Raw genomic sequence first — 130,215 nt, forward strand, 5'->3', positions numbered from 1 at the left:
TGTTTGCCATAACAGTCATTTTATTTTACTGTCAGGGGTTGAAGTCCTGTCTCCTTGGTTTTGCTGGGTCCTTTGATCTCAGTTTCCTCTCTTCTTCCCGCTTTTTAGCAATAGCCCCAGGTGAGCCTGCGTGCGCCTGGCTGGTGCCCGCGCTGCCGCATGCCGCCGCATGCCCTCGCCGGGCACGTCCTCCGCAAAACCCCTCTGCAATAGCACACCAGTGAAGCCAGCTTCACGCTTGGAACAGTATGTCCTTGGGGTTTCAGCATTTGGGGGGTGACCCCAGAGCCTGGCTCCCAGCCCTCAACAGGGCAGGACCCCGGTGGGGACCCCCCCAGCTGCACCAGCCTCCCCCCAACCACTGCAAACCCTCCTGGCATGACCGCTCCTTGGCTGCCACCTCTCCCCAGCCCGGCAGGTCGGTCACAGCCCTTGGGGACCAGGTTGGCCTCAGTGATGGTTGGCCAACAATGTGGCCGCAGGTGATGGGGATGTGCCCCAGAGCGGTGCTGGGGGGCCTACGCTCCGCCTGCCCTGGGGGTGAACCTGGGCAGGTGCTGTGCCGCCGGTGGGGTCAGGGCATGGGGTGCCCCTGCTGCCATGTCACCGGGCCAGCTGCTGCGCCGCTTCTGGGGTTAGCGGGGGAAAATATTGTTTATGCATCTCTAATATCTGCCTTCTGTTTTGCATTTGCCGTTTCTTCAAAGATAGGGAGCCGCCTCTGCCAAGATTCCTGAGGAGATATCCTCAGCAATGCCGACCACGCTCCCCACCGCACTCAAAGAAAACAAATGTCAGGCCAAGGATTGATATGAAATAGTTTAAAAATGAGAAAAAGCTGCCTCAGAGCTAGGTTTACATTAAAATAAATTTCAGGAGCGGGAGCCTCAGCTGCGTACCTCCCCGGCGGGCGGGGGCGCGGGGGGATAGGGTTACCTGCCGGGGCGGTGCTGCGGCCCTGCCCGCTCCGAAAGCTGCCCTCGCCTCGGTGGCACAAGGCCCGGCACCGGCTGCTCCCTGCCCGGGGCGAGATGCTGCTCGCCAGGCACAGCGGGGCGGCACGGGGGCACAGGTCCCCAGTTCTTCCCACTGGTACCCCTCCCGCCAGTGCGGGCACAGTGACTCCCCTCTCCCCCTTCAGCAAATCCCCCCCCCAAGGTGGTCGCTAACCCCCGTGCCATCCCCCAGCCCTGCCCGGGTCCCACCCCAGGGTCTCCCCGGCACAGCGCCCAGGGCAGAGCCGGTACCCACTGGGTGCGGGTGCGGCGTCGGGGCGGGCAGCGTCAGAGCCGGGTGAGCTGTGGGGCGGCAGGGCATGGTGGATAGGGGCAGCGGGGGCTGCACCCCTCGGCTGGCGGGGACCCTCGCCCGCTGGCCCTCGCTGTGCCCAGGAGGGTGACTGACAAGCCCAGCCTCAGCCGGGGCTGTCAGGGGGTTAAAGTGTGTGACTTCAGCCTGGGAAAGAAAACGAGCGGCGGCTTCTCTCTGGGCGGCAGGGCTCCTGTCAGACTGCTTGTCCCCCCTTGCCCTTCCTGCTGCCCCAAGCACCCCATCCCTGTCCCCGTCCCTATCCCTGTTCCCATCCCCATCCCTTGCTGCCCCTGGGGCCGTGCACCGTAAAGGATCTCTTCTGGCACAGCAGCGGCAGCAGAGCTGCTTACACGTATTCACACCCCGGTGAGGGGATGGAGCGCACGCTTTTCAGGCAGTATTTTAGTTTATGTTATTTAATTTAATTGAATTTATGTGAGCTGATGCGAGAGCCCAGCAAGCCCGAGGTGTTCAGTGGAAACTCTGACAAGACGCTACCATAAACCGCGCTCCCGCCGCCCGGCCGGCGCTGGCCCCACGCTCCGGCTTGGATTTCAGATTTTCCTCCATGGTCGGTAATGACCGTTTCGGCAGGGCCGGCGCCGCGGTGGGTGCGGAGCCCCTGCAAGCCCGCGCTCCCGGGGCTCTGCAGAACCCTGGGGCTCTGTGTACCGATCCCAGTGCCGCTCCGGCTGCGGGCAGCCCCCACAATGCCCCCCAGCACGTGCCTTTCCGTCGGGACAGACATGGGTTGTGTAAAATCAGGCTGATTTTTTCCCAGAATTTTGTTCGGAAAAAATTTGTCTGACGCTGTCACAAGATGTTTCAACATCGCTGAATCAGCTGCTTTGATTCTTCAATTTGAAGTTTTCATATTTTTTTTTTTAGTTTCCACATTTCTTTTGTCTCAGAGACGAAAGCCTCACAGGGAATTCCAGCGGCCCCATTTTCCTGGGGATTACGCTAAAAACTCCGTTCCCCCTGAGCCCCGTGGCAGAGGCAGCAGCAGGTCCCATGGGGCAGCTCCACTCCCCTCCTCCCCCGGGGTTCTCAGGTCTCGGCCTGCCGGGTGCCGGGTCCTGGGTGACACGGGGAGCCGCTCACCGTTCCCACGTGCACCATCTCTATTTGTCATAATCAAAGACCTCAAGTAACGCCCGTGTGCTCCTACCCGAAGCCATGACCTTATTACCAGGCTCCTAATTTCCAGTGCAATCGAGTATCTCTAATTGCTTTAAAGGGTTCCAGATCCCACTCGCCTGCTCCTGGCTGGACCCCTGCGCCCACAAACCACGTCCGTCTCCCGCTGCTTCTGCTTCTCCCGGCACGGCACCATCCGGCAGAGCTGCCCTGCCTGGGGGCACGTGGTGCCCTGCGGAGCAGTCAGACCAGGACCGCACTGGGGCAGCCCAGAGGAAAATGAGATGGATTTCATGTGCCCCAGGCCACCCCAGGGGAAAAAACACTTCTGGATCCAAGTTGGAGAAAGGAGCAGCAGGAGCAGCCAGGACAGTGCCAGGAGTGAGCCGGTGGGGAAATGCTCCGAGGAGACGGTGACCTTTGCAGGCTCCAGGGCTCGGGAACACCAGGGCCAGCCCTGCCTCCCACGGGGTGCAGAGCATCTGCCTTGGGTGCCTCTGTTACCATTGACCCTTTGCCAAGCAAAACTGGGGACCTGGGGCTCAACACCAGTGGAAATCAGTGCAGAATATACAGAATATTGTCTTACTGGAACTTATTTATTTCTGTTAGAGGCGCCAGCCCTCGGACAGACACACAGCCAGCGGCACTCAGGGCTGTCCCCATGTCCCTGCAGTCTCTCAGGGGCACATTTTGCTGGAGGACGGGATGGAGCAGGGCCATGCCCTGTCCTGGGAGCACTGGGATGCAAAGCTGGGGACAGACTCAGGTGGGACAGGGAGGGCTGTTCCAGCCACTGTGGCCAGCCAGGCTGGGTGCTGAACTGAGGTCAGGGGACGCACTTATTACAAAGCCTCTTGTTTAGGCTTCAAGCTGGAAAAACATTCAGCTCCTCTTTTCCAGGCAGAGTTTACCTCTGGGCTGTGTCATGTGGGAACCTCCCTCTGTCCCCGCTTGAGACCTGCTGCCCAAAGAGGGGCTCATCCTGCCCCAGGCCATGTGGGCTGGCAGCAGCATGGCACTGAGCCTGGCGAGGAGCCCCTACTTCTGCACAGGAGCACCCACTTGTTAGGGCACAGGTGCAGGGAGGCTGCCGTGGCGCTCAGGAGGGGACTGGCAGCCGTTCCTGCACCCAAGGGACTCCAACACTCATCCTGATTGTCCCGCCCGTGCTGGGGAGCAGACCCGACCCCCCGGGAGCAGACCTGACCCTTCAGGAGCAGACCTGACCCTCGGCAGGCACAGGCACATTACTGCCTTCTAGGAAATGGCAGCCCTGGTTGAGTGAGAACTGGGCATCTGCTGCGGGTGACACACTGCTGCGCTGGCCTGGCATTTATGAGCCTTCACATGTGGCAATGAAACATGGGGAAAAAATTAAATCAACCTATTCATCCCATTTTTCTAGGGGACAATTAAAAAAAAAAAAAAGGAAAAGAAACCCAAGAAACCCTTCAGCTTTCAGCCCGGGAGCTGTTGTGCGGGAGCGGAGCAGGGAAAGGCTCTTGTTGGTGCTGGCTGGGCTGGGGGCAACACAGGGACGGCAGCAGGCGATGCCCCCGGACCCCTCTGGCCAGCCCCCCGGCCACATGCACTGCAGGAAGGTCAGGGTGCACCCCAAATCTCCACACTGAGAGGCTGGTGGGACCCACCCCGGGGATGGGCAGCACCAGCCTTGCTGCTGTCATGGAAAAATCCAGAATAAGCAGAGCTGCCCTGCAATCGCCAGAGACACGGGGCTCCAGAGGATCCCACCCCATCCCCAGCTGCCTGGCCAGGGCTCAGCCAGCCCCCGGCACGCCTACGGCACAGCCAGGCTCCCAGGAGCCTTCCTGCACAAGCCCACGGACATTTTCCACCTCGTTTGCAGCAAGAGCATTAAAATGCTGTTTTCCGAAGGAACTGCACATTGAAATGCCAGGCCCTGGGTGGAATTTGGCAGGGGCCTGGTGGGAGGATGGCTCTGGCCAGGGCTGGGTGCCGGGAACCCCCACCCTGTCCTCACTGGCCATTGGCACACTGCAGCCGGCCCCCAACGGGGACACTGGAGTCCGCGAGGTCACCGCCGCCTCCGTCCCCAGGGCCGGCAGCATCGAGCAGCGGCGGCCGGCACAAGGAGCCCTGGACGGGGTCCTGCCCCTGCCCTTGGCTCCCGGCGCCGTCTCCTGCCCACTGACAGGCTCCTTTTGTCCGGAGGTTACGGCTGCCCCCTCCCACGGCCCCCGCTGGGCTCTGCCAGGGTGGGAAGCAAACACGGCATAAGGCCAGTGTCCCACGGCCTCCGACCATCCCTGCCAGTGCCGGGCCAGCGCTGCGGAGAAAATACGGCATGCGGCCAGGCGGTGCCAGGCGCAGGAGGTGAAGCCGTAAAGCCGGCCCTCTCCTCCATCAGCCGGAGCCACCACAGCCCGTGTTCCCTCTGTGCGGTGCCCGGCACGCACCGTGCCCCAGGGCTGCTCTGCTCCCCTCGCAGGAGGGCGGCATCGGGTCCCCACCAGCGCTGACCCCCCCCCTTTTCCACAACACCACATGCCTGCGCTGCTGGGGGAGTTTCCACAGGCACCCAGTCCCTGTGGGAAACCCATCCCTGGGCATGGCTGGTGCCCACTGCCTGCTCCTGGGGCATCCCTCCTTAGGAGGGGACAGCCAGCTCTGGGGAACGCGTCCCATCAGGAGGCTCATGATAACGGAGATGTGTCCTGGCTGGCCGGGGCAGCCCATCCCAGTGCTGCAGGAGTGGCGGATGCCCACCCGGCTGGGGAGGGAGATGCAGGGGCTGCTGTGTGCGGGATGGGAACCGGGGAGTGGCGGGGAGCCCTGCTTCCACACCCAGCCCCGCGTTGCCTCTGCAAACATCCTGGCCACGCGCGCCTTGGCGGGGCAGCAGGGATATTTTGGGAGCTTTCAGCACCACCCAGAGAGGTGTCCGATGCTTTTATTTATAAACCCGCTGGCTCCTGCCCAGCTCCAGCCGGCTCACATGCAGGAAAAAGCCCAATGGAGCCAAGACAAACAGAGCCAGCAGCATCCCCGCACGGTAGGAGGTAACGCCGAGCAGGCCAAGGATGCTCCGGCTGAACCGCCCGGCCCAGGGCTGCCCGTCGGGATGGACATGCCTTGGCACCACGGCCCCGGGGCCGGGCTTCAACAGCACAAGGCTGTGGCTGCATCTGCGCAGCCGCCCTGTGAGGACCCAGATGGGCCAGGGCTGCTGCAGAGCAGGTGGGGGGCTGCTGGTGGGACCCCATGCGCTACCCCCAGCTCAGGGGCTTCTGCTCAATGCCAGGGACCCGCGTGTCTGGCACAGAAGTGCCCATGCCCCGCTCAGGGTCTGCAGAGCCGCCGTGGGTAACTGCAGAACTGCAGCCACCACGGGACCCCTGATGCTGTGGCTGCCCCCTGCTTCCCACCCTGCTCCCCAGGCACTCCACTGGCACAGCCGGCCCGGCTCATGGTCAGTGCTCTCCCCAGGGATGCTGGGGATGGGGAAGGACCTTAAACACTGGCTGGGGCTGGGGCCACAACCCTCGTGCTGAAGGGCAGAGAGGGATGCAAACCCCCGCATCTCCCACCGAGCCGCTGAGCTCAGGCAGCCGGAAGGCAAAGGGGCTGCCCTGCGGATGGCTCTGGCTCCCAGCAGCCTGGCAACAATCGGGTTATTGTCAGCATGACGCCGGGGACACGAGTGTGCTGGGGAATTCAACAAACCTGGCGCTTTCCGCCTGTCCCACTCGCTTTCCCAGCCCAGGCTAATCCCAAAAGATGCCCTGTCAGCACAGCCGCTGCCCCACAGCCTGCAAGGAGGGACGGCGGCTCCCGGCCCCCCTGGCCCCCATCTCCCCTGGGCATCACCCAGGGGCAAAGGCGCTGCGATAACGTGGCCCCGGCAGCTCCCACCAGGCCCAAGGTGGGTGCAGACAAAGGCACCGCGAGCGCCAGCTCCAGCGACTTCGGGGACTCGGCTAATGGGGTCCATTTGCCGGGTAGTTCTTGGAATAACAAATTGTATCATCCGAAAAAGCAAAACCACAAAAGGGGATCGGCTTGCAGCCCGGCTCACAAAAGCCCCTTGTCTGGAGCCCCCCCACCCCCCACCCCCCAATCTGCTGGAGAAAACTCAATTTAACCAAAATAAACAGCGCGCCCAGCCCTGCGCTCTCACGCTCTCCCCAGCAAACCGCGGAGCGACGCAGGCTCAACCCGATACCGTGGCTGGCAAACGCGATCACCCGACTCGCCACGCTCCTGGGGCATCCCTGCCGGCCCTGGCTGTGCCATGCCGCGCAGTGCCGGAGAGCTGCTGACCTCTGCTTCCCCAGTGCTCCATCTAGCCGGCAAAAACGTACCACTCAAAGCTGGACGGTGCCCGGAGGTCTCTGGCATGGTGCAGACCCCCTGCTGCTGCCCGGTGGGCTGCCAGTTCTACCTGTGCCGTTACAAACCCCATCTCCCGCTCCCTCCAGGTCAGCAGCTCTGGCAGGGCATACGCAGGAGGAGGAAAGAGTGAGCCACGGCCTTCCCGACAGCGGGATGAAAGATGAGGCTTGACACCTGCTAAACCCTCTAATCCTCCTGTTGTTCATCACTATCAGCTCTCCAGCAGGCTTGGAGCCCACCAGCCAGGTGGGAGCCAGAGATGTATCGCCAGCGAGCCTCTGGAAACGCTGGTGAGTGCGGCAGGGAGTGATGCCAGCCCGACGGTGCGACCAGCCAGCCAGACCCATTCCCGTGGCCACTTCCCATGCCTGCGCTTGCATCCGGACCCCTAAGGTCACCAGGGGAGCGCACCCAAGGTCACAAGCAACCCTTTGCACCCTAAGAGGACATGTCACAGGAGGTGCCTGCCTGAGTCCTGTCCTGGGAGGCTTCAAGGGGGAAATGTCTGATGGAAGGAGAGTCAACTCCCTTCCCAGCAGGGCAGCCCCCCAAAACAGTGGGAATTCTAGGCTGTTCCTCCAACAGGGATTGGACCCCAGGGAGCAAACTCGATCCCATGCCAAAGGCCCCCCAGCAGCTGACCCCACAGGGGTCTTACCGCTGGGAAGGTGCCCCCTGCCATGCCTCCGGCAGCCCAGCAATGAGGTGGACAAAGGTTTGATTCTCCTACTGCCCTGGTCTTTGTGCCTTCAGGTGCAGGGCAGGAATGCCAGCTGCCAGCCCCTGCCCAGGAGCACCGCTCTGGCCCCCAGCACTGGTCAGGTACCCCAAAACTCGTTTGAATTCTTTGCAATCTGTCACCTGAGCAAGCCTGGGTTTCAGGCTGGGTTTCATCCCTGGACCAGCCACCACCAGCCGGAGGACTCAAAACCGGACAATTCTGGTGGTGCAGGATGCCATGGCCTTGCAGCAGGCAGGCACTGGGCTGGGAAATGGCCACACTGGCATCTGCCTGACCTTTGGGGAAACGCACCTGAACACCCACGTCCCCTGGGCACACAGGAGGGGAGGGAGCCGCTGGAGTCCTGTACCAAGACAGTCACTCCAGCACCTCCCTTCTTCCCAGCCGGATGCCTGGAGAAAGCCAAGACCAGCGCAGGTCTGGACCACGGGCGACCCCGCCGTCACGGCTCATCTGCTGTGGGTAATTCGCTGCCTGCCCGGCTGCACTCTCGCTGCATTCCTGCCCTAAGTACCGCGGATTTGCTGTGCTTTATGAAAAACGAAAAGAATGTTTTAAATGAAATTAATTCTTACAAACCCAAGATCTCATAAAAGCGCTGCCTGGGCACGGTTTGGCACGAGCCTGCTCTTGTTCGCTCTGTTTGCCTTCCCCTGGGGGGAGGAAAATACCATGCTTGGTATAAAATAATTACAAACTCATTGTATATCTCTGCTCATAGCTGCTCATAAGAGCTCTGGGGTCTCGTCCTAGCTCATGGTTTGTGTTCGGCAATAACATCACACGTGGTCTTTAAGAAACAGCTACGGGAGAACACGTAATGGAAAAAAGCACCAGTGGATGTGCTGAGCAGCATCAAACGTGCCCCGGACGGAGGAGCGGTGCCAGGGACACCTGAGCATCTCGCACCAGGGCCGTGCTGTGTGAGCCGGCGCTTCCTAGCCAGCACGGTGCAGTGTTTGGCCCGGTGCGAGCAGAGGTTCGGGAAGCGGGCATGGAGCTTCTGGCGCTTGGCGCGGCCCCACCAGCTTCCTTTGGAAGCAGATAGGGGAACAGATGCGGTAGACAGACAGCTCTCCCTTTCACCTTGACCTTAAAAAGACACTAAATTAAAACCACAAAGCCACCCAAGCCCCGGAAAGACTCTCTGCTGTCCCACTGACCCCCACGCCAGGGGACGCTCGGCAGGACGCGGCACTCGCTGATGGCCAGAGCAGCTCGCAGCCGCCCTGACCTTGTTATTTTCGTAACGTGAAGCACTATTTTCACCTCTTCATGCACCGCCCATGAGCCGGCAGCTGAGACTCCCCCTCAACGTGACCCTTGCAGGTCCATGGGTATATGGTGGTCTCTGGGCTCTGGGACCCTTGTGCCGCCGTGGCAAGGGGGACACCCCACCCCCAACCCAGCTGCCGTCGAGGTGCCCAGGCACGGCCCCGCATCACCCACGCTGGCGTGGTTTGTGGTCCACCCTCAGTTCCTGGGCTCCTCACCCCGGGGGGCTGCGGTCTGCAGCAGGGTGGGTTTATCAGCCTGACCCCTTCAGGGCCCAAAGCGTCTGAAATTAAAGGCAAAGAAAAGACAAAAGTATCGCCACTGTAATCCAAACCCGGGACCTCCGGGGATCTGCCTGTGGGTTGTGAGTGCCAGACTGGCAATATCAGGAAATATGAAGAAATAGCAATAAAAGTAGGCTTGTTTCTCTCTGCTGGCTGGCTGGCTTACAGGACACTGGAGCAGCTGAGAAATACCTTTCTACAGTCATTGACAATGCATGTTTGAGGTTGAAAATATGCTTTTCTGGCAAAAGCCCACATATTTAACCCTGGTGGGCACCAGCAACTCACCCTGTGGGTCCGGCAGCAGGGCACCGGAGAGAGCAGAGGGACTTCACAACCCCCCTGGGCACACGAGCCCGGTGGAGGATGTTGCTCTCAGCTGCTGACATCGAGATGCTGGACAGTGAGCAGGATGCAAGGGCGATAAGTGGCAAGTGTTGAAATTAAAGCCACACTGAAAGCAAAGGAACTGCTTCAGCTCCCCTACGTGCCAAGCCTCCCGTCTCCTTATCGGTGCTTCCCTGAAAAAGATGGCTGTGTTGTCCTGACATTAAATATCCCCTTTGCAGCCATCCCTATCTCCTCCATTGCACTGGCAGCACCCGAACACCCCAGCCCTGATGCACACCCTGGATTCACACTCTCGCCCCTCGGAGCCAAGCCTGGATCAAAGCCAAGATCTCCAAAGAAAAAATGCAGTCAGAGCTTCCAAGTTTCGTGGTAAAACCACATGATTTTGATGGGAAGACATAAATCAGTCCCAGGCCCTCTCAACCTCCAGTAACTTCTTAAACCTGGGCTGAGTTTTAGGACTTGTAATGAAATCTGAAAGCAGGTGGATTGGCCGCAGGGTTTAAGCATCACTGCAAGCGTTGCACACAGAGCGGAGTCGGCTGCTCCGGACGGCCCCAATCCTTGGCTGAATGGGCTCAGCTCTCCCTTAAAGATGGGGCACAACCAAAGCAACTTCCACCTTCTGCATGTGTCAGGTTTATGTCTCTGCCAAGGACAGAAGCACCCTGAGCACTGCTCCATCCCTGCAGCAGCACAGAGACCTGCCCAGCCCTGGAGGGGCACCGACACGTCCTGGCAGTGGGAAATGAAACACCCTCGCAGTGCAACGGGCAGGACTCACCTGCCCTGCCCTGACTGCAGCGTGGCCACAAGGGATTTTGCAGCAAAAAGGGTAAATCCTCGCTGGGCTGCAGGGATCGGGGCAGCTACACGAGGTGGTCTGGCCGCAGGGTCTTGGGTTTCGGTACCAAACAAAGAGAAGGCTCTTATTTGGCTAATGTGCCTCTGAAGAAAGGCTGTATCCTTGTTTGCTCCCACTGCTGCATTGTCTGCGGATAAAGACAGGGGATAGATCTCATCTGATACCAGCAATATCATCTCATCCATCTGGACAGGGCTCTTTACAAGACCCTGCTTTAGAATTTAGATCCCTGGGAACTTGGGAGGCAGCAGTGAAACAAAACCCTCCGCAAGAACAATAAAGAGGCTCTCGGCGACGGCCAGAGAGATCTGCAGGGCAGGCACAGGCAGCGCTGTGAGATCCCAGGGGTCCGACACTGCTGGGCTGCTCAGGTTTGCAGCAGGTTTGCAGAAGTCTGCTGGTCTGGGGGATTCCTGGGGCCGCATCCTGCCCGGGGAAGGCAGAGCTTATGCTAGAAGCACTGTACTTCAATGCAAGAAATAGGGACTCATCTTTTTTGGTGCAAAATATCCAAGCTTGGAAAGCCCTCTCCTCCGCCTCTCTGCTTCCACAGCAGGTGGACGTCGAGATCATCGTCTTCCTCCCTGGCTGCTTCTTGCCAAGCTCTGTCCTGGACAGAGGCGCCTGGAAGAGCCTGTGAGGACAAACATCTCCAGATGGGCCAGCGGGACGGGCTCGGCCCCAGGGAAGGTCGTGGAGACAAGACCTGGCTGCTCTGCAGTTTTTGGCTGCAGTTTCTGCCTGTGATCTGCAGCTTTGCTTCATGAACTTGGCTGACACTGGGGCCGAGGGCCATAAAAGTGCTCGGCAGCTACGGGCAGAGGGTACAGCAGAAGCCCTCGCATAGTCACCTTCCGCTCTTTTTTTTCTCCCACCTCATTTTCGACAGCACCCATCTCCCACCTGCAGCCCGGCCAAGACTGGAAGATCCACGGGGGACGCAGCAGCCAGTGGGAGCCGTGGGGTCCCTGGTGGGATGCTCCTGCGAGGACACAAGGGTACGGGCCAGAAGGTGGCCCTGGAGAAGGGTCCGGTCCTCAGGAGCAGCTGAGCGACGCCCATGGGAGAGCCGGGCTTTGCAGAGCAGAGCAGAGCTGAGCATCCCGCCGGCCGCGCCGGCCCCTGCGCCCCCACCCCGACCCTGTGCAGATGTTTCCTGGTGTGCTGCCATCCAGCCAGCCAGGAGGGCCCTTCTCGGCCGGGTTGGATCTCATCGCTTTGAAGTTCGCAGCCGATGCGCAGGGTTATGCAGCCAGAGCAGACAGCCCTGGGGAAGAGGCCAGGCGGCCAGGGATGTGACTCAGGAACGGCTCCGGTGACAAGTGGAAAAGGAAAAGCGGTTTATTATGTCTGTGCCGGCGTCCAAGTCGCCATGCAGGGGAAGCAACGTGCAGCTGAGCCCTGACCGGGAGGGGAGAACCCAAGGGAGCCAGCGGTGTGGGGAGCCACCCCCTGGCTTCACCTGCTGTCCCCGAGGGCTCCACTCCTTCAGGGCTGCCATCAGACACAGCCAGGTTTCCAGCAGCACCCAGCCCCCCCTCCCCAAAATGTCCAGCACAGGGAACCCCTGAGTGCGAAGGAGTGAGTGGGCATGAGGCAATGCCCCCCTCCGCTTTTGTGAGGGCAGTTAATTAGCCTCTCTAATTAGCCTGTGGCTGAGCGCGTAGGGGTGTGGGGAGGCTTGGAGCCCAGCGTGAGCCCAACAGAGCTGATGGCCTGCGTCCCCTCTCACAGGGCAGGGGCTGGGAGAGAAACTGGGGGAAGACAAATGCAATTTGGTGCCTTTTTTTCTCTCCCCCTCCTGAACTATTCAGTTTTATTGTCACAGACGTTTTCTTTAGTGCAGGGGAATGGAAACTCTGCTCCTTCCCAGGCTGTGGACAAGCTGAAACAGGAGAGAATGACACAGGGAGTGTGTGAGGACGGGAAGGGACCGGCCCCACACGCCCTCTCTACCTGGGTTAATGCCTTTTGCAGGCACCGTTGCCCAAATCCCCTCCATCCACCGTTCCCCCGGCTCGCGAGGAGACCGGCTGCTGCACGGACGTGGGGCCCGGGGCCCACAGAGACGGTTTTGTCACTCACATCACAGATCCCAAGAGCAGACAGAACATTAAAACCAGGCGGTTTTTATCTCCACCTTCACAGGAAAGGCTGCGCCGCCCGCCAGCAGCCGAGCGCTCGGATGCACCATGCAGCGCCTGCGTCCCGTGATGGATCAGCTCCGAAAACAACACCCTGCTAATCTTCCTCCCCAGCAGCCATAAAACTGTCTTCCTAGTTCCTTTGGCGAGGATTTACAGCGTCTCAAAGCATCCCGGAGCGGCTGGTGGAGGCGAGAGCCCGTCGCGGGTGCTGGCCCTGCAGCTGGGGTGCATCCTGGCAGCGGGGTGATGCCCCCACACCTCTCGGCCCCCAGCCACTCCACTTGGTTTTCCCCACAAACTAACCCTCCCCAACGGGGACTTGGCAACTCCCCCAGAGCAGGTCAGTGTCCCCAGGGCCGTGCCTGACCCTCAGAACCTCTCGCCGAGGTCCCAGCCTAGCCACCCCAGGGCAGCAACCCCAAAAGGTGCAGGAGGGGAAGGGGTTTCTTGGCGCTGAAATGGCCACAGCTGCCACGGAGCAGCCGAGGGGCAGCTGCTTGCGCCAGGCACATGAAGTTCTCCTGCAGCTCCAGCAAGGCTGGGATGCTCTGGGATGCTCGCACAGCCTGTCCCTTCACTGGGCTGGTGCACATCCCCCATGATGGGGGGCAGACAGGGCAGGGCTCTGCCCTGACAGGGACAGCTTGCCTGTAGCTTTGGTCACCACCATGGTGACCGCCCCATGGGCGCTGAATCGCAACAGGCAACATCTCACCCAGCCACAGGCTGCACGGCTGCTTTCCAGCCCTGTGGGGCTTTCTGGGTGTGTGACCCACGAGGGTCCAAAGCCCTGTGGGGCTGAGCACAGGGGGCTGCCCCACGACTCCCAGGCACAACCTGTGCCAGGCTGAGAAAGCCCTGAGAAACGCTTGCAGCGCTGGGCAGTGGGAGCAAGAGGGCTACCCCGCGCTCCCCCCGCTCCGTATCCAAGTGGGAAACCAAAAACCCGACACAAGGCGAGCTGTGCTGAGCCCCTGCCAAGAGCCACGGACAGAAATATCCTTGATTTCACCAAGGTGTGAATAACTTTTGACACTTCTAGGGCTTATTGCCTTAAAAAAATCCCCCAGCAGTCCCCATTCACACTCCACAGGACTGTGTTTCATATGAATGGAATATATGAATCACTGTAAAGAATTTAAATGCTTCCCTGTACAAAGAAAAGCTCCTTCCCCGCCTCTGCAATTGCAGCCGGGCTCCGCGCAGCCTAAAACAAAGGCATGGCAGGAGATGGGGACAAATCCCGATCACCAAACCGCTGCTTCTGCAGGGCAGCTTGGCGGCCAAGGGCAGGCCGGGCTTTCGGTGCAAGCCAGCGCAGCTGGGGCAGAGCCAGGCGCCCTCCACCACCCACTTCAACCCGTAACCGACTCCCCCAGCCACAGCACTCATGTTTTCCGAAATCCCGTTGAGCTCCTGACAGCTCCCAGGTTCACATCTCCGTGTGTCTCTCATGTTTCGGCTCAGCTCCCACCTCTAAACCCCAGTTTTCAGATGGGAACAAGCCAATGAAGAAAATCGCTTTATTTCCATCCCTCTGCCCAAACACGCTGGGGCAATCTGCTGCCCTGCTCTTGGGGGGGATCAGGCCAGCCTGGCCAATGGAAACCAGGGAATTCTTCCTGCAAGAATCTCTCCTAGTTTTTAGCAGTTCAGTTTCTGCTGCTTCTTCTCCCCTTGGGCAATAGGGCGAGGAGGAAAAATGTAATTTGAAGCGCGGCGCAGCCTCGCTGGGTTTCCAGCTGTGATGTTTCCCCTGGCATCGCTGCCTCAGCTCTGCGCACACGGTCGCGTCCGCAGCCCCGGCAGCGCGAGGGAAGCCAAGACGGGGCTTTGGGCACCCGCTTTGTGTTCGGTCCCTCAAAGAGCAGAGGCAGAGACAGAAAAGCCGAGCACGGCTGGGGATGGCTCCGGGAGCCCCCATCTCCCACCGCCCACCACAGCACTGGCCCTGCCTGGGGGGGGGCTCGCAGCCACCAGCCCCACTGCCAGCTCGGTGTCCTAAATTAGTAGAATCCAGCTCTGAAAGGAGCAGCTTTTGTTTCCCAGTGTCCCTCGCAGACGGATCAAAACTGCATTTTTACAGAAGCAATAAAAATCCCAGGAATTCACCGGCCTTATGATTTATTAAACATGTTCCTTATAGCAAAGCTGCCCATAGATGAGAAAATATCTCCGGTAGGTTATTGCCTTGCCTGGGGCTACCGTACAGGGGGGATCTTTCCTGGCTTATTGGGAACGTTCAAAGCTGGGGAACCTGGTAGATCAGGAGCCAATTAACAGTAACGCTCTTAAAAAGTACAAATAAAATAAGCACCTTGTATTTCCCAAGGTGTTTGTGGAAGGAGCCATGGTGACCTGCCCTGATCCTGCTGGTACCCGGGAACTGTGGGGTGTAGATGTTTGCAGCCGCGGGAGGGAACAACCTCCCGTCGGGGCCATGGCATCGAGCCGCGCCGACGGGCCAGCAGCGGCCATCCCAAAGGTCACAGCACTTTCCCCAAAACACTTTTGTTCTCCCGAACGTATTTCGTAACAGCGGAAAGAAAAGTCTCAACATTACGGTATGGCTCGGTCTGTCCAGTTCCCGAACCCAGCAAAGCCTCTGGGTGCAAACCATTGGAAAAGGCGCGCGATTAAAGTGGGTCAGGGGAAAAAGAAGGGATGACAAAAGGGAAAAAGAAATAAAGAAAAGCACGCAGGCTAGGACCTCGCCTGGAAAGAGCCGTTTGGAAGCGCCCCTGCAATATTCCTCTCTGCATGGGGAAAAGTCATCAGAACTACAGGGACTCGTGACTGAGAAATTCAAGAGATTTTTTTTTTTCCCCCGTCCGAGCCCTCCGCGACCCGCGGGGGACCCCCAGGTGAGGGCGGAGAGGAGGAGCGGGGCACCGGGGAGCGGGAGCGGGGCACCGGGGAGCCGCGGAGCCCTTACCTCGGCGGAGCGCGGCTCAGGCGGGCACGGGCTGGCGCCGGCGGGGAGCAGGCGAGACGGGACGGTCCGGGCCGGTCCGGTCCGGGCACCCCCGCGGCGGGGCGGAGCGGGCGGGCGGGCCGGTGCGGGGCGGAGCGGAGCGCTGCGGGGCGGTGCGGAGCGGAGCCAGGGGATGCGGAGCGGAGCGGGCAGAGCGGGGCAGGGCTGGGCTGGGCTGGGCTGGGCTGGCTGCCGGAATTTCTTCCTTTTTCCCTCTTTTTTTTTTTTTTTTTTCTTTTTTCCTCCCCCTTCTCCCCGCCCCGCCCCGCCGGGGGTCGCAGCCCGGCAGCGCTCCGCCGTTCCTCCGCCGCAGGAGCGGGACTGCGCGCAAAAGAAAGCGGTAAAAGCGCAGCCCCCCGCCCCGGCCCGCCGGCAGGGTGGGAGCAGAGGGCACCCGGCCCCTTCCTCACCAGCCCGGGGGTGGGCATGGGGCCCACGGGCACGGCACACAGCCATGGAGCCGCTCTGCCCTTCGCCTGCTGCAGGGATGCCCGGTGCCCTGGGGATGCTGATGCCAGCAGTTTCAGCCACAGCGGTGGGAAAAGACCCCCCTTTGTCTGCAAAGCACCCAGAACCGGGTACTGCCTGCCTCTGATGCTGCCCCGGCATGGGGCAGATTGGGGTTCAATCTTCTTTCCCTTTCTTGGCCCCTCTGGCAGCCCAGGACTGGAGCAACTTGCTCCCATGCTCCCCCAAACCCGCCGCCCATTCCCTCTGCTGTGTGAGCAGGAGGTGCTTCACCCCTTTCGCTATGGCGAGGGGGGACTTCACCGCCCCCAAAATCCTGCTGCCTTGAGCAGAAAAGTAGGGAAACGTGGTGCCGGTGCAGCCAGATCCTGCTGCATCTTGGTTCGGCACATTTCCGAGCCACGCACTGGGACAGAGGTGCCCTGATCCTGGGGCAGTGGGGTGCCCGCAGCCCCCACCTCCTCCCGCCTTTCCCAGCCACCATGTGCTGCCTCTTTCTGAGGTGACGGAGTTTCAGCATCCCGCTGGCAGCCGCGTGCCAGGCACAGCCAGGGCACCACCGGCATTGCCGGAGCCGCTGGGCTCCCCGCCATGTCCTGCTCGTGGTGTGCAAGCCCGAGGGGTGCAGGGCCCCGGTGTGCCCCGGGAGGAAGATTAGAGTTGCTCAGGCAACGGGCCACGGAGAAAGCCCGTCTGGATCGAGGCCGCCGGGGTGCACAAGGGTGTTTGTTTTCTGTATTAAGCGCCTGAGCGAGGGGGGGCATCAGACGGCTAATCCCCCCTCAATGCCTTCCCTGGGCGAGCGGCAGCCGGGCCGGACCCTGCTCCCAGGAATGCTGATGTGCTCTGCCCCACACAGGCAGACGGGGCTGGGGCTGGGGTCCCCTCTGCGCCCCGAGGAGGCAGGGCTGGGGGTCCACCTGCAGCCGGTCCCTCCCGCAGACCACAGCGAGCAGCTCAGAGCAGCCCCGAGGCTGCTCCTGGCCACAGCTAAGCTCGGCTGAGCCACAGTGCACCGTCACCTGCTGCTTGGGGACCACAGCCCCAGCAGGATGGCTGCTGGCAGAAACTTCTCTGCCACCGTCTTGGCCCACGGCTGCCATGCCCCGGCAGTGCCAGCTCTCCTCCCTCAACCTCGTCCCAGCTGCAGCCCTGGGTGCCGAGGAGCCCCGGTGCAAGGCAGAGCGCAGAGGGTCCTCCGCCAGCATGGTGGCTCCTGCAGAAACGGACTGGCCTTGTCTAACGGAGCTCTCACTGGCAAATCATTTCCTCCGCACGCAGACTCATTAGCCAGCACCGACATACCTCTGTCCCACAGAGCGAACCATCGGCTGTGGCCCCGCTCTGTGACGGCCTCTCCCGCCTGCCACAGCCCCTGCGCCGGCTCGCTCCTCTGCAGCCCCTGCACCTGCCCCTTTGGCAGGGCCGAGCCTGGGGTGCAGTCGTGCCACCCTAGCCGTGCCGCCCTGGCCACCCTGCTGCGCCTGGCCGCGCACCGGCTCTTCCCTCTGCCCGGCTGCAGCAGGGGACCTCAGTTTGTGCTTGGTGGCGTCCCCACGGTGCCATCCTGAACGGTGCACGTGGGGCACCAGGGACAAGTGTGCCTTTGAGGGTGCACGGAGACATGGCTGCTGGTGGCAGTGACACCCTGGACATGGCTCATCCCTGGATATGGCTCCTCCTGGGACACAGCTCAGCCTGGGTGCAGCAGCGCGGGGCCGGACACCGGCTGTGCCGAGCGGCTGCTGAAGACTCTCCTTCCCGGCGGGAGAGGGAAGCTGGGCTTAGTGCGGGATTTAGCGGCTCTGCTGCCTCTAACCTCTGGCAGCTCTGCGCCCGCCTGCTGTGCCAGGGCTCCGTGGTGGCCTCGGCCTCCCAGGGGGACGAGAGACATTGCTTCAAAGACCAGCATTGAGCCTGCCATGATGGTGGCTGCGAGTGAGTCGTTGAGGGCCCCAGCACCACAGCAGCACCAAGGCCCGGGTGCGCGGGCACTGCTGCACCCAGGGGCTGCTGGTGGAGTCCTGGATTTGCTCCCCACTAAAAGCTCCACCCCAGCCATCCTGCTGCTCTGCACAGGAAGGAGGAAAGAGAGGGAGGAGAAATAATTCAATCTAGGGCTGAAAAACGCCTTAACTTAATTTCAGTGGGTCACGGATGTAATCGAATCAGCCCCGTGCATTGGAATATCGTTTCCATGTTTCCACAAGATGGATAATTGTGCTCTGAAAACCAGCCCTTGGTACTCAGCAGGAAAATCTGCCTCAGGGGTGAGAGGGGGCCAGGGGCTGGGCTGGCAGCGGGGGGCCAGCAGCGCTTCTGCTGAGCAGAGCCTCGTCATGCTGCCAGCCATGCACCACGGCGTCCCCATGGCAGGGGAGGCTGAGCCCCGCTGGGCACGCGTGCCGGGGTGCACCATGGTGCTTGCTGGCAGGGCTGTGCCAGGCTGTGCCAAGGCCAGGGCTGGGGGGCCAGGGTGCATCACCCCAACTTTGCAAGCGCTGACCGGCAGGTGAGAGGTGCCCTGGGCAGGAGGAGGCCGGGCAGCGAGCGGCAGTGCCGGCACAGCGCGGGGTGAGCCGCAGCTCCGTGTGGAGTGCGGTGCCAGATCCCAGCCTTCGGGAACATTCAGTGATGGATTAAATGCAATCTGACTACCACTGTGGGAGGTTGGAGAGAATTACTTCATACAAATGCACTTCGGAAAGTATTTAGAGTCAAATTTTCAAAAGCCCCTGAACGATTTAAGAGCCAAAATCCCATTTTCCAAAGTCACTTAAATGAGCAAGAAAAGAGCAGTAAAGAAAACATGCCAGCCAGCCGGGGCCTGGGGGCAGCGGCTGCGGTGGCCATGGGTGCAACACCCTGGAGCAGCTGCTCTGCCAGCGCACCACGAGGTGCCAGTTCAAGCAGCAACATCAATGGGCCGCTGCAGCCTTCGCCCTGAGACCCGAGGATGCATTGGCCCCTGAAAGCATCCCCTGCATTTCTGCCCCAGGTGTTCTGCCTGGGCTGGGGCTGGGTCCCAGTGGGTCAGCTTGCAGGGGACTGTGCTGCTGGGCTGGGGACAGCGCCTGGCTCTGCACCCACAGCAGCCGTGGGGACACCGCTGCCACCACCAGCTCTGAGCATGGACCCTGCCAGGGCAGGAAGGGTCCCTGGCTGTAACGGGAGAAGGCAGGGCTGGAGCTGGGACCGCAGGGTTCCTTCCCTTACCCCACAACCGCTGCAGCCTCCTAAAAGCATCTCTAGTTCCCCGTTCAGCATCCTAATGAACCGCAAGGGCAGCCGGGACCCTCAGAGGCAGCAACCATGGAGACTCAACCCCCCCCCCCCCAAGAGTAAATCCCAAAGCAATTAGCTTTGCAAGCTTCGGCCGGGCTGGTGGAGGTTCCACATTCCTCGGTGGCTATAAAGCTCTTTACTGGGATTGTTTTTCTGCGTAAGCCCTGCCCGGGGTACGCATGGCCATGGCTCCAGCTCCCAGCGCCTTTGGTGCATGTCATTAAAAAAACACTCTCAGCACGTTGACTTTGCTAGAGCTAAAAAGAAGCGGGTTTATACACTTCCCCCAATAGAAGGTATAAAGGATCTGAGACAGAATTCTTGCTCCAGGATCCTTTACAATTCCTGGAGGACATTTTTGGAAAGGGAAGGGTTGTATTTACTTTGGCAGCTGACTCCACTCCTATATACATATGCATGGAAAAAGTGCACTCACCTACCATTTCCATGGCTCTCTTTTCTGCAGAAAGTCAGCCCAGGTGGGAGCTGGCGGCCCCCAGACCTCTGGTTGGAAATGGCACGTTGAACCGAAAGCTGCAGAGGAGCTGAAGGTTAAACCTCTCTGTCCAGCAGCCCTGGAGGCTGCCAGTCCTACCTGGGCAAGTGCTTGACCTGAGCCGGTGGGCAGAGGTAGCAGAGCAGAGTGGAGTGTTGGGAAAAATGCTGCTGTGGTTTAGGGAGGGAGGAAAAGGAGGAGGAGGAGGGCTACTGGGCACTGTTGGCGAGCGGGAGCAGGAGTTGGAGCAATAGTAGGAGCAGGAGCAGAAGCAAGTGATGTCTCTGGCCCCATGCTGCTGTGAGGGTTGCAGGGAGAGAAGGGACGTGGCCCCAGCGCCAGCAGCGGGGCATCCCCAAGGGCTCGGCTGTGCCCCGACATGCGCAGGCGGCCGGCGCGGGGCAGCACCTTGCTTCCCGAGGCGGCGGGATGGGAGCGAGGGATGACGTGACCCACGTCACCGTTAAACGCAGCAAATGCAAAACAGACGCAGAGATGCTGCCGCAGGGTCTTGCTTGAAATAGTTCAGCACTGGCCCAGAGATGCGGCGTTCACACGAACATCTGGTCCTGCGCTGGCTGGACTCGGTGCTCTTGTCCCTTGCCCACCACGATGTCAGCTGATGGTGACAGGGATACCTGCCCATGGCCCTGCCAGCAGTGCTGGGGCGGTGAACTGGGGAGATTCCCGGTGAATAACCTCCCGGGCTGTACTTTTCCTGAATGCATTCACTCTCAGCTGCCTTCTAGGGGATGCGTTGCAGCATCACGCTCCTCGCCCTCCACCACGGTCCCCCGAGGGCAGCCAGGATCTGTGGCGAGAGCAGCCCTACCGATGGATGTCCTTGCATGTCGGGCTAGTGTCCTGTTGGGGCAGGTGGGGAGAAGGAAAAAAGCAGCTCCTCAAGGAACAGTGGCGTTTGTGAGTGTGAAATCAGCTGGAAAACACACTCCTCTCCCGGCTTCCCCAGCTTCACCTACCCCAAACCAGCTCCTTGAGTTCGGCACGAGCGCTGGAGGGGACATGGCAGCCCTGGAGCTCACCATGGCTCAAGGCAATGGGGCTGGTGCAACCGGAGCCAGGCATCGTCCCCACGATGCCCTGTGCCCGATGTACCCCACATACCACCCACCACCCTCCCCTCTGGGCACCTCTCGCCACCCTGCGCCTCCAGCCTTTCTGTGGCTGCTGTGATTAATTCGCTGATGGTGGGGTAGGGATAAATCCACTTGTTGGCACGTTGTAAATTCATCACGTGCTGGGGGTGCGCATTCCAGCCCGCCATAAACACCCCTGGCTGAGAGCTAGTAAATCTGCCTCCAGAGCTGGCGAGTGAACAGAATCCCTGGGTCCCAATGGCTGCTCCATCCTGGGGCCGGCGTGACACCACAGCACCCAGCCGTCCCTGGAGCGGGGTGGCCCAGGAGAGGAGCTGTCGGGAGCAGACTCATCTGGCTGCTGTCACCCTTCCAGTTTGTATCCCTCCTCCCTGTGCCATTCCTGCCCCAGTGACTGGGGTGGGTGCTGCCATCTGTGTGCTGCTCCCATGAGTGCTGGGGACCCACCCCATGGGGACAAGGGCAGGGTCCTGCAGCCTGTCCAGGAGCTACCCCAGGGGTCTGGTGACCTGCTTGGAGTGTGCAGCAGCACAGGAGGAGGTTTGCTGCTCCTGGTGCTCTGCTGTGCTGCTGAAACGTTTATGCAGTAAACTAGTTGTAAAAGAGAAAAAAAAAATAATGTTTTATTATCCACCAAACAGCTGCTGCTTCGTTTTATGAGGGTCATTCTCCAAGGAGGTCCAGCTGGTGGAGGAGAGGCACAAAGCCCAGGTCCTGGTGGGCTCCAGGCTCCTGGCACCCCCCTGCTCTGCTCCCCCCGGCCCCCATCCACCCCGCAGCACCAGGCTGGGCACTCAGGGCCCGGCAGCCATGGCGGGGCACGGCCCGGGGAAGTGCACTTGTTGCTTTATGATTTTTATCAGCCGCGCTATTGTTGGGGCTGTCAGCAGGTCGCCTTGGGGAGGTGGCACGGGGACCCTGCTCAATGGGTGCTGGCGTGGGGCTGCGTCCTGCGGCACCCGGAGAGCCGGCTGCGAGGCCAGACAGTGCGTGAGCAGCTCTGGAGGGCAGGGCAGGGGAGCGGGGGCCCGGGCTGGTTCCCATCACATTCCCTGGGAGAGGAAGCTGGGGCACAGCACTGCATCCCTTTCCCAGAGGAAGTCGACTGCTGCGGCCGTGGCACAGCCGGTGCCCAGAGCCACGGGGAAGGGTTGCAGGATGCAGACGGCAGCCTGGTGTGTGAGGGGCCTTGGCTGCTGCAGCCCCCAGCACTGCCCAGAGCCCAGCGACCCCCCAGAGAGTCGGCTGCAGGGCTGGGGGTCACTGGGCATCACCAGGGGATGGGGTCGGGGGGGGTGGGGGGGGTGGTGGGGGTGGGTGAGCATTGATGGGGACAGGCAACCATGGGGACGTGTCAGCCCTTGCCCCTGGTGCTCCTTTCCTCCTTCTCCACCACCTGTGCCCCCTTTGCCCGCGGCGGTGGGAACCGTCTGCTCCATGTGGGCACAGTTTGGGCAGCCCCGGGCCACGGCTTGTGCCAGCGCCGGGGGGTGCGGGGGGCTGTGCCGCCTGCCCCGGCTGGCCCGAGAGCTCGCAGCAGCTCCAGCCCTGTATGAAATAATTTGTTATTCTAGTTGTAAAACAGTAAGTGGCCCCTTTCCAGGCAGCGCAAGGGAAAAGCCAAATGAGCCCCACTCCTGTTAGTGACTGAACCGTTCTGTCAGCACGGGAAGGGACTGGCAGAGGAGCGAGAGCCCACCTTCTCCTTGCCCCCTCCACCACCCCGGCCATGAGGACCAATGCAGTGAATAATTATGGGGGCTGCCACTTCTCTGAGCAGCTTTTGTGCAGGGCGAGCATGCCGGGGCTGTGTGTACATGTGGAGGGCACTACCAGCCTGTGCAGGTGCTGGGGCTGGCACCTTTGCCATGCCTGGCACGCCGAGGGGTCCCATGTGGCTCAGCCCATGCCGGCACGGCGCTGCTCCAACCGGCTGCCCAGAGCATGTCTGGCGTGCCCGGTGTGAGAGCAGCCGGACCCACAGCCCAGTGCCATGCTGCTGCGGTGCCATGGCATCCCAGTGCCATGGTGCAGGGCTGGCGGCTGCTGGGAGGTCATACTGGGAATGCTCACCACCACCAAGTCAGACTGGGAATGCAATCCGAGGGGTGAGCACTGTGCACTCCACTGGAGAGGAAGAGGAGGAGTTTTAACGCTTTCCATGCCCAGGGATAAAATCTCCCTCCCCCATGTTCAGTTCATGAAGACTGGTACTGGTGCGGGGTGGGCAGCGGGGCAGCGTGCTGGGTGAGGTGGGACATGTTTCCCCCAGCTGAGCTTTGAAGGGGATGAAAAGCCCTGGGAGGGGAGGCTGGCCGGCAGCGGAGGCGTTGCTGGGGGCAGGAGTGGGTGTTGATTGCTCTTTGGCATCTTTCCTGGCCCCAGGGATGGGGAGACCTGAAATGCCCCCTCCTGTCGCTGCCCCGGGGCTGCAGCAGGGTCTCAGCAGCGCCCTGCTCAGGGATCTTGACCCCTAACCCAGCAGAAATGGTGCTGGGTACAGACAAAGGGCCCAACAGAGCATTTCCTTGGGGCTGTTCCCTGGGATCCCATGGGATCTTGCAGTAATGCCAGGACAGCCCGGTCATCACTCTTGGAGTCTGGCAGTGCTGTGCCGAGTGCTCCCGGGCTGCGCAGGCAACACCCCTCCCCGCTGTCAGGTTTTAGACTCGAGTCCTCAAAAATGCAAAAAATGCAATGGGAATCAAGGTTGGCCTGAAGATTTTTGATCTTTTAGCAATTGCTGCAGTATTGCTGTAAGTACATCCAGATGGCTGCAGACCACACAGAGGCAGCATGCGGCACTGCCGCCGGCACGGCCACCTTCAGGCCACCCCATCCCACCTCGCCTGCGATGCTCAGGGACCTTGGGGGCCTTTGGGACATGATGAGGGGCAGTGCTGGAGGATGAAGCAGGTTGAGTTCTGTGTCATTAGGGTTAACCCTAACAGGTGGCTGCGGAGTGACCCTGGGTGGCTCCAAGGGATGCTGCAGCAGAGCCATCGCCCTGGCTTGTACCCGGGGCAAGGTTGTGACTTCCAGCAAAGCTTTGCTAAACGTAACAGGGAGCTGAGCATCCTATAACTGAGCATCCGAAACTATAGACCAGCTGCTGTGATGCTAAACCATGTCTCAAAACCACTGGCTCCATCCCCTTGGCTCCTGGTGTGATCCCTGCCATGGGTGCCACGGGCTCCTCGGTAGGGCAAGTCGCTGCCAGGCTCGGTGAGCTAGTTCACTGTCTATTTGTCCTGAGTGTTGCTATTGCTAAAACTTCAAAAATGGGAGGGAAAATGCTCGGTGTGATTTATTACAGATTAGCTGCTCTCTGCAGAAAGCAGAGCAGACCTGGGCTTGTTTTGGTGCTTTTACTGCAGCTCGGAGCTGAGCAGGGAGGGATGGATGGAGGCAACAGCTGCCCCCCAGCAGCGTGTGCCCGGGAGGCCGGTGGATGCCCCAGCCCCGGGTCACTCCTGAGGGATGCCCGGTCCCTGCACGTGGTGCTTCACTTCCCGCCCGTTGCGGCACGGCAGAGACACGCTCAGGGCATGTTCTGGTCCAATTGCGGGCGCTGCTGCCTGTCATCCCTTCCCTGCTCCCCAAGAACCGGTGGGCAAGTGATGCTAAATTAGCTGGGAGGCTCATTTTAACCCACCACTCGCCCTACTCGTGCTCGGAGCCATGATGGGAGCAGGGTTGGCAGGAAGGTGCAGGTGCCTGGATCCAGCCAGGGATGCAGGAGTGGGCAGAGGGGCAAGGGCAGGGCTGGGGGTCCCTCCCGCCCACGTGGGCTCCTCTGGAGCACCAGGGTGCTGCCAGTTCTGACTCCTGGTCTTGTTCCTCGCAGGAGTTGTTCCTCAGGGAACAAACACATGGTTGCCTTTGTTGAAAAGCAGGAGCATTTCTAGGGAGATCAGAATTTCCTTTTCTGAAAGCCAGTTCCCATTAAGGAAAACGTGTTTTGACCAAAAACTGATGCCCAGTTCTCTTCTCTGTGGTCTAGCCAAGAGCAGAAGTGCCGGTGGTGCAAAGTGATGCCTTGCCTGGCTCTGGTCCTCCTCAGCAGCAGCCGTGCCAACCAGGGTCCCCTGGTGCCGGGGGGCAAGGGGCTGGCCTCGCCCGGCATCACCCCAAACCCAGCCTGGCTGCTGGCACAGAGCTCACATGATACCCATCGCGGATGTTGCCGGCAGCCGGTGTGTTCCTCCTGCTCCTCTCCCATCACCCAGAGGAAGGTCCTCATCCCATCCCCGCTCCCCTCCTCACCTCCGGTCCCGGCCGAGCACCCGTGGGCCGGTGGCCGTGCTCTCCCTCCCCTCCACTGCCCACCAAACCGAGGAAGTCGCAACCGCAGAGCTCTTGAAAGCATTTTTTTGGTGGAGACCACCGGTACTGAGAGATTAAAATTGCTGTTGTTTCTTCCATTACTCAGCTTTCCTGAATTATGGGGTGTAATACTCGGGGAGTGGGAATAATTAGGGGAGAACAATGGCAGGCTTGAAGGCTTAAATACGCCTGTGTGGTACTCCCAGCCAGTCCAGCCTGCTGTCACATTTCTCTAGGCCTCCATTTTCCACAGCCCGTGCCAAGCTGTTTCCACTACGGGTACCCGCTCCTCAGCTTCCTCATTCCTCAGGCTCCGCACCCCGGTAGTCCTGGTTAATTCTCTGCTCCCCGGCTCCCGGCCAGCACCCATGGCACAGCTGCCTGTGCCCTGCCCGGGGTGCTGGAGCCTGGGATAAGGGGATGCAGGAGCTCAGGGGATGCAGGAATGCTGGGCAGCGGGATGCTGGAGCCTGGGGGGATGCAGGAACCCAGGGCAGCCCCCATCACCTCTTTGCTCCCCCCGCCCTGGGCAGGCAGAAGTCCTGCTGGGTTGTTTCGGTGCTCTGTGCTTGAGGAAGCTGCTGGGTTTCTCCGCTCCATGGGGGATGCCCCTCTGGCTCCTCGGTGGCATCTTGCTCAAGTGCCTTCCCAGCAACGGCTCGCTGCTGCGGGACCTGGGGGAGCAATAATGCCCGGCAGTGGGAAAGGGATGTGGAGCCACAGCCTGGGGCAGAGCTGTGCCCGGCAACTTCTCTCCAACCTCTTGGACGTCAGTGCTAGCACTAATTAAAACAAAATCAGTATTTATTTTTTTTTTCTGGAAAAAGAGACATCGTTCTGGCGAGCACTTTCCCCGAGTGAGCTCCCTTGTCTCGGCTGCCTGCGCGTGACGGGCAGGGAGAAGCCAACGGGATTCCGGGGCTGAGATGAAAGTCTGGGGCTTTGCTTCATTCGGGGAAGGGATTGGTTTTAAATTTTCAAATAATTTTGCTCCTCTCTCTATTAACTTAACCGCTTAGAAGCCTCGACTGCATCCTGCTCCCTGCCATCCAGGCGTCTGGTCTGGTCCTGCTCGTGGTGAGCTGCTCACCACGGTGGGGATGGGATGGGGTCCGGGATGGGCTGTGTCCGGGGGGACTCCTGCATGGCAACTGAGCAGGAGCTGAGTCTCCTGAGGTGAGGAGGAAAGCTCCATCACGGGGTTCATAGCCCTGAATCAGCCCGAGAGCGGCAGGGCTGGGCTCAGAGCAGCTCCTGCCCTGGGATGGGTTAGACTCTCTTCAAAAAACCTGGCTTGCTGCAGCTCAGGGAAACACAGACCATTTCAGCAGCTCCCTTCCTTGGAAGCCACAATGAAAAATATTTTAAAAGAAAACAAATATTTCTCGTCAAAATGCCTGTCTGTTCCCTGCCCACAGCTGAAGGTCTTGTCACAGGCCAAGGCTGCTCAACACCAGCAGCTTTCTGAGCCGCCTCCAGGCAGATCCACCCGAGCTGGACCCTCAGACTTCTTCCTGCGTTTCATAATTGGCCCTTGGAAATTTTGCACCTTTTTTAGAAAGCCAGAAAGGCTGGGCTGGTGCTCCCCTGCTCCCCCCAGGGTCTTCACTTCTGGGATGGCAGCGAGCTCATGGCTTCAGCGTTTGTTGTGCAAAACAGCTGCACGGGCTGTACCCCATCCTGCACCATTTTGGATGGAGCCCAGCCCTGCAGGGTGCCGTGTTCCCATGCTGCATCCTGCATGGCCAGGCAGCAGAGGACGGCTTCCAGAGGGGAACGGTGCTGCTGCCAGCAGGACAATAGCGGCTGTGGTTTTAATTATTGGGGTTTAGCTGTGTGGAGAGGGACGAGAAACCACGAGCAGCGAAACCGCAGGGAGAAAGGTGGAAAGGACGGTCTTTGGCTGGCTGCCCGATGGGAGGCACAGTGGGGGTGGCTGGATCGTCCCGTGGCCGGGACGGCACCGGTGTCCTCACTGGGTCACAGCACGAGGCTGGGAACGTGGCGCGGCTGATGTCAATCTGTTTCCCTGCGACTGTCACGCCGTTGCCCAGGGCCATCCCTTCCCATCACAGCTTGGCATGAGCTGCCGCTGCCTAAACAGCCGCGTGTGGAAACAAAGCACCGCACCGTGACTTGGAAGCATGGACCCGACTGGGCCAAGGGGGACACTGAGACGAATCAGGTCCCACACAGGGTCCCTACACCAGGTGCCCCTCGTCCCTGCATGTGCTGCTGGTGTCAGTCTGTGCCTGGGAGTGGGGACGTTTCTCGCTGCGTTTCTGTCTGCCCAGCACTTTAACAGTCGCCTTCGCTGCGGCGTTGACTTTCAAAGGGCTGGATCAGCTCCGCAGCCGGGCAGAGCGTGGGAGGAGGGTGCCTGTCCTGCTTAGGAAACACAAAACAATAAAAGAGGAACAATGGAGCTTCCTTCCCCTCACTCGAAATACCAAACACCACTAAAATGTGGCAGGGCTCCGAGCAGCGCTGCTGGGGCAGCCCTCGTGTCCCCTGACCTGAGGAGGGGAACGGCAGATACCTCCTCCTCTTCCTCGGCCCTGGCAAGGGACTCCAAGGAGCACTGCCAAAAGGCTGCCCTGACCCGACGTTGCTGCCAGCGGGCATTCCCAGCTTTGGAAACCACGTTTGGGCCAGTGCAGTGTTTTTGCAGCGTGACTGTGCCTTGGGGAAGGATTTTGCAAGCTGCCTGGGCTTCCCGGGTCAGCTTCACAGCTGGCCCAGGAAGGTCTAAAAGCATCCACAAACCCAAAGCTGCCAGATGTTATCAGGCAGAGAACATGTTCATTTGGCAGCCATGCAGTGCCAAGCATGGGGAGATGCTCAGCCAGGTTGCCCAGAGCTGGGAGTTCTGGGGTGAGGATGGATCCGTGCCCGGCTGGAACTTGCACCCCGAGCATCCTCTTACCTGGTGCTGCCAGCAGCCAATGCACGGCTGCAGCGGGCACTTGGGACCGCGGGGCTGGAGCACCCTGAGGGGCTGGGGCTGAGCATCCCCAGTGTGTGGGGCTCAAGGGGGCCATTTGTTGAGCTGTGAGCAGAGGGTGCCAGCCCGTCCCCGCCGGCACTGCCTGCACCTTGGCTGCTCGGGGCTGCCGGCACTGTGCCAGCCCTGCTGAGGAGCTGCTGTCCACAGGGCACAAACCCTTGCGACTGAAACATCCTTCACACGGCCCCAGCGAGCACCCGGCACCCCGGCCAAGCACATCTGGCTGAAAGCTGTGGGAGCTGCCCCGGCAATGAGGACACCAGTCCGGAAACACTTCCCCCCCGGAGAGATTCCCCCATCCAGGCTCCTCTCCCGGCACCATCCCTGCCCCATCAGCGGGTGCTAGGCTGTGGGGTCTGCAAACGGACAGTGCCCAGGGCTGACACCCACCCCTGGTTTGGGTGGCAGGAGTGGGGCTGGGAGCTCAGCTTCCCCCTGTGAGGGTAGAAGGGATCTCCCGGCTCCAGGCCGGCGTGAGGGTGGGATGGGGGTGCTGTCGGCACGAGGCGGTGTGGAGCGTGGCTGGACTTGCCGCCAGCTCCACTGCTCCGTGCCGTGCGGTCAGAGCAGGGCGGCAGAGAACCAGCTGCCTGCAGCAAAGCAGGCGACAAGCCCCAGGCAAGCTGGGAGCAGCAGCCAGGTTGTTCCCACACTGGGGCGGTGAACTGGTTTAAACCCTCAAGCTACACCCTGGTAAGTCACACGTGGGGCTCCCCCCAGCGCACACCATCAGGACACCAGCTGAAGTCCCACTTGCCCGCAGGAGGAAATGTTGCTGGAAGAGGGCAAGGGCTGGAGAAGCTCCTTCCACGCTCCACGGGCATCGTCGCAGCGAAAGCTCCTGCAACCGCTCGCTCTGGGAGCCCGGGATGGGGTTGGGACCTGGGGTCTGGGCAGCGCAGAGTCCGTCTGCTGCCATCGCAGGGCGGTCAGGCTGGCCGAGTGCCCGGTGTGGGCAGGCAGGGGCCAGGCATGGAGGGGGGGGCTCGCCCCACGCACCACCATCTGCCGGGCTCCGGCAGCTCCGCTCTCCAGCAGCGCTCCCACCCCGTGTCCCACGTCCCCCCCCTCGACTTGTTGCTATTGTCATCTCTAATATCACGCGGAGATACGAAAGGCTGAAAGTCGCCTCTTTTCCTGCCAGGTTAAATTGTTCACCAGGAATGTCTATTATTCCCACAAGTCGACTTTCCCCTTCGCGGTATGTGTCCAGGGGTCAGGCCTGGCACTACATGAAAGCGAAGGGTATTCAATAACCTAGAGCCGTGGAAAGGCTTTAGTCCAACTCCAACCATGTTCAGGGTTTTATTGATGCAGCATGCCTTTCCCCATTTGTTTCCTATAAACAGCACATGGTAATATTTAGTAGGTTTCAAACAGAGCTTTTTGCATATTCTCCCTTGTCTACAACGAGCTACTCAGTAGTAGACAGTTTTAATTTACTTAATGCAATTTTCGCTTTTTGTTCTTCCAGAGGGTCTGGGCTGGTTTTGACCCAGTCGCCCCAGCAAATTGCTGCACAACTCCGTAATTCCCTGGGGGCCGGCAGCTGGAGCCTGGGACCCAGTGGCTCCCCACAGGGGCCAGCGCGTTCCCTTGCTTGCCGAAGGAGGGCAAAGGACCTGGCGCAAGCTCGGCATTGCAAAATAACCCCCTTTTAGTGACGACATCAGCAAGGACACGGGGCCTCCCTCCCCCCAGACCCTCTCAGGAGCCGGGTGTGTGTTGGGGCTGTTTGGGGCCGTTCTGGCTGGTGAGACTTGGCTCTTGCTGCTGCCCGGGCAGGCGCCACGTGACGAGCTTCAGCCAAAGAGAAAAAGTCACTTTATTGGAAAGCTGCCGCTTCCCCATCCTCTGGCCCGGCAGTGGTCGGGGCGCAGCCCTGGTGGTGCTCAGCGCCAGGGCCGACCGAGGCTTCAGGGTGCCCCCCCAGAGCAGGGGGATGCCCACCAGTATGCTGTTGGGCAGCTCCCTCATGCCACAGGCTCCTGGGGAGCGTCTACACGAGCAAGGGAGGCAGGAACTCCTGCTCCAGGAGAGCCAGCGGTTGTCGTTCCTCGCCTGCACGCTCCCAGCAGTGCGGCTGATGCAGCCACAGAGCAGCCCCCGCGCCAGGGGGGCACAGATGCCTCCCGTGGTGACTTTTTTGCTGCTATGGATCACCCCAAACAGCATGTCTCAGTGCTCTCTGCAGCGGAGACTGCCTTGGGCTGGCGGTAGCGAGGCCCTGCTAATGTACACGCCACGCACGAGCGTTCACGGGGCAGAAAAAGGCCAGTCCTCAAACAAGCAAACATTGACTGTCTGCGTTCCCAGCGCTGCCCATCAGCCCCCCGAGTCCCACCCCCAGCCCCAGTCCCTCCGTGCGCTGAATATCGGGAAGGTTCCCTTCAGGCAGCAGCTTTCACACGCGCCAGCAGCCAGACATTCTTGGTGCGGCGCTGCCGTCACCCTGCCAGCCCCGCTCAGCCGCTGCTCCACACCAGCACCCGCGCCACCACAAAAGGAAAAAAAAAAAAAGCAAGAGGAAACCAAGGAGTTGACACCAGGATGCTTTTAATGCAGTTGTTTTTAAAATGCAGCCTTAAAATGACTTACAATGGTCAACGGTGAGAAAGGACGGGTCGTCTTCACCTCTGCAACACGACCATGGGGCACCTCTGCCTCCACAGCCCACCGGCCACCGTCGCTCCTCCACACGTCTCCGACTGCTTTAACAGCGGCTTGCTGTCCCTTCACAGGACACACATCACACGGGGCATCCAAATCCCTCCACCAAAGGGACTCATTTGGGCAAAAAAAGGGACGGGGTGAGCCACCCCACATTCAGACGACCCAACACCCACCCAGAGAACCCACACAACCAGCAGCACGGGCGGCAGCTTTCTCTCTCTCACCTTACACTCAGGCACAAACCTACAAAGGTACTTGAGCCGCCAGCTCCTCTGGAAGCGAGCAAGAACTATCGACTTGAGGCTCCTCTGTGGATCTGTGCCTTCATGCTACGTAAAGTGATCTGAGAACTGAACGTCTGACCGCGTTTTCTGGCTGAACGGGCCGGCAGAGGAAGCCGACTTTCCAGTATCGTGCTGTTTGCGATATAACACTGCACCGTGTATTTATTTTACAGACCAGCAGGTGCTACAGACTGCCGAAGCTTGCCAATTTAAGTAACATGGGAAATTCTGTTGTAGCCTAAACATCTGTGAGAATATACCCCAGCGCCACCTCCACACTGCGCCGTGTTTACACGCCGTAACAGGACACTCGACTCGCTGAAAGGCATTTAATGCCTCCCCGTCGTTCGGCTGAGTTTGGTCTTTCATTCCCTGGACTTGCTGCGCGGCCCCTGGGCTGTACCCACTGTAGAACACCGATGGCATTTCAGCTGCTCTTTCCTTCCCTCCATTTCAAATAATCCACTGCTGCTCCCCTGTAACGCAATGGTCCCCCCACTTCCGAGAGGGGAGTCAGGAGACTGCTGGGGAAGAGCAACTGCAGAAAGGCCCGGGGCACACGGACCTCCTGCGGGTGCTGTGTCAGGCCACTGCTCTCTGAGAAAAGGAGCCTCCCCAAGCTGGTGCCGGCACTCGGCGGCTCTCCCAAATCACCCCGGTGCATCGAGCTCGCGTTGTTCTAGGAACGTCAGCACCAAACGCAGGAAGGCAGTTTGCTCTACAGAAACACCACGCGTTTATCTCCGGAAGAATTTGAAACACCTCTTTTTAAAGACAGCATTGAGCAGTACTCAGTGGGCTCTCATAGCCTGGGCTCCAATTCTGGTAATAAAACACAGACTGAAATTTGAACAGACTGGAGCTCTCGCAGAGTTTGAGCAGCAGTTCTTGCACAGCCACGTGTCACAATTAGAAAGTGGGCGTAGAAAGAGTTCCCAGGGGAATACGAAAGAGACATCACCTTATGAAAAAGCTTCAGAATGAACCTGTGAAATAAACAACCACCAGACAATCGTCTTCTACAGAAGATGGAAGGAACAGTCGAAGAATATAACAAAATCTTACACAGTCAGTGAGTCAGTCTGAATGCACAGGGGCACTAGATCCCTACAGACCTGCGACGAAAGCGCTAATCCCTACAGACCCGTGACGAAAGCGAATGGCCAAAACCAGCTGGTCCCCTCCAGTCCCAAAGGGAGACTGGGTTGTGATTCACTCTTCACCAGCTGGAAGATTGTCTTCAATCCTCCTGATGAACTTCATTCTTATTTCTGTGACGCTGTCACCCTTCAGCGTGTCCTGGACAAATTTCACATCTACGGCCATCTGAACCTAGGTGGCAGGAGAGGAGAAAGAAGAGCTGTTACCTTCCTTGTAACAGCAGCTTCTCGAGAACCGTCTGACAGCAAAGCACCAGCTTAAGGACTGTGAGGGCACGACCTGCGAGGCAGAGCTCTAGGGAAGCACTCGTTACGTTCAGGACCACATCCTCCTCGTACACCATGGCCTACACGGTGGGCAGCGGGCACCTGACCTCTGCAAAAGGGCTCCTACAGCGCTAGCGGGACACCCTGCAGAGATCAGAGCCCAATCAACCCCATCGCTCAGGGCTGCGCGTCCTGCTGCTCCATGAACATCCCTCAAACATTTCGGCTAAGCAAGATAATCGAGCCTGAGAACAGACTCTTAAATTTGAGAAACAGCTGCTCTCTTGTTCCAGCCAGTTCCCAACTGGGGCTCACAGCGGTTACAAAGCTTTGTAAAAATTCAAGGAGATACCACCAATGCTTGTTCTTGGGTCGTAAGACAGAAGAGCTTGAGCAGCACCTCTAGGACTCACAGCTGCCACACACAACAGCAGCCAAGCGCTCCTGTAGCTCTGCCCTCCTCCTGGGAACGAATCTCAAGTCCAAAGGAAACACAGAAGTCATGGACACAGACTAGACACAAAAGTATCTGCTGATACCTTGGCTGTTCAGATATCTATCTCACTGGCAGAGAGACGGTGGCTCACCATTTCCAGGGCACCTCGCAGGACTCCACACAACAAGTTGGAATAGATGAGAGATGAGTGGTTGTCAGGGAGCTCAACAAAGTCCACCAAGGGGTTATTTTCCAAGATCAGGGAGAACTCGTCGCCTCCAGGACTCCAGTTGGTGATGCTTGGAGTGATGCCCAGGTACATTTTAAATGCTATCTGTTACATCAAACAGAATATGAACCAGAAGGTGTCCCATGAAGCATCAGCACAGCTCTGACCCTTGTAAAATTACTAAAGGGTTTTGAAAACACCGCTCCTTTCTCCCAGTTCCCACCAGTCAGCAGCAGTCAGGGAACTAATTCTCTCTTTTTCCTCCCCAAAATCTCAGTCAAACTCTCACAACAGTCCCGTGAACAGCAAACACTCTACCCTCACGTGCAAAACCTGACAAAGCGGGGCTTTGACCATTACCTTTGCAATAACGTCCGCGGTTTCACGGAAATCATGGCATCTTCCGACGTTGGACCGGGCCAGAAAGTCTTCTATCAGCCGAACGCCTATGTTGTAACCCCTGCGAACGTACCAAAGAGCAAGAGCTGCAGAGCGGGGAGAGCGTCGCTTCGGAGAGACAGCCAACGTTTACAAGAGACGGCGGGGGGAAAGAAGTTAAATCTGAGAAGAGCCAGTACTAAATAAAATTCAGTCTGCCGCGCTTTTATTCACAGAGCAGCCCACGAAGACGCGGCTCCGTGAGCCCGAGCTCCGACAGGGCTCCGCTGCAGCAGACCCACTTACATTTTGTCAAGCTGCTTGTTGACGTCCTCGTCGTTCTCGTAGTCCTTGCACAGCTGGGTGACCAGAGCGCCGTACGTCAGCGTGAACAGCTCCGAGTTCTAAACAGAGGCAAAAGGGATTTAACACGAGCCAAAAGAGAAAACCGACTGGGCGCTGCTGCCTCTGTGTCCAGCGCTGCTTCCGCTGGCCCGGGCAGCGGAACAGAAACCTGCTGTCTCGAAGGGATTTGCTGCTTAATAAGGAGAGATCCCCGTTCGTATTTTGGCAAGGCAGCTTCGGTCTCCTTGGAAAGAGAAATCCTCTTGACGAGGAACGACTGAGCGCTTTCTTTCTCTCCCTCCCCACACGGACAGCGCTTCCCACTAACATGTGCTGAACCTGCCCGAAGAGGCAAGCCAGGAGGCTGCTCCCACTCTGCAGCCATTCTTAGCAACTCTCCTCAGCTGCAATTAGCACCTCTCTGCTTTAACGAGCGCATCCCCAGGTAAGTGGAAAGACACCTCCAGGGCATTTGGTGCGCTACCACCCATCTCCTGAGTGGGGATGGCTAATTCAGGGACCTGAATTTATTCCAGCCACTGACCTAGAGGTGCACACTGGCTCAGACTGCCACCCGTTACCTGCGTTTCACAACCACGCTGCAAATGGCCAGGGCTCCCTCCCGGGGCTCTGTTTCTGGTCCTTTCAACAGGACACAAAATGCTCGTCCATTCACAGATTTATTACGCTCTGCTACCGAGATAAAGCAAGACTCATCCGGTCCCTAGAAAGTTACTGAGGCACACAATTTGCTTCATACATTAAAATCAGCTCCTCAGACCCAGCAGAGGAACAGCACGGACGATGTCAGGTCAGCTCAGCAGGTCTGTGCTGTGCACGTCTGCCTGCTGGGCCTGGCAGGACCAAAGTTACTTGGGCTTTCTTTGCACAGCTTTGACTTGCAGAAAACACCAAGGGGAGAGGTCTCCTCTCCCAGCCACCACCGTCACTGATCCTCAACCTGAAGCAACTACGTCAAAGTGCATTTTCCTGGGAGCCGTTAAGCCAGACCAGTGATTATTAACACGGTCACTGAAGGCTGCTGGAACACAAAAAGCTACAATAGACTTTAGCTTTTCACAGAACCTGAAGGGAGTGTTTTCAGGAACAAATAACCCACCATAACTTATATCTGCTCTCAGTTTTAGCATTCAGAAACATTACAGAGTCTAATCTCAGATTAAAAGCCTATCACCTACCATGAGATGCATAGATGCAGAAGGTGAAATGAATGGCAAATACCAATACTACAGAATGAAAGCAGCAGCAGGCAGAAAGGAAGGGAAAAGAGACAACATCAGAGTTAAGTGACAACACTGACCGCACTTCATTCTGGCCAAGTTTACACAAAGCCAAGACACACACGAGGAGGAACCACTCCCAAACATTCAACAAAGAGAAATCGGGTTTGTTAAGAGGACACAGGGAATTCCACCTTGCCATTGTCATTCACCAGGTCAACAGCAACTACCTACCACAAGGCTTTAAGCAGGTGAAAAGCAGCAGTCAGGTTCCTTGGCCCTTCTGCCCAATTTTAGATCTAAAGAATTGACGCATTCTTTGGGTTTTTTACTTACAATTCTGCTTTCATCTTGCAAAGACAAAGGCTGTGCAAGTTGTTATCACGACAAGGCGGAAGTCTCCTTCAGCTCAACTGGCAGAGTCAGACATTTGGCAGAGAATTTAACATGCAAAAAAGGTTACGCTATTTTTAAGTATTTCAGTAATTTTAGTAAAGATGGGGCTTGGCAGCTGGAGAGAGTAGGGGGTGAACCGATGGAGGGAATCCAGCTGTTACCAGTCCAAGATGTTGTCATTTACTGTGTAAAGCCAAGGAGCTGCCACTGTCACCAGCCCCAAAGTGTGCAAACCCAGTGCTGGTACCAGTTACGCCTGCGACGCTGCTATTCGGGTAACTCTGAAGTGTCACAACAAGGCAAACTCTAAACTCCTATTTGTACGTAAACTCTTCATTTTCAGTCCATCTAATGGCATTAAGGTGTCTAATACTTTTTCCATTCTTTACATTTTTTCACAGAGCAGACCAGTGCGTAGTCACACCACTACATAACCGTTCAGTAGCTACAAAAATGTCAGAATCTTAACGAGGTAATGCCAATTCCTCAAGTAAAAATAATTGTATTTAAGGAGCTGAATCCCTACAAAAGAATCCCTCGTGGTGCAGAGGGGGCAGGGGCTGCCTGGCCTCTGCTGAGCCTGAACCACCTCCTCAACATGGCCAAAGAGGGAGAAAAACCATATTTTTATTACTTGCTTTCAAATACTGGCATTGCATCAAAAATTAATTAATTCGATCTGTTTTGGCCCAGAATCAGACCTCAGCTCTGTGTAGTTTTACTCTCCATCTCCCAGTTCAGCTGGACTGGTAACACAGAATCGGGTTAGAGAGGAGAAAAGCGAGACGCGACAAAAGCGTTTGCGTTTTGACGGTGAATTCCCGTAAGCCCAAGCGTCCCGTTCCCTTCTGCTCTCTGATCCCGACGCCGGCTGTCCGGCGCCGCGGCACCGGGCACGCCCTGCCCTGCAGTGCAGGTGACGGGACCTCCCGTTAGGAACCGCCGCGGGTACCGGACGCTTTAGGCCGAGCCCGTTCAAGGCCGTGGCGAGCTCCTCGGCTCCCGCCGTGCGGGTGGCCCAGCGCCCTCCGCTCCGACCCGCCGGCGGGCTCCGGGGCGGGCGGGAACGGCGGAGGAAGGGGGACAGCCGGTGCCCGCCCTGCAGCCGCCCGCAGCGGACGGCCGGCAGAGGGGCGGGCGGCGCTGGCGGAGGGCAGGTCCCGCCGCCCCGCGAACCGAGGCGGGCAGCGCGGCCCAGCGGCGGGCGGACAGAGCCGGGCCCTGCCGCCGGCCTCGACCTGACAGCCGGGCCGGGCCGTGCCTCCGCCTCCTCCGGCACCCCCCGCCCCGGGCCCGCGCCCTGACGGCCGCCGGCGGGGAGCCCCGCGGCCGACCCACCCCCGGGCCCGCCAGGACTGCCCCCGCCGGCGGGGCGGCGCAGGGACCCACGGGGGCCCGCCCGGCCCCTCAGGCGCCGCGGCTCCGCCGTTACCATTTTCTTGTTCTCGGTGCCGCGGCCGGCCTGGCGCGACATCCTGCCCGGCCCGCTGCGTCCCCGGCCCGGCCCGGCTCGGCCCGGCCGCCTCCCGCACCGCACCGCGCCGCGCCGCAGGGCACGACGGGACTCGCAGTCCGCACTGCGCCGCCGGCCCCACGGCACCAGCGCCGCTGGACTACAAGACCCAGAGTGCAACGCGGCCGCGCTGTGCGCATGCGTGCCTGCCCATGACAGGCGGGGGTGGCGGGAGCTACGCTTCCCGGCGCGCCTCTGCATCACGTGACGGAGAGACGCCTACAAATCCCGGCGGGCGGGGAGGGTCACCTGACCGCCGCTCCCGGCAGGCGCTGGGGTGGGCGGGGCGAGGGTGCGCGCCGCCAGGGGGCGCTTCCGCCCGCCGCGCCGGTGTCTCCCGCGGCCCCATGGCCGCTCTGAGCGTTTCACCCGGTCCTCAGCTTCCCTGGGTACCTGCCGAGACAGGGTGACCCCTGCCCGGCCCGCGAGGGGGCCGTGACTGCGGTGCTGCGACCGGTGAAGGCGGGATGGCGGCCTGTGGCTGCCCGGCCTCCAGCAGGGCCCGCGGGTGCGCAGTGATGGCAGCGAGGGCTGTTGCTGGACTCCACGCAGTCAACGCAAGGTTCCCTTCCCCGGTGCGCCTGGGCCTGCGGGTCCTTCTCTCGCTTTGGTCCCGCACCAGCCCCTTCCCTGCCCCGCCGCCGGCCCTGGTGTCTCGGCAGAACCCGGTTCCTGGGGCAAGGGCAACCAGCGTCCCCCCGGGCTGGCCGGGCAGGGCCAGCTCGGAGCCTCGGGCTGCAGCTCGGTGTGGGAACGGGAGCTGCTCGGCACAGGGTTTCCACACCTCACATCGTGAGAAGCAAACCCAGCCATGGGGGAATGCGGCAGAGCACGGGGGTGTTGCAGAAATCGGCCCAGCCTGGGGCTCCTTGCAATGGCAGTAAATATTTACCGGAACGACTGATCCACCCTGACCCTCCCCAGCCAGAGAGGCCACCCAAGCACTGGCCTCTGCTCCCGAGGAGATGCTGCCTGGCCGTTACGCGCTTATTCGTGTGTGTCTCTGTTCTAGACATGTCACTGAGCGGGTCCTGATTGCTGCCCCGCACCCAAGGGTGGCTCCAGCCGGGGCGGGGCGACAGAAGCAGAGGGAGACGTTAGCAGGACCCCCCCCCGCCGGCTGCTCAGGAATCCAGCAGCTGGGTGACCGACTGCTCCCTGTCACCGCCGAGCAGCAGTGCTGGCAGCGTGGGGGCCGGCTGGGCTCTCGCCGGCTGCAGCTGACCTGCTGGCATTGCCTTACATGGCTACATCCCTGGGACGGTGCAGCCTGTGCTTGCTCGGCTGCTGGCGGGCTGTGAGCCTCCAGGCCCGATACCAGCTCTTGGTGTGGCTGAACTGCCAATGTCACCTCCACCCCTGGCAGCAGCAGGACGTGGTGCCAGAGAGGCCAGCACGAGCCCCTTGAGCCAGGCAGCCACCAAACTCACCCACATGGAGACGCAGGTCTCCACATGCCTGGGCTGCCCGGTGCCAAGCCAAACCCCAGCCGTCACCGTGCCGTTTGTCTTGTGGCAACAACCGTGTAAGAAAGCCGCAGAGCAAACACCGCCGTGTACCCGGGGGGCTGCTGGAGCTGCACGTGCTGCTCCAGGTCATGCAGCACCGGCCCTCGCTGGCTGGGGAGTCACCTGGACAGGCCCTGGGACATGTGCCAGCTCTGGCCGCAGCCCCACCGGCCCCTGCCAGCATGCTCACACCGGAGCTACCACCCAGCCCCGTGCTGTGTCCTCAAGCTGCATTTGTGGGACTGGGGCAGCGCAGCCTCAGCCTCGGGCCACCAAGAGTGTGGCTGGGGCCACTGTGGCTGCTCCTGTGCGTGGGTGCCTGCTGGAGGTACTGTGTCCCCCATCACCATGTGGGTCACGGGCAGTGTCCCACTGTGCTGAGCCGGCCGGGCACTGGGGACCACACCTGGGACCTGCGCTGGCATCACATTCCATGGCTCTCGTTAAAGCACAGCGTGCTAATGAAGGCCCTTCCCCTCGTTGCCCCAGGTCTGGGACAGGAGCAGCGGTGGGGCAACTTCTCCCTCCCAGCCCCAAGCAGGGGCCGTGCCCTGCCAGCCCTGCCAGCACCGGAGCCACGGATGGCCCGGTGTCCCCGGGAGCCGGTTTGGCTGCACCGGGTGGCTCTGCCGGTTCCCGCTCGCAGACATGCCCGTGCCGGCAGGTGCTCGGAGGCGGTGGGAACCGAAACACCGCGACCTGCCACCGTGGCGGAGCCAGGGGACGGGAGCCAGGGCCTGGCTGCACGCTGCATGGTGCTCCGGTGCCACCGGCCGGGACTTGCTGCCCCCCAAACACAGACCCCCGATGCACGGGCCCCCGGGCCGGGTCCGGTTCGGTGGGAGGCAGCTGGAGCTCGGCGCCGCCGTTTTCGGATGCCCTCCCAGGGCAGCGGGGACCGGGGGGCCTGGGAGCGCCTCGGGACCTCAGCCCCGGCACCCTTCGCCCCGGGACCCCCTGTCCCCGTCCCGGGATCCCCCGTCCCGCCCCGCTCCGCCCCGTCCGGCGGGGGCAGGACCGAGGTGCAGCGCGCCCCGCTCCGCCCCGCTGCGCCCATCGCCCGTGGCCTCAGCGCGCCGCGACGGGACGCGTTGATCCCGAGAACCCAGCCGTGCCATGCAGCGCCCAGCCGCTCCCCCTCCCTCCCGACGGAGCTCGGCGGCTCCGGGAACGGCCGTGCCGGGGCTGGTGGGACTCCGGGCCGCCGCCGTGCTGCCGCTGCTGCTGCTGTGCGCGGCGCTGGGCACCGGGCCGGGGCGGGCGCAGCCCTTCCCGTTCCAGGACCCGGCGCTGCCCTGGCATCGCCGCCTCGACGACCTGCTGGGCCGGCTGAGCCCCGCCGAGCTGGTGCTGCAGGTGAGGGCGCGGCGGGAGGCGGCGGGGGCAGCCCCGGGACCCCCCAGCTCAGCGCCGCTGGCCCACAGGTAGCGAGGGGGGGAGCGATGGGGAACGGCCCCGCGCCCCCCATCCCGCGGTTGGGCATCGCGCCCTACAACTGGAACACGGAGTGTCTGCGGGGCGACGCGGAGGCGCCCGGCTGGGCCACGGCTTTCCCCCAGGCGCTGGGGCTCGCCGCCACCTTCAGGTACCCGCATCGGGGATGGGGTGCCCTGGGGGAGCACTGGGGATGGAGCCCCGTGGGATGGCCCCCACGGGATGGGGCACCCGGGATCCACTCGGGAGGTGGCCTCGCAGGTCAGGTCCCGCCTCGCCCACGCCCCCCAACACCCCCGTGCTCTCCCCGCAGCCCTGAGCTCATCTACCGGGTGGCCAACGCCACCGCCACCGAGGTGAGAGCCAAGCACAACGACTTCGCTGCCACCGGCCGCTACGGTGACCACACGGGGCTCAGCTGCTTCAGCCCTGTCCTGAACATCATGAGGCACCCGCTGTGGGGCCGGAACCAGGTGACAGCATGGGGGGTGGTGAATCCCAGGCTGGCACCAAGCCACGTGGGATGAGATGGAGGGTGGCAGCAGCTGCCTGGTGTGCTGGGTGTGGGGCTGGGAGTCCTGGCGGTGACCCACATCCCCTTGGCCAGGAAACCTACGGGGAGGACCCGTTCCTGAGCGGAGAGCTGGCCCGCAGCTTCGTGGAGGGGCTGCAGGGCCAGCACCCCCGCTACATCAAGGCCAGTGCTGGCTGCAAGCACTTCAGCGTGCACGGGGGCCCTGAGAACATCCCCGTCTCCAGGCTCAGCTTCGACGCCAAGGTGAGTGGGGCAGGGGGGCTGCAGGATGGCCAGCGGCCCCCTGGGTGCTGACCCCTCTCTGCTGCGGCGCTTGCAGGTGCTGGAGCGGGACTGGCACACCACCTTCCTGCCCCAGTTCCAGGCATGCGTGCGCGCTGGCTCCTACAGCTTCATGTGCAGCTACAACAGGTACCGAGCGCAGTGGGGGGCTGTGTGGCTGGGCTGCCTGTGGGGTGGCCAGTGCCCGGCCGGCCGGGCTGCCCCATTCCCTCTCCGACAGGATAAACGGCGTTCCTGCCTGCGCCAACAAGAAGCTGCTGACAGACATCCTGCGTGACGAGTGGGGGTTCAAGGGCTATGTGGTGAGCGATGAGGGGGCGCTGGAGCTCATCATGCTGGGGCACCACTACACGCGCACCTTCCTGGAGACGGCGGTCGGTGAGCTCACGGGACGGGTGTGGGGTCCCCGGGCATCACGCAGCAGTGTCAGGCGGTTTCCCTTCTCACCGGCATGGCAGTGTCGATGAACGCTGGCTGCAACCTGGAGCTCTCCTACGGCGTGAGGAACAACGTCTTCATGCACATCCCCCAGGCTCTGGCCATGGGCAACATCACGCTGCAGGTGAGCAGGGGAGCAGGGCCAGGGGCACGGGCAGGGAGCCAGGACTACCCCCACCAAGCACAGCTGAGGTTTTGGTGTCGGGGTCTTTGCAGATGCTACGTGACCGGGTCCGGCCCCTCTTCTACACGCGGATGCGGCTGGGGGAGTTCGACCCCCCGGCCATGAACCCCTACAGCGCCCTGGACATGAGCACCGTGCAGAGTCCTGAGCACCGCAACCTCTCGCTGGAAGCTGCTGTCAAGAGCTTCGTGCTGCTGAAGAACACGCAGGGGACGCTGCCCCTCCAGGCCCTGGACCTGCCCGGCAAGCGCCTTGCGGTGGGCAGCACGCCTGGTGACGGGGGGCTGCTGCCTCCATATCCCGTGCACGCAGTGTCCCCTCCTTTGGAGAACCGCAGGCTGTGGGCCACAGGGCTGCTGGTGCCCACCCTCACCCCTCTGCGCTCCGCAGGTGGTGGGTCCCTTCGCCGACAACCCCCGGGTGCTGTTTGGGGACTATGCACCGGTGCCGGAGCCGCGGTACATCTACACTCCCCGGTGAGATAGCGCGGTGCCACCGTACATCCCCTGGTCCTGGGCATTGCCCGGGGATGCTGCTCGAGCTGCTCGAGCCTTTGCTGAGGGCTGGGGCAAGGAGAGGCATGTCCCGCCGTGCCTACTGCTCTTCCTTGGTGCAGGAGGGGGCTGGAGACGCTGCCGGTCAACGTCAGCTTTGCGGCGGGCTGCCACGAGCCGCAGTGCCAGCAGTACTCACAGGCAGAGGTGGTGGGTGCGGTGAGGGCGGCCGACGTGGTGGTGGTCTGCCTGGGGACAGGTAGGTGGGAGCAGGGAGGGCACTGGGTGGCCACAGCCTGGGGAGGGGGAGCGCCCCAGAACCAGGGCAGCTCCAGGCGAGTGAACGCATCCCCATCGGCCCCCAGAAGCAGCCAGTGCCCCTCTGCCTTGTCCGTCCGTGGTGCCCCAGGCGGGGTGTAATGGGCTGTCCCCTGGCTGTTCCCACGCAGGGACGGATGTGGAGACAGAGGCGAAGGACCGGAGGGACCTGTCCCTGCCGGGCCACCAGCTGGAGCTGCTGCAGGATGCCGTGCAGGCGGGTAGGGGCTCTGTGGGGCTCAGCTCCCGGCCAGGGCAGCGCACCGGCACCTGGGGACTGGTTGGGTTCCTGGGAGTCAGGGCCAGCCCAGAGCGATGGGCTGGTGCACAGGGAGGGGGACCACAATCATCCCCAGGTGTTCCCCATCCACGGGGCACCCGGTAGCCATCCAAGCAGCCCCGGTGCGGGGCTCTTGGTGACAGCCATCTCCCTGCAGCCGCCAGGCGCCCCGTCATCCTGCTGCTGTTCAACGCGGGGCCCCTGGACGTGAGCTGGGCACAAGCGCACGAGGGTGTGGGGGCCATCCTGGCGTGCTTCTTCCCTGCCCAGGCCACCGGCCTCGCCATCGCCAGGGTCCTGCTGGGTGAGGCAGGGGCTAACCCGGCCGGCAGGCTGCCAGCCACATGGCCTGCAGGCATGCATCAGGTAAGGCTGGGGCAGCCGGCGGCACCCGTAGCCCTTGCCTGCCTTGGTGGCCAGGGCAGCCGCAGGGTGCAGGGCTGATGCTTTGCCTGCCCGCCCAGCCCTGCCCCACTCGACCAGCCCTCTGTCCCGCAGGTGCCACCGATGGAGAACTACACCATGGAGGGGCGGACGTACCGGTACTACGGGCAGGAGGCCCCGCTCTACCCCTTTGGGTATGGGCTGTCCTACACCACCTTCCACTACCGGGACCTGGTGCTGAGCCCCCCGGTGCTGCCCGTCTGTGCCAACCTCTCTGTGTCTGTGGTGCTGGAGAACGCGGGACAGCGGGATGGTGAGGAGGTGAGCACAGCCGCTCCACACTGACGTGGCCGTAGGGGGTACAGATGTGGCTGGGGTCCCCCCTGCCATGGGGGCAGGTGGGGGCTCCTGCTGGTGCTGACTCCTGTCCCTCTGGGCAGGTGGTGCAGCTGTACCTGCGGTGGGAGAAGTCATCCGTGCCGGTGCCCCGCTGGCAGCTGGTGGCTTTCCGCCGCGTGGCCATGCCGGCTGGCCGGGAGACAAAGCTGCTCTTCGAGGTGGCAGCCGAGCAGCGTGCCGTCTGGGCACAGGACTGGCGCCTCGAGCCTGGCACCTTCACGCTCTTTGCCGGTGGGCAGCAGCCAGGCCAGCAGACACAGGCACCCTCAGAGGTGCTGAGCGCACAGTTCACCGTCACAGGCGCAGCCCGGCCCCTGCGTGGGTGCTAGAGGTGGGGGCGGCTGCGGGGCTGGGCATCCCGGGGTGCTGGCGGAGAGAAGGGGCGTGTGGCATCCCATGTGCCATGGGGAGAGCGGTTGTCTCGCTCGCAATAAAGTGCCGGGTGCTGCTCCACAGCGGCTGTGACCCCTCCTGTCCCCCCAGCACAGGGCTGGGTGCCTCCCCGCAGCAGAACGGCAGTGCCCCCGCCCTGCCTGGGTCTTTCAACCTCCTTCTCGTCCCTGTCCCACCCTGGGGTGCCACTGCAGCCCTACACCCTGCCTGTGCCTCACGGCAGCCAAGGGGCAGCGGCTGCCCAGACCCACGTGTGCCCCGGCCAGTTCACGCCTGCGCCTCCTGCTCTATTTATAGCTGCCGGGGCCGATCCGGTGCATTCCCGTGCCGAGGGGGTGGGGGACTGGCAGCGCTGCCTTCATCCCCAGCCTGGGGGACTCGGGAGGGCAGGAGCTGGCCCCTCTCCTGCTCAGGCAGGATCTGTCCCCAGGAGGGTGCCAGCAGCCATGCAGCCAGCAGCAGGGCCAGCACGGCGAGGAGCGGGCAGGATGCTGGCAGCGTGGCAGGGGCAGAGATGCAGCAGTGGGAGCGGCCAAACCCTGCGATGGCCAGAGGGCCAGATCCAGCCCTACAGCAGCTCGAGTGCTGCAGGGCAGGGGTGGGACAGGGGTCCAGCAGCAAGGCTGGTGGGGCGCATGGGGAGCCGGAGACAGGCAGGAGCTCCTTGGGATGGTGTCGGAGAGCTGGGATCTCCTTCAGTGCCCGGGCTGGCGGCCAAGGTGGGGCAGGCGGGGAGCGCATGGGGCTGCCCAGGCCCAACACCATGACATCAGGGCACTAATTAGAGGTGCGGCATGGGATAATTACAGAGCGGGTGAGGGCTGCGGCAGGGCAGGGCAGGGCTCAGCCCATCGCTGGCCCATTTGTCACCTGCACCTGCAGGGGACTGTCCTGCAGCAGCGGGGCTTCGTGGCTGGCTGTGGTGCCAGCCCCGTGGCAAGATGCTCGGGGTCTGGTGGCTGCCCCGGCGCATTGCCGGCGACGGGCTGGTACCACACCCGTCTGCCCCGGGGCAGGATGCAGGGGCAGACCCTTGCCCTCAGGTTCCTGCAGGGTCAGTGCCCCGTAGCTAGTAGGGGTGAGCTGGAGCATTTTGGGAGCAGGGGTTCAGATCAGCCCTCGTGGCTACTGTACCACTGCCCTGCATGGGCCCCGAAACAGCCCCACGTGGAGTAGCAGGGTGGGAGCAGCCTGGGGTGGGGGCAAAGTCCTGGGGCCAGAGGAGGGAGGTGCAGGGAGGGGGTGGGATGGGGTGTCCCACACAATACTTTGCCCAGAGATGCCAGCGGGGTTTGTTTGCCGTCCCCATCTCTGTGTGCACCCAGCCTCCCGCAGCGTCACCTCACGCTGGCAGGGCAGTGGCTGAGCCGCAGCTGTAATTGTGCTTTGATTTTGGGGTGCTCGGCGCCCCGCTGGCTCCCCGCAGGCAGCATCAGGGCGAGGTGCTGGGCATGCTGTGGGGGCTCGAGCTGTGGCCGGGCCCCAGCCTGCTGGGTGCAGCCCCCTCCCCAGGCTGGCCCGAGTGTGGGGAGCTCTGGGGCGTGCAGCTGCTGGGGCCGGGTGGCACGCTTGTCATGAGCTCATCGGATTTTCCATCAGTACGGGGAGGGCGGCTGTTCCCAGGAACCCTGATGCAGTGGGGCTCTGCCTGCAGCGGAGCGATCGATCAATGCTCTGCTTGTTGTATAAGCCCATCGACTTGGGCTGGCATGGCAGCCAGGAGCCCTCTGCATCGCAACCTTGGAAGGTTGCCCCTTCCTCACTGTGCCCCCTGCTCCAGGCTGGCCCTGTGATGGGGAGAAGGACCCTGGGCACAGCCAGACCCGGTGCCAGGCTGTCCTGGGAGCCCCAGGATGCTCATCCGCTCCGAGCGATGCTGTGTTGGGCCCCCTGCCCACCCCACCAGGACCCACCAGACAGAGGGGCTTTGGAAGCCACCTGCCAAGCACTCGTCAGAGCAGGTTGCAGGGTGGCCCCCACCCCGCTCTGCTGGATCTCTCGTGTGCCATGGAAACTAGGCGCTGTGGGGCTGCAGCCCCCTTGGAGGCTTGGCCACGCAGGTGTGCCAGCAAGGCTGTTCCCCTTCCCTGTCTTGGGGTGTCCCCTGTGTTATTGGGTTCACTGGGACACGCTCTTGTGCCATGTGCGCTCCTGTCCCCCGCCATCCCCGCCGGAGCTGTGCAGCTCCTGGAGCCGTGGCTCGGCCATGCAGCATTCCCCGGCAGGGAGTCAGCCGGCGTGTGAGGCTGCCGGGTGTTTCGGGGAGGACTTGGTCTGGCTGAGCCGGGTGAGCAGCAGGCGGGTGGCAGGGCCAGGGGCCGCGGGAAGGCGGCAGCTTGGCTGCAGCTCGGGGCTCTGGGGTGTTCGGGGCGGTTTGGGGCGTACAGCCACCCCTGCAGCAGCACAGAGCGGGGCCGCCCCGTCTGCTGGGGAGCCCTCCTGCCCGCTCCCCGTCCCCTGAGTCAGAAGAACATGCTTCCGGAGCAGAGGGCTGGGATTTCGGGAAACCTGTTTGCCTGGTAGGTGAGAGAGGATGGGGTGGCAGGGGATCTCCTGGCCCCGCGGTGACATCATCCCCAAAGCAGGCACCTCTGATGGGCACTGCCTGCAGAAACCCGAGCCTGTTCATCAACACATCCCCACGAACCCAAAAGATGGGTGCTTTGTGGCTCCTGCTGCCCCTGCATAGCCCTAAGTGGTATTTCCCCCCCTGGCTGCTGCTGCTGCCTGCATGTCTCCTGCCCTTGGACGTGCTGCTGCAGCGGGCAGGTGCCCATGCCCAGGGTGTCTGTTCTCCGGCCGCCCCGTGGGGTGCTGCATGGCGCAGGGATGGGGGCTGCGCTCCTGGCCCACCTCTGCTTCTTATAAGGCCAAGAGGAGTTTCACCCCTGTGCGGGGCTGAGCCGAGGCCTGTGCTCCTGGGGGAGGCCTCTTCTTATCTGCCTGCTATCGAGGCAGCGTGGGATGTGTGGGAGCAAAGCCCGTGGCCCCGGGAGTGGGGGGCGGCTGCTGGCGGTGACTAAGGCTCACGTGTGGCAGGTGGGTGGTGGGGGAAGCAGCTGCAAGGCCTCACGAGCAGCTGAGATGGGGCTCAGGGTTGGGAAATCGATGGTTTTTGGGGTGCCTGGAAATCAGACAGCTGATGCTGGTGGCGCTGGCTGTGCATTGCGGTGCTGGCTCTGGCTCCGGTCACAGCGAGGGCAGGGGGGGCAGGGGGTGTCTGCTGCAGGGCCAGCGCTTCGCAGGTGACTGCAGCGTCGTAAAATGTGGGGAGTGAAAGGGCGGGTGCAAGCCCCAAAATGTGGGAGAAGGAGGGGCTGGAGATAGTCGAGCGCCCCAGCAAAAGCTGCAGGATGCTGGGCGCTGCGGGGGCAGGCAGCAGGGCAGGCCTGAGGCCGGGGTGACGGGCGTGGGGTCCCAGCCCCGGCTGCGGGAGGGCGGCCGAGACCCCGAGTGTGGGGAGCCTTGCGGGGAGCGGGTTTGGGGCAAGGGCGAGGCGAGCCCGGGCAGAGCATTCCCTGCCTGCCCGCTCCCCCCCAGCCCGGGGCCGCGGGGCCGGGCGGGATGCGCGGCCGGGGCCGGGGCGGGGAGCGCCGTGCGTCCTCCCCCGCCGGGCCGGGGGGAGCGGGGCGGCGCGGCTCGGCACGGCTCGGCTCGGCACGGCTCGGCCAGCCCTCTGCGCCTCCCCGCCACGCCATGGAGAGGAGCGGCGCCGGGCGGGAGCCGCAGCCCCAGCCCCAGCCCCAGCCCCAGCCGGCCCAGGGTAAGGCTCCGCGGCGGGGACCGGCTCCGGCCCCGGTCGGGGGTGCAGGATGCGGCCGTGGGGGAGGCGGGAGCCGAGGCGAGGCGGGGAGCGGGACCCGGCCGAGGGGGATGCCGGCGGGGATGCCGCGGCCGCCGGGCCCGGGGGATGCGGCGGGGCCGCCCGCGGAGCCGCTCGGGCGGCGGAGCGGGGCGGAGGCCCGGGGAGGCGGTGGAGGAACCGGGGAGACGCGCTGCCGGGGCCGGGGCGGCCGGGGCCCGGGGGGGCTGGTCTTGCCGGGAGGGACAAAGCCCGGGCATGGCCCCTCCATCTTGGGGTGGGACGGAGCCGCGCAGCCCCCGGCCCCGCCGCCGCCGGGCGGTGCAGAGGGAACTGCCCTTGGGGAGCCCTCCCGGGGGCGGCCCCGCCGTGGCGGCCGTGGTGGGGGGGTCCGAGGCGGTGGCGCCCGGGCGATGCCGGCCTGGCCCCGCGTCCCGCTGCCGGGGGTCGCGGCGGGCAGGGCCCCGCTGCCGCATGCGGTGCCGGGTCCCGACGCCCTGCCTAGCCCAACTCGTGCTGTGGGGCGTGGGGGGCCGTGGGGTCCCTGCCCTGGTTGTGCCAGGGTCACCGCCACGGCCCGGCCCGCAGCCTCCCAGCCAGGGTGCCACAGCCGGGGCAGAGGCCGCTGCCGGCGGGTTGAGGGGCGCAGGCGTTGCCCCCCGCCGCCATGGGGACTCAGGGCACGGGCGAGCGGGTCCCGTCCCAGCGCTGCCCCAGGATGAACTCTTGCCGCCGGCCCTCGGCTCGGCAAACTGGGGAGGGCGGCGGCCGGCGGGGCCGAGTCTCGGGGCGAGGGTTTGTTTTGGCTCTTCCATGCAGGGCTCCAGCCAAGCGCTCTTTGGCCCCGCTGGCTCTCGGGCTGTGACTAAGCAGGGCTCCGTGGTGGAGCTGCTTCCCACCGATGGAGGAAGAGGAGAGGCTGCCTCCCCTCCCCCTCGTCCCCGGTGCCCACCACCGCGCCGTGATTCATCGCCCACGGCCGCCCGGGCCCTCGCAGGCGGGGAAGGGCTTGCTGCGGGCTGCCGGCGATGCCGAAAGGCCGCTCGCCCTTTATTGACACTTCTTGAACAAACTGGCGGCGGATCGCCGGCTGCGTTGCCCGAACAGCGCGTCCTGCGCTGCAGACATATTGTCTGTGTCCCACTCGCCGCCTCCGCAGCCTTCCCGCCCGCCCCGGCGCGCAGCCCAGCGGGGCCTTTCCTTCCCTCTCGAGGCCATGGCTGCCCCGGGGAAGAGGGATGGCTGCTCCCGGCCACGCTGGCCTCTCCTGCGGCCGGCTGGGCCCCCCACACCACCCTGGGTGGTTCGGTTCCCTGGTGCGGGGAGGTGCTTGCCTCTCTACGGAGGGAGCGCAGGCAGCTCTGCAGCACATCCCGCTCTGGGGACCATCCCCAATCCTTCTCATTTGGGCGACCCGCATGGCTGGGCAGACCAGGTTGATCTCTGTCTTGCGCATATCAGAGCCCCGGGGCCCCCTCCATGTGCCGTGTCCTTATTGTCAGCAGGGCTGGGGTTGCACTCCAGGGACCGGGACCCATTGTGGTGTGGGACAGCCGGTGGTGCTGAGGGGGCAGGAGCTTGCGGAGGGCAGGGTGCAGGGCCGCCCATGGAATGCTGCCCCATGGGCAGGCAGAGGGGCAAGGACCAAGGCAGGGAGCAGGCAGGAATTCGTTCTTGTCCGGGTTTCCCCTGGCTTCTTCAGCCCTTCTCCCTCCGGCACGGCACAGAGGGAGGGTGCAGGGTGTGCTGGTTGCCAGCCAGTGCCTGTGTTTGGGAGCAGGCAGCTCGGGAGCTCTCCCAGCGCAGGGACGCCAGGAGAGCTGCTGCTGCGAAATCGTCAGAGCAACGTGATGCGACGTGCAGAGCGGTGATGTGACAGTCCCGTGGTGCCATGTCCAAAATAGTTAGCGCAGCGTCGGAGGGCTCTGAACAGGGACGGGCAGCAGCACGGGCAGCCTGCTGGGAGTGGAGCCGGATCCTGCACGGCCCCAGCCCCGGTAGGTGCCCGCATCCGCGTTGTGAGGCTTAGGACCTGGTTTTTGGAGGTGCCAGGAATTTGCTTCCCAAGAGGATGGATGCTGGCAGGCACCGAGCCCCCTGCCCTGCCCTCGAGCCAGGTTTCTGTTTTCCCAGCGTGATGCTAGCAGACAGGTTTTTGGGAGGGCAGCTGGGCCAGCTGCCCTCTGCGCTGGCAGCTCTGCATGGGTCACCCCAAGGACGAGGGCACCTCCCGTCGGTGCTGCCCAGATGGATGGCAGGCAGGTGCTGCCTGCCCCTGCCCTCGGTCTGTTTGGGGCTGTGCTGTGACCGTAGCCATAATGGAAAGTTTGGTGCTGTGGGGGTGCCGGGGTGCAGCAGCAGTTCAGGCTCTTTCCTTCGCATGTATTTTAAACCCTGGAAATCCCCCAGCTCTGGCCCCGCTCTGGCCACGAGATCCCGTCTCCCAAGTTCCCCTTGTTGCTCTCTAGCTTGGCCCATCACCGCCGCTCAGTGCTGAGCTGCAGGAGCTCAGCAGCCTCTGCTGCGGCCCGGGGGTCGGCATGGTTCCCCCATGGCTGCCCCCTCGTCCCAATGGCTCAGGGGCTATGGATCTTGGGAAGGGGGTGCAGCCCACTCCCAAAACAGCCCTGCCAAGAGCGGGTGCAAAGGCAGCATGGCCCCAACTGAGTGGGCAATGCCCTGCTGTGCCCCTTCTTCCTGCCCGGCACCCACCACGGGCATCAGGCTGTGCCCTCCCAGCTGCCTGCACCCCTCCTGCCCTGCGACCTGCGCCTCTCCTGCCCTGCTCCTGCCTGGCCCTGGAGGCCCGTCCATGAAGCGGAGCTGCGGGCACCATGAGATGGTGCCTGACCTGCCCTGGTGCCTCCGGCTACCTTTTGCTGGCTCTGAGCCGGCAGGGAGAGGAGCCAGCCTCGGGCTGCAGCACCCGTGCTGCCTGGGGCCAGGGTGCACCGGGTGGCTGTGGGCAGCAGCACCACAGGACCCTTCCAAGGGGGATGGGGTGTCATTGCTGTCAGTGGCTGCCAGGGTGGCCCTGGCCACCGCTGTGGTGTAGGGCTGCTGATGTTTGTTCTACGAATCACTCACGTCTCCCTGCCTGTGCATGTGAGCGGGGGTCGAAGGTGTGTGTCAGCACTGCGCCTGCAGCCGGGACGTGCCGGGGCTGTGCCGGGGACGCTTGCTCACCGTCTCCGTCATCCAGGTGCGAGGGGTGCTGCGGCACAGGGGAATCCCCAGAGCTGGGTGGGACAGTGCAGGGCTCAGCTCTGAAGCATATCTGAGTCAGTGCAAGGTGGGGTGGGATCAGGGGGCAGCGCTGGGGCTCTTGAGCACCCCAAAGGCTTTGAGCACCCATAGTGCACCCCACAGCATGCCAGTGGCCTCGAGCAGCCACTCTTCTTGCCGGACACCAGCACCTGCAGAGCAATCCTGGCCTTGGGGCCATGGCTGCCTCCCAGCTCAGCACTGGGACCTGTTGGCAAAGAGGAGAGGCCCTGGGGATCCATCCTTTCCCCTCCTCTGGCACGGCTGTGGGGCTGCCATCGAGGTGGAGGGAGGCAGCTGGGAAGCAGCCACACCAGGAAGGGCCCAAGGGTGCAGGGGTCATGGGTGTCCCTATGAGCTGTGCGGAGCAGCCCTGCAGAGCCAGCGGTGGCTCTTGGGGCTGGGCTTCTCCTCAGGACCTTGTTCTTGGGCATGGCAGGGACTTGTGCCATGGCCAGGGTGGCCGGGGTCCGCTGGCCAGGCCCTATGACACCAGCCCTTCTGGGTGGCTTTGCAGCAGCCACCAATGGGCCCCTGCCACCCTACCCTCCTCTCCTCCCGGGGTACGGGTGGGCCAACGGGTACGGCATGCAGAGCAGCCCTGGCTGTGTCGCAGAGTGGGTACGTGAGGATACGGTGGACGAGGGGAGCTGAGGTTAAAGTGTGGTGGGTGCCCCCCCCCCTCCCGCCCTCGTGGGAAGCACCCTGCGGGGACGGTTAACAAGGGCTGCTTGCCTTCCGACCGGAGCACCCCGCGGGGCCTCGATGTGCTCTCGCTTCACGGCGCTGGGGAATTTGCCTCTGCCTGGATGAGCATCCCCAGCCATGTGCCGGCCACGGAGCAACGCCGCACCGGGCAGTGCCGGGCCGGAGGTGCCAGCGCTGCTTGGTGGTGCGGGTGCTGGTGCCACATGGACCCACAGGAGGAGCCGGGATGGGCTGGGTGACACGACGTCGAGGGGCAGCACCTCGCCTTGTGGCCGTGGCCCATGGCCGGGCACAGCGTCATCCCGGTGCCAGCAGCACTGGGCTGGGAGCTGCGAGGGAGCCATGCCTGCGTGTCTGGGGGGCCAGGGAGCTAATCCCCTGCGGAATGCCCCGGCTGGGGGAGAGGGGGACGCCCGCGCCACCCGGGCGCAGGCAGCGTTGGGTTTCAGGGCAGCTGCCGCGCGGGAGCAGCGACAGGGACAGATGGCGGCAGGGCTGGCCCTGGCCATGCGTTGAGGTTTTGGCTGTGCCCAGCAGCCCCTGCCCTGGCCGTGGGTGCTGCCATCCCTCCAGCCAGCAGGGTGGGACGGATCCTGCCCAGGGCTCTGCCCAGGGCTCTGTGCCCAGCGGCATGGGGTGGCAGGAGGCACCCACCATCCCCCTCGCACTGCTCCCCGCACGTCCGGGGCTTCAGGAGGTATTCCCATCTGCTCGGAGGTGTCAGCCTGCCCTTGAAGCTTTCGCCCGGCTGGCAGCCCTGCGGGCAGCACCCGGCTGTGTCACCACAGCACTGCCAGGGGGTCACCCCTCCGAGCTGGGACACACACAGTGCCACCGCAGGTATTGTCCTTAGAGCCGGCGCCTGTGGGGCCACCAAGACCCCTGTCCATGGGTGCTGATCTGGGGCAGCCCTGGGGAACTGGGGGGAGGGAGCCCTCAGCTGCAGCCCCCGCACCTTCCCGGCCACACATCAGGCTCATGGCCACCTCGCAGGGTGCAGCGATGGGGACGCGGGATGTGCAGGATCGGGGCCAGGGGATGGGCTGGCTTCCTGCAACAGAAAATAGCCGGAAGGCTGCTGGGGTCTGCGGGGGGGCAGGGGGGGGGGGGCCGGGGCTGGCTGCGTCCCCTGCAGAGCCTGGGATGGGTGAACACTGCTGGCATGAGTCCCAGCCTGCTGGGGGGTTGCAGCAGGACCTCCAGCCCTTCCCTGGCAGGCGGGTGCTGCTGTGGGTGCTGAACCCCGGCATGGGTGCTGGGGGACAATAGGACCTGGGGTGCACCCACGCCTGCAGCGCGGGGGGGTTGGCGGTGCCTTCCCCGACAGCCTAGGGCTGCCCTTGGGATTGGCGGGCTCCGACACAGGGTGGAGGAGCGGCGCCAGCCCGTGTTTGCAGAGCCCACACTTTGCCCCTCGCTGAAGATTGTGGAGAGCTCTGCAAACACGGCTGAGCCTGGTGCAGGACATCGCCCTGCAGCGAGAGCCGCTCGCCAGGGCCAGCGGGTGCCAGTCGCTGGTGACCCAGCCGTCCCGTGCTGCCAGAGCTGGGAGCTGGTGGCATGAGGGTGGCTCGGGCATCATTCCTGGGCAGGAGTGATGGTGCTGCCCACTGCGTGGGGATCAGCGCTGTGGTCCTGGCACGCACCCCAAGGGTGCATTTGCAAAGGGCTGGTTAACCATGGGGGGGATCACCGCTGCTGGTCACCACGGGGGCTCTCGGCATATCCACCCTATGCAGAGGGCACATGCTGCGGCTTCGCAGGGTGGCTGGTACCGTGTCTGCGTCCCCAGCGTCGATGCATGCAGCGGGCTCCCCCAGGGTCCCCGGCTGCTGGGCTCCCCTGGGGCTGGCCTGGGACGGGGGGGTGATTCCCTGGGCTGCTCCCCTTGGGGTGCACAGACCGGTGCCCTCCGCCCACCCCATGCGGGGGGCAGCGAGTGGCCTGGCCCCACGCGGGGAGGGGGCTGTTTGCTTGGCGGCGGCGATGGCGGCGGCCTCGTGTGCATTCCTGGGCCATGAGTTCATGGCTGCGCGCGGGCCCGGCTGCCGCACGGCGCTGGGGGACATGGGCCGCAGCGCTGACGTCAGGTCGCGGGGCCCGCGCCCATCCTGCCTCTGGCTGTGCTGCAAGCACCACCGGCGGAAGCGGCCCCGCATCCTCCGGGGAGAGCAGCGGCGAAGCGTGTGGGTCCCCGTGGGGTCTCTGTCCCTGCGTCCCCCCCACAGCAGGGCCGAGGCGGCAGCTGCTGGGGGAAGAAGGGCGGCTTTGTGGCAGCGGTGCCTGGCAGAGCCCCGGCCGGCGCCTCTGTGCATTGTGCACCCAGCGCCTGGCACCCGGCGTGAGGTGGCGTGGGTGCCCCCCAAGATGGGGGCAGCAGTAGGGCTTGGGTGGGGGTCCCGCTGCCTTCCGCAGGGGGATCCAGGGACTGTCACCAGCCCCTGTGGCCAGGGACAGCCTTGCTCCCAAGGGCTGTGGTTAGCGGGGACAGGGCTGCAACCCTGAGGGTTGTGTTTGGAGAGGATGGGGCTGCCCCACTGAGTGACCATCAGTTCTGCTCTGCTTGTATTGCAGGGAAGCCACCGTCCCCGATGGGAGACAGCGTGCCCCCCCCTACCTCGCTGCCCCCCTTGCCTGGGGATGCACTGCAGGGAGAACGCGCGCCCCCACAGCGTGACCGACCCGTCCCTCCAGCCATCGTCCCCTCTGGACAGCCCATCTCGCCCATCCCTCCAGCCATCACTCCCTCTGAAAAGAGCGTCTCACCCATCCCTGCAGCCATGACCCCCTCCAGGCAGCCCATCTGCCCCCCAGCCGTGACACCCCCCTCTGAGAGCAGCACCCCACAGCGTGACCAACCCGTCCCTCCAGCTGCGACGCCATCAGGACAGCCTGTCTCCCCCATCCCTGCAGCTGTGGCCCCCTCGGCAGAGAGCGTCCCTCCATGGTGTGACCAGTCCCCTCCTGGCCCCCCCCCGCCCACTGTGACGGAGCACCCCAAAGAAGAGGCATCACCCCACGCCACCAGCCACCCAGTCCCCGTCCATGCTGCTGCTGCTCCCTGCCCGGCAGAGACGCCGCCCTGCGGGAGCAAACCCCCTGCCCCGACTGCCGGTGAAGGGGCCCCCTCCGATGCCAAGAGCCCCCCGGGTGGCACAGCCGGGCCCTCGAAAGATGTGCCCCCCCGGAGTGACCGCTCCACCCCAGCTGCAGCCTCACCGGCTCCTGCCGCCAGCCCCAGGCCCAAGCAAGGTGGGTGTCCAGGGGGGCCAGGGGTGCTCTGGTGATGCTGGCACCCTGTGGGCACTGCTTGATGCCTCTGGCCCAGCTGGTGCTGGCACAGCGCTGGGGCTGGGGGGGGCCGGGTGCTGCTCTGACCGTGTCTCCCTGCTGCAGATGCCCAGAAAGCCCAGGCAAGGCACAAGCAGGCGAAGGAGCGGCGCGAAGAGCGGGCCAAGTACCTGGGTACGGGGCTGGGGGAGCAGGGTGGGACGCGGGGCCGGTGAACCTCGGGCACGTGCCGGGAGGGAAAGTGGATGGGGGGGAAGGCAGGAGCTAAGGAGCTTTGCCGGGTCACGGGCAATCCCATTAGCTGCGATGAGCTGAGCCCAGGCAGGAGCTGCTGTGCCAGCGGCTCTGCCCCTCCCGGCACGCCGCTGCCCCTGCTGCCGCGCTCTCCCGGCTGCTCCCTGCAGTCTGGGTGCTCCCCGGGTGCCTGGGTGGCACCAGCCAGTGCCCAGTTGTGTGCAGGCAGCAGCAGGCAGCTGCGGGCAGCCCCGCAGCAGCTCGGGGCGGCGGGCAAGCGGGGCCCCTGCGACGCGCATGGGGCCTCCTTGTCCCCGCGCTCTTTCCACCCTCATTCCCCCATTGTTCGCTGGCGCAGCACGGCTCGGCGGGCTCCCGGCCTCCCTTTTGTCCTCGCCCAAACCCCTCCCTCGCCGGCCGGCCGCGATGCCGCCTGCCCCGCGCACCCAGGGAGCCCAGCCTCGTGCCCCGGCCGGAGCCAGCCGTTGGCCCTGCGCTGCCGGCACGGGCACGCGTCCCCACCACGGGGCTCACTGGGGCCAGGGCTGTGCCTCGGGTGTGACCCCGCTGCCCCGGTTCCCTCCTGCAGCCGCCAAGCGGGTGCTGTGGCTGGAGAAGGAGGAGAAGGCCAGGCTGCTGCGGGAGAAGCAGCTGGAGGAGCGCCGCAAGCGCCTGGAGGAGCAGCGGCTGAAGGCGGAGAAGCGCCGCGCCGTCCTGGAGGAGCGGCAGAGGCAGAAGCTGGAGAAGAACAAGGTGAGGATGGAACGTCATGGGTGCAGCGGGTGGGGGGCCGGGGTGGCACACTGGGGATGTGCTCCCTGGGGAGATCTTGTGGCTCCAGCAGCCCTTTGGGAGCTGCCCACCATCCCTGTCCTCCGTGGTGCCCATCCTTCAATGGTGCAGAGCCTCCGTGGTGCCCGGCTCCTTGGGCACACGTGCCCTGGCCAGGGTGGGCATCACTGTCCCATCTTCCAAGCATCCCCGTTGCTGTGATAGCCTCGTGCTGGGAGGCTCCATCTGGTCCCGGCCCCATTGCCCCCAGCCACCAGCCTCACCCTGTCCCTCTCCCTTGGGCAGGAGCGCTACGAGGCAGCAATCCAGCGGTCGGCCAAGAAGACGTGGGCAGAGATCCGGCAGCAGCGGTGGTCCTGGGCTGGGGCCCTGCACCACGGCTCCCCTGCACACAAGGACGGTGAGTGCCAGGCTGGGCGCAGGCACCCAGGGCCCCACGGCTCTGCCAGCGGCGATGTCGGCTGGGCACGGCTCTGCTGTGCTCTGGGCAAGGAAGGCGAGACCCCACAAACCCAGCTCAGCCCCACTCGGCTGTGGGGTCATGCCGCTGTCAGCCCAGGCTGTGCCAGGGCCCGGTGGGGTCCCTTGGCTTTTCCCTGCTCTCGTGGGGCTGGCGTAAGCGTCGCGGTCACCATTCTGCGTGGGGACGTGCTTGGGGACAGCCCTGGCTGCCTGCGGGGATGCCGTGGCCACGCTGCCCGGGTCTCCAGCAGCCAGGAGGAGTCAGGCAGGGTTGTGGAGCTGTGTGAGGCTGTTGCCGTCTCTTGTTGGGGTCTGTGCTGCGGCATGTCCCCTTGTCCCCTGGCTGGGTGGGGGCAGCACTTGGCCCCTCCAGCTCCAACTTGGGGGTGACAGTGGCTGTGTGTGCTCCCGGGTGTGCGTGGCCGTGCCGTGCTGTGCCATGCCCCTGCTGTGGCTGCCGGAGGCTCAGCTGTGCCCAGTGCTCCACAGCCGGAGCCCAGCTGGCCCCTCTCCTTGGGGGCTCCTCAGGGACACCCCGTGGGGTTTGACACCATGGTTGGGCATGTGGAGGTCTCCCCTGTCCCCTGACTGCTGAGGGGACGGGGCTGTGCCAGCAAGCGCTGGCACTGCTTGGCGTGGCGGATGGCAGGCCGATGGCGTAGAGGGGAGCACTGTGCCCCCAGGTCTGCCTGCCTGGTTTGTGCCATGGGGCGGTTGTGGCAGCCCTGGCTGTACTGGGCTGGGCGTACAGGCGTTGTGTGCCAGGCTGTGTGTACCAGCACCGTGTGCCTGGCCCCACATGTGTACAGGTGCTGTGCCTGGCCAGGCTGGGTGTACAGGCACCATGTTCTGGTTATGCCTGTCTGGGCCGTGCGTCAGGGTGCCGTGCGTCCGGCTGTGCCTTGTGGCACACTGGGGGACAGACCTGTGTGTCCGTAGTGCAGCGCCTGGCAGGGTCCGGCAAGGGGCACGTTCCCCTGCCACGTCCCGTGGGACGCGCTGCCAGAGCTGCCACCAGCGCTCTCACTTGCAAGTTCCCCTGGCCGTTTTCTCTGGAGGAGCCCAGCCAGAGTGGAGGGATCCCGGTGCCCTGTGGAGGTGCTGCCGGCCACCAGCACCCTCCTGGCCTTGCCCTAGTGACCCAGCACCAGTGTGAGCATTGTCCCGTCTCTGTCTGGACCTGCTGCCCTCAACCTGCTCCTCCAGGCTGGCTGCTCGCTCAGTGCTGCCAAGGTCCCTGGCCACCCAGCTCCCAGTTCCCAGGACTGGTTTTGGGGAGACTGGCGTGGCGGGGCCCGGGAGCTGCCCTGGCTCCCTGAGGATGAGATCCCTGCATGATCCCAGCATGAACCCCCGAGGCTCGGGCGCCGTGCCGGATGCCAGCGCCGTGTGTTGTGTCCCCGGACTCCAGCATCTCCTGGTCCCACTCTCTGTGCCGTGTCTTCCTGCCCCAGTGCCCCGGCGCGGCTGTGCATGCTGCATGTGGGGGGCCCGGCCCTGGCCCCGGGACCTTAATGCCCTTGTGTCTTTTCCCTCCTCCAGGTGCGAGCCGGTGCTCGGTGTCCGCTGTAAACCTCCCCAAACACGTCGACTCTATAATCAACAAGCGGCTCTCCAAATCCTCCGCCACCCTCTGGAACTCTCCCAGTAGAAGTAAGAGCCCTTTGTGTTTGCCCCAGCGCAGGGGGCACAGCCCAGCCCCCGCCTAGCGCTGGGGACCCCCGAGGCCAGGGTCCCCCGTCCCCAGGCCCTGCCTTGCAGCACGGTGCCCGCGGAGAGAGGAGAAGCCGTTTGCTGTTTGCAGGAGGAGGCTGGAGCCGGCCAGCGGCTGCAGCTGGGAGGAGGAGAAGGAGGAGGAGGAGGAGGAGGAGGAGGAGGAGGAGGAGGAGGAGGAGGAGGAGTGGCTGGGTGTTGGCAGCCCCGTGGGGCGCCAGGATGGGGACCGGGAGCTCTGGCTCCCTGCCCCGGGGCAGCTCCAGTGGGCGCAGATGCAGCCACAGAGTGGGGCTGCCTGTCACTGCACCCTCCTCGGGGCTGGGCACGGTGCCGGTGCCCGCTGCCGTGACGGCTGTCCCCACAAGCACCCGGGGATGGGTGCCACGGAGTGCTGTGGGTGCAGTGCTGCGTCGGGTGCTGAGAGGTCATCCTGGCCCTGGGCGAGCTGCCCGAGGCTGCCGGGCGCGCCAGAGGGATGCGTCCAGCCCCGGGCCTGCTGTTGTGTTTCGGAGTTGCCTGGTGATGGGTGTGCGCCTTCCCGGCCGGGTATAAATAGCTGGAGCAGCTGACGCAGGCGGCTCCCACCAGCCCCTCATGGGGGGCTAAGCCCGGGGAGAGGCACCCAGGGGCTCTCGGCACCGCCCGGGTGGGAGCAGCATCTCCCTGGGCCAGTGCTGGACCCAGTGCCCTGTCCCCGCCGCTGCACCCATGGCTCTGTTGTCTCCCCTCCTGGCAGTTGGTGCTGCTCCTGGCCTGACTGGGGGCCCCAGTGGAGAGAGGCAGAGGGGCCCTGTCTCTGTGGGTGCTTTCCGTGCACCTGTGGGGTGTTCGGTGCCGGTGACGTGCACTGGAGGGCAGCCGGTGGCAGCCCCGTGCCCAGCTGAGCCGGCAGCATGGCCGAGGACTGCCGTTCTTTGGGTGCCATGAGCCTGGCCTGGCTCCCACGGCATGCTTCGTGATTTTGGCACAGCTCCCTTGAGGTGAGGGCACACTGCGATGTCCCTGCAGCAGCTCCAGCGTGCTGGGGGCTCGATCACACCAGGACAGGGGCACAGAGATGGTGCATGCCAGTGCCGGGTGCAAGGAGAGGGCCAGAGTGGAAGGGGCTGCTGTCAGCAGGGTGGCACCCTGGCACCGCAGGTGCCATCACTGCGGGTGCACGGTCGTGGGGGTGTCCACAGGGCACAGGGACACCGTTGTCGTGCCACAGCGCCATCCCACGAGCATCCAGCCGCCCACCCGTGTCTGCGCCTGCACAGCCCCTCGTCTTGCTCAGCCGGCCGTGCAGGATGGTGGGGACCCCTCCCCAGCACGGCTGAGCTTTGGGCACTCCCAGGGCCGTGCATGTGCCCTGGTCTTGCTGCAGCCACCCGGCTGCTCCCTCCTGGCGGATCGCCATGGGGCTGGGGCTGGTGCCTGGGGGCTCGGGGCTGTGCTAAGGGCCCCTCTCCCTCCCCAGACCGGAGCTTGCAGCTGAGCCCGTGGGAGAGCAGCATCGTGGACCGGCTGATGACGCCCACCCTCTCCTTCCTCGCACGCAGCCGGAGCGCCGTGACGTTGGCCGGGAATGGCAAAGAACAGGGTGAGCACCTGGGGGGACATGGGGCCACACGGGTCCTGGCACAGGCGGGGGACTGGGACGAGGGTGCCTGAAGCCAGCAGAGAGCTGGTGCCGGGGCCGTGCCGGCTCTGTCCTGACGGTGTGGTCACTCCTACTCCCAGTGCCCGTGTGCCCCCGCTCGGCCTCCGCCAGCCCCCTCAGCCCCTGCCACAACCACCGCCTGCAGCATCGCTGCTGGGAGAGGCGGAAGGGGACCACCGGTAGCCCCGACGTGACGCCGCGCCGCAGGACTGAATCCTCACCCGTGAGTGCCACCTCCCATGGGGACCCCTCGGTGCCAGGGCAGCCAAGGGGCGCAGCAGGACTCCTGGCTAAGCCAGAGCACCCGGTGCTGAGGCTGACTCTCTCTGTCTCTCCCCGGCTGGAGCAGAAGAAGAAGGAGAAGAAGGAGAAGGAGCGGGAGAACGCCAAGGAGCGCAGCGCCCTGTCCCGTGAGCGCAGCCTCAAGAAGCGGCAATCGCTGCCAGCGGCACAGCCCCGGCTCCTGCCCGCAGCGGACAGCAGGTAGGGACCTGCTGCCATGGGGGCTGCCCAGCCCCCTGCCCCACTGCCCCGGGGGCTGCCCCAGACCCACTAACACCATCTTTTGGTCTGTTTGCAGCCCCGGCCCCAAGAACCGTCCCTCATCCCCTGCCACCCCCAAAGCCCGTCCGGCGTCCCCCAGCCCGGCCCTCGGCTCTCCCCACAAGCCACCCCTGCCTCGCAGCGTCCACTCCTCTCCCAAGGTGCGGGCCAGGGCCCGGGAGGAGCGGGGGGAGCAGGAGGGCCAGGCGAAGGCACGTGAGAAGAAGGAGGAGGAGCGAGGCCCGGCCCCCCCGGCCCTCCCTGAGCCCCCCAAGATCCCCGCAGAGCCAACAGCAGGTGGGTACGGGGTGCCTGGGGGGCGGCGGGGCTCGGGGGAGCAGGAGCAGCACTGATGCTGTGTGCACCCCCCAGCCCCTGCAGCCCCCAGCCCTGTGCCAGCCACCCCCCCAGGCAGACCCCCAGCTGGCACCACCGACCGGGAGGAGGCTGCCCGGCTGCTGGCGGAGAAGCGCCGCCAGGCCCGTGAGCAGCGGGAGCGCGAGGAGCGAGAGCGCCGGGAGCAGGAGGAGCGGGAGAGGTGGGTGCTGCCCCCCACGGCCCCCCACCCCGGCCTCGGCCCCCCCACCTTGCTGAGGGCCCCCTCCCCACAGGCGGCTGCAGGAGGAGCGGGCGCAGCAGGCGGCGGAGGAGCAGATGCGCAGGGAGGCCCTGGCACGCCAGCGGGAGGAGGAGCGGCGGCTGCAGGAGGAACTCGAGGCCCAGGAGAAAGCACGGGCCGAGCGGGAGGAGACAGAGCGGCTGCAGAGACAGGTCTGGGATGGCGGCGTGCGGGGGCAAGGGGCTGCAGGGGAGGTGGGGTGAAGGGGATGAGCGAGGAAGAGGTGGGATGGGAGGTGGAGGCAGGGATGGAGGGGGAAGGCAGAGATGCTCTCCTGTGGTTCTCGCCCCAGTGGGATGTGGGGGCAAGGGGCAGCCCAGCCCCTCGATGCCCAGGGTGGTGGGAGGGGAAGCGGGGAAGGGCTGTACTGAGCCACCAGGGCAGCCTGTCCCCACTGTCCCTGCTCGATCCCATCCGTCCCTGCCCTATCCCGTCCGTCCCTGCCCCCTCTCATCCATCCCTGACGCCCCACTGTGCCGCAGAGGGAAGAGGCCGAGGCGAGGGCCCGCGAAGAGGCTGAGCGGCAGCGCCTGGAGCGGGAGAAGCACTTCCAGCGTGAGGAGCAGGAGCGGCTGGAGAGGAAGAAGGTGAGGGCTGGGGGCACGGCAGGGGTTCCCCTGCAAGGGTCTTGCCCAGCACCCAGGGTGGGTCCTGCTGTCGAGAGCTGAGCACAAGCCTCTCTCTGCCCTGCAGCGCCTGGAGGAGATCATGAAGAGGACGCGCAAGTCAGACACAGCGGATGCCAAGGTGGGTGCCTGTCCCCTGTCCTGAGGTGTCTGGGGACGTGGGGGACTCTGCAGAGCCCTCCTGCCCCTGCCTGGAGCTGCCGCTGCCCCTCACTGCTCTCCTCTCTCTGCAGAAGAAGGAGGACAAGAAGGTGGTGAATGGGAAAGCAGCTGAGCAGGAGGATGTTCCAGGTATGCGGCCCCTTCCCACAGCCTGCTGCATCTCTGGGGTGCCCAGGGTCTGCGGAGCCACGACCCCGTCCTGCTGTCCCCCAGCCATGCTCCTGCCCGGAGCCATGGCTGAGCAGGGGCTCTGCCAACATCCCCAGGCCGCGAGAAGCGTGTGGGGCCGATGCCGAAGGAGGAGGAACTCCCTGAGACGGAGACACCGAGCACAGGGACGCCAGGGGGGCCGAAAGGCCTGGTGGGCGAGGGGCTGCAGCCAAGGTGAGCGTGGGGGCGGCCAGGGGGGCCAGGGGGGCGGCGGGGCCCTGGCTGACCCCAGCCCTCCCACCCCGCAGCTCCCTGGCCAAGGAGGTGGCATCCCCGGCTTCCCTGGTGAACGGCGTCCAGCCCAGCAAGCATGAGAACGGCTTCTCAGGCAAGGAGGGGTCACAGGAGCTGCTGGAGCTCTCCCACCACAGCAGCAGCCCCGGCAGCATCATCCCCTTCGGTGAGAAGGAGCCCTTCCTCAAGCAGGCTGTGGTCAAGCCCCCCCAGGTGACAGGTGAGAGATGGGGGGGCTCACGGGGGACCAGGGCGATGCCATGGCTGCCCGGTCTCACCGCCGCACCCTCCCTTCTCCCGCAGAGGTGCTGTGAGGGCCAGGCCCTGGCAGACGTCCCCACGGGGCCACCGCACACGTCCCAACTCCGGACGCCCGCGCAGAACCGTAGCTGTTGTCAGAAGAAAAACCTCGCTGCTCCCCCCCGCCCGCCGTGCGTGCCCAGCCCTGCTGCGGGGGGCCTGGGTGGTGCGGGACCCTGGCGAGGTGGCCACTGGCCCCCTGCCTGCTGCAGGGATGCCTGGTTTCTCTCTTTGTTCTTGTTTTTATTTCGTTTTTGTTGGGTTTTTTTTTTTTTTTTTTAAATATGCACCTTATCAGACTGATGCCCCCACCCTAGCAGCCTGCCAGAGCCGCCCCAGACGTGTGGTGTAATAATGTAGTTATTTAACTTGCTGGGTACAATGTATGTGAATACTGTAAATAGAGCTCGGCCAGATACCGGGGACGCTCGCCTGGCTGGGCCCTGCGCAGGGCAGGAGGACTGGGGGCTGCCTGGGGCTTGCAGCCCGTCCGGGTGGAGGTCACTCCCCATCCCCACGTCCCCGCGCATGTCTGCGTGTGCACTGGCTGCCCCCGGAGCAGGTGCCCAGGGCCCGGCCGGCGCCACGCTGCTCTCCGTGCCATTGTGACAGTGTTATGCATCCGGACAACCTTTGCGAACAATAAAAGTGGACAACTGCCCTCGCCTCGCCGTGTCCCCGGGAACCGCGCTGCCTGTGGGCAGGCGGCCGTGCCTCGGTGCTCCGCGGGGTGGGAGCTCTCCTGGTCCCCCAGCAGCAGGGGGGCAGAGTTACTCCCGCGTCAGGGTTCACCCCTAGAGCCCCCCACAGCACCGTGTGCCCTGTCAGCCCCCCTGCGCCGCTCCCGGCGATGCAGGAGGCTCACCCTGCCCGCCCTCGCATCAGCGGGCCCCTGCCCCAGAGCTGCACCCTCCCTGGCCCGGCCTCTGAGCCAGGGGCCCCGCAGCTGGGCCCTCGGGAGCTGCAACGGGCCCGGGACAGGGAGGGGAAACCAGGCGGGGAGCCCTAGGCCTCCAGCTTCTGAGGGCCGCGGCCTGCGCCGACAAGTCCCGGGCGGGAAGGAGCTGCCGCCCATACACAGCCACAGGGCCCCGTCAGCGACCGGCTGTTCTGCGGCCTCGCTCCCCTCCACGGCGGGGGAAGAAACGGGGGCCCGGGCGTGCGGGAGGAGGCTCGGCCCACACCGGGGCAGGCAGCCTGCGCCATCGCCCCCGCCGCCATTTCCTCCTCCCGTAGCCCCGCCCCTCCCCGCCGGAAGCCTCACCCTCTCCGTGGCGCCAGGGGAGGAGACGGAAATGATGTAAAGCCCCACGCGGGGCCCGCTGGGAGTTGTAGTCCGCCTGGAGTAACAGCCAATGAGCGCAGCGAGGGGGCCGGACTGCGGTTCCCGGCAGGCCCCGCGGACAGGCAGCGGGCGGGCGCGAAGCGGAAGTGCGTGAGGAGGAGGTGGAGGCGCCTGGCTGCTGAGGAGGCCGCGGCTGAGCGGGGTCCGGTAAGTGCGAGTAGGCCCGGCTCGGCCGGGCGCGGCCCTGCCCTCTGCCGCTGCGCCCTCCCCTTCCCTCCTCGCACCGAGGGCTCTCCGCGGCTGCGCCGCCCGCCTCAGGTGGGCCTTGTGCCTCCCTTCCCTAGGCCTCAGCGTGGCACTGCCCCCCCCCGCGCCCCCCGGCGGCCGCCACGTGCCGGGCGCGGCCCCGCGGCCCCCCCGGGCGAGGCTCAAGCGCGGCGGCGGGGCGCTCCCGGGGCCGCCCGGTGCCCGGCCTGAACGAGGCCTCGTGGCTGGGCTGGGCCAGGCCTTGCGTCGCGTCCCCGGGTCCGGTTGGGGCCGGCCCGGGCCGGCCCGGGCCTGTCCCCGGAGGCTCCCCCCCCCCCCCCCCCCCCGCCACTAGCCCCGGGCCTGTCCCCGGAGGCTCCCCCCCCCCCCGCCACTAGCCCCGGGCCTGTCCCCGGAGGCTCCCCCCCCCCCCGCCACTAGCCCCGGGCCTGTCCCCGGAGGCTCCCCCCTCCGCCACTAGCCCCGGGCCTGTCTCCGGAGGCTCCCCCCCTCAGTCCTGGGCCTGTCCCCGGAGGCTCACCCCCCTGTCCCGGCCCAGCCCGTTCCTGGAGATTCCCGTCCTCCTCTCGGGCTTCCGGGCACCGTCCCCGGAGATTCCTCCCCCGCTTTGGGCCTTCGTCCTGTCCACGGACGTTTCCACTCTTCGCCGGGGTCACGGGCGACGTCTGGGATCGCTGCGGCACGGGAGGCGCTGCCTGTATTCCCGAGGGAGGCGGTCGGGGTCCGGGGAGCGCGGCACTTTGCGGGGGTACCAGTTGGTCTGGGCCACAGCCGTGACCCCGTGAGCTGGGGTTGAACCCCACATGGTCTCGCAGGCTTCACGCACCGGCGCTCAGCACCGTGTGCTGCTTGGTGCAGCAGGGTGGATTTGTTCACTCGCACTCTCCACTCTGCATTTTTTTGCTTAAGAGTGAAGTTTAGTAGAACCTCAGTCCATGCGGCGGAATGGGCTTTGCGGTAGGAGGGAGGCACGTGTGAGTCCTGAATCTTTATTGTCACCAGGCTGAGGGCTTGTTTCCCTAACTGCTCTTGTTTTGGGGAGATTAATGTGTTCGTGGTTTCTATAAGTATGTTTCAAAGGCTCCACGAGGTAATTGTCACTATAATTGCCTCCTGAATGACTTTCTGTGCGCGTTTATGTGCCAGGAGGTGACGCGATAAGTTTGGAATAAGCAGTACTCCGTACAGCAGCCTTGGAAGGCACAGGTTCACTTCTGTTTGCTTGCCTGTGAGGACTCCATAGACGTGGAGTGGGTGGTAGGGTGTGTGCAACAGCATTTTCTCGGGACTTGTCGGAGGTGGGGTACTCGTTCTTGTTTTTAAGTGTAAGTGACGTGTCTAATGCTGTGGCATGAGATTTGCTCATTGAAATAACCAGTATGTAAAGCCATTTGGAAAACGTTACAGATTGTCTTACAGCTGATGGGTGGAAGGAGAAGAGCCTTTATCCGCTGCTTCTGCAGCAGAGTTGGCACAGAGCACGTGTGTAAGAGGCTGCAGGGTCACATCAGCAAATGGCCGTTTTCAGGGTGCTCTTTCCTCAGAGCACAGACAATTAAATCATGCAGTTGCTCTCTGCAAAGGACTCTTGCAGTATTCCATCCCGCCAGTAGCCAAGGCAGGTGGTTACGTCAGTGTTTATGGTAAAGCCAATGTGACAGTTTAGGTCTGTTTTTAATGTGCCCTTTGTGTGGCTGCTGCCCTCGAGTGCTGTGGCTGAAGAGGAGATCTCCGGGTATAAATTGCATAACCTGATTTCCGTTCATTTCAAAAGATACCTTTTGAAACTTAGCCTCTCAGGTCACCTTTAAAGGGAGTATATTGTAGAGACAGGAAAAAATGAGTATTTAGACACAACAGTGCATTGTCCTGGAGCATGTGGTACATCGGTACACTTGCTCTGGCACTTTGCATGTGCCCAGCACAGAGTGAGGAAATGGCTGACTTTGTGAACTGCATGATTAGTTACACAATCTAACAGCAGGTAAGAGGATAAGATAAGGCAGTTATTGTAGAGAGCTGCCTAAAATGTCTGGTTTTGTGACATAGGATCCTCTGTAAAGTCTAGGGCCTTGTGATTATGTCTAAATTTTCTTTGGATCCTGCTGCATATTTTTGTTTCGCATCCTTCCTACTGTGAATTAGTTGTTCCTACTGTAGCAGGAACAGGGAGGGGCACATATGAGAAATCAATTTTAAGAGTGCTCTCCAAAGTCCTTAAGAAGCTGACATTGCCAGTTAAAAATTCTGCTCCCAAGGCGGTGCTCCAGCAGATGGGCCTAGTGTCCCGAGATGTCTTTTCAAAATTGGTGCTGCTTACACATGAGATGTGTGATCTGTAAGTGGTACAGTCTTGGCACAGGGGGTTTGCAGGGTTCTGGAGTCTGCACTGATGGCTGCAGCGTTGGACCCTTGCCCTTCAGCTGGGGCTCCTGCCTGTGGGCAGCAGGACGGTGCAGGACAGCGTGCTGTCACCCGCAAGGCTGCAGGAGGCCTTGCCACCTGCTGACTGGAATGCCTGCGTTTTTACATCCTTTTTTGTCCAGGAATCAAAAGGCAAAACCTTTTACCTGCCAGTTTACTGTAAAGAAACAACCTGCCCATGGTGAGGAAGTGCCTATAGCACAGTCCACCCGGTATCTTTTTGAGGTTCTTGCTGTCAGTGCGTGGAGCCATGGCAGATCTCGCTGCCCTGTGTGTGTCCGCACGGACTGTGCGTTGGCGCTGGTGGGTGCGTGTGGCGAGGAGCCCACGCCCGTGTTCTGAGTGGTGTTTTTGTCTGCAGCAGCCGTGCCTGTGTTTCTGCTGAGTCTGGGGTCTTCCTGCCTTTTTCCTTCCTGGCTATTTCCATGTCTGTCCCCGAGCTCCACAGCTCTGGCAAATGTAGTTCTGCTCTCTGGGCTTCAGCGAGTGCTGCCTGGGAGGTTTCCGCGTACACTGGGCTGGCAGAGCCGCTGTGTGCCCCGGCTGTAACTTCCGAACTTCTAATTCTGTTTTGACAAAAGTAGTGGTTTGTGTTGTGCATTACACGGGTGTTTTGCTGTCAGGGTTATGATAATATACTTTAGCTGTCTGCTGGTTTCGCCAGCTTGTTTAAGCCGGGAGGCTTTGTAGACTATTCAAGAAAATAGTCATTTGGTTCAAGCCAGGCCTGTGCCCTGAGGGCTCACGGGTGAGGTGTTTGAGATTGACATGCTGCAGGAAAGCTGGGGAACAACTTCTAACGTGATTGGTGCTGTTAGAAAACAAACACATCGCACATATAAAACAGGTGACAATCCATGCAAGTCAGCAGATTTAATTTTTTTTTTACCTGCTCTCACTTTCTCTGCTGTAAAAGAAATCTTGCTTTGAGAGGCCGAGGAAGTACTGAGCTGGACTGGTTAAGCCTGAGGCTGCTTTTCATTGTAAAGCTGTGGTGTTCCCTTTGTAGTTGTATCCCTAACTCCCTAAAAGAATAGTGCAGTTTTGCCAGAAGTTTGATTATTTTATTTCTTTTTTTTTAGCTCGCTTGGCATTGTCTTTGCAAAATGACAGTTTGCTGTGTCAGAACTTGTTGATTGTTTAAGCAGCTACATAGCCCTGGAACTTTTTTCCGTATCTGGAAAAGTTTATGATACACTGAGCGGTGTTTTATGGCCGCATGTGCCAGTACAGTAAAGTGGGGTTTAGGTCTTATGGTTTCCTCTGCATTACGATGGTACAGCATGTTCCTGTGTGGTGGGATTCCCGCTGCACCTTTAGCCATACAGTCACCAGTGGCAGTGGTAATTGCAAACACTGTTCTGGCTGCTGGGGGAGCTTGTGCAAGGTAATCCTGCGAGACTGTTTCAACAGCTGGCGGTAGGCACTGGGGTTGTGCTGGCTTTGCTTGTGCGTAGGCTGGGCTTTGAACTGACCCCATGTCCTGTATTGGTAGGCTGCTGTTCGGCAAACGCTCGTGCGGGGCAAGCCTGGAAGCATGGCTTAAAACTGCTCTGTGGGTTTCTGTTACGGGTCCCAGGATGAGGAGAAGGTGTTAGAGTTAACACAGCAGCTTCTCTTGTCTCCTCTGTTCCTGCTCCAGAGTCGTGCTGAAGTGGTGCCTGGGAACAAGTAGGTGCCATTTTGTTTGAGTGGTGCGCTGGGTTTGTAGGTCTGGAGTCTCACCATAAAGGAAAATATCCTTCCCCTCCTCACAGTGCCCCAGAGCGTTAGCAGAGGCTAAGCGATGGAGGTAGTCACTGCTACTAGGTTTGAGAAAGTTAAGAGCTCCTGCTTAAATTAGCTTCATCGTGTCAGAGCTATGAATAGTAAAATCATGGGATTACATTTCACGCCAGCTGAGAATTGTGTTTGCGCTGTTTCACTCCATGGTAACCGGAAGCTGTCATGTCCATTTTAAAAAAAAAAAAAAAAAGGCAATAATGGCACACAAGAGATGACACCCGGCCTCACTGCGGGAGCGCTGGGTCCTTGGGGGGTGTCGTTTCCCACCCAACCCTACTTGTTTTCTGTCAGTGCCCTTTTTTCTTACCGCATATGAAAATACCTTGTACGTTTCTCCCCTGTTGTACTTCTATGAGAAGGAGGCCTCTTTGCAAAGCCCTGCTCGTAGCTACTGCTCCTTTGGTACAAGAGCTAAGGGACTGCTCATCGTTTCATCTCCAGATTCGTCACTCGTCCATTTTTAGCCTGTCATGATTTACAGTGTAAGGGAGCTACACAAAATCCAAAAAAGCCCCTGCTGTAATGTGAGGGGTGCTGCAGCTTGCACAGCTAGCCAGTGTGTGTGCTCCCCGCTGCTGCCTGCCATTCCCTTTCACCTTTGGTTGAGTGAAAGGAAGAAGGGAAAGCTTGGGAGGTAACCCTGTGGGTTTCTCTGCTCTGAGAGCACAAAAGGTGATGGCTTGGGGGGGTGTGGGGGGGTGTGTGTGTTAAGCTGAAATTCTGTTCTCAGGAGAATTAGGCTCAGTATTAACAATGTTAACTTATGCCTTAACAGAAGGCTGCCCACATGTTATCTTGTGGGGTTTGTGTACCTGATTATTTCAGGCCCTGTGTATCTGTGTAAATTATTAGAGTTAATTGCTGCTGTAGGGCTGTGGATGAGATCGGTTTCCTGAGTTAAGGATCTGTGTATGCACTATCTGATTAGATTAAGCAATTTTGACAGCCTTTTTTTACTGGGAAACGGTGCTGGGATGAATGGCTAAAATCTGAATCCTTTCCTATGCTTGTAAAACATGAGGATTTACTGGTATCTTTGATTGGTTTAAATGTGATTTTCCCTTTTTTACTTAGGTGAGAGCTCAATCGCTTCTAATAAAGCAGTATTCAGGAACATCATTAATGGGAGACTATACAAGGTAGGTAAACACAGCACTGTTCAAATAAGCTTATTCCATGCATACAAGACTTCTGTGAACAAGCATTTACCTCTGTTTTGTAGCCTAGCAGAGTGTAGAGATAGCCTGTTCTGACGACTTGAGCTTATGATAACTCCATGGTTTTTTATTTTTTTGAAGAACTTTTGATGCTATACCAAGTCATAGAAATCCTTTTCCTTGTTTTCCTCTGAGGTAACGAGATTCAAGGTGAGGTAGAGATAAATCAAGTGCTGGCCTGAGAGTAAATAAGTGAAAGGTTTTGCTTTTTGTAGCTTATAAATGAAAGTTGCTAGAGTTTGTATTTTCACAGGTTAAATGTGTGAAGGGTTGTAATCCTTTAGGACAGATTCAGTTTGGGCTGTAACTGTACTGTGTATCTCAAGATATTCCAAAGAGCCCAAGACTCAGAACTGTTTTTTCATTATTTGCTGTTTCTTTGGAAGCATAACTTCCACATTTCTGTAAGTGTGGCGTGGTTGCTCTAAGGAAGGAAGTCCTGGTGTGCAGAATCTGCTGGTTTCCAGACTGTAGTGACCTGAGCGGGCTGGAACCCTCACCGGAGCTCGGTTTGTTCTTCCATTGGTGCGAGGGGAGTAGCACAATAACTGCAGTTCTGCACAGGTTTGAATTCTTTTGGTTAACTGATTGGTGAGTAGTTTTCTTACGTAAAGTGAATCAGACCATTTCTTGCTTCTCTTGGGGGTTCTGAAACTACAGGCACAAGGATTCACAGACCCCCAACAGTTTTGACAAGGGTTCAGTTCGCATCCAAAAACTGCTCAAAATAATAGGGCTGCACTGTGAGGAGGCCGTTATTTTTGAGAAAGATCTGATTTTTCTGCTTGTCTGTTCCCAGATTGTGCAGGTTTGGAAGCAAAAAACTGATGAAATGTGTTTTCCTTTTTTTAAATTTTTATAAATGTTTTTCTTCCATGTTTAACAGAAAATCCAGCTGCCTGACTTCTGTAACAGACAAAACCATCTCAATTTGTAATCAGCTTTTTCTTGGATTTGTTTTCTCTGAGCTCCCTGTCACTAAACTGTCTGAATAACAACACAAGACTTTTTAAGCTCAAAGATACATAAAGTATTTTTTTATCAAGTAACTAAGTGTCAGAACTGAAGTCCACAATTGGTGTTTATGGCTGGTCAAATTCTTTGGAAAGGGATTGTTCAGCGCTGCAATCTGCAGAGTCAGTCCTTTTTTGGAAGAACCTGTAAGTAGTCTTCCAAGCATTCTGGACAACTTGCTTCTAATTTTCTGAAACCAGGGCTGGAGCTCAATATTAAACTTCTCTAGGGACTAGTTTAACTGTGTGAAAGTCCAAACATGCTTAAAGGAAAAATCTTAATTTTGAAAGCGTATAGACTTGAGAGAAACTGGAACCGCTGTTGACAAACTAGTGCTTCTCTTGCCATGGCAGAATAATCGGATTTTTTTTTTTTCCTCAAAGCGTGTTTGGCACGTGTTGCAGTAGAACACACTGTTTTCGTTTGGAGTTTTGCTGGTTTTGTTTTTAGCAGTGTTATCCAGGAAAATTTTTGTTGAGGAGGTTAGTAGGTGTAGTTGTAGGCTTTAGTTTCACTTGTGGCAATAATCTGCTGCAAACATACCCTGGATACTCGATCTGGAGAGAGGAATTGTTCTGCTTTTTGGTCCCTAATGAAATTTAAATGGGATGATTAGAAATAGCGTTTTCATTCACAGTCCACCAGGCTGGCCGTGGGAGCTGTGCAGGTGGCTCTTCTTTGCTTCCCCTTCAGTGTTGTGTTGCTGTCGAAAGCAGACTTGGGTTTTGGTGCAAGACTGAACCTTAGCTTGAGAAGGAAGAATCAAGTAGAAAGTGAGATTATTAGACTTCGATTTCCAAACTAGCAGAGCCAGTGCGTGCTTTCCGGACTCTGTCCATTAGTACTGCTGGCATGTCCCCTGTGCTCTGACGTGGAGATAGCTGCAACTTTTTTTTTCTCCTTCAAGTCAGTTCACAGCAAAGTCTCTTGCAGCTGCAGTACAAAGCTGGCTGGGAAACAGATTTTTGCATAGGTGTCACACATAGCAAGGTTAGTTTGTCATGCCTCTGGACTGCTCTTGGAAAACAGGAGCTTTAGTTTGCTTCAGTATATTGATGGTTGTCAAACTTCACTGATTGAGGAGCGTTATTTTCAACTTTTAATCTAATGTAGGAGTTTGTGATAGTCAGACCGCAGTGGTCATTATTTTGATTTGCTCTTTGGTAAAACGTAGATCCGGGAGCTGCAAGGGAAGAGCCGGTGTCATGTGTCTTTGGGCTAACCATGGTTGGGTCAAAGGGAGGTGGGTGTCGGGGTGTTCGCTGGCTGTGGCCCTCTACGTGAGCTGCCAGTGTGCTGTGATCCCCGCAGCAGCCTCAGCAGGTGCCAGTGCCATGTGCTGCTTGGTCTGCAGATCTTTCCAGGGAATTAATGCACAGTATGGAAAAGATCCTTTTGGGGCATTTGCTGCAGGGAAAAAAAAGAAAAGCTTTTCTATTCTTTGCCAGGTACATGTCTAGTAAACAGATTGCTCTGAATTGACACTGGTGTCAGGCTGCTTGTACTGAGTGTGTTGAGCCTGAGTGTGAGAGGAAGTACTAAGGACCAACTTTGTTACAGTTCTGTGTGTGTTTTTACACGGGCAGGGTAGCTCGTGTTTGGCTTATTTAGCCGATTTGTTCGTATCGGTGTGATTTGGTGTTCAAGTAGCAATTTGGTATTGGACATAGTGCAACTCTTATTCTGTAGGTAGATAGTTAAATTGAAACAAGATCATACCGAAACGAATTTTGAAAGATGCTGAAAGTTGTTAGTTACTGTTGTGTGGTATTTGCTGCTTTTTATTTCCTGTAGTTTGTCGTATCTTACCTAATACTTGGCAGTTCTTAACAGCAATATTCTTACCTGAGTCTGCTGATCTATCTGCGGGTGCCGCTTACCCTCTCTGCTTCTGTGGAGGCAGGTGAGTTAAAATGCACAGGAGTGGTGCTGCTTACAGGGTTGTGGATTACAAGCTCATGTATAGGACTGGATTTTTAGTTGCTTGATTAGATTTTCTGCCTCTGTTAGGCCCAAATTTAGGTGATTACTATTAATTTCTTATTTTCAACGCTTTCAAAAAAACCACAGTGCTGGCATTTCTGTTCACATCAGCATTTCCGATATCTTTGTAGAGTACAAACTGGGATATAGGGTCAATCAGTAATAAATAGTTTTTATCTTCTGGGCTTTGAAGTTGTGAAGAGGCAGTTTCTTAGCTAGGACAAAGGCTGCCACAGTTTAAATTGGTGCAAGCCTTTCAGGTATCTTATCCAAATGTTAAAAAACTTGTTTGTGGAAAATGAAACTGTTTTTTTTCTGTGCAGTTCTGTGACTTTTTTTAGAAGTATGTATTTTTTTTTTTTTAGTGATTGCTGATGTCTTATTATACAGAGTACACTTTGTAAGACATTTTGTAGGATTATTATTTTTTTTTTTTTAGAATTAACTAATCCTGTTTGGGTTTTGGAGCTCAGGATTATGAATTGTAGAGCTGGCTGAAGGAGAATTAATTTTTTTTTTTTATTATTCCCTGATAACGAAGGCTGTTGTGAGCAAAGAAAGTAGCAGTTCAGCTGTTTCTCCCAAACTGAGTGTTTGTGCTGGTGAACGCTGACTGGGTGACAAGATGCTCAGGCGGCAGTATTTTCTCTAATGAGGTGCTGTCTTGTTTGCTTTGGGTCTTACTGCAAAGTAAACTGTAACAGTTTCATTAAATGCTGGCCGGAAAGGAGCAAGCACATTTTTGGTTTCCTACCATGGTTATATAGGGCTTTGCACAAATGCTTTCACAAAATATTTAATATTTGCAAGTAAATGTTTTGTAAACACCATGTAATAAACTGGAACTACTGTAACGAGCTTTGCAGCACTGTGCGCGCTTCTAAGGTATGTACATAAGCCACTTCACTTGTTTCCAGATGTTCTTAGTGTTTATGCTCAGATAAAACAGATAAACTGCTGCTTTTGGTAGGGACGTATCTGCTGGGTTTTTCTCTCTAAGCTGGCAAATTGTGGTGCTACGTGGTACAGCAGTCCTTGATGACATGCTGGAGGTGGAGCAGTTTCAGCTGTAACATTTTGTTAGATGGCTTTTCTGTACAGGGCTGTGGTGGTTCTGTTCTGTTTTAACGCCTGTGGAAGGTCTGAAATAATGGTGAGTACTGCTTGAAAGGCTTCAGGAAAAAAAAAAAGTGTAGGGTGGAAAGAGACAGTCATTGAAGTAGTACAGGCCAGTTGGAAATAGGAAACAAATTCCTGGAAAAAGGCATTGTGAAAACTAGAAGTGTACTTCGTTTGACCTGTGTCTTGGCATATAGGAATGTTCTTTGCAGTGTTCCGGAATACGAAGCTCCTGGACTATGATTTCTGCTTCAGCAGAGAGCGTTGAGCACGTTTCCTACTTTGTTTTCCATATCTGGAAGAAAGGTTAGCTGTTCTTGCCTGTTGTGTGTTGTCTTGGTTCATTTTTTTGTAGTACTGCTCTAAATATGAGAACAGTCTGCTCCTACAGAAGAGAATTCAGCAGCTTTTTATCTGGATGACACCTGCGTGCGGTGGATTGTACAAAAAGCTTGTGGTAATGTTGGTGTTTGGGGAATAGGCAAAAAAAAACCCAAACAAAACCCAAGTGTTTTATCACAAAGCAAGGAAAAATGGTTATGGCAATTATTTTTTTTCTGGTAGCTGCTGTGGAAGACTGAATGTCAAAGGTCTTTGTAAGGTAAAAGGCAAGATTTCTCTTCATGGATGTTTAGACGGATGGACATGATAACTGTGAAAATAAAAAAAAGGCTGTGGGATGGCATTCTTTATTTGGCTTTTTTCGAAGATTGGTAAGCATGATTTAGAAAGCACTAAGCCTTGCAGTCCATCCTTCCCTCTTGGGTGAGAATAGGGCTTAATCACCACTTCAGAAAGTATAATCTTCAAGTAGCCTTGAAACCTTTTGTCAACTAAGTGAGCAGAAGAATTTAGTAGCTTTAAACAATTTTATTTTATGGTTGAACGCAGAGTAAATGACATTCTTGCTGTTAGATCAGGGGTTTGATAACAGGGAATAATTTATGAGGTGGTGTTTACCGTTGTTTTCTTTTTTAAAACTCACACCCCCCTCGCAGCATGTGGAAGGATACTGAAATGTGGTTGTAGACCTGTCAAAACAGCTCGCAGTGGACTGGTGGCACCCTTTGAAGACGGCGATGTGCTGATGGATGGATTTGTCAGGAAAAAACAATTGTTTCTCTTGGCTTGTGGATTCTCTTTAGCAATATGGGAAAATACTTAGTCCTGACTCCAGTAAGACCATACAATGAGCTGAGAGAAATTACTTCAATACGGCTGTACCGGCGTAAGGACAGCGATTAGTATGTGTGTAACAGGAGTGGGTTGGGGGGCGGGGGAGGTGAAGGAAGGAAGGAATGAGTAAATTGAAAAGTTTGAAAGGTTGAATAACCGTTTTAAAAGCTACATTCTTCATAAAAGTACATGAAAGAATTCATGGTGAAGCGGGTGATGAACTTCTGCAACGTATGCGCGCTGTTGAAGTACTGAAGATGAGCGGTTTGGCTACACTGGACGTGTACCTTTGGGAGGCTCCTGCTGCTCCTTGGTGGCAGGAGGTACAACAATGTACATACAAAGATGCTTCAATTCATTTTCTTCTCATTTCAGGTTTGCTTCCTGATTTCCTAATTGACAAAGCCGAGACAGTGAAACCTGACTGTTGAAGGGTGCGAGGTGTGGACCTGCTCAGGCAGGTAGGCACACAACAGAAAATAAAATCTTCAAGAGTGGTAAAACTGCTTGTCTTGGGATTTGGATGTGTTCTTGTGTCCCCTCTATCCTGGCCGTACGGCAAGTTAAACTGTATCAGTTGAATTCTTTTTTTGGTGTTGATGTTCCTGTGCAAAAAAAGGACTATACAGGTTTTGAAGAAAAAACTCAGCCTCACATCTCGGAGTGTTCTGGGTTGTCTTTCCAAATAGCTGGTAGGTATAATGGTAACAGAACAATTTTGTGAAAAAATTTTGGATGTCCTGGAAGAAGTGGTTTGTTTCTTTTAATGCTATGTAGAGTGATTTTTGTGACTTTTGGGAGAAAAGGACTGCTTCCCCCTGTATACCTTAACTGGCCAGATTATTAAATGTCATACTGATCTGAAGCGTTAAACCCCCGTATGCCATACCCAGCATTTGTTCTTTTGCTGAAGAGTTGCAGTGATTTCAGTCAGTGGCCCTAAAAGTTCTCCTTAATTATTCTGAATAATCAAAATTCTGAAGCTATGGTAGCTAGTGGAAGTCTACAGCAGTAAGAAACTCCTGACAGTGACTATTTCATTGCTGTGGAGCAGAGTTGAGCTGTTCTGTTGAGTTGTCAGGAGACTTAAAACAGGTGAAACATTAACTTTCCTGACACTCTTTCATGACAAAAGTTTGTCTTCTGGGCAAAGTCCATTGTGGTGGCTTAGTAGGAGCATTTGCTCTTCCATTGGTTTTGCCTCCGAGTGGTATGATGGATTGCCAAGAGGCTTTAGAAACGGAGAAAATGTCCCTTTCAAGGTAGAGGTGGAGCCGGTGTCAGGGGAAGGCAGATCTGTAGCTGTGAGCAGGAAGGAACTGTAACCTCTGGCAGAGCAGATGGCTGACGACAGGTCTCCGCAGCACCCTGAAAATGCTTCTGCTGCAGTCCCCACTAGGAGCAGGCATGTTTCACCTTCCAGCGTTTCAAAAAGCAGCACCCCCCTGCGAGGCTGCGTGCACGTGTGTGCTTTGGGTCACAGCGGCACGTTCAGTGGAAAAATTGGAATGGGGAGGTGAGCGAGCAGCCACTGCTGCTTTCAGTTTGCCTTTGCTTCGGTCACAGGCATCGCTTTCTTTGAAATCAGAGTAACCCTCAGGGTGTTTTATAAGAATAGACTTTTAGAACAGGTTTTTTTGCTCACCAGCTGAACGCAGTATCCGAGTCAGTCATTAATTCTTAGAACAACTAAATGTACATCGCAGTATGTTTACAACTGCAGTGCTAACACAGGGGAGCTGAAGTGGCTCCAATATTTAGTTTGTTTAACTGAATTTGTTTGCTGATAGAGCGTAGCAACTCAGTTTCTATTCTAGTAGGAGTTACCTCACATATCAGGAATGAATCAACTTTAAAAATATTGACAAAGATTAAAAAGAAAACTTCTAAGACAGGGGAGCTTTTGGCACACATAACACATACCAAACTCATGTTTGGCTGGTAAGTGCCGTGGATCAAAGTAAAACGCAGAGACTCTTAAACAGCTCAAAGCAAGTGATACTTTTAAAATCTATTTTGGGGCCTTCTCAGGACTAGCTGAGAGTTGCTGCCACTGTCACTGTACTTGCTCAGTCAGCTCTAACCGTCTGCTTTTTCTTGGAAAATTAATTATTTCAGAAGAGACACAACAGAGAAGAGCTGTGGTGAAAGCTCTTCTCATTAGTCTATTAAAGTATTTCTAGCAGTATGGAGTTCAGTGTAAATAAAGGTAACTTACAGATGATAATATGTTGAAGCGCAGTTTGTTCTTGAACTACAGGATTGTCACTTAGTAGAGAGCTATCCTGAAATGGCACACTTTATGGGATGTATTTGTAATCTCCTTACAGAATGTAGCTTTTTTCCTGGTTTTATTGTATCAAAGCCCCTCAGGATTCAGTTGGGAGCAGCTCTCTGATTCCGAGAGCCAATTTAGATCATCTCCCTGTATCTTGTAGTAGTTACTGTTAGCATTTGTTTCTCCTGCTTCTCTTCCACGTGTTGGTTTACCATGTTTGGTGCTAAACTTTTGGTTGTTTTGGCAACAGACTAGGAAATGTTACTGTTTCAGCAGATGTATTTAGTAAATTAAAAGGAAATATTTGTAAATGGTCCTTTCACACATTCTTTCCCTGAAAAATGACCATGCATAAGAATGAACTTTGCTTCTTCAGTGGCAGTGCTTTTTGATTTTTCAACCCTGGTGCGATTTATTTTTTCCCAGTAGAACAGGAATTTTTTTTTTCCTGCGTACCTTCTAGTGTGGAATATATTAAAATACTTCAGTTGAATTGATATAGCATCTTTAGTATAGTGAAAGGGAAGAGCAGGAACATGGAACATGATTTTTAAAATAAAAGCCAACTTCCCATTTTTGGGGAGCGCCAGCTCTCGTGATGAAGAACCACCCACTTTCCCAGCAGTTGCTCCTGTGACGGGCGTTGTGCTGTTCCTGAGAGTGCCCTGGCAGTAGCTGGAGTCTTTGGTAACCATGTATGTAATTTGGCTTTGGTGAGCGACTGAAAGCGAAGACATTGCAAGTCAGTCCACTGGAATTTACTTAAAATGGATACAGCAGCAGCAGTACTTGATCGGCTGTGTTTATATATCTGAATGTCTCTGTCTCGAATCGGTAGGTGAAAAAAAGTTGCACTAGTGCAGTTCCTTTTTTCTTTCTGGGTCTTATTCATTAGTCACTTTGGCTGCGAAGTTTGTTCATGACTTTTATGCAACACTCAGTGAATGCGAAGTTTGTCTTTACAATCCTTTTCCTAATTCCCAGAGCAATCTTGGGTTTTTCCCCTCTTCTAGAATGTGGGTGATGAATGTTGCAGAGCGTTTGTTTCACACATGCTCCGGTTTTGGCAGTTTGTTGTCAAAATGCCTTTGTTCATTTCATGACTTTGAGGTGCTTTTTGGTCATTGAAATAAAGAATTAAAATAGCTTACAGCATGTCAGCTCTGGACTATCACAGCTATTACTGGTGCTCACTTTTCTTGGGGTCTCCATGATCTCGTGCACTTGCACAGTGTTTAGTTTATTCTCTCCTAGGGCAGCAGAGGCCCAGGACTTCTGCTTGCTTAAATAGAGCAGATTGTTAAGGGGTCTCCAGGTCACAGATGGTTGTGGACTGCTCTATATGTCAAAAACATTGATTACATTTTTACTGCATGATCCTTTGTGACTCTTGTGTATTTTGAGCTTCCTTAAGTAATGTGAGAATTGATAGTCCTGAATGTTTTTCTTTCGCTGGAGGTGAGAGATGGTGAAAATCCTTTAGAAAAATCTTGCTCGTTGATACAAAGTTGATGTTTACAAGAGAACAGGTCAGGTAGGGTGTAACTGAAACAATTACGTGGTCGAACTGTATTCCCTGAAACATCTTTTAAGGGACTCTAACCTTTACCTGCCTACATGCCTGAAAATAGCCCAGGTAATTCATAATTACAGCAATTTCGAGTCATTTAATGCTACAGTGTAATCTTCTCTGTCTCTGAAGATTTGGAAGGACGTCTGAATTATTTTGGATGCAACAGAACTCCTCACTGGATGATACGGGCTTGTAACTGATCATAGCAACTGCATAAACTGCACAAGCAGACAGGACATGTATGTTCAGGATTTAACCTGAGCATTCATCGCAAGGCAGATCTGTGCAAACAGGGTTATATTCGTGTATCTTGGCTTATTATTTTTGTTTGTAATTCCTTCTGAAAATTTAGAGAAGAGTTTGGAGGGCGAGTTTTTTGTTCTTTTTTGGCAGTAAGCCTTATTTTGTTGTTGTTCTTTAAACCAGTGACAGCTGGCTGTATGGATAGTGATGTGACTGAAATGAAATGGTTTGTCTCTTGAAAGGTATTCTTCCTTAAGCTAGCAGCGTGGCCTCTGCCTCTTCCTGGGTTATGCGTTAACTGGCTGCTTTCAGCTGTAGCAGTCATATTTGTAATTACTGAGGGTTCAAAGCCTTTTATTCTTTTTGCAGATTTCCTCCTTAGACTGGAATAAACCTCTCTTCAGAGCCCCACACCATTCATCAGTTATTAGGCAGCCACTTCAAACATTGGTATTTCCAGTCTTACCAAGTTCACGTCGCTCTGGTTTGTCAGGCTGCCAGATGTTGCCTGTTCTCTCAAATCTGCCACGTGACTTCATTTTTCAAATACCTTTATTTCCCTGTTTCCTTCAGGTACAACTGACAGGTGCTTGCCAAGATGTCTAAAACTAACAAATCAAAATCTGGATCTCGTTCTTCCCGTTCGAGGTCCGGATCAAGATCACGCTCACGTTCCTTCTCCAAATCTCGCTCCCGTTCTCGTTCTGTCTCAAGGTCAAGAAAACGCAGACTTAGGTAAGTGTGCACAGCTCTTGAGACGAAGGGCATAACTGTTTTTCCTCTGTCCTGTTCAGGTGGTTTGTCACTTAATTCTTTTCCAGGGAAAGATTTTGATTTGATTCTAGGACAGATAGTGTCCTGTGTCTTGGACTGTTTCCTGCCAACATGCACTGTTTTGAAGTGTTTTCAGTGAGCTACAATGAATGGTGACTGTTTTTCAGCATTGTCAGGATGCTTCTTTTGAGCCCTTAATCTGGTCTCTGTGGCATGTTTTTGGTGAACGATAATTTTACTTTTCTGTGCAGGTCTTTTTCCCCCAAGATGAGCACTAACAGATACTTTAATGTGCAGTTAAATCAGAGGGTGGATTTGTTGTGAGAGCTCATTTTGTCAGGGATACCGTCCACAGCAGAATTGTTAAAGCCTTTTTAGCCTGGGCCTTTAGAGAAGAATTCTGTAGTTTGTTTTTCCTCAAAGGTGTTAACAGAAGCCCATGTCAAAATGCACGTGGCGTTTTTCCCATGTTCTTCCGCAGCTCGTAGCTGCTGCTGTAGGTACGGGATTCCCTGTTGTGCTTTTCCTAACGGCAAGGATGCACAATTGCCGAGATCCAGTTTCTAGTATTAAAAAGCACTCGTGGGTAGTGGTGATGTTAGAAATTGCCAAAGCAGGACAAAGTGCAAACAATCCTAGCTTTTTATCCTGACTTGAGATTGAGATTTTGCTTCTGATCAGACACTTGCTTTACTGCTCTAAGTGAGAGAGTTTAAGTGTGTCTCCGTAGTCAGAGGGGGGCAGAAGTCAGGAAGGTCCATAGCAAAACGTGCTCCTTTGTTTTGTTAAACATCTTCTTTAAGCTTTTCATGTAATCAGTCCCAGACTTGGGGGGCCTTTGCAGACGTTGCATGCTTTCCCCCTCTTTCTAAAAATGAATTCAAACGAGTTTTAATGGCAGTTAAGACACTGCTAGGAGGTAGGGGCAATTTTTGTTGTTGTTTCCCCGTCTCTCCCCTCAACATACAGGATTCAGCCAACAGAAATGATCGTTCTACATGGGTAAAGTTAATTTCACTGCAGTTAATTTTGAGAGATCATTAATGGGCATAATAGTTGTTCTTACCTCCCTGAATTGCTTCTGATCAGGCCAGTTGAAGGCTCATGTCTTCCCTGGATACCAAGATATGTTTTTTCCTTTTCTTTTGGCTAAGCATTTTGTATCTGGTAAAAGCATTCCAGTTGGACTGGGTATAATGATGTTCAGCTGCTTTTTCACTAATCCTAAATGAATAACACATATTCAGAAAATCATTAGACTGTAAACACATGGAACTGTTAACAATTAAATAGATTTTTTAAATGCAGAGACTCTAATAAATGTACAATTGGAGCGAGAAGGACATGACAAAACGAAATTAGAGGCGGAGACTTGAGTCAAACTGAGTTCTTTGCAGAAGGAAGCTGGAATGCTGGAACATACGTGGTCATTTGGGAATATCTGCCTAGCTATGAAGGAACTTTGACAGTTGAAAACAAAGGCACCCTGTACAAATGTGATCGTTGCTTCTGTGCTGCTGCTGAGTCTACTTGCGCTTTGGAAATACTCCTCTTTTTTTAAAAAAAAAAAAAAAAAGAAAGAAAATGGAGGGGGTTAGTACAGACAAGTCATCTTGTATGGCGTTAGGATGTTCTCTGAGGTAGGTCTCGTGGTATCTTGACATGAAAGTCCATTATTGTGTACTTCAGCATGCACCACAAAACGGGTTAAAGTCTTCATTTGCTGGGTTTTCTCTTTGTTCTAAGTTGTGTTGCCATGTTGGAGTTTGCCTAATATTTCTTGCTTTCTTTATGATTTTTATTTTTCATTTTTACCTGTTGTAACATGGTGGGTGCTTTAGAACTGGAGCAGTGTGTATTAACTGGCTAGCTACAGGGGCTGGCAGAGTTGGGAGAATTATTACTTGTGGTGTTTCTTTTGTGTAACCTTTACTGCATTTTTCTAAATTTTTGGAGTGAAATATTCCTGCTGCAAGCCTCTGTAAAACGATAGGAAGCGGCATACGACAGGTCCCTTGCTGGTAATTGATCACAAATGCAGTAGTTGTCTGAAAACGGGAATGTGGGTGTTGTTAGTGCTTTTGACTGGGGCTCTTTATAGTCTGTTCTTGCTGTCTGCCTCTGTGCTTTTCTTGGTCAAATGAGGAAGTGTCTCGGGTAAGTTGCTTAGGTTTTCAGTTGTTTGAAGTAAAGGGGGAAACATATGTTAAAGTTATCATTAAACTGTTTGCTAGCAATGACTATAATATGAATAAACAGTTTCCTGCTAAGCTGTAATGTATTTGATGGGGGAAAGAAATAAAAACAGAACTAAAGTTCGTCTCTGCCTGCATCTATGTATGCTTATTTTGTAGGAATTCTAATGGCAGGGTTGCATTCCCTTACGTTATGGGGATTTGGGATGTGAGCAGAGAGGGGGCAGCAGTGAGTTGTGTATTGCCAGTCTGTAAAAGTACACGTAAAACGTACTCTTGGAGAATGACAGTGAGTGGTTTAGAGCCAGATCTCTCTTAATCGAAGAAGGGACTGTGGAAATGGTTTCAGTGAACGTTAGTTACTAAAACTGTGTTTGAAGAAATTTCTTTTCTGTTTAAACTTACTAGTTTGGACATTTTCTCAGCATTACTAATGTAAATTGGCTAAAATCTCAGACTTTCAGCAGAAGTTTGTTTTTCCAACAGCTGTGAAATACTCACTGTAAAGCTGGCATCTAATCCTGAGCTACAGTGGGGGTTTTAAACAGTCACACAACTGCAGCTGCAAAAACGTAATGGAAGAGAGTATTGGAGCAATGAGCCCTTAATGCTTTGCCACTTAAATCTGTATTCTTAGGGGCTTTGTACGTGGATTCAGTTCTGTTCTTTATGAACGTTGTTGCCTGGTGTGGAGGTGAGCAGGGGGACACTGAGCAGGGGGACACTGAGCAGGGGGACACTGAGCAGGGGGACACTGAGCAGGGGGACACTGAGCAGGGGGACACTGAGCAGGGGGACACTGAGCAGGGGGACACTGAGCAGAGCCATCTCGTGGTGTCGGGCTGGAAAGCGAGCACGTCCCTCTGCTCTCTGGCTTGTTTGGAGCCCCAGCTTGTGAACTGGGGCAAGGGGTGCCCCTTTTGAAACTGAAAACTATAGAGCAGTGTGCCATTTGCTCCAGCAGTGCTCTTCTCATTTTGAGGGGTAGCAATTCATTTCACTCACCTGGCAGAGAAGTGGGGTTTCATCTTGGTTATCAGAATTTCAAAAGCACGTGAGAAACGGGGATGCAAGAAGATTTTGGATCTGTTCCGGTAGCGGTAGCATGATATGCATAAATAAATACTTCTTGTGGAGGTGATCTAAGATGAGGTAGAACCTTGACCTTGAGCTGTAAAGGGCTGGAAGTTTGAGATATGTCACTTTTTCTGAAGCTGGATAGCAGGCATGTTCATCCTGGAAAAATGAAGGGCAACCTGTACTCATCATGGTCTCTGCAGTGATCCTGAGGTCAGATATTTGTTTGGCCATATCACAGATACAAGTTATTTCCAATGCAGGTTATTGAGGGCAAAGTGTAATACCTCAGCTGGATAAGGATAAACCAAAGACATTACTTTTAAAAGCTTAGAAGTTAATTTTTCAAGTTCTTCTTTATAAGGCTGCAAGTAAAAAGCTGTAACAGAAGAATAAATTTTTTAAATGTTGGTGTAATTTTTTTCTTTTATCAGTTCTAGGTCCCGTTCAAGATCATATTCTCCGTCTCATAACAGAGAAAGGAACCATCCGAGAGTCTATCAGAACCGGGATTTCAGAGGTCATAATAGAGGATACAGGAGACCGTATTATTTTCGTGGCCGAAATCGAGGGTTTTATCCATGGGGCCAGTATAACCGAGGAGGATATGGGAATTACAGGTCAAACTGGCAAAATTATCGCCAAGCATATAGCCCTCGTAGAGGGAGGTCACGCTCTCGTTCACCCAAGAGAAGGTCTCCTTCACCAAGGTCTAGAAGTCATTCTAGAAATTCTGATAAGTCATCTTCTGATCGGTCAAGGAGGTCTTCCTCTTCCCGATCTTCCTCGAATCATAGCCGAGTTGAGTCTTCCAAGCGTAAATCCGGAAAGGAGAAAAAATCATCTTCCAAGGATACTCGGGCTTCTCAGGCTGCAGGAGATAATCAAGGTGATGAGTCTAAGGAGCAGCCGTTTTCAGGAGCAGTGGCTCAAGACGTCAAGGCATCTGAGGGATCAAAACCATGGCAAGATGTGACCACCTATGGTACAAGTTCAGCGTCAAGAGCTTCTGTGTCCGAACTCAGCCCAAGGGAACGCAGTCCTGCGTTAAAAAGCCCTCTCCAGTCGGTGGTGGTGAGGCGTCGTTCTCCTCGGCCAAGTCCATTGCAGAAGTCGAGCCCACCGCTGTCCAACCCGTCGCAGATGAGCTCTGCTTTACAAAGCAGCAGCACCTCCTTTCAGGCGGGCTCTCATCAGAGTCCCTTTGACCATGGCTCGGCAGGTTTGAGCCCCACAAGGAAGAGCCCTGTGTGCAAAAGCCCAACGCCACTCGGTTCGATTTACAGTACGTCTCAGAAGGAGGAAACCACAGCTCCTGGAGGAGGAGCCTTCTCCAAAAGGCAAGTGATGTGTTCCCTTGTGCTGCAGTGGGTTTTGACAAGCCAGCTTGCACGTGTAGGCGCTCTCCGTGAGCACTGTGAGGGTTCTCGGGGTGCGTGCAGGCCCCAGCTGGCGTGAGGCCCAGGGTGTGCAGGGAGCCATGCTATCGAGCTGCTGGCCGTTTGGGCCTGCTACTGTCCAAACCTCAGAACAAAATACAGACCCGGCCCTCTGTCATGGGAACCTGGAGTTAGTTTTCTGACTTGGGCAGCTCTAAAGGTTGCAGAGGTTACCTGCAAAAATGTTCGTAGCTGGTGAGCACTTGAGGTGAAGGTGTGCCCGTGAGGTTTGCTAGAAGCGAACCGTGCCCACTGGAAGCTTGCATTCCTAAGTTATTTGCTTTTTGGTTGAAGACTGCTTTTTAGTACTGCATTCTTGAATTGCGTTAGATAATATAAACTAGCAGAACTTAATTAAATCTTACTGCATGTCCTGCTGCAAGCAGCCTGAGGCAGGTGTAGCTGCAGTGCTTGTGCCTGTGTACGTGGGTGGTATGAGAAACTAAAGCACCAAGATGGTCACTCAAATTAAGACATCCTTCCATACAGAAGGCATCAACTTACCATGTTTCTGTTTGCTTGGTTAGTCCACTGCAGATTCGTGCCCAAAGGTGACACTTTGTTTTAAAAGATATGGTAGCATTCACAATTTTTTTTTAAAGTCTTTTCTTTATTATTTTTAAAGTTATTTTAAACTGATCCTATATCAGGGATGTCTGAAATTTAAAAAAAACAAAACAAAAAAACCCCTGTAACTCTTGCTTGGGCTTTCCAGAGCACTGAACTAATGTCCTTGGGCTTTACTGCTGTTTCCTCAAAGTTAGGGTTTTGCTTAATGAATGCTTTAAAACATAATTCTGATGCTTTAAACTAGCTGAATTGTTGTTCTTACTAGAAGTGTTTTGTCTTCTCCCAGCAAAATAATTATTCTCCTCTGTTAACCTTTTTGCTTTTATTTGTATTTACAGTCTGTCATGAAATACTTAGCTTACCTATGAAACTTGCATCCAAAATTTGAAGTAGCTTTTGAGGCTTTTATTTCCAGTGTGTTGTTTAAAGCAGAACAGCCCAGTTTGAAAGTTTTGATGTGTTGTTCTCCTGAACCAGGTTTGTAAGTAAATAAATCGATTGGGTAAGATGTTACTATTTTCCTTAAAATGAATCTGTGGGTAAGCTGTTTTTTGTTTGTTCTTAAGCCTCATTTCATCAGTTCTGCATATCCATTTTCTTCTACATTTGCTGAATTTGTTGAGAACTAAAAGTCTAAATCCAGGCTGCATAATCTGCTTTACATTTGAACTGTTTTAGGGCCTAGAGTCAGCTTTCTGTACATGCATAGTTTGGTGTTCTCTAAGATTTGACTGCTTTTAACTGAAGTATTAATCTCTGATTTTTAATAAGAGAGCTACTGTAATGTCTGTTTCATGAATAGGTATTTGGAAGAGCAGAAGACTGAGAATGGGAAAGACAAAGAGCAGAAAGTAACAAATGTTGAGAAAGAAAAAACTAAAGAAAAAGGGAATTTCTCTGAGTTGGGATCAACAGATGGAAAGGCAAAATCTGACTCCTACGCATCCAAAGCTGACTCTGAGAAGGGATACCGGGGCAGCCAGTCGCCCAAGCGCTACAAGTTCCGGGATGAGTTTGACAAACTAAAGGTCCCGGAGTTCCACAAGGAAAGTCATTATGGCAAAGAGGAAACGGATGAGCAGGAAAAGAAAGACAAGGCAAAGGGCCGAAAAGATTCGGAGTTTGATGATGAGCCCAAATTTATGTCTAAGGTCGTAGCAACTTCAAGTAAAAGTCAAGAAGAGGATAGGCCAGGAAAGTGGGAAGGCGTGGTGTTCTTGCCACCTGGAAAAGAGAAGCAACGGAAACCTGATGAAATGGAGGAGGAAAGCTACTCTGAAAGATCCAAGAAAGAAGAGAGACCGGCATCCAAGAGAGCTGAACCTGGTCACAGGGGGTTTGTTCCTGAAAAGAATTTTAGAGTGACCACTTATAAATCAAGCCAGGAAAAAAGTTCTTCCCCCCCACCGAGGAAGACTTCTGAGGTGAAGGAGAAACCAGGCACCAAAGTGGAGGGGCTAGCTCCTGGCAAATCCTCCTTTTCCATCACTCGTGAGGCCCAGGTCAATATTCGAATGGATTCCTTTGATGAAGATCTTGCACGGTAAGTATTTGCTATTTTGGGGGAGGTCTAAATAGGGATTTTTCCTGTTTCTCTTCCTGATTTCCCCATATGCTTGCCAAGTCTGAGGAAGGCTAAATAATATTGCATCGCAATTCGCATTTTTTTGGAGATGGAGGTAACTTTTTTCCTCTGGCACTATAGTACTTGTGTGACCTGTTTTTTTGTGGTGGGAGGTTAGAGGGGTTACCAGTTAACAGATGGTGAAAGTATAGCATGAAGGTTAAACAGCTATTCCTAATCTGTCCTTCAACTAGATGTAAGGTTAGTTCAGAGTGTAAATGTGTCTGCATCAGGTTCCTGCTGCACTGGGCTCTGGAAAGAGTTAGGTACTCAGTGGCTTCTTCCTGCTAGAAGCTTGGTGGTACGGTGCAGTTACAGGGCCGCTTGCGTGACATCTGATTCTCTGGAGTGTGTTTAACTGCTCTTATTCTCAACATGGCATTGCTGAAACTCTAGGAAGCTCTGAGAGCCACTGCAGCATTGCTTCGAGAAATCTTAAGATGGCAAAAAGTTATTCCAGAAAATACCTTTGTACAGCAGTAGCCAGTAAGTGTTAATGCGCTCTGTGGGATGTTAGAGGTTAGTCTGGAGTTTAGGAGGAGTAGGAGGTGACGACAGCCAGGTAGTGGTGCAGGAACGGGCTGGGGTTTCGCAGAATGTCAGGGTTTAACACCTGCACACCCGTCCAGGTACAGAACAACAAGTGACCTGAATTATTACAGTAACCTCGATCGGGGTGTTGTAGAGATGTCGAAAGAAGCGTCCTGCTCATGCTGTTGAACGTTCTTAGGTGCCTTCGTAATACCACATAGAAAATGCAGTCGGCTTCCGACTTCTGAAACATTAATTGTCTTAAACTGCCTCCCTTTACCCTGTTCTTCTATTTCACATGGTCTTTTCTTTTTCTAGTCCAAGTGGCATATTGGCTCAGGAACGCAAGCTGTGTCGTGACCTCGTGCACAGCAACAAAAAAGAGCAAGAATTTCGTTCGATTTTCCACCATATTCAGTCTGCTCAGTCTCAGCGAAGTCCTTCCGAACTGTTCGCTCAACATATAGTGACTATAGTCCACCATGTCAGAGGTAGGTCAGAAGTCCATGGAGCTTCAGATGAAGGTTCAGTCCTCCCTTGCCCACATCAGTTGGCTTCGTGCACTCTGGTTAATGCTTAAAGAATTGGTTTCCAGCAGATACACCATAGGTGAGAACAGCAGACCCATCGTGAGTCGTCTTTATTTACGTAAATAACTTTTCTTCTGGAAAGGCAGAAGAGGCATCATTGTTTTTACCTGAGCAACATTCAGAGAGGCTGTGACTTAGAATTTGTGTATTCTAGTGAACTTGTGACTTGCTTGAATAAATTGTTAATTTCAAGGTTGAAACTAAAAATCGTTGGCAGTGTAGGTTCGAGTCCGTCACCGGTGTGCTTCGCGTGTCCTGCGTCTGAGTTTGACCGAGCTGTCGGACTGGTGTGCTTTGTCTTTGTACAAACCCGGTATTAATGTTTTGGCATTGTCTACTCAACCCCCAACAGAGCATCACTTTGGGTCTTCGGGAATGACACTGAATGAACGCTTTACCAAATATCTAAAGAAAGGAATGGAACAAGATGCAGCTAAAAACAAAAAGAGCCCTGAAATACACAGGTTGGTGCTGTTAGACACTGTCTTAACATTTCAGGGGTATTTCAAGATTTCCTTCTCTTAAACTCTGGAGCAACTCCAGAATAAGGCAAGTGTGTAACTGGCTGTGGGGCGGGGGGGAAGGGAAAAATATGGGAGTTTTAAGTACCTTTGGAAATGTTGGTCTGCTTTAAATGACATTGGATCTAAAAACTTCAGTTCCTTATGAGATTGTATCTGTGTGCTTTCTTTGCTTTTAGGAGGATAGATATATCTCCCAGTACTTTTAGAAAACATGGATTCTCTCAAGAGGAAACGAAAAGTTCCAGAGATCCTGGCTTCAAGGTGAACTGTTACTCTGATTAGTTTAATTCAACAAAATGAGTGCATTGGGCATGAACTTAACAGTGATGTTTTTGTTTAAATTACTCTCTACTTAAGTTTGTGTTTTTCTTTTAAGGATGGGCATAATTCTAAAAATGAACTACAAAGGGTTAATTTTTATTAAAAATGTATCAACAACCTTTGTGAAGTGGTTAGACTATGGTAAATGACCCCAAAGTCAATTGAGGTGAGCTTGAGAGAAAAAAGAGAGGATTTTTGGAACAAGTGCCCATGATGAGAGAAGAGACTTTTTGTGATATTTTTCTGCTTGTAAGTATTATTAAATCAATTGTATACATGCGATATTTCCAACCATGTTTTCAAAAAGACATGCATGTCAAAAAGAGGAAAGTAAAACTAAATACTTAGCTAAACCAAGTACAGTATTAAGCAGATGATAAATTTTGTTCTAACAACTTACTGTGCCATTTCTGTTGATTGCTGTTACTTTAACATTCAGCACTTGTTTTAGTAGATCCAGACCGTTTGGAATTTAGTGTATTAGCTTTTCTGAGTAGATGAATGTTAAGCCATCGCAGTCACTGTAAACAATCATAAAAATGGCTTAACGTAAAATGTTTGGGATTTTAACCTTTGTTTATTCACCTTCATACATATTTACGTTGAACGTTGAAGAGATTTTAAACAGTCCTGCTGAAACCTTACTTGTTTCATATTTGTTTTCGATTTTTTCCAAACACACTTGTGGCTTGACATGGACGATGGTGAGATGGATTTGATGGGCCTGAACTCTGAGCATCAGCTTGGCAGAGTGTATTATAAACGTGGTTTCCAAACAGCTCGCCAGCCTTCCGTGAAAGACGTGCCCTCACAAACCCAAATAGGTGTTTGCTGTACCACATAAGGGAGCTGCTGCTGATTTTGTCACTTATCTGTCATCCATCGTGTTGGGAGCAGTTTTATTCTCAGAGTAGAAATTAAAGCTCTTTGCCTGGGGAAAGTAGAAGAGCAAAATACCAAAACAAAACGCCTGCTCTCACTCCTGCGTTATTTGACATATTTATTTAAACAAAAAAGTGTTTAGAAACTCATGTAAGTAAAAAATTTAATAGCTAGAGAATTACTAATCCTTTTGTATTTAATTCAAGACGATTAATATGATGTATGTTGCGTATCAAGTCATACAGTTCCCAAGATTAGTATTGTGTAAATAAAGTAGCAGTTGCTGAGCACAGCCACGGAGGCTGGGTGGTGTTGCCAGCAACACCGTGTGCAGGCTTCCCACGGACACGCTGCTGCTCAGTTAAATGTTTGTCAGAACCACAGCCACCCTCAATTTGCTGCTTCTGTCTGTGCAGTCAGCAGAATCTCATCCAGGTACTGCTGGTCTTAAAGTATGTGCAGGTAACACGACTTCTCATTTTCCAAAAAATTCCTATCTTAACCCGTTATTTATGTAGCAATTTAAAGAGAACTCAAAGCAAGCATTGCCAGATTTTTTGAAATTAACAGTGTAAAAAAAAAAAAAAAAAAAGGCCACAAAAAAGCTAATTGAGTGTTTTTTCATACAGCTGGTTGGTTTTTGCTTTGTGAAACACCGCGATCAGCTTGCTAGGATTGTGTGGAGAAACACATCCTGCTGTCTGTGGCATTTAGCATCTTTCACCCGGTGCCTCCCAGTCGAGGGGGAAGGAGTGCTACAGGGGATGTCTGCCGCAGAGTAAATCTTCTTGGCAGACGTGTGACAGGCCACGTGTCGGTGGGATGCTGGCCTTCTCCCAGATGCATTTGGCTGCTGAGTTTCAGTGGCCTCCATCTCTTGCCCCTTTGACCAGTAATCACGGTCGTAGGTTATCTCCAAGCAGCACCAGCTGTTGCTTCTCCTGAAGTACTGTTTCCAGCCCTGGTGATTAAAATTCCCTCCTGCTAGATGATGTCTGTCGGCAGGATAGCGAGCGTGCTGCTGTTCAGTAACGAACGTCCACGGGCTGTTGGACATTTTTGACATGCTGTAGGTCCGATACATAATCAGGTGGATTGGATTTCCAAGTTGTTCTCATCCCTCACTGGCTGTGGTGTGCAATAAGTGTCAGCTTCTGTGTTTCTCCCTCTCCTATTACCAGGCTATTTATTCTAATGCTGTTTAAAAGAGGAGAATAAAAGTTAAAAAGCTGTAGGAAAATTGAATTCTGACAAATTAAAATTTATTTTAATCGTGCATTATTTTACATCTTAAAGTGGATTATTGATTAGTATTCAGATAAACTCCTGTTCTCCAGAAGTCTGTGCAGTCAGTAGCAAAGTAATGGTGCTGAAGTAGCGCACAGTAAACCTTTGTGCTGAACTCTCCCCTCTTCCCTGCGTTTGTAGGCTGAAGGGAAATATAAGGACGACCCTGTTGACCTGCGCCTTGATATTGAACGCCGTAAAAAACATAAGGAAAGAGATCTTAAACGCGATAAATCCAGAGAATCGGTGGACTCAAGAGATTCAAGTCACTCAAGGGAAAGATCAACTGAGAAAACGGAGAAAAGTCACAAAGGCTCAAAGAAAAAGTATGTAGGAAACCTAATAGCCATTTCGCTTCTGCCTTTCGTGTTTCTGCTGTTAAGGTTGGAGACGACATCGTCTGCGTAGGGTTGTACGCCTTTTGACGTAACTGCTCCAGTGGCATGAATTACTCCTCTGCGAGTCTTCTCGATACCCTTGTATCTATCTGAAACACTAATTGTTAAAGGTAAATGAGAAGGCTCCATGTGTCAGAATGGGTGAGTCGCTTTTCCTTCTTGTTCCGGTTGCGTTCTAGAGAACAGCCACCTGTAGATGACTTTGCTTTAGTGTTAATTTAATCCTTTTCTATTAGCTTAAGTTGCCGTTTGACTGAACTCTGTAGGTGCATGCTGACCTCATAGTAGAGGGTGTAAACATGTTAGAAAGAAGCAACAAGTTCTTTCTGGCGAAGATTTGGGACTTGTGCAAGATCTGCGTGTTGTAGCTGATCCTGAGCTCCTTTTCCGAGGAGGAGGAGGAGGAGAGAGCGTTGCATTGGTAGGGGAGTGGTAAAGAAATAGTTCTGCAGCGGACAAGTCACAACTGAGTTGTTAACCCTGTTGGTGTCCCCTCACCTCCGTTTCCTGTCCCCGGAACAGGAAACACCGAAGGGTACGTGAGCGATCCAGATCCAGTTCGTCATCTTCGCGGTCCTCTCATTCAGTCAAAGCGGAGGAGTATCCTGAGGAGACTGAGGAGAGGGAGGAAAGCACCACGGGCTTTGACAAGTCACGACTTGGGACTAAAGAATTCACTGGTCCCAATGAGAGAGGAAGAGCTAGAGGGACCTTTGTAAGTGTTCTCCACCCCCCGCCCCAAGTGTCGGTTCCCGAAGCGGCCAGAAGGTCGCCGTTGCGTGTTGCTCTTTCACAGTTAGAGCGTACCGTGAAGGAGAAACCCCAAAGACGCTGTCTGCTCATGGGTGATGAGCCAGAATACGGTGGCTCCAGGTGCGGAGCACAGAGCAGGGCGCTGAGAATGCGGTCGGGGCAGTTGAACCCAAGATGTGTGGAGCAGAATCGAGCTTGGAAGTTTTTGTGCGTTAGTAGTTGCTGACAGCCCCGCCGGGCGGCGCGCCGGGCATCACTCGGTTTGGGTTAGGCTGCCGAAGTGACTCGTGGGGTTATAACCACGCTGGCTGTTTGCAGCTCGTACGCCTTCGTTACGTGGGTGTCTTACCTGCACGTGGGCTTTGTCAGGAGCTTTCTCTTGGGTGCTCTGGAGACGCCTTGGTGTGATCTTAAACGGCGTAGAAACTCTGCTGCGCTGGGTGATCAAATGAGCTAGAAACCTCTAAAATGTACAGAGCTCTTTGTGATGGGTTAAAGGTGTTGGGTGGTTCGAGAAGTGATGCTGCGTGCCTTGCATGCCCCGGGAGCCGTCTGGGGTGGGAGGGCACTGCCACTGCAACCATTTTATTTTTCTTCCCTGTTTTGCTGTTGCAGCAGTTCAGAGCAAGAGGGAGAGGATGGGGCAGAGGCAACTTTTCAGGCAACAATAACAGCAACAGTGGTGGCAACAATGACTTCCAGAAGCGAAACAGAGAGGAGGAGTGGGATCCAGAGTACACACCTAAGAGCAAGAAGTACTACTTGGTAAGGGTCTTAAGTGCTGAAACATACATGTATACTCCACGTGTATCTGCTGGTAAATGCTTCAGAGGTGGAAGCACCAGCTGTCACTAAAGTGTCTAACCCACCATAAGGCTTTGTGTGACACTTCTTCACAAGAAGCCTCTGGCTCATGACTGAAGAGAACTTGTTTCTGTTCATTGTAGAGTCATTTGCCATTAAGTGAAGTCCTAAAGGCCAGTTAAAGAGCACGTGTTTCACAGTATTGTGGAAAACGCAGCTTAGGTCTCACAGTCTGTGTGGCAGATGGGCTACATGTCTTGGTTCTTCTGTCCCCGTAAAGCGTCCAGCATCCTGGGTGGGTTAGTACTGCTCCATTTTTGTTCTGGTGGTGGCAGCCTGCCTTACCAACAGGCATTGATGTAGGGGAATCCTGACTGGCTGTTCTTTGACAGATAGGTAGTTTTAAATAGACACTCATTTTTTCTTTTCCTGATTTGGGGTACTTGAGATCCCTAATCTTCTCATTAAATAATGCCCTGTTTCTGTCTTATACCTCAAACAAGAAAGCCTTTTTTTTTTTTTTTTTTCTGCATTTTTCTGTTGAAGGCAGAATTGTAGTTATTTGAGGTATCCAGTCTCTACACTGCACTTTACATGCAGAAATGGATCAGTGTGACCCCGGTGACACGGTCCATGTCAGCTTGTCCCCATTGCATCTGCCTTAGCTCTTGTGAAGCATTCCTGAACGCGGCACGTGTTGCTGAACTCCCCGAGTACCCAGCAGTAAGGGCTGAGGCTGCCAAAGTGGTTTGACTGGCCAGAAAATAAAGGAGAAATGTGTAGGATATCTAGATCGTGGAGTTGTGGGAGCAGCAGTGGTACTCCAGGCCTAGACACCCGTCCCCTGCCTGCCCCTAAATGCTCTGTAGAGACCCTCCTGTCAGCAGGGACGGGTCGCCCTGCACAAAGGGCCTGTGTAGCGACTGCATGTCCCTGCCTTCGTCTGCTGGTTTTCTTCCCCAAAACACGCCCGTGCTTCTCTTTAGACGCCGGTGTTCACTGTGGGCTAAGCAGGGCGGCCTGGTTCGTGCTGCCGGGCTGCGTATCGCTATCGCACGCCAGGGTTTTCCTGCTCCCATGTGGCGAGTAGTCACCCTAAGGTGTCCTTGGCTTCCTCCCGTGCAGCACGATGACCGGGAGGGCGAAGGAGCGGACAAGTGGGTGAACAGAGGCCGTGGCCGGGGTGCTTTCCCCCGAGGAAGAGGTCGCTTCATGTTCCGGAAGTCCAGCACCAGCCCCAAGTGGGCTCATGACAAATTCAGTGGAGAAGAAGGAGAAATCGAAGATGACGAAAGCGGAACAGAGAACCGAGAGGAGAAGGACGCCTTACAGACGACGGCGGAGTAGCCGCAGGGTCTGCGTGTGCCCGCGAGCCCTGGCAGGGGGGAAGGGGTCAGCACGACGCTGGTGCTGGAGATTGCCAGGGCGACGCTGCAGCGCTGAGCAGAGCCCCGGCGAGGAGCCCTCAAGCGATCCTGCAGTTAGCTGCATTTCCAGAGTTCAGCCTCCCCACGTGTGAACTAGAACTGATCAGTCATTTCCGCTTGGATCCGCTCGTGGAGTCTCTCTTCCCAAAGACTTACCTTCGGGACTGAGTAAGGTCAGGTACTGGGTGAGATCCTGGATTTTATCTCGTCCGTGACCTTATTGGACGGTCGGTTATTTTTTTGGTAACAGGCTTTGAAGACAATGTGGATTTTGGTTTGTGCCCATCTTAACCCCGTAGTCTTGACATTTTTGTTTCTCTTTTATAATTTGAAATAGTAAAGGTCGGCATTAACTCGCCAGTCCAAATTTTTCTCCCCTATTGTGTATTCAATTTTTTAAATTCATACTCTACTTATTTTAGGCCTTTGCATATGTAGTAACATCAATTAAATGATCATTTTGGAAACTATTTTTGGTTCTTATAAATAAGAAAACAATGAAGCATGTGAATAAACACCTAAATGTTAACTTGTTGGGACCAAACTGCTATGATTTTTTTTAAACTTTTTTTATGTAACAGTTGAGTTTAGGGCCTTTTAAAAACAATTGTTTTCCTTTTATGTTGAAAGTCAACAAAATTAGCATGGTTCAAAAAAAAAAAAAAACCAACAGACGACACCCTCCTTCTCACCACTGTTTGTGTACACTGTTAGGCTGGTGTGTGCTGGAGCCCCAAACTGCTTGTAGGCATTTTGTGTATCCTCTTTGCAGCTGGTTGTGAACTCGAGTGCTCTTTCCAAGGTAACATAGTTTTCTAAGAAACGTCAGAATTCTACTAGGTTAAAAATATAAAAGGAGATGAGAATTTTTCAATATTTTTTATTAATCTTTTTATAAAAACAAAAGGCAAATCCCTCCTGTGCTGGTTAAGGACGGCCGTTACGACTGACTTCTTTTTATCTTCTACTTAAAAATACTCTGCAGAAGATGGCGAATAGTTCTCTGGCCGAGTCAGCGAGCCCTCCGAGCAGGAGAGGCAAGTCCACGCACCGACGCTGAGTGTGCACGTGCTGTAAAGACACCGCTCTCCCTCTCTTCTCCCTCTCTGCCTTCCCTGCCCCAGGATTGCTGTGCTGTTTCCCCACACACACCAACTAGAGTTTGGTTTGTTTTGACTCGAACAGTTCCTGTTTAGCAAAGCCCTGAAGTTTGTTTATGCAAATAAAATCCAATAAAATAAGTAGTAGGTGTAACTCTGCTTTGTTTTGTGTTCTGAGGCGCCAGAGACTTGCCTTCTGCGTTGGTTGGTGAGGCCAAAAGAAGCCTTAACGCCTGTGGCCAGCCCTGGGGGGAGCTGCGGAAGAGCTGCTGGCGAGGGAAGTTTCACACCACGCTGCAGGGAGGCTGGCCCAGGCAGCACCATGACAGAGGGGGCTCAGCCGGGTGCCTGGGGGGCTGCCCCCGCTGTTAGAAAGCAGGGACTTGGAGCAGATTCTCTCCTGGTGCAAAGCACAAGTGGTTCATCCCCTTCCCGGTGGCTCCTCAGGTGGGAAGTACTGCAGTTGGCAGCAGTGGCAGCTCAGGGCTGGGCAGAGGCGGGGTCCTGGGCAGAGGCGGGGTCCTGGGCAGAGGCGGGGTCCTGGGCAGAGGCGGGGTCCTGGGCAGAGGCAGGGTCCTGGGCAGAGGCGGGGTCCTGGGCAGAGGCGGGGTCCTGGGCAGAGGCGGGGTCCTGGGCAGAGGCGGGGTCCTGGGCAGAGGCGGGGTCCTGGGCAGAGGCAGGGTCCTGGGCAGAGGCAGGGTCCTGACGATCCCCCAGGTGCTGCAGGGGGGCGTTTTCCTGAGTTCTGTCCCTGCGGGTGCAGGAGCCGGGCAGTGTGGGGGGCTCATCAGCCTGAGGTGCTCTCTGAAAGCTGCTCACTGCTGGTTTTCAAGCAGTTAATGGATGTTTTAGCCGCTGTGTGTTGGCAGTAATTGCACAGGGGGAGGCGGGGATGACAGAGCCACAGGCCCCCTTCCCCAGCCCTGCTGCCAGGAGGGGTTGTGTCACCCATGAACTGGAAGACTGGCTCCAGCCATGCTCCAAGACCAAACTCTTTGCAGAAGAGCGGAGCTCCAGGCAGCCTGGTTTGACGCCAGCACTAAACCCTGGTGCTTGTCAAGTGCGGCCGCGAGAGCTGGTCCCTGCGTTGGCTGGGGCCGGGCAGTCGGTGCTTTCCCAGTGCTGCCGCCTCACCGGCAGATCGCTCCTTGCTGTCTGACATCGCCGGGGCCACGGCCTTCGTGGTGATCCGAGGCGTCTGCCCATGCTGCAGAGAAGCATTCCTGGCGGGTGTTGGTTAATGCTGTTGGCTAACAGCAGTTGAGACAGTGATGTGGGTTAACGGTTCCCCTTCGCGCTTGAATTTGAGCCCTTGAGCCAACTTGAAACAAAGGGCACCCAGTGTTCCCAGCTCCGCAGCCTGAATGGCCAAACCTGGGGACACCACGCTTCCTGCTCCCCAACGGCGACCTTGACCGCCCTGTTGCCCTTCTCTGCCCCGTGCTGGTCCTCGGGCCCCCTCGCTGCTCCGCGGGTCAGCATTGCCCCGTCAAATGCGTTTGGTCTAAAGGAATATTCATCCTGTCAGCCTGGACCAAGCGCTGGCCAGGACCAGCCAGGGAGCCCCGGGGCTGCTGAGGACCCTTCTGGCTGCTGCGCTCTGCGGAGGGACTTCAGCGGCACGGCCCCGGCAGCCCCGTGCGCTCGCGGTTTGTGGGTTTCGGCCCCTCTGTGGTTTAGGTTTCACTTCCCCCTCCACACCGAAGGCGACAGACGCACAGCGAGACCTGGGCGGCTTCGAGCTGCCGTCCAGGGCCGGGTGCGAGTCCTGCCTTAGCACCTCGCTCCCCCGGATCGGCGGCCGGCATCGGCTCTGCAGCCGTGCCCGTGTCGGACGATTTCGGCTGCTGCCTGCACGTGCAGCTCAGGTAGGGACGCGCCGTGCGGGCGGTGCCAAGCCCTCAGCACTGGTGCTGAGCACGGCTGTGCTACACCGCGGGCTGCTTGTGGGTACTGTTGTTGGGGCAGGGGGGCTTGGGGCGGCTCCTTGACCTGTGGGAGCTCGGGGGGCTCTTCCTCGCCTCACCTCTGCCCTCGCCTCGCAGCGAGGCACCTCCTGAGCGAGGCGGGAGCGGTCGCAGAGCCGTGAATCCCCTCCACGCTCAGCAGCGGCAGCTGGAGTTGGCCGAGTCTGCTAAATCCACGGTGGAATTTTGAGGGCCCAGGCCACACCAGCACTTCCAGGCTGCTGCGAGCACACGCGGCGTCCCCAGCCGGGGCTGCCGAGCTCACCGGGCGGCAGCAGCAGCGGGAGAGCTGGGGCAAATCCCCGCTGGGGGAGGGGGTGAATCGCCTGTAGTGAGGGTGTGAGTGTTGGGATGCTGCGAGTCAGCGTTGGGGCAGGAGAGAGGCCACAGCCACGTCTGTGCATGGGGTGGGATCACCCCAGAGGAGACCCAGCCCACACAGGGGGAGTGGGTGCCCCTTTTTTTTTTCCCTGTAATGCTGCGGCTGCAGCCTGGGGTCTCCTCAGATGCCAGTGCCGGGCAGCAGCAGCACCAGCAGCCCTGACCGCCTGGCTCCTGGGCATCACCACTGCTGCCCTCCTGCACCAACACCCCTGTGCTGGCAGGCCCCGGTGCCAGCTCTGCTGGGGGGGCTGGTGCCACCGCTCTGGCCATGTCCCAGCTCATCCTGCCCTGGTCCTGGACAGCCCAGCCCAAGCGATTCCTGCGTGGCTGCTTGCAGGGATTTGGCTGTGCTGAAGCTTGCTGGTGGCCTCCGGCACAGCCAGGAGGTGCCAGAGGAAGAGGAGGGCAGCCCCACAGATTTGCCCCCAGCTCCTGGTCCCTTCTCCCCCAGCTCTTTCTTTCCATGTGGCAGTTTTGTGACTTCTTCCTCTCTGGCCACTATGCAGCAGCCCCACCTCGTCCCTTGTCACTGAGCCGCCCTGCTTCGGGTCCCCAAGCCTACTGTCTGCGTTGGGGTCATCCCATGCAGTGGTGGCTGGGGATGAGCAGATGAGCTGGGGCTGGGGGGTGCCAGGTCTGGGTACAGGCACAAGGCGGCCCAGGAGGGAGCTGGCCTGGTCCTGGCGGTGCAGGGCTCCTTGTGCTGGGTGTGCCACAAGCAGGGCCATCACGTGTGTCCCCACCGTGAAGCTCCAGGGGACAGGCTGGATGTCTGGCATAGCTCCCCATGGGCACCCAGAGCCGCGCTCCGACTCAGCCAGGCCCCAGGGCTGTGCTCCCCACCGGTGTTTGGGGTTCAACCATGGCAGGGAACCCCCTCCCCGCTCTCGCAGGTGCCTGCCCTGACGGTGAGGCTGAGACGCCGCACAGAAGCAGATGCCCAAGCCCTTCCCAGTGCCGGAGGAGAAGGTGGGTGGGGGGCTCCATGCTGGGGGCAGTTTGGGGCTCAGGGGACATGGGGGCTCTGGCTCAGAGTCAGGACCCCCCAGCGGGTCTCCTCTCCCACAGGCAGAGCCATGGCTGGCAGCGCAGTGCCCAGCACCCATCCTGCTACCAGAGCCGGGTGAGTCACCCTGTCCCCATGCTGTAGGCTGGGGCTGTGCCCTGGGGGGGGGGGGGGGGGGAGGGCTCACCTGGGGTGCTGGGGGGACCTGGGGAGGAGCCAGACCATCGCGAACCCCATCCTGCCCTTCCCACACAGACCAGGAGCCGCAGCTCTGCCGGGCCCTGTTCGACTACACCCCGGAGCTGCCGGACGAGCTGCCGCTGCGGCGGGGAGATGTCATCCGGGTCCTCAGCAAGGTGAGGGGCTGCGGGGACAGGGGTGACCCCGAGGCTGGTCCCCAGCACTGACACCTGCCCTGCCCTCAGCGGACAGAGGTCGAGGGCTGGTGGGACGGGCAGTGCCGGCACCGGAGAGGGCTCTTCCCCAACAACTTCGTGGAGCTCCTGCCAGCGCCGGTGCCCACGGTGAGTGGGGGCTGCCCTGCCCATGCTGTGCTGGGGCTCATGTGGCCCGACCCTGCTCCCTGGCGGGCTCTGTGAGGCCAAAGTCTGGCATCTGCGGGTCCATGCCATGCCAGCGGTCCCCAGCGCCCTCATTCAATCCCGCTCTCCCACAGCCGAAGCCGGCGATGCCAACCCAGGATGCAGAGTCCGGTGAGTCCAGCTGTGGCGGCCGTCCGGCCCTGGGGGCCTCGGTGTCCCGCCAGGACGGCCGGGCAACCCCACGGCCAGGTGCAAGGTGGGTTGGGGCAGCCAGGGGGCCGGCCATGCCAGGAGGCAGGGGGAGCCCCATGGGGCGCGGGGACGCGGCATGGACCAGCACCGAGGTGCTCTCTGCTTCAACTTCCTTCCCAGCACCGAGCCGATTTCCTCCGGCATCACGTGTGTGGTGTGGGGCCATGGCAGCTGGGGGAGCCTGGCACGGCACCGCTCGGCACGGCCTCGTGGGCAGCCCCACGCCGGCAGGTAGGATGGAGCGGCCGGGGGTCCTGTGCCTGGGGACTGTCGCAGCGGCAGCACCTGCGCCGGGCTGCACTGCTCCCGGGCTGTGCCGGTGCTCCAGGAGCCACCGAGAAGCAGGGGCTGACGGGACACTGGGCAGCTTTGGGCACCACCAACCCTGCGCTACTGAGAGCGGTGGAGTCCTGGAGCCTGGAGGGCAGCTCCCTGCACCCTCAGGGCTGGGTGTCCTCGTTCTGGTCCCCGTGGCCCTCGTGGCTGTGGCCTTCTCTTCAGATGGGTAAAACCTGCAGGCATTTTTGGTGCCTGCAAGGCCACCATGGCTGTGCTGGTGGTGGCAGGGACCAGGCAGCATCAGGACTGCTGGCCCACCATGGGGACAGGGTGCCCCACCACAAGGACAGGGTGGTCCATGGGCACGTGCCTGTGGCCTGGTGCCCTGTATCCTGCTCTGCCGCGAGGCCCATCCTTGTGGGACCCCAGGGCTCGGTGGCAGGGGGATGCTGCTGCTGCATCGTAGGCGTTGGCGGGACGGCATCCTGCCCGTGCTGCAGTGCTGGCGTGCTGGGGGAGGTTTGCAGCCGCCTGCTCTGCCGCAGGCAGAGGAAGCACCGACCGCAGCGGGGATGGGTGCGGGGAAGGGTGCAGGGTTTGGGTGCGGGGCTAGCAGGAGGGGTGGCTGCCCCTGAATCAGGGCCACGGGCACATGGTGCCAGGGGTGGTGGGGCAGAGCTGCTGCGGGACTGGTTGGGTCCCTGCCGGCCCTGGCAGACGGTGCTGGCGGGAACCATGGGCCCAGAAGCGCAGTGGGGTGATGTGCCCCACCGGTCCTGCCTGTGGGTCCCTCCTCCCAGCACCCTCCTGTCCCCATACATGACCCTGGCAGGAACAGAGTGCGGGGATGTGGTGGGTCAGGGACGGAGTGGCCCCTGGAGACCATGTCCTAGCAGGGCAGGGTGGGGGCTGTTCCGCCCAGCAGAGGGGTGCCTGGGAGAGGGGGCCACAATGAGGGGCCTCCCCCCAGTGCCTGACGAGCCCCTTTTTTGCTCCCCGGCAGCCTGTAAGACAGCGAAGGACGAGGCAGGTGAAGAGAGGGAGCACCCAGGTGAGTCCTGGGCCAGGGAGGAGGAAGGGATGGGGACAGGGATGTGTCCGGGACAGGACCCCCCATGCCTGGGGCAGGTCCCTGGTGCCGGGGCATGGCCGCGGCTGGGGCTTCCAGTCAGGAAGCGCTTCCCACCCTGCTCTCGCCTGGCCATGTGCTCGCTGTGCCCGTCCCAGCCCTGGTCCTGTCTCCTCTCCCCAGAGCTCCCAGCACCGGTGAGGATGGAGCCAGCCAAGCTCCCCCCCAGCAAGAGGATGGCTCCTGCTCCCCCCGTCCCCGCCAAGGCCAAACCAGCCCCCACGTTGGCGAGCAAGTAAGACACACGTGGCCATGCCAGGGTGTCTGGGGCCACTACGATGTGCCAGGGACGTGCCAGTGGCCATGCTTGGTCCCCAGAGGGGGTCAGGCATCTCCCCCATGGGAGAGTCGAGCATGGCCCGGCTGTGCCCTTTACCACATCTGCCGTCCCCAGGCCCGGCAGCCCCCAGCCCTGCACCCTGGCTGACGTGGAGCGGGGCAGAGCTGGTGACCCAGGTAGGTGCTGGGTGCTGGCTCCGGGTGCCACAGCCACCGTAGCGCCATGCCCTGTGCTGATGCCGGGTGCTGGTACCCTCTCTTCAGCAGATGCTGAGGGCTTCAACGCAGTGCCGGTCACCACAGCCAAGCTGAGCCACCCCACCGCCACACGTCCCCGGGTACCGGGCCAGCGGCCGCCCAGCCTTGCCCTGGGGAGTGCAGGGGGTCCCTGCGAGGGGGAGCAGCCCCGGGGGCCACCCCATGCCGGGCCCTGTGCCCACCTCCCCAGCGCAGGGCAGGTACCCATCCCACCGTGGAGCACAGAGGTGCCGGCGGTGCCACGGCCGGAGGAGCGGCTGGCCCTGGAGGACCTGAAGGCTGAGGTCCGGTCCCTGCACATCCTCGTGGACCTGATGCGAGTCCAGCACCTGTGAGTAGGGTCGGGGGGGTGTCGGAGTGCTGGTGGTGGCGGGGGGATCCCCAGTGGCTCCCAGCTGCTCGCCATTAAGTCCGGTCCCCACTGAGCCACCCCTGGCACGTTGCAGGCGGGACCTGGAGGACATGCGGCTGCAGGTGTGCCAGGAGCGGGCCAAGCGCCAGGCGCTGCAGGTGAGTCCCCAGTGAGGGGCTGCCACCATGCTGGGGTGCCCACTGCCTGCCCCCCCCGCCCCAGTGCTTACCGCCTCTCCCCACAGGCGGAGATCGAGCGGGTGAGGAAGGTGCTGTCCTGCTAGCACAGTCGGGGGACTGCGGCTGCGGTGCCCACCCCTCTGCTGACCCAGGGGTGTGGGGCAAACAGGTGGCACACGGTGCTGCAGGTGCTGTGCCGTGTGCCCCTCCACCCTGGCCCTGCTGTCCCCAGCCCAGTTTTGGGCACAAATGCCCACCCCACACCCCGTTACTGCTTTCTGCCGTGCAACAGCCCCTGCGCGTACAGATATTGCTTAAAATAAACTATTTTGGGTATGGAGTGCTGCTGGGCTGTGTGGGTGCTGCAGAGGGCAGCGCCCTGGGGCTCTGCTGTGGATGTCACACCCCTGCAGGTTGGGGCAGGGCTGGGCTGGTCCTGCTGGGCACAGGGGTCCCACTGTGGCACAGAGGGGTCCCACCAGGGCTGGCTCACTGCAGAGCCCTGGGCAGGAGCCCACAGTGCTCAGCCCCAGGTGCTGGGAGTGGACGGGCCAGCAGCCACGGGCAGGGCTGCAGACTGTGCCAGCCAGTCCTGTGGGGGCCAAGTGCCCCCCCGCCACCCCCTGCACCTTGTCCCGGGCTGGGATGCAGAGCCAGGGCCTGCAGCAGGTCTGGGGCAGCACCTCCTCCTCCTCCTCCTCCAGCCCCCGCACTGTTTCCCAGCCCAGCCCCAGCCTCGGCACATCCTGGCCTCCCGCCATCAGCATGGGGCTGGGAGAACATCTGGAAAACATCTGGATCCTGCTGGCGCTGTCGGCGCGGGAGACTGGCCTGGGAAGGAGCTATTTTTATAAAGCTGCCGGGGAGGGGGCATCAGGGCCCCCGCACCCCGCGGGGCTGGGCCGGTTCTGGGAGCGTGGGCAGGATGGGCCCAGCCCCGCGGGGAGCAGCCCGTGTCCCTGGGGAGCGCCTGCCGCCCCACAGCCCAGCGGGGAAACATCCGCCGGGAGGGCGCTGGGTCAGGGCCAGGCGGTGCCGGAAAGGACCCGGCTAATTTTAGTGGGGCCAAGGGGAGGGAGTTGGCCTGGGGAGGTGGATGTGGCCAGAAACCTCCCCCCCCCCCCCCCCCCCCCCATTCAGCACCGCTTGTGCCGGCTGCTGCAGCTATGGCCGCCCCGGCGTGGGGGGCCCCCACCAGACTGGGCTCCAGGCAGTGTGTGACAGCACCATGTTTCAGGGGCAGGACCCCACAGCTTACACGTACAGCCCGCCACGACCCATGGGGATGGGCCTCCCTCCGGTGCTGAGCTGACAGGGCCAGCACACACGGCTGAGATGGGCGAGGTCTGCCCTGTCCTCGTCCTCATCCTCATCCTCATTCTCATCCCCATCCTTGTCCTCGTCCCCATCCTCGTCTTTGTCCCTGCAGGGTCCTGGGGCTTCTCAGCTGGTGCCGGCAGTCGTACCAATGGCTCAAAGTGCATTGTGTCCCGCAGCAGCGAGTCTGGCCCTGGGGGTGCCTGTGGCACCGGGGTCCGGCTGGCAGCGGTGCAGAGCTGCTCCGGGGCAGCTCCTCCAGCCCACGGGCAGTGAGCAGCCCCGTCCTCCCCATCCTCCCGTCTCCTGGCCCCAGATCAGCAGCTCCCAGGGGGGGTGGCACGGTGTCGGCTGTGCTGCCGGTAGGAGCCAGGCACGGCGCCGGGGCAGCTGCCCGCCGTGCCGGGGCTCAGTAGTAGTGGACACGGCCCAGGGTGCCAGTGCCGGTGCCCAGGATGTCAGGCTGCCCGTTGCGCCAGATCTCGCGGATGATGCGCTCGCGCTCCTCCAGCCGCTGCGCCCGCTCCAGCTCCTCCGCCGAGGCGAAGACGTTGACGGCCAGTGCCCCATCCCCGGGGCCGTGGGTGTCCAGCGGGATCTCAGTCACTGGCAGCAGTGACTCGGATGCTGCGCGGTCGACGGTGTCCTCTTCTTCCTCGTCCTCATCCTCGTCCTCGTCCTCCTCGTCCTCGCTGAAGTCCCTCGGGCGGGCTGGGGGGCGCGCAAGGGGCTGGCAGGAGAGGCGCAGCACCAGCAGGCACAGGGTCAGCACCAGCCCGAAGCAGACGCCCAGCACGAAGTAGAGCCCGAAGCTCTCGGGGTTGGCTGGGGGGAGAGAAGAGCGGATGAGGGACAGGCCTGTGCCTGCCATGAGGCCCATGGTGGCCCCACAGTCCCCCCGGGTTGTGTCCCTGCCGGCAGGCTTACCTCGGATGTGCGCGTACGCAGCCATGCTGTTGCTCAGCAGCTCCATGTCCCGCCTGCGGCTCTCCATCCTGCACCCCGGCGTGCTCAGCGTCTTTCGGGATGGCACGTGCTCGGCATCTGCAGGACACAGGGGCTGAGCGAGGTGCTACAGGGAGCTGGGCCCCCCCCACCAAGCCCCCGTCCCTTTTGGGACTGTGCCTGGGTGCAACCATGCCCCAAGGGCTCCCCGCTGAGCACCGGCCGGGATGGGGGCTCGTGCCTGGTCTGGGCTGCTCCATCCAGGGCCAAGCCACATGGTGCTGAACTGGAGCCGTCCCGCTCCCGCCGCCCCTCCGTCCTTCCTGCGGGATCAGGACGGATACAGCTCCACCGGGACACTGCGTCAAGCGGATCTGCGGCACCGGGCCAGGCTTTCCATCCCCTGCCCTTGTCATGGCCACGGGGCATGGGGCCAGGCCACGGGGTCAAGCTCGGTGCCGAGCGGGGCTGGGGTCCCAGCAGACCCCTGCAAGGCTGCCCACGCTGCAGGGCCCCATGGGAGCTGGTGCTGCCTGTGCGCACCTGTGTGGTCCCCACACAGCCCCTCCGGGGCACCGTCCCCCCTCCCCGTGCTGCTCCCAGCCCAGCTCCAGCCTTGGCTGTTTGCCGCGCGCCCCTGCGGCGCGGGGGCAAGGACCAGGCCATGGTGCAAAGGGGGCAAGGACAGGGCCGTGGTGCAAAGGCCATCATGTCAGCAGGCAGCAGGGAACACTGCTGAGCTGGGGCTGAGCCAGGGCTGATCCCACACCCCCCAGCTCCTGCCACGGCCCTGGAGCAGGACGGGCGAGGGGCAGGTGCTGGCCCCTCAGCACGGAAAAGCCACCCGCGTCCTCTCAGTGGGGCCGGCCATGGCTCACACGGGAACGTGCCCTGGGAGCTGGGGAGGGGATGTGGGAGCCCCTAGGCTGCCTCCTCCGTGACACCCCGTGGGGATGGGGTGCCTGAGCCCTGTGCTGGGGTGCAGGGGTGAGCACCCACCTCCTCCTGCCTCGGGACCCACCTGGCAGCTGAGCACCAGCCCTGGCAGCCCATCCCTGCAAACCCTTGCTGCCCCACGATGCTGGTGTGGGGCTGGGTCCCCCTCAGCTGTGGGTGCCATGGCCCCTGAAGCATGGGGCTGAGCATGGGGCAGGGCAGCCGGCAGGGCAGCCGGCAGGGCAGCTGGGAGGGCAGCAGGCAGGGCGGGAGGCGATGCAGCCTGGCAGGGGACGAGCTCATTTCCCAGAAACAGCTCCACGGAGGGAGGAATGAGGAAAGAAATGCAGAAAATGTGACACATCAGCAGAACCGTCCCAGGACAGTCCAGTGCTGTGGGGCTGCCGTGCATCCCGGGGCTGAGCAGCCCCTCACAGCAGGACACCCCGAAACACAGCCAGCGGCGTCCCCAGGAGGGTGACGCTGCCCTCCCCACGGGGCAGCCCCCACTACCAGCCCCTGCCCCTGCAAGGCGGCCGTCTGGGAGCTGCACAGCCCCGCTCTGGGGCTGGAGGGGCAGAGCTTACATGGGGCTCCAGGGACCCTCGTAACCCCAACAGTGGCTGGCCCCAGGGCCACAGGGGTGCTGGGCGCCTGTGGCCGTGGGCCATGGCAGGGTGAGGGTCTGGGTCTGTAGCGGGCACAGGGCGTGAGCGAGACCAGGAACAGATGGAGGAGCGGGTGCTTCATGCTGGGCAGGAGAGTGCCGGGCTCTACGCCCCGTCAGCCGGGGCTGCCTTGGACCTCGAGGGCAGCAGAGAGGGATCACCCCAGGATCCTGCAGGCACAGCCCCCAAGAGCTCAGCCCCATGTCGCCAAGCGCCGAGCCCTGTGTCCCCAAGCCCTGCGTCCCCGAGCCCTGCATCCCCCAGCACTAAGCTCTCCCGTCCCCAAGTCCCCAGTCCCGAGTCCCCGAGCACCCAGCCCTGCATCCTCAACCGCTGCGTCCCCGAGCAGCGACCTCTGCATCCCCAAGCACCGAGCCCTGCGCCCTCCAACCCCACGTCCCCGGGCACAACACCGGCGTGCCTCAAGCAGGGGACAGGGCAGACCCACGACACCCCACCGTGGCCATCAGGGTGGGGTGGATGCAGGGTGCTGGGGTCCTTTGGGGTGCCCCGTCCAGTCCATGGTCCTCTGTGGCCCTGAGCCCCATGCTGGCGCCCCGGGGCCGTCGGGGCTGGTACTCACCGGGGTGGCGGGTGGCCCCGGAGCGGGGTGGGAAGGCGAGTGGCGGCAGGAGCCCGCTGCACTTTGGCTGGAGAGAGGGAAGAGAGAGAAAGGTCTGTTTAGCATTAACGCCGCAGCAACAGGAAATACTTTGGAGGCGGCTGGCGGTCAGCGCTCCCCGCCGGAGCCAATGGCAGCCCCGTCCCGACGCTGAGCGGGGCGCGGGGCCGGGGTTCGTCCCGCTCCCCCGGGACGCTGCGCTCGGCCCTGCAGCGGAGCCGCCCCGGAGCAGGGAGCGGAGCTGCCAGTGGGCAGCTCCAGGCCTCATCCCAGCCGTGCCCAGCGCCCCGCCGGCAGGATCAGGCCCGGCTGTCCCCAGGCCCAGGCTGGGCTGGCGGTGGCGGACCCCAGCCGAGCACCCCGGGGGAGCGGGGCTGTGCCTCGGCCTGGCGAAGCCCCCATGTGCTGCTGCACCGCGGCCACACAGGGATGGGTGAGCAGAGGCTCCTGGGGCAGGCCCGGGGAAGTGTGGGGATGGGCAGGGTCCTGCCCTGGTCCTGGCTGTCCCCAGCAGGGCGGGGCAGGGACAGAGCAGCCCAGGCCGTGGGGCAGAGCCCCGGCCCCGTCACAGCCCACCCGGCAGCTTGACCACAGCACGTGCAGAGGCGTGGGGCAGAGCCGAGGGTGTGGGCAGGGGGCTTCGCCCCACCAGTGTCAGCCCTGGACACGCAGGGTCCGGTGGGGCTAGACCTCCGGGACACAAGGCTCTACATCCCCCCACGGCCACCCCCAATAGCCCAGAGGACCACCCCAGGCTGGGCTAGGAGGGACAGGCTCAGCCCCTGGGGCAATGCAGGGTGGTGCAGGGCAGGACAGGGCGGTGGGGCCACTCATGGCTGCTCCGCTGGGGGCCAGTCCCCACTGCACCCTTTCACTCATGTCCCCGAGCACAGCAACCCCCCTCCCTGTCCCAGCCCCCCATCCCCACACTCCCCCCATCCCGGTCCCCAGGGGGTCGCTGGGCTCTCGGTATGAAGTTTTATTGCCGACATGCAGGAGTAGTTTCGATGTAGTACAAAAATAATGTCTTTATACAAATTTTTTTCCTTTTTTTTTTTTTTCTCCTCTTTTTTTTTCTTACAACAGGCTCTTTCCCACAGCGTGGCCCCTCCGCCCACACCCCCCACCTTCCAGTTTGCTTTAATACAAGTGTGATTTACTGACGATGACCGGTGCGCAGGCATACTGGGTATGATACAGCCTTGCAGATTCCTCAGAATATTGCTTTAACTTCAGGGGGGGGAAAAAAATAAAAATAAAGAGGTGGAAATAAGACAGGGAACAACCAGACGGAGAGAGCAGTGCCCCAGCTGGAGGTCCAGGCCCCAGGGGTGCTCAGGGGCTGGGGGGCCCTGCTCTGCTGCTGGTGGCACTGGGGAGCAATGGGCACAGGGTGTGCCAGGACAGATCTACCATCTCTAAAATAAATAAGGCTAAGACTTCAGGCTACTGGCTCAGCTGGCTGGGGTTGGTGCAACTGTTCTAGTCTGTATTAGTGTTCACAATTCCCTGCCCGCCCGCTGCCAAGGGGCTTTGGCGATTTCGCAGGCAGGACATAATGCCCAACGCTGCCAAGGAGGTTCAGGTCAATCCCTATGTCCCCACAAAGACACCTGTAGGTTGGCCCAGGCTAGGCGCAGTCTGCTAGCCCAGCCCGGGGCAAGAGAAGGCAACAACACGCTACAAACAGATCTGCTACCTGCTCCCTGCCCGCACGCACCGGGGGGGGGGGGCAGAGCTGGCCCCAAAAAGCACAACCAGCCCCCGCAGCTGAGGCCACAGCAGCTTTTCCCGTCCTTGCTCACCCCTTTCCTTGTGCCTAGCCCCTGGCTGGCAGGAGAGGGCGATGCTGGGAGCAGCCGGGAGCAGGGGAAGGAGCAGCTGGAGAGCTGGGAGCCCTGGCTGGGGCCCTGTGAGCCCTGGGCCCTCTGTGTGAGAACAGTTCATCTGGCAAGACAGGCATCCAGTTCACAAAATGAGGCTCAGAAACAATCGTTCCTGTTCTCAGCACAGGCAAACGCTCTTCCAGTGGCATAAGGTGACAACCCAGGACATCCTCCTCCTGCCTCAGCACGACGCAGGGAGAGCAGCGGCAGCCCCAGGTTTGCGTGGCGAGGCTGGGATGGCAAGATAAGCGAGGGAACAAATACAGTAGAGACTTCAGCCAGCCCCCTCCTAATTCTAGGCAGATTATTTCGGGAAGCTTTTTCACATTGTAACTCATATATTACATCTGTACCACAACTGAAGTGGGAAAATGCTAAATCAGAATTAATGCAATTTTAACTGCACCTTAGATAAGCTACTGAAAAAAATAAGATTAAATCATATATCCTTATTGAACTAAAAGATTCAGTGAAAGGTGGGAAAGAGGTCAGAGGCCACGCTGGGCCAAGTCCTGCAAAACCTTTGAACTGTGGATAAGGTCCGATCTTTGCAGCGATCGCCTGCAAGGCCGACTCTCTCCTGAGGGGGGGGCCAGGCTCTCCAGGCAGCCCCTGGTCACACCGGGTGGCTCTTTGTGCCGCTCACGAAGGCCTCGGCACGCTGCAGCCCACACACGGCCACCGAGGGTCAGACAACACAGCCGAACCAGGTGGCACGTTAAGGACAGAAAAAGATGTGATGCAGATGAAGGGAAGTGGGAGGTTTCAAGAAATTCTTCCTTTCGAGAAACCCCGATAAATCTAAGCTTATTCAAACCATATGGAGCGAATGCAAACAGCCAACTCTCTGTACTGCACAGCCACGACTCTTGTGCCGGCAAACCAGCTTCACCCTTGGTAGTCTTCTCCTTTCCCACAGGCTTTGCTCGATCCAGAGAACAGCATGGTTAAAAAGACAAGAGAGGTAGATTACAGTCATGATTAAAAGCAGATTAGTCATCTAGGCTTCGATTTAAAAAACAGATTCCAGAAGATGCCAAGAGGTTGCTGCTTCCAAAACTAGCTTTTTCAAAAGTCTTCTCCCTCCAGAGCGAGTGTGAGTGCGTGTCCCTGAACAGAGCTCAGAAGAATTGCTACATTATTCTCCATCACGGGACACCGGTATTGCTGTTGAGCTGTAGTAGGCGACGTGAAAGGCAGACTGCAGGATGGTGCTTGTGCTCTCGGATGTGTGGGAAGCTACTTCCGAAGGTACCTCTGGGCCAGGATAGCTGCGTCCAAAGGGTTCATGGGCTGAGCGTCGTGGCCCAGGCGTCGCACGGGGGGGATGTTCCCAAACTGCCGCTTCTGGAGAAAGCTCTTGGCCTCATGCAAGGTGTTCTTCTCCTCAGCCAAGAGCAGCTGCTGCCTCATGTAGTTCTCAAACTCGTACTGCGAACACTCCTCCGTGACCTTCACCTGAGAGAGAACCGCCCCGTCAGAGCCACAGCAACAAGCAACAGCCCCACAAGCCCCCTCCGATGGTGCTGAGCTACCACGGGACAAACTGAGTCTTAAGGCAAGAACTGGACCTGCTGCCAGACATACAGGCAGGACTCACTAGTGCCACCAGGAACAGAGGTCTGGAAACCCCAGTGGCTCTGTCCTGATGCAGCTCATCCCACCCCTGCCAGATATTCAGGGGCTGCAGCTGTTTGACCCCAGTTCTCCCATCCCCCCCCCAGCCCTGCAGAGGGATTTCTGATGGCAATACCGACGGCAGCAACGCAGGCAAGAGCTCCTACGAGGCTGTCCCCAGGCAGTGAGGTCACCGGCCGTCACTTCCAACACAAAACACACTGGCAAGAAAACAGGATGTTTGCTCCCATCACAGAACTCACCAGGGAGCCTGAGCCAACCAGCACTGCTACCTCCTCCCGGCTCTCCCAGCACATGTGAGCTGCGTGTGAGGGAGCGAGCGCTGCTCGGAGAGGAGCAAGCCACCCCTCAGCCAGCTCCGGGGCCACTGAGCTCACTTCCAGGCAGCGTGGCCAACCGTACAGGAGCCCTTCCTTCCGCTGCACAGGACTGATGGACTTGGCCACCTCATAGAGCAGTGGCCACAGCTGGGTCCTCACCGCCCTCCCCTCACCAGCTCGGGGGCTGCCATCTCTTTCTGTCACCGCTTCCCTGCCACCATCACCTACCTCTTGGGGGTTTTCAGGGTTAGCCACTTGGTCATCGATGTCTGGCACCACTTGCAAAGGGCCACTCAGCGAGGACATGGACTGCCTGGGGGCAGAGCACAGCGTCAGGGGTCTGGAGCACAGCACCAGCTCACCCACCCTCACCCAACATGCTGCCCGCCTGGCTGCAGAGGGACACCAGCATGGCACCGAGCTGCCTGGATGCCACACCAGCTACTGCTACTAAAGGACACTATTCCACATCCAGCCTCCAGGATATGAAATCATGTAACAATCCCAGAGCAACTTTTTTAACAGGATGTGGAACTCTAACTCTTGCATAGGTAGGAGAGAAAACAGCCACAGCTCCAAAAATCACAGACTCCACTGCTGACTCAACAGGCAGCACAAGAACTTTGCCTGGGCACGCTGTGCAACGCAGACAGAAGGTCACGGGGCTGACAAGAGAGGGCTGCACCGAGCAAACACCACCAGGATCCATTTCTGCTGGAGTATGCTACTGGAATCTCATCCCAGTTGGTTCACACCAGTCCTGCAGCCAGATTTACTCTCAAAAGGCATCCCCACCCTGCACGTGTAGTGCTCCCACCTGTAACGGCATCTCCTGCTCTCCCCCTCTGCAAACCTCACGCCTGCTTTCACTTCACGGACAATGCCAGGCTAATCACACGCTCGCAGGAAGTGTCTGCATTGGGCTGCTGCTGTTTGCACACGTAAGATATCCCTGACCATTAGACTTCCTTCAAAAATCAAATCTGGGGAGCACAAGGGAGGCACAGCAGCAAAGGCCCTCCTGCATCCCAGTACCGTTTTGTAGTGCTACTGCATTTGTCCAGGCCACTCTGGCTGTGTCCATCAGCAGACACCAGTGGTCGAGACAGGATTTAAAGACGTTTTTGCAGTGCTCACAGATCCTCCTCTGGTGTCCTGTTTATCAGCAGTCTGCTGGCCACAGCTGCAATAACACAGCCTGTGGCCAGAGACGCCACGTTCCTGTCTCTCTCCTCTTGCACGTACCATGATGCTATGATGGAGCTGAGAGAATCCAGCACCTCAGACGCTGTCAGACGCTGCTGCGGGTCCAAGACCAGCAGTTTTCGGATCAAGCACACAGTGTTTTCTGAGACCCGTCCGTCCCTGGCAAAGAGAACACGGGGTGAGCCCAAGCGCCTGAGCCAGGCAGAGGCAGCAGCAGGATGGACATGCTGGGAGCACCGTCAGGAACTAGAGGAGCCACCGTTGCTCTGACCAAGAGACCCCAAAATGAAGCAGGAGGCCGATTCCCTGTCCCTGCAGCACGGGGCCTTTCTCACCTTTGCACAAGATGCCTCAGCTCCGCTACTGTCTCCTCGGTGTCTGCTGCATGCAGTCTTTGTTCTCGTTACTGCTGCAACCCTCGGGGGCTTTGAGAGAAGCCCCTCCAGCTCCGGCTGTCCCAGTAAGGCGCCAAGCACCACCCGCACAGGCACTTAAGAGAAGGGCCTCCCCGGGACAGGCTGTACTCACTCAGGGATGGTGTACTCGGCAGCCTTGATTTTGCGGAAGAGCTCCTGAGGTATGCTGTCGTAGAAGGGGAACTGGCCATAGAGCATGGTGAAGAGCACCACACCCAACGCCCACATGTCACTGGGTTTTCCACGGTACGGCCGTCCTGCAGGGAGCAAGGAGACACAAAAGCAACAGGCTTTACGACACTGCTCACCCGTGCGGCCCACCACCAGCAGCAAAGGCACTGAAGCAACCTCTGCATGCGAGCCGTGTTTCTAAGCATTAAAGATGCTCAAGGCTTCCTCTCGCCAGACACTAACAAACTCTTTCAGAGGTCCATCCTTTGCGAATAAGCACGCTGTTCACCTCCACACAGGTGTCCTCCCTCTCCCTACAGAGCTGAACGGCCTTGACGTGAAGTAACCAGAACCACTGCGTACGGTGCTGGAGTTCCCACTTCCCTCCCCTTGGCCATCCCTGCAGGCTGTTGGCACCGGGAGCCCCTGAGCCTCGCAGGCTCCACGTATGCACCCTGCTGCAAGTCCGGGTCAGAGGAGAAGGGGATTTAAGGGCCAGCGAGCACAAGGCAGGGGGAGGCAGGAAAGAAAGCCCAAGTGCTTTTCTGGTGAAGGGTGGCCCAAGACTAATGCCAGCCTCACCACCCTGGCTTCACAGTGCAGCCAAAGACCCTCCACACCTGGCTCAGAGTGAGATAGGCCTCTGCCTCCGGGACAGATCCGGCACACGGCCGCTGGAGCCTGCTGCAAAGCCACAGAGGGCTCAGGAAGGTGCCTCTTCCATGTGGAGGCATTCCCAAAAGCTGCTGCAGCCCCAGCACGCCCTGGGATCCACTTGATGGAAATGCTGCTTTAAAGCCCCTTCAGTCACACAATAAATCAGCAAACGGCAGCGTGCATGAGGGTCCAAAAAACTAAACTCTGGTGCTGTGGCACAGCATAGGACTGAGGGAATGGCTTCCTCTGACTCACGCACTGAGTCACTGCTGCAGCATTTGTTATTTGTACTAATTATTCTTTGCTTTATATGCTCAAAAAAAGGCACCTCTCCCTCCTCCTTCAGCTTTTCCTGCTGTGACATTTCAGCAGCCATAAAACGCAAGGCATCTCGCAGCAGAAGACAGCTTCTCCTGGAGACCTAAAACAATGATTAATTCTTCAGGCGTTTTAGCTTCCTCTTGCGCAGGAGTATTACCAGCACAGACAGAGGGATGCTCAGAGTCTGAAGGTGGTGGTGAAGCCTGGAATGTCCTCAAGTAACTTTTTCCTCAATGCTCGGAGGGGAACTGCAGACCGAGCCATTTTGGAAGAGCGTTTTCAAGAGCCCAGGCTCGGGCTGCACAGACGCCCTGCGGGGAAGGGCTGTTGGCAGAGACATCAGAGCCAGGGTGCAGTGCGGTGGCACCCGAAGGCCAGGCCAGGCGGTGCCACGGCAGGGTGCAGTCCTGTAACTAAGGCTGCGCCTTGCAGGGCCTTGAACAGCCTCAGCTGTCAGGAGTCGGCAGAGACAGCCTGTTCAGCACCTCGCGGTGCGTGGCCTACAGACAGGCCAGTCAACCCACGAGAGCCGGTAGAAGACACACGGGTGCTTGCAGCCCAGCTGCGCGGGCAGGGAGGGTGACAGGGCTGAAGCCCAGGATGGAACAGTACCCCGGAGGAGGGGAAGGAGCAGCTCCATGCAGCCTTTACCAGCCACTTGAGCTGCAACTGCTCCAAACTCCTGCAGAGCAGTTGGCTCATATCATCCATCTGGTTACAGGGGCCTCAGGATATCCTGCAGAACAGGAAAGGCCTGCAAAAAAAAACCAACACACCTCCCCGCCTGCCTCTGCTCCCTTCCTGGCTTAGTCCTGCCCAGGAGGGAAGCAGCCTCAAACCTGCCTGGCAGATCACGACGGAAGAGCTCAGCTACATTTACTGCTGCTGCCTGTAAACCTGACAAACTTACTGAGGGGAGTCCACCGGGTCTGGAAATTTCAAGGCTAGCTCCCTCTGAGGGCATTTCTGAAATACCGTAGCTTGGGATACCATAAACGAGTAACTTGAATCCTCAGCAGAGGTGTTTTCAGTATTCTAGAAGTTACCCTGGAATAAACAAATGTGATAGACTGCCAAGGACTCTGGCTTTCGCACTGGCTAGACGCACACCAGCGAGTGGTACTGCCGCCTCGTCCAAAACACCGTTGTTGCCGACAACCTACTGTCCACAGTTTCAGGCAGTCTCTCATCATCCAAATGCTAGCTCAGCCCTGCGGATGGATAGCCCTCAGCAGGTGGGATGCATTAGGGGTGATCTTGGACTGTGGAGGGAATTCCAAAGGGAATCGTATCTGTGCTCACAAGGAGCGCTCCACATCAGCTAATGCACGGACACTGGAGTCCACATAGACTTAGAGCTACTTCAGATGCACAGTCCCAACTGTAAATGCACTTTCCAACACCCTAGTCAAGCTCATCTGGTTGAAAGCAAAAAAAAAAAAAACCCACCCTCCAAAACCAACCCCAAAATGATGCCTCAGTCACTGCCCTAACAAACAGGACAACCCCCGCCTGCTCAGCTATGGCCAGCACAAAAGCTAGCACAGCAACAGCCAGTTCGTTGAAGAGAAACCTCCTGAAGCAACTAGACAGATAGAAACCACATCTGTTCTGGAAAGTCCCATGCACTGGGAACAGTTAAGAGGCAGGAGGACATTGGGGAAAGCTGTTCTTTGCCAGACTTCTGCTTAAGGCCTCCGCTGGAGACAGGATACAGCCTGAACAGACTGGTGGTCTGGCCTGGTGTGATCATTCCTTTATTTTTAAGCAACTCCTCTCAGTCGGCCCAGAAGCTGCCCAGAGGGTCAACTGTTCCCTTCTGGGAGCAAGCAGCAGCTGCAGCAACTGTTCCTCTTAGTGTACTGCCTGGAATAAGCTGACATTACGGTGGGATTTGGACCAATTGCCTCTTAGGCCTGGGGATTTACCTGCAGCTTAAGGGAAGCCTCAGGAACAAGATTCAGACATGGGAAACGGAACATCTTGTCTGCAGTCAGACTTGTTTAAGAACAGGCAGGGAGCTTTTAATTAGCTTTGAAGTCCAGACTAGCCTTAAGAAAAAAAGTTACACTCGCTCCTTCTCTCCGTACTTTCCCAGTCGGAAAAACAGACCAAGTCTCATAACTGGACCCTAATTAAGAGGCTCTCACAGAAGGCAGGACACATATGGGAACAGAACTAGGTGGTTTTCATTTACTGTCAAGAGTCACAAACAAACGAAGCGAGTGCCAGGCGTGGGGGCTGGGAGCTCCCACTGAGGACCGAAGGGGGCTGCCTACCGCTAAGCACATCCGGGCTGATGTAGGCAGGGCTCCCTCGCTGGTCTTTCAGCAGGTCATCTTCACTCACCAGGTGCTTTCCGAGACAGAAGTTGGTTATGGTTATTCGATGAGTCCTGGGGAGAATCAGAAGGCATCAGTGAACAAGGACCATCCTGCATGAGCCGAATAGCACCAACAGAGGAAGTCAGCACCAAAGCAGATGTGTGTGTCTACGGGGCTTTTTGGGAAGCTTCAGGTGCTGGGAAAAGTCAAGCAGAGCTGTAAGATCAACTCCATCCCGAAGGGGAGGGATTCCACAGCTGCCAGCATAGCTTGCAAGACTCTTACAGGGGGAATAAGAGAATCTCTTTTACAACTATGGACAACGTCTACATCCAACCCGAGTGGCACGTGTAAGCGTGGCTGCAAGCACAGGGTGCTCACCTAACCTGCCCACCTTGCAGCCACACAGCTGCCTTTTGGCCAGCCTCCCTGGAGCAAAGCACCTTAGCCAGCAGCACAGCACCCTGCAGGCATCACCAGCACCAGGATCTGCACTTTCATGCTTACTGACCATTGTAGGGCGTGAGCATGAAGAAAGCAGAAGTTTATTTTAGCAGCTGATTCCCCCCTACGCTTCCCAACTACCATTTCTAAAGGCATCTTCTCCACACAACGTGTTCTGGAAGCTGAGGGAAAACACCCTGCAGAAGGACAGCCCCATGACTGGCCTCTGTACGCTGTTTGCTTACGCATCGCCAGCAGATGAGCTACAGGACCTTTGATCAGCTTCAGTTTAACCACTTTTGTGTTACCCAACAATCCCACAGCAAGAGCCTGGTGGCAGTTTTACCTGATCTGCAGGACTGTTCTTCACATGAAAGTATGCAGAACAGAGAAAGTCTAATCAACATCAAAAAAACCTCCCACATTGAAGTACTTCAGAAAAAATGAGAACTGCAGGTGTACACGCAGCTTCTGCAGTAAGATACCACTACTTCCCTGTGGTACTGCCAGCTCCAATTAATGAATTTTTCCAGGGAAAGTGAGCTCGTCACAAAATTACTACGGCTTTTCATCTTCCACGTCACTCAGATAATTTGGATTTTAACATCCAACTTAAAGGACCGAACAGAAAAACACTGTCTAGAAAATTCCTATATTCTTGAAAAGTTATTACACAACTAGAGCCTGAGAGCATGAATTAACTCAGTCAAAATAATCAAAAAGTATTTCCAGCAAATCTAACAGACAAGTGAAAAAAACCCAAGTGTGGGCTGGCAACGGAGAGTTGATTATTAAGACAGACAGACTTGTGTTTAAGAAGTGTTAGCTTCAACTGTCAAGAGACTTCCCTGGGTGAATAACAATCTGCAGGATTTGTTAAAGATTTAAGAGACAGAGTGTTCTAAAGGATACTAAAAAGTGTTCAGAGTTGCTTGGGTTTATTTAGTCACTGAAACTTGATCTAATCTGTAATCATCCAACTACTGCACTGGCTAACTGGAAACCTTGCGAGGCTTTAACCTCCACATCTCGCAGGGGACAACGTCTGAGGGACCTTCATTAGCCCGGGGTGTAACGTGCCTGGTTAGGATTTCGCAGCGATATGTAGCTACCTTCACTCCCCACCCACAGAAAAGACCTGGCTGTTTTGTGAGCATGGCTGGAACAGAACAAACATTTCTGATCAGCCCAAATGGCTGGTCCTCTCCATGGTGATCTATTCTTATGCCTCACCCACCCCTTGCACATGACTCACTCTGTAGAGGCTGTTTTTCCTCACCAAGCTGATGGTCTTGCTAGTAAAAGCAAAAACACAGCATGTAATACAAAAAGTGACTTTGGCAAGGGTGTTCACAAAGCTTCAAATGCCTCCCCGTTCCTGCTTGTGGGGGCCCCTGTGTGCAGCTGTCAGTGGGATGCTCCAATGCACACTTTACCCAGAGAAGAGAAGCTCTAGGTGGATCCTTTAAAGCAGCAACCTTTGTCTGCCTCTCCCTAGCAGGAAGGAGAATTAAAGCAGCAAGCAGAAGATAAGAAATTTATCTTGAAGCAGCTCTTTAGAAATGACTTAAAACAACTTACAGGTGGCCCTGAAAACCCCTAGCTGCTGCATGCAGGGGGGAACCAAGAAGTTCAGCCTCAGCAGGTAAAATCTGTTTGCTTTCAAGCAGTATTTCAACAGCATTAGGGAGGAGAAAAGAGCAAGCTGTGACCACAGTGAACCTGCACGCCTTGTACAGACTCTGGAAGCCTGCAGACCTAAAGCCTTCCAGTTTTTTCTACTCATTTCACAGAAAACCAGACAGTATGAAAAGACAATGAATTCCATTCATTCTTAAAGTCAGTGCAAAATATTTAGCCAGTAACGTAATACCGAAGGACACAGCGGAGCATCTGAACTGAACCAGCTCGCCAGCTAACTAACTACATAACCCCAGACAACCAAAAACCCCCGAGGAGCCACCAAGCAGAGCGCACGCTACCACCAGCTGCCTCTCACTCGTGCTGAGCTCAGGCCCCACTGAGGCTGCTCGCTCTGCTCCGGGAAGACTGGTCCCTCCTGTGTCGGCACAGCCTCCGAGGCACGTTGGACATCAGGGCATTATAAACTTGCATCAAACCAGCTAATGGGAACAAGGAAGCTATTTCAAGCACAAATACAGACTAGACAGAAGAACTCTTGTTTAGATAAGTAAATATTTTACTGCTAGCAAAACCACAGCAGTGCAATAGTCAAAGACTTAACGCTGCCGTGATTATAGTGCAGACTGCAGAGTTGGGAATTATGGAACGATGGAAAGGGAATCATGTGAACCTACCACATTTTAATTATTTATTTTTTAATATATATAAGTATTTCTCTTGCAGGTTTCTGAATTACTATAAAATTTAGTTTTCAGAAGTTTGAATACAAAATGAAGTAATGGCATGGGGTCACTAAGCCTGGTGGAAGAGTGAACTATCTAGGTTGGGCTCAATTACGTAACTTTGAACTGGATTTGTGTTTTTGCGCGTCCTGCTTCCATTTCCCTCGCCCTTCTCACACAAAAGCACTCTTAACAATAGCCTTCGATTGTGTTTCTAATGGAAACCTGCTTCAGGGAAGAAACACGAGGCAACTGCAGCTCTCCGGCAGACTTACCTTTTGTTTAGCACCATGTTTCCTAGTTTCAAGTCTCTGTGCACAATATTTTTCTGTAAAATATGTAATAGTATAACATGAGCAAAAGTATATCTGTTACAGACGTATAAATGCGATACTTGGACAAAAGCACGAAGTATCTATTGAAATCCTGTCATCTCCAGTCTCAGAAATAACCCAGATCAAGGTTTCAAGTCAGGCTGCATCCTGGGTACTTTGTGTGCTTCATTTTCGATTCTGGTCAGAAGGACAGAACAAGCAAATTTGCTACTTTGAAGACAGACTTGACCGAAACTAAGAGACCTGAAACTTCAGTGTCCAGGCTCAGTAAGACCAACATGATGAGCACTCCCTCCACAGATATATGCTTCACTGCTCTGTCAAGGAAGGGTGGGTGTCCCTTGTCACAGGGTAAGAAGTGAAACATTGGCAGAATCTATTTTTCTTACAATAATTTCTAGTTCACTGATCTCGAACTTGTAGCTTGAGGTTCTGATCCCAGAAACCAATTCTCACATTGTGATTTACTTTGCTTCAAAAGGAAATAGCTTGAAGTGTTTCCTGCATTTGATCAGCCTCTGCTCTCCTCTTTGACCACCCCTTTCTGAGGTTAGTAACGCTGTAGTTCACCTGAGTCCAGCTGGCCCCTCTCCACAGTCAACACATGCTACGTTATCATCAACAAACTGGAGGGGAAGGGAATGCTCTTTTATGGCTTGGGGCATGAGGTCTTACGCAGAACCCTGTTACAGGGAAACAGCTGAAACATCCATCCTCTGTAACCTTGCCACTGCCTGCACAAGGAAGTTTTAAAACATCTATTGTACTAACGTGGGAAAACTAAGCCTTCCAGCACCGAAAGGGATAACAAAATCTTACCTTATGTAATGCTTCTACCACTCGTACCACATCATAAAATATCACTACCGTCTCCCGCTCACTGAGTCTCTTCTCTTTAATGACATAATGCTGCAGATTGATCAGATCTGCTGTTTTGTCACTGAAATCATGAGCACAGAGACAGTCTAACACAAGACAAATGCGCTTCTTCATTTTTCTGACCATTCTGTTGGCTTCTAGGTCTTCTATAATTTCACAGGCTCGGTCCTACAGGGAGGCAAACAAATGAGCAATAGTTCAGGGAAGCTGTGTGGGCACAGGTACTCACATACAGAGTGCTAGAGAATAAGTAACTACATGGTGATCTCAAAATAAGCAAATGCAATCACAGCACTTGACCTTTGCCCTGAGTTGGGATTTCAAAAAGAAGATACATGATGTCTACTTAGGATGCCAGAAAAAGCCTATGCTGTTCGGCTGTAGGTGTACATCAGCACTGATACTGCTCACACACAGACACCTTTAGATAAAGCCTAGAAAAACTCTCCAGTGGTACAGACTCTGTGAATACTAAGGATCCAAGTCGTTATTAATGAGAAGAACAGAACTCTTAAGACACAATTAGCAGCTCTTCCATAACATTAAACAGGACACAGCTGAGCTGGACCTTTGGCTTATTTAAGATATACTACAGATGGCTTCAAGTGAAAAGTCTGTTGACAAAGTTTAACCAGCAAGCAAGGCAACACCAACAGCCACACCAGTAATTCCTATCAGCCCATCACATCCATATACAGCTCCGCAGGTGCTAACAGCAACACAACTCACTCATACGAGACATCCAGCAGCACATTGACTAGTTTAACTCGCTGAAACAGTTCCTTGGCAATTTGTCCCCTCTTACAAGTCATTGTAAAACAGCACGGAGACTAGAAAGCACAAGTTCAGTTCTAAAGGGTGCTCTATGGGCACAAATTAATTTGCCAGCAAAGCAGCCGTTTTCCTATTTGAAGGGGACGCTACTGAGCGCCTGACCCATCTTTGAACGTTCTCACGTTTCCCATATCCCAAACCCCATCACATCCCACTTAACTCTCAGAAGCCCCTGCCACAGACTTGCTTGTTTGAAGCAGCAGTGGTTAATCTCAGCGTTGTGCCGGGAATTCTTTACGCACAAGAACGGGGTCAGCACGAACCGTACATTAAACAAAAGCAGCTCAAGCCAACAGCAGTTACTGGCATTCCCCCAACCTGGATGGTGACCAGCTGTACCTGAAAGAGCCCGTGATGATGAACCACTCCTTCCTGGTTGTGGAGCAGGGAAAGGAGAGAATACTCTGTGTGCAGCAGCATCTTGCCCTGTCGCTCCTCCTGGGTTTCTATTCCTTTATCACCCCTTTCTTCTAAGGTTAGAATCTTCAGGAAAAGGGAAAAGACCTTTACAGTTCCCAGAAAAAAACAAATGCCCACAAACCTCTCTCATTTTAGATATTTGCGTGTGTTTAACAGCTGATGTAATTGCTCTGATGGTTGCATACTTGCCACAAACCTGTCTGAACTACCGTCTGTGCAGAACGCATAGCATGAGCTTGATAAACACAGAAAAGCTGCTCAGGTGGCTTTTTGCAAATATCCCAAATCATTTTTCCCACTGGATCCACGCCCATTTTAGGCACAGCAGAGCAGATCAGAGGGCTCCAGGAGAGCAGCACAGCAGCCACAGCGGCCTCATCTCGGGGCTAATCTCAACACCAGATCTACGCCTGGCAGAACTGCCCCGCCGAGGGGAAGTTCCAGCAGCCGTTTCTGACGGTGCACCGGTTCAGCCTACACCGCACACTACTGCAAGTGCTTCTGCCACAAGAGATGAAAGGGCCCTGAAGACCTGGAAGCCCTGCAGTTTGCTTACCTTGAGCTGATAGAAGTCATCTGTCCCATCCTTTCTTGCCAAACACTGAACAATACTTGGCACAGGGGAGTTACCTAAACGTGGACCTAACAGCACAAAGCAAAAACAGACTTGTTTTTCTTTAAGCAGCAATGACTAATTCGAGGTTACATCAGTATGCGAGTGTCACACAGTTTACATTTGTTTAAACTAAGTTCCTTTTTTTTCAGGAGACTAAGTGCATTTCCACAAATTATGATCTAAAGAAAAAAAAGCAGTATTGAACTCTGAAATCTTTTTGGACAAGGTTTCATTTGTTCACTGGAGAAATATTCAAGAAAAGCCCACACATGGCACAGCTGGTTTCAGAAATTCAAATTTCTGCATGCCTGAACCATACATACGGCTTTCACATTTACCAGCAACACCCATGGCAACTGCTATTACCACACCTCTGAACCCAGCTGCCACCTCTGCAGGGATGGCTCAGGTACGCAGATTAGTCCAAATTTCAAGGTAACATACAGGCTCCACTCTCCAGTTCGAATCAGTCAGCTTCCAACTGATTATCCATTGGTTTCCCCTGGGAAGTCCATCATGGTTTTAACAGTTTATATAACTATTTCTGAACTAACAACTATTCCAGCAACTCTCGAAAGCTAGCAGAGTGGTCTTGCCGTGGCACATGACCACTAGTGCATTGAGTTGCCTACAAGTTGATTTGACAGCATATTCCAGGCAAGCAGGGCTGAACGTCTCCCCGGAGCTCTAACCAAAAAGCCCCGCAAACGAATTTGCTCTTTAAATGGCTCATATTTATCTTAAAAGCCATGTCTGCCTTGCTGTATTAGTATTGCAGATCTCCTCGGGCTGACTAGCTGCAGAAGCTCCAAGGCTGCTGCTCTGCTCCATCAAGGGAATTGCACTCTGAGCTAAGATGCCACATTACACATCAGCCTTGCCTCGTTCTATAGTGCCTTTTATTTTCAGTTCTGCAATCAGTAGCTCCCTTGAGAAGTGAAGAAGCCCCTCCCTGCTTACCTAGTATAAAAGGGCCCGCTCTCTTGGCATTATTTCCAGAAATCCCTGTACAAAGAGCTTTTGCCTTAGTGGATGTTTCCCCAGCTCCTCTGTCTGATGCTCGCCGCTTCATCCTTGGCTCTTGAAAGAGAAAGAAGATCACATTTGATGAGCAACTGAGTCAAATTCTTACACTACCCCTTATTTTGTACTGGAAGGCTTTCACCTACCGATGCACTCGTGTCTCTGCCTACTCGTGTTTCTACAAAAAAGCCATGGCTCATTACTGATAGACCAGTTGTGGGTTGGAGGCTTAACACACTGGTGAAGGAGTAACTCAGCCTCATTATTCAAAGCAACATTTCCTAGAACAGTTGTTTGGGACACATAGTGGGAACAAGTCAAAATAATTAAAGCTTGTTCTACAGCAAAAACAAGTTTGCAAACTAACTTATTCCAAAAAATTCTGAAAGAAAACGCCTAATATGTTCAGTATGGGTGCCTGCTCCTCACTCACCTATGGACTTTTGTGGGTTCCTTCACAGAGGACTGCCCACCAGGCACCGCAGCCACCTTGCCAAGTGACTCTGAAGGCTCAAGTCTGCTTCTCAAACAGCCAAGAATACCCAAAACTAACTGACCATAAAAATGAACAATATCTTTCACCTTTTCCAGCAAGGGCATGGAAGACTGAAACACGCCGGTTCTCGTTAGCTTCAGATAATTTAACAATGACTTTTCAAAAATGTATTTTTAGTCTTCAAATAAGTTTCCCCTCGCTCTTTGTACCTCTTTAGGCTCTAACCTTTTTATTACATCTCCATCTATCTCCATCCACTGCAGCTGAAATTTAGAGTCCAACATATAAAACTCCACCGCTCCAGTCTCCACGTGCAGGAAATGATGCTCTGTTTGTGATTAATGCACTATTATCTGCCCTTAACAGATATTCCAATGACAGGAAACACTGTGGTGCCAGCACGTGGGCTCTCTTGCACTACCACTCCATGCAAAGAACAATTTAATGTTAATCTCATGCTTTGCATGCAAGTATTTATTCAAGGTCCACACATCACTACAATTCAGCACAAGCAACTAAAAGCTTGACTAACTCCTACTTATAAATCCAAGCCTTTGTGACCCAAACAGTTCTTCCCCAAAGGAAAGTCTTGTTTCAGTTTAGCAGGAAAAGAACCTCTTACGTTTGCTGCCAGGCTATAGCCTTCACACGCTCCCTGAAAGCATAAACCAGCTCTATCAAACCAAAGTTTTGTTCCCAGTACACCTCCTCTTCACCTTTATCTCTTGAAAAATGGTTTCAAGGACTTTCACAAGTGTCTAGATGTCAGATGCTTGTGCTCTGCCATTTCAAAGATTTTTATTTGGGGGGTGTGGGGAGAGGAGGAACTGAGCAGATTCATCTTCTCACTCTGAGCAAGTCAAAACCAAGCCCCTGCAGTCTTCCCTAAGAGTTTACTACAGCGTACTGTGAAAATATTTTTGGGTTGCACTTATTTGTTTTTAAAAAGTCCCAGTGTTTCACCACGTAAGAGACCGATAAATCACCGTACTTTGAATGAAGTTTACCCTCTGGCAGTCCCACCCTTTCTGTGGACACAAGTGTGATCTCATTGCATTAATTCATCTAGCAGTACCTGTCACCAAGATCAGAGATAGCAAGAGATAAGGTGAGAAGTCTTGCAGCAGACTCTGCATCCCTGCACTACCGACTTCCACCAGCTGTTCAGATCTCCGACAGAGAAGTGCTACCAGGCCCAGCTAGTGGAACAAAGTCCTGAGCCCCATATGCTCCTTGTTCTGTTCATTCCGCAGCCCTGATCTAATATTTGATTGTGCCTTATAAAATTCTCCACTCCTTGCAACATCACCATCCCTGCTGGAAATGTATGAGTAACACTTCCACTGGAGAAACCCCACTGCACAGAAACTCTGAGATAATGACCATTGTGCAATCCGAGCTGGACAGGAATCGCTGGTGCAAACAGCGTTATCGTAAACAAAATAATCTGTGGACTCACGTAGTTCAGCATCAACTGTATCTTTACTCTTCTTCCAAACTAGGTTTTCCAACGTCTCAGGAGACAGGAGTCATCACCTTGGAGAAGGCTGGATGGTCGAATGGTCGAGGACTCTGTAATGCGAAATGAGATACACTTGATGCTGTGGTTCTGGATTATTCTTGATTACGATAACGTGGTATGCACCAAAACTTCTGCAGCTTGAAACATCTGTGTTTATTTTGGCTTAGAAAAGGCCTGAAGCTCCTGATATCACGTGAGACTAAAAGGGCTCTTGAAGTTCAGTCCCCAAAGAGTCACAGACGCACGGCCCTGCACAGCAACACAAACACAACGATCTCAAAAGGCATTTTGTGACGCGAGACAGACCTTCAGAGCAGAAACAAACACGTTCTCGTTTTAATCTCCACCACGTGGTACGAGCCTGCCTGTTTTTAAGAGTGTTTTAAACACTCCCACGTTAGCAACAGTGCCACAACAGAATCTGCACCACAGGAAGCAACTTCCAATCACAGAAAGGGTTAATGCCTAAAGTTTGGATTTGAATGGAACAATTTCTGCAAAAGGCAAAGAAGAACACATGAAATTTTATTCTTTTCAAATCCCCACTGCAAGTTTATTCCTCTGTACAACTTACATTTGGCCTCTTAAAAAAAGCAATCAAACTAATTCAACTCAAATTCAGTGCTGCTTAATAGTTCATCTGGTCCCATTAAAAAGGAGAAATTTAGGATTTAAATCAGACACTGTAGAACTGAATCTACATCACCTCTACCAAATGCTTGGTTTAACCCCCGGATACTGCACGTGTTACATATTTGTTAATCCAAGCTGGCTTACTTTACCAGTGTCCAGTCAGATCAACTGAAAAATGCACAAGGAACATTTGGGACACAGGAGCCAAACTCCCAACACCACAAAACACAACACGGTCCTACCACCTGCTCCCGGGGGAGCTACAAAGCCTGCTAAAGATCTTTCTCAGCTCAAGTACTGAAGCTGTTTATACTTTGATGAACAACATTCAGAGCCAGCGCTCCAGGCGGTGGGACGCCCTGGGCAGGGAGAGCGGTGCCGGTGGCGCGCAGGCAGCCCGCTCGCTGGCTAGCCAGCACTTTCGGTATGAGCTGGCTCGGCACCGAGAGCGAGTGGAGGTGCCCCAGCCCTGCCGCTGCTTAAAGGACATCCACCGACTCAAAGATCACAGCTCCGTCACAGAATACTTGTAAGAGCAGGCGAGAAAAACACCAACACAAGCGAGTACTCGGCTATTAAAGACAATACCGTGCCACTCAGGGCAGTGTGTACCCACTCTCCCTGCTCCCTACTCAGTCCCTGCTGCTTGGGCTGCACCACGAGGGTGGAAGAGGCCACCAAAAATCTGAGGGGCCCTCAGCAGCATCCAGAGGGTTTACACATCAACGCTTCAGGTTCCTCTGAGAGCAGAACAAAGGTCTCAGAGCAAAAGGAAGAAAACCAGGGGCATCTGCTGCAAACTAGCAGGAATATTCTTCCCTTTTCTGCACATTGTGTAACCCCGACTGGAGCAAGGGAATTGGTCGAAAGGGCACGGACTTCCTTGTGTAAGCCTCCTGCAGAACGAGCGGCCATCCACTAGGCACAGGGCTAAGAACAGCATGTTGAGACTGGGTTTAAGGAAGATCTTAAAACAAGAACAGCAATGCAGGAGGCTCCCGCTCTTTCCCGAGCCAGTGGGTGTTTTCTACCCACAAATTCATTTAATCTTGGCTTGAGCCAGGCTGATACAAAGCTCTGATTTCAAGAGGCTCCACTGCTAGAAGTACTCACAACACAAAGCTGGTATTGCTCAGGCACCAACAGCTGAACTACAACCTGAAAGAACAAGCTTTAAATACATTTTAGACAAAAGCCATCATAAACTGGACAGCTTAAAACGACTCTGCAGCTGTACGGGGAAACACGAGGCCACAGCAGCCCTTAGTGCTCAGACCTGGAGCGGGATCCCCAGCGAGACGGGGCTCCCGTCCCACGAGCAGTGTGTGCTGAAGCCACCCATGGGCCCTGGGGCATCCTCAGCCTCGCGGCAGGCACCCCCAGCCCCCAGCCGCCCCACAGCAGGCCTGCGCAGCTCGGCTGGGCTGGAGTGACGCCGGCAGCGTCGCTGCTCCTCTGCCTAATGGGTTCAAACAGCAACCGAGCTGCTGCTTCGTGTCCTGCCGCTGGAGCAGCCGAGCCTTCGCAGGACAGGCTCGCTCAGAGCACACAAGAGGGGATGACTGCATCGCGCAAGGATTTCCTCCTCACACACAACGAGCAGAGGGCAAACAAGCAGTAAGTGGAGTCCCACACACAACTGGTTACGCTGCAGCACGGCTGAGATTTGAAATAGCCCAAAGTTGAGAATCTGGAACATTTCCATGAGAGGTGGGGAGCCTCGTAAGGGCAAAGAGCATCCCCCCAGACCCTGCAGCAGTGCCTCTGTCGACAGGCAGCCCCACAGACAGCTGGGACTTTCCCAATTCTTAAGGCTGGGGGGGGGGGGGAAATCATCAAAATCATTTTAACATCAGCAGGATCCCTCTCAAGAGAGAGCAACACAACGTTTCTGCAAAGAACCAGAACAAAACCACTTATCCCTTAAAACACTCCATCCTAGGGACAGGGCCACTGGATACCGATGTGGTGGGTTCAGCACTCCTTCCCCCAAAACCCAAGCCACCCCCACTCCCTGTCCCGCTACCTGTAACAAAAACAGTCTCTCACACAGACCACAAAGTTACAAGTCTAGCACAAAAATTGGTGACTTAACAATTTTACTGCGACGCATACAATACACCAAACGTCTTAGTGGAGAACTGTCTAAAGCTTCTTACTGTGCTAGCTATGACTCTAATAGAATTATTAATCAAATAATTTGGAGACCTAGATGTAACGTCTCTTAATTACGCAGCTTAAGGAAATTGTCTAATTCCCGAATTACTGCGTACCAGTGCCCAGCATAACAATAAAGAAAAAACAAGAGAGGAAGAAGCTGACCTTTTCATCTCAGATTAAAGAACAAGCAGGTCCTGCAGTCCAGCAGCCACAGCTAATAGCTGGAGCAGGAAAAAAGTACCTGTGGGGCGTTAAGAGGATTACTCACCAGCACAGAAACTAGCTAAGACACTGGAGCAGCTGATACAACCTCACAACACTTTCTGTTGTTTCATCTTGCAACAAGAGGACAAAACGAGCTAGTGGGTATTCACACTTTCTGGCGTGATGACTGGCAACCCCAAAGCTGTCCTACTCCACTGCTACAAGCGAGCCGATCTCTGCAAGTAAGGCAACAGGGTGAGCTGGCAGCCGGCAACCAGCAGCAGATGATGGAGCCCACCAGCACCTGCTGGAAGCTCAGGGCTGTCGAGGACAAGCTCCTTCAGCAAGGAGCTAGCTCATCCCAGTAAAGGAAGCCTGCCCCGAGGAGCCCAGGTGCTGCAGGAGCAGCTCCCAGGCAGCCGAAGCTGAGCTGTAGGTGCTCCTGCTTGCCCCGCCACCAGCACCCCGGCACCCGAAACCCACCTGTCGCTCCTGACCTGAAGATGCTGCCGGCAGAAAGAGAGCTGTGCAGGACGGCAGACAGGGCTGCCAGGCTGCGACCGGGGCGTGCGCCCAGGACAGATGAATCACCGCTCCCCGCGGGCTTCGTCACCGCGCTCGCAACCTCCGCGGCGGAGAGGCGGCACCGCAGCCGGACCCGCCGGGCGCTCAGCCGCCCAGGGATGCACCGTTTGGCTCCGTACTCTGGCATTATCCATCGCCCACCCCAGATGGGAGAAGACCAGCCGCCCAATGCGGCAGCATTTCTGTCCAGCTTTCTCTTCTGGGAGTCAAATGCTGCAGCGTTTGGGATGAGGCTGGACACCCAGTCCAGAGGTTTTTGCCCTGCTTGCCCTGTCCTCTCTCCTCTCACCCAGCGCAGGCCTCAGCTTTTGCAAAAAATTGATTCAAATGAGCAGTATCAGGCTGTACCTTTTACCACCTAAATAACACACTGGGCAGTATTTATCAGTGACGATTAAACAAAGTTCATATTTAAACCTGGCTCACGACAAATTCCACCTCACGAGAAGCTATGTTGGACACGACCTAAAAACCTACATGAACGCTGACATTAAATGAGTAAAGCCTCGAGTGTGGTCCGGCTTCCCGGCACGGGAAGGCACAGGAACAAGCAGGTCGGTATCGCTGTGAGCAGTGGCAATCCCCAAGTGTTGCCACACGCCTTCCCTGGGCAGACCTGGCTAGGGACAGCTCAGACCCGAGTCATCAGCGCTCCCAGGGACAGAGGCTTGATTCCCATTGGCAAGTCTTCCCTGAGAACAGGCGGAGCTGGGATCAGGCAGGCCTGTAGAGGAGTCACTGGCTGGGGGATTACAGGGAACCGTTGCCAGGCAGATCCCAAGCAAAGCAGGCGTGCGGGAAGGAGGAGCTGCTGCAGCCGGGCACAGGGGCAGCTGGGGGGGCTCCCTTCCCTCTGCAAAGCGCCCTGGTAGATTCACTATACAGGAACATTAACTTTACAAAAGGCTTTGGAAGTTTAACCTTTGGAAGTTTAACCCTTCTGTGAGAGAAGTAATAAGAAAATAATTTAAAAAAAAAAGCCCATCGGATGACGCAGAGCCACCAGTGCAACCCATGTACCGCTGTGCGAGCCCTTCCGGGAAGGGAAGCCTTCTCCAGAAACAGAGGAGCCCTGACTCAGAGACTTCTTGGAAACGTGCAGAGACTCATTCAACCTTCTTCCTTAAGTGAGATGTTTGCTCAAAACCAGACGCAGAGTTTCTCTGACCAAAGGAGAAGGAAGAATCCCGTGGCACCGGCGCAGCAGGAGGGGCTGGGGCACCCCCATGTCATTGCAAGTTATCTGGTGAAGCATGAACTCGCCGAGCGAGCCGTGTTTCGCAAACTGGGAGAGGTGAACACCTCTGGCAGCCCCTGCTGAACCGACACACTAGAAAACCTCCTTCCTCAGCCCAATGGGCTGCTTAGTTTAATCCTGGCTCTGTGAGCAAGACACAGCCAGCACTTGAGAGGCCACAGTGCCAAAAGGGACCCCAGCACACCTTGCCTACATCCCACATGTAGCCTCAGCCAATCTCCAACTTCTCAGGGACAAAAAAAGGCTTCCACAGGCCAAGTCATACATCAGGGAAAGCAAATTCCTTCCTGCCCCCCCCGCCAGGCAGCTGAGGAAACTCTGAAGCACAGAATTCCAGCAACGTAATTATAGCGCAAGCAACAAGCTGGGCTTTCTTTAAACCCTTCTGATGCATCAACACATGCGATAGCCAAGGACTCATCTCTGGGAGTTCCCTGTTTGGTTACATAAAGACCAACTTCAGCTTAACTCTTTCATGCTGAAGCACAGGCCACATCCACCAAGAAAAATCTCTGCTCCAGCCCAACACCCTCACAACAGGGGCACCTACAGCAGGGCATGGCGGAGAAAAGCCTGGAAATCCAACTACAGCACCCTGACAGCACATGAGGCTGCATCGCTCGCCCAGCACAGGAGATCTTGACCTTGGGCTGCTCCCATGAAGTCAGTCATTACCTTTAAAACGACCATCAGGTGAGATGTGTATTGTATTACAAGATTTTATTTTTTGTTTATAGCTTCTGTTACCGTGTACACTTAATATTCCTTAAATCCACCACAGCAGGACTTTCCTTATGCGCACAAAGATTATCGCATGACTCACACACGTGCTGACACTTTCTTTACAGTGAGGTGTGGTTGCTGTTTTTAACAATAATCTACTCATCTAGCCCTTACTAGATAGAAACACATATAAGTTATCTACATATACTGCCATGCTAACGTTACTGTCATTTGTAGCACGAAAGCACGCTGATAAACACCATAAGTTAACAAACATGTAACCAACTAACAAGAAAAGACCATTTCACATAGAAAATTATAATGAGCACGAAGCCTCCTCTGGTCTAGCAAGAGCTCCCAACGGGAGAGCTCCCAGGCACAAGTGAGGCACACACTGTACGAGTCCAGAGCACTGCTGGGTCTCTGCAGGCGGACAACACATCCCTTATTTAGGCTAAGCACAGTGGGCAGTTCAGGCAAAATCAATAGGGCTGTCCTTAATCAAAGAGCAGCGAAGTGCCTAAGAGGCTTCCCTCTGCATGGTTTCAAAAAGAGATGACTCTGTAATATGCTCAGGATAAAGAGCAACTGAATATGAGGGTGCTTTTAAGTAATGTGATTGTGACCCAACCATCAGCCCGGATGCCGCAGAGAAACAACA

General features: G+C 57.0%; 6 protein-coding genes across 11 annotated transcripts; 3 read left to right on the plus strand and 3 right to left on the minus strand.

Annotated features, from left to right (window-relative positions):
• Window positions 1-30,705: 30,705 nt before the first annotated feature.
• On the minus strand, window positions 30,706-37,066 carry TRAPPC3 (trafficking protein particle complex subunit 3). Of its 3 annotated transcripts, XM_086479172.1 has the most exons (6): window positions 37,008-37,066; window positions 35,138-35,185; window positions 33,900-33,997; window positions 33,576-33,675; window positions 33,138-33,320; window positions 30,706-32,455 (listed from the first exon to the last, which is right to left on the minus strand). In XM_086479172.1, the coding sequence occupies exons 1-6, from the start codon at window positions 37,047-37,049 to the stop codon at window positions 32,336-32,338; spliced, it is 591 nt and encodes a 196-aa protein (XP_086335298.1). In that variant the 5' UTR covers window positions 37,050-37,066; the 3' UTR covers window positions 30,706-32,335. The 3 variants fall into 3 exon arrangements, with proteins under 3 accessions (XP_086335298.1, XP_086335299.1, XP_086335301.1); XM_086479173.1 differs by lacking the exon at window positions 35,138-35,185; XM_086479175.1 differs by lacking the exons at window positions 33,576-33,675; window positions 33,900-33,997; window positions 35,138-35,185.
• A 489-nt stretch (window positions 37,067-37,555) lies between these two features.
• On the plus strand, window positions 37,556-43,673 carry LOC104342189 (uncharacterized). The gene is made up of 17 exons (XM_086480018.1): window positions 37,556-37,833; window positions 38,101-38,265; window positions 38,619-39,434; window positions 39,751-39,952; window positions 40,021-40,181; window positions 40,344-40,503; window positions 40,638-40,808; window positions 40,885-40,976; window positions 41,068-41,225; window positions 41,306-41,409; window positions 41,502-41,726; window positions 41,860-41,945; window positions 42,086-42,222; window positions 42,413-42,502; window positions 42,719-42,927; window positions 43,060-43,266; window positions 43,386-43,673. The coding sequence occupies exons 1-17, from the start codon at window positions 37,556-37,558 to the stop codon at window positions 43,671-43,673; spliced, it is 3,549 nt and encodes a 1,182-aa protein (XP_086336144.1).
• Window positions 43,674-47,433: 3,760 nt separating this feature from the next.
• Window positions 47,434-64,679, plus strand: MAP7D1 (MAP7 domain containing 1). Its single transcript, XM_086480020.1, is given in 21 exon segments — window positions 47,434-47,500; window positions 54,086-54,763; window positions 54,908-54,976; window positions 55,626-55,789; window positions 56,114-56,228; window positions 57,833-57,943; window positions 59,466-59,588; window positions 59,729-59,871; window positions 59,998-60,131; window positions 60,229-60,729; window positions 60,803-60,962; window positions 61,293-61,397; window positions 61,504-61,557; window positions 61,670-61,727; window positions 61,865-61,982; window positions 62,057-62,262; window positions 62,346-62,352; window positions 62,905-63,072; window positions 63,390-63,844; window positions 63,972-64,157; window positions 64,315-64,679. Coding segments are annotated over 21 exon segments (3,987 nt in total).
• THRAP3 (thyroid hormone receptor associated protein 3) lies at window positions 63,784-95,156 on the plus strand. Of its 3 annotated transcripts, none has more exons than XM_086478938.1 (13): window positions 63,784-63,834; window positions 69,178-69,242; window positions 74,988-75,073; window positions 79,280-79,441; window positions 83,187-84,092; window positions 85,564-86,304; window positions 87,235-87,407; window positions 87,859-87,970; window positions 88,207-88,291; window positions 90,662-90,846; window positions 91,441-91,633; window positions 92,287-92,436; window positions 93,601-95,156. In XM_086478938.1, the coding sequence occupies exons 4-13, from the start codon at window positions 79,305-79,307 to the stop codon at window positions 93,820-93,822; spliced, it is 2,904 nt and encodes a 967-aa protein (XP_086335064.1). In that variant the 5' UTR covers window positions 63,784-63,834; window positions 69,178-69,242; window positions 74,988-75,073; window positions 79,280-79,304; the 3' UTR covers window positions 93,823-95,156. The 3 variants fall into 3 exon arrangements, with proteins under 3 accessions (XP_086335064.1, XP_086335066.1, XP_086335065.1); XM_086478940.1 differs by having other exon boundaries at window positions 92,290-92,436; XM_086478939.1 differs by lacking the exon at window positions 69,178-69,242.
• Window positions 95,157-103,355: 8,199 nt separating this feature from the next.
• On the minus strand, window positions 103,356-103,985 carry EVA1B (eva-1 homolog B). Its single transcript, XM_086480295.1, has 2 exons — window positions 103,874-103,985; window positions 103,356-103,771 (listed from the first exon to the last, which is right to left on the minus strand). Exons 1-2 carry the CDS (start codon window positions 103,938-103,940, stop codon window positions 103,356-103,358), a joined length of 483 nt encoding a protein of 160 aa, XP_086336421.1. The 5' UTR covers window positions 103,941-103,985.
• A 3,208-nt stretch (window positions 103,986-107,193) lies between these two features.
• Window positions 107,194-122,025, minus strand: STK40 (serine/threonine kinase 40). 2 transcript variants are annotated; one of them, XM_009950101.2, is made up of 10 exons: window positions 121,911-122,025; window positions 120,891-120,976; window positions 120,254-120,397; window positions 119,021-119,248; window positions 118,142-118,194; window positions 115,012-115,127; window positions 111,696-111,840; window positions 111,207-111,326; window positions 110,190-110,274; window positions 107,194-109,461 (listed from the first exon to the last, which is right to left on the minus strand). In XM_009950101.2, the coding sequence occupies exons 1-10, from the start codon at window positions 122,020-122,022 to the stop codon at window positions 109,243-109,245; spliced, it is 1,308 nt and encodes a 435-aa protein (XP_009948403.2). In that variant the 5' UTR covers window positions 122,023-122,025; the 3' UTR covers window positions 107,194-109,242. The 2 variants fall into 2 exon arrangements, with proteins under 2 accessions (XP_009948403.2, XP_009948402.2); XM_009950100.2 differs by having other exon boundaries at window positions 120,891-121,000; window positions 121,911-122,022.
• Between the last annotated feature and the right edge of the window lie 8,190 nt (window positions 122,026-130,215).

The sequence above is a fragment of the Leptosomus discolor genome, chromosome Z (genome assembly GCF_034619465.1).
Source record: "Leptosomus discolor isolate bLepDis1 chromosome Z, bLepDis1.hap2, whole genome shotgun sequence".
Lineage (NCBI taxonomy): Eukaryota > Metazoa > Chordata > Aves > Leptosomiformes > Leptosomidae > Leptosomus > Leptosomus discolor.

What these genes read in the sequence shown, in the direction of transcription:
- TRAPPC3 (XM_086479172.1), bottom strand. Translation starts at nt 37,049, where the DNA reads ATGTCGCGCCAGGCCGGCCGCGGCACCGAGAACAAGAAAATG. An exon ending in GCACCGAGAACAAGAAAATG is followed by an intron (nt 35,186 to 37,007) that starts GTAACGGCGGAG and finishes TTCATTCTGTAG; the next exon opens with TATTGGTATTTGCCATTCAT. An exon ending in CCGCGGACGTTATTGCAAAG is followed by an intron (nt 33,321 to 33,575) that starts GTAATGGTCAAA and finishes TTGATGTAACAG; the next exon opens with ATAGCATTTAAAATGTACCT.
- LOC104342189 (XM_086480018.1), top strand. Translation starts at nt 37,556, where the DNA reads ATGGCGGCCTGTGGCTGCCCGGCCTCCAGCAGGGCCCGCGGGTGCGCA. An exon ending in CCGCCGAGCTGGTGCTGCAG is followed by an intron (nt 39,953 to 40,020) that starts GTGAGGGCGCGG and finishes GCTGGCCCACAG; the next exon opens with GTAGCGAGGGGGGGAGCGAT. An exon ending in GACAGCGGGATGGTGAGGAG is followed by an intron (nt 43,267 to 43,385) that starts GTGAGCACAGCC and finishes CCCTCTGGGCAG; the next exon opens with GTGGTGCAGCTGTACCTGCG.
- THRAP3 (XM_086478938.1), top strand. Translation starts at nt 79,305, where the DNA reads ATGTCTAAAACTAACAAATCAAAATCTGGATCTCGTTCTTCCCGTTCG. An exon ending in CACAAAGGCTCAAAGAAAAA is followed by an intron (nt 90,847 to 91,440) that starts GTATGTAGGAAA and finishes TCCCCGGAACAG; the next exon opens with GAAACACCGAAGGGTACGTG. An exon ending in AGAGCAAGAAGTACTACTTG is followed by an intron (nt 92,437 to 93,600) that starts GTAAGGGTCTTA and finishes CCTCCCGTGCAG; the next exon opens with CACGATGACCGGGAGGGCGA.
- EVA1B (XM_086480295.1), bottom strand. Translation starts at nt 103,940, where the DNA reads ATGGAGAGCCGCAGGCGGGACATGGAGCTGCTGAGCAACAGCATGGCT. An exon ending in TGCGTACGCGCACATCCGAG is followed by an intron (nt 103,772 to 103,873) that starts GTAAGCCTGCCG and finishes CTCTCCCCCCAG; the next exon opens with CCAACCCCGAGAGCTTCGGG.
- STK40 (XM_009950100.2), bottom strand. Translation starts at nt 122,022, where the DNA reads ATGAAGCGGCGAGCATCAGACAGAGGAGCTGGGGAAACATCCACTAAG. An exon ending in CAGCCCGGATGTGCTTAGCG is followed by an intron (nt 111,841 to 115,011) that starts GTAGGCAGCCCC and finishes TGCTCCCTGCAG; the next exon opens with GACGGCCGTACCGTGGAAAA. An exon ending in GCCGAGTACACCATCCCTGA is followed by an intron (nt 111,327 to 111,695) that starts GTGAGTACAGCC and finishes TCTCTTTGCCAG; the next exon opens with GGACGGACGGGTCTCAGAAA.